Genomic DNA, 115,300 nt, shown 5'->3' with positions numbered 1-115,300 from the left:
CTATCAGCCATAATTCTGCATCCCTGTATGACATGTGGAATTGGCCTTGGATGACAGGAGGAAGAATGTCTGCTAAGATCATTCCAACATAAAGTTACAATCCCTGTCCAAGAGGATACCAAGCTAATGTTCATCCATTTTGTACTGTAAAAAAACAACCTCTGCAACAATTAAATTTTCACCCTCAGGTGTTGATAATCTTGCACAAGATAAATGTGAGTCACTATCTTACTGCATGAATAGAACTTCAATTGTTTTTGTGGCAGAGACAGTGAAAATGTGTCTTCTGGTTGTTGCTGACCAAATTTACATAGACCTTACATACATACACCCACACACATACATACATACATATATACATATATGTGTAAGGGGTTGGACTAGAAGACCTCCAAGGTCCCTTCCAATTCTGTTATTCTATTCTATTCTATATTCTGTCTTCCTGCTTATACACCACCCCCATTCACCCACATACAGAGAGAGAGAGAGAGAGGTTATTTGTATATAGTATATAGTATTTGTATTTAGTAGATATTTTTAGACAGCACTCTTCCAAACAAGGAACCAAGTCTCCTTAGAACTCAGAAAATGAGAAGTAATAAGCATATTAACTTTCAGAGAAAAAAATGCGGTGTTTTTTTTTTTTACATTTATATCCCGCCCTTCTCCGAAGACTCAGGGCGGCTTACACTATGTTAGCAATAGTCTTCATTCTATTTGTATATTTATATACAAAGTCAACTTATTGCCCCCAACAATCTGGATTCTCATTTTACCTACCTTATAAAGGATGGAAGGCTGAGTCAACCTTGGGCCTGGTGGGACTAGAACCTGCAGTAATTGCAGGCTGCTGCTGTTAATAACAGGCTGCATTAGCAGCCTGAGCCACAGAGGCCACTCAGAGGTTGCTCGGTGAAAACAAAGAGCTACAATATGTTGTAATGTAGACAAATCTCACCACAACTTTTTTTTAAAAAAAAATAATTTATAAGCATTATTCATGCTTACATGTTTTTGGAGCAAATTTACAAGATGGAGAGCTTAGCTAAATAAGATAAGTTACTCGTAGGTCAGTGACAAGTAGAAGCAAATAAATCCCAATAAGCATTAATTTGTTGTTGGCCCAGCTTGCATCTTACTTGGCACAAAAATCATTCTGAGAGGGAAAACTGAGATTCAACACTTTATTTCTAATAAAGGGAGGCATAATTAAAGGGAGGTATACTTGGGACCCAAGTTCAAATCAGGCAACCGTGATTTGGGCATTCAACAAGTTGTTTATATACCATAAAGGTCATATACACATCAGATGACATCAGTGCAGCTTAAGCTAACATCTCATAATAACCATGGAGGACGCACTTTTTAAGCTAAGCTCGCCACCTCTGTGTGTGGTTTTTTTAAAAATTTGATTAAATTTCATTATAAAAATAGTTAGAAAACTAAAAGAAAGAGAGAGAACTGCAAAGAGAGAAAATGTGGTGACTTCTGACTCTTCAGTGTGGTAAAAATATAAATATATATTTAAAAAACTCCAACCTCAGCTTTTTGCTTTACAATGCATGACATTTCAAGTCATTTTTATAATAACAAAATCATACTACTTTCAAAACCTAAGTATTTTTTAAAATTTCAAATTAAAAACTCCAGAAGTAGTTTCAAAGTAGAAATAATAATAGACAAATTCTTCTCTAACTAAGGCAGTCAGTTTTGCCATCTCCACTAACTCCATCACTTTTACCACCTACTTTTTCATTGTGGGAATTAGTGTGTCTTTCCATCATTGTGCATATTGGATTCTTATCACTGTCAAAATATTTCATAGTAAAGTCCCAAATTTTCTTTCAAGTTCTTAACCATAAAACCTAAAAGGAAAACTTCTGGTTTCAGTTTTATTTTAAGAATGTTCTGTATTAAAATAGAAATCTGATCCCAATATTTCTTTGCTTTATCACAGGGGTGTCAAACTCAATGACAAATCACAGCAGCCCGGTGGGCATGGGTGGGTGGGCGTGGCTGGTTCGACACCATTCCCTGGTGTGGCTGAATTGGGAGGCTGGGTCAGGACATAGGGACTCGATGTAGGGACAATTTGGTGCCCCACAAGCTCCTTGCCTCTCCAAACTGGTAACAGCCAAGTGCACATGCACGCACACACACACGCACAACACTCCAAATTTGGGGACTATTGTCTACAGAGGAAGGAGATGGCCTTCTCCCCAAGCCCAGGCATGATTGGCTTTGCAAGCTCAGTTATGGATAGTCTCCAAGCTTGGAATGATGTTTGTGTGTGTGCACAGCATGCCAAAGGAGACATTTTTTCCCAGATCAATCCCAGACATTGTTGGTGTTTCTCCCTCCCAGTGTTGTGACTCCGGCTCCCAAGCCTGTCCTCATGGAGGAAGATGACTCTGAAAGTGATGGGGAGGAGCTGACAAGGCGTCCCTCTCCAGGACCCTCCTTTCTGGCACCCACTAATAGGGAGTGATGAAAATCATTCTTGGATTGATCCCAGGCAGCGTCGGAGGGAGAGGACTCCCTCTCCAGGACCCTCCTTTCTGACAACGCCTCAGGTTCCAGCTGAAGGCCAGGAGGAAGGCATGTCAGAGCACCCACTAATAGGGAGTGATGAAAATCAATTTCAAATCATATCTTGTATACCCAAAATCATGACCTCATATTTAAGTTAATTTTTTCTTTTAGTTGTTAAATATTTAAACTAATGGCAAATACACCCAGCCAACTTTAATTCTTCTAATAATATTCATATTAGGTTCACCTTGAAAAAAAACATAATATCTTACCATAGGTCCACCAGATTGCATCATTGCTTTTCTAAAAAAAAGGTACTTGGGTTGATAACCTGAGAGACGTTTTAGGAAAAAGCTTTGCTTTATTTTTAATCCAAACTCTTTCAATGGCACGCTTAATAAAATTATTCTTAAAACCTGTGTTCAGTTAAGATACAAGTAGGCATGCCATTCAAATCTCAAATCATAATCTCTTATTTTTCAAAGTTATCCACTCCTTTATCCAAAAACAGTTTTAAAAACTGTTTTAGAAAACTAAAATGTAATTTCAAATCTGCTAGCCACAAACCTCCTCTTTCTTAAGTATCCTGCAACAATTTCTATCTAATTATCATTTTTCCTTTCCATATAAATTTAGAAATATCTTTTTGCTGTTGCTTAAATGGCGTGCCTGTCATCAACACTGGTTACATCTGAAACAAAAACAACACCTTAGGTAAAAGATTCATCTTGATTACAGAAATTCTTCCCAGCTTGTAATTTATCCCACCTCAATAAATTCTTTTTAATATTATTCCAGTCATATAGTTGTTCTGAAATGATTTAGAATTTGTATTAATCATAGCAACTCCAAGGTAATTAATCTTAATCATTATGTTTTGTGGGTTTTATAAAAACCAAAACAAAGTCATCAGCAAAAGCTCTCTACACATTTCTTTTTTAATCTTCAAGCCCAATGTTTTTCAACCTGTCATATGTCTCTAGTTCAGGGGTAGTCAACCTTTTTATACCACCGCCCACTTTTGTATCTCTGTTAGTAGTAAAATTTTCTAACTGCCCACCGGGTCCACAGTAATGGTGATTTATAAAGTGTATCGTTGTCTGCACATGCCTCTCGCACATCGTGGATTGGGTTTGTGGGGGGGCATCGACTACTAGCGCTGCTTGTCTGTTACAGTTGGGTGGTGTGGGGGGAGATGCGCGAGCTATTCTGGGACAAGGCTCTTTTGTTTGTGGTCACACTATAGCGCCATTTAGTTTCACTTACATAACATGAACTAAACTTATGCGCGGGCGATACAAATAGTATATTTGCAGAAATTTAAATTGTCACGGGGAATTTTATGAAAACCTAATGTAAATGTTTTTAAATAATGCTATGAAATTTTTTTTTAAAAGTCAATTGAATTAAAAAAAAGGAAAGTGCTTCAGTATCGGACAAAACCCCTACCACCCACCATGAAAGCTGGAATGCCCACTAGTGGGCGATAGGGACCAGGTTGACTATCACTGCTCTAGTTAAAACTTCCAAAACTAAAATAAAAAGAGATAAAGGAAATCCTTGTCTTGTATCTTTTAAAATCTAACACAGTTTCCGTGTGTGTTTGTTAATATGCTAGTGATGAACTTTTTACCTCTGGACTTTTGCATGGACATTTTTTATCACAACTTAAGCCAAATTCTATGTGCCCTTTCCTTGTTCTAGTAACGGGCTCCCTTGCAAAATTCAGCATAGTTACAAAGCCACAGTCGGCCAGCTAGAGTAACACTTCCTATAACAGAAGCATTTGTGGTCAGCCTCTTTAAGTTCTTATAGTAAATGTCAATGTAGGTTTTAACTAGCTACTTCTGCTATGCAAAAGTATAGACTAAGATGGACCAGCTCTGGTTGGAGCTAATTCATGGTTCCCTTACAAAAGCCTCTTAACAGTTTGCTAATAAATTAATTAGGCCAGGCCCTCATTACAATAATTTCAATACCAGATATAATGTTCCATAGAAGTAACCTAAACACATTAGAGTTCTTATAATACAGTATCATAGACAGGGATAGCTTAATGGGAATGCATGTTTCGCCTCTTGTTTTTGTAACAATTAGTAGATCTTAAGTCCAATCACCCCACCTTCTCTGAGATCAGGGGTGAAATCTAAAATTTTTCCCTACTGGTTCTGTGGGCGCGGCTTGGTGGGCATGGCAGGGGAAGGATACAGCAAAATCTCCATTCCCACCCCACTCTGGGGCCAGCCAGAGGTGGTATTTGCCGGTTCTTTGAACTACTCAAAATTTCTGCTAGCGGTTCTCCAGAACTTGTCAGAACCTGCTGGATTTCACCCCTGTCTGGGATCCTTGTTGCCAACAGATGAGACTTAATGAAGTACATGTGAATATTGAGGAATTTATGTGACATGATGGATTCGAAAGTAAAAATGGTACATTAATCTAAGTGCAAGGTTAGATATGAATGAGAATCTTCCCATTTCACAAACCGTTTCTATTAATTTATTCAGAATAGTGGCTCTTCATCACAGAATAAATTATTAGATATCCACTTAGTCTGAACTGCTGTACTTATCCATCATGCTAATTGCAGTTATGAATACTCTGCATATTTTTCCCCTAGGAAAACCGAACTGACCTCTCTTGGCTGTAATTTATTTTGTCTTCTCTGCAACAGGAACTATTTTCTTTATTGTATTTAGATGCGGTTTAAAAGCATTGGAAAAGAGATACCAAAAACGTTGGTTGCCATGGGAACCAATGCACTGTGGCAGCTGCATTGGATTCTGTACTACAAACCTTTGGAAGGTATTGCAGTCACATGTATTTTAACTTTGTTTTCCATCTTTTTCTATTTACCGAAAATTCAGTAAAGGTTTGCAGAACACTTCAAGCTTTACATGCTAGCGTAGCAAATTGAATACATTTTGAGTAAATATATGTTTAGGTATGCAAACATAACGATTTGATTCAGCTTAGTCCTTTTCCCCCCTTCCCAGTCTTTTTTGAACCTGCTAAATGGCAGGAAAATAGCCCAGTTAAACATTTAAACCTACTGAATAAACAAAGCCTGCTCAAGTCTTTCTTGCTATTTGTTCGCACATTTTTAAACAATGTTAATGCAGCACCGATAAAAATAAAAATTCAAATCTGAACTCATTTTAACTTTACAGTACGTTACAGCAACAGTCAGTCCTTCGTATTATCAGGATTACTGGACATAATCCATTCAATTATTTGCAATCAGCACCCTTAAACCCAATGGATGCAAGTGTATCGAGTTTTAATTCAAGAAGTTTGCATATTACGCTGCATTACGATTTCATCCCTTAAAACATACCCAGTAGCATAAACTGTACAGGAGCACGCGTCAAAGGAACATTTCGATTGTTTATAATTCATATATAAAAGAGAAGCTGCTGTTCAGCAGGCTAGCTAACAGAGGGCGCCACAGAACCACAAATAAAACTCCACCAAAGCAGCATCCTGGCCGTGCAGTCTCATGCTAAACACATGCAGCGACTCGCTCTTAAGATGACTGGCGGTCTCTGGTCTCTCTTCCGGAAGGAACCAGGCGGTTGTAGATAACGGAAGCCTTTCATTGGGTTGTGAAATAAGGTGAAAAAGAGCGCAGGAGAGGAGTTGTGCTCAGACAGGGCTCTTCCAAGTCCCGTGGAGTGCTGCTATCACGTCCGCGAGCCCCTACCACAGAAAGAGACTCCGCGCCCCGTTCGCTCGCCACCTTTTTTTCCTATTGTCTCTGCAAACCCCTTGATTTTTTTTTTTTTACGACGAAGCTCTCTGCTCGCCTTTCAACGCCTCAAAAGACGCTCCGAGACGGAGCACGCCTCCCGTAGCGATGAAACGTAAAAAGGCAAGAGAGGCCAGCCGGCTTGTGAACCGAGAGCCCGACCGTCCCTTTCCAGCGCGAAGATGTTGCCGTCGACCTTTTGGGGGAATCCGTCTTTATTTAACATATAGATAAATAAATAAGATCTGTGTCGCTCCTCCAGAGAAAGCAGACAAGACCGCGTGTTGCTCTGTTCCCTCACGCACGCGCTCGCTCTCTTTCACTCCCATTCCCGTCTCGAGGATGGTGCCGGCATTCGGGCGCGCGCACCATGAGGGAGGCTCTTAAAAAAAAAATACGGGGAAGGAAGGGAAGAAAAAATAAAATAAAAACACGAATTACCTCTGGAGAATGAAAAAAAAAAAAAAGATCTTGTGAGAGATAAGAGAAATCCGCCCGAAGAAATTCTGGATTCTATTTTATTCCTTCCCGCCCCACAACCGCCTTAAGAGCCCTTTTCGTAGGAAATCGGCAGCTCTGGCTCAAGCGACGTTTAGACACCTTTCCCAAACCACGTCTCCAACTTAATAAACTCCATACATATATACTAGGCTTCGCTTGTCTTAAGTGGAGACGTCGTTTAGAAGGTGTCCTAAACGTTAGCTTTGAACCCGAGCTGCCAATATTTAGATACATATATTGGCAGCTCGGGCTCGAAGCTACGTTTAAGAGACCTTCCAAACCACGTCTCCTCTTTTATATATAGATAAAAAACCTGGACTCAGGACGCCCCCTACAGGCGAGCCCGCCCGAGCTTCTCTTGAAGCGCAAGAGCTTGCATGGAGCGGGGGAGGGAGAATAATTTTTTAAAAAAAAAGAGGAAGGGGAGAAAAAACCCTCAGTAAACCGGGGGTGGGAGGGGGGGAAGTGAGAGAGAGTGCGAGAGTGGCGTGCGCGCGCGTGCATGTGTGGCTTTTGAACTGCCCACACAGACTGTCACAGAGAGAAGCGGGCGGGAGAGCGAAATGCAGAGGCAGTAGCGGCGGCGCCGGCGTTGCTCCAATCAGCCAGCTCCAGCCACTCCACTCCCAGCAACCGAGCGAGGGAGATCTCCGGCGTCTCAGTCAGTGGGCGCGGGGGCTTAGCCGGGCCTCTCTCTCTCTCTCTCTTTGTGAGCCCCCCACCCCACCCCCAATCCGCACAAAAGGGGACAGAGGAGCCGAGGATAAGAAGGTAAGGCTTGCCGCGCCTCTTCGTCGCCATCTGGGGAGCTTGATTTTTCCGCGCTGGCCAATTGATTTTAGATTCTTTCCTCCAGGCTGTCGGGTTTGCACGCTTCTCTCGAAACGATTTCGGGCAGGTATTACATGTATGAAGGGTGTGTATGTTCGCGTGTGTGCATGAGATTAAAGGATCTGCCTTTCTGGGTGGTGGTGGTGGGAAACCTACGGCATAGGGGAAGAAATGGATCCATTCTTGGAAGTCGCCTTATGGAGCGCACATGCCTGGACGGCGGCTTTTACTACTAGGAAAGAGAATGATCGCGGTGGTGGGTTTTTTGTTTTTTTTTTGGCGATAAGAGCAGGAAGATGGAGAGAACTGAAATCTCTGCTATGCACGAAACATCCGCGGGATGGTCGCCCCGATGGAGAACATGCGTGGGAAGATCGGGGCGGAGGGCTTTTTTAAAGGGAGCTTTTTTAGAAAGCCATTCAAGTCGCCTTGCAGGAGAAAGGCTCGATTCGAAGAACGCGCGCGGGAGGGGTGGGGTGACATTCATCCCTGCTAAGACCCTGCAGAAGATTGGGGTGGGGGGGATAGAAGTGGGGTGGGGTGGGGGGGAGGGAGGGAAGACAGGGAGCGTTTATAGAGAAAACGCTGCGAAGGAATCTCAGAGCTTGAGCTTCCGAAGAGGCTTTTCACAGTGTTACCTGTGGAACGCTTTGTAGAAAACTCCAAACATTTTGGGGAGTGCCCGGTGACCAAATGTGAAAAAGTAACCGTGCAGATTCTTTACCAAAGAACCGACGGGCGGCTTGGCGTAGCGGGGTGGGGAGAAGGGAGGTAATAATACTTCCTTTGTAAATGGACATCTGCCAATTTGAACCATTCGGGCATGTGTTGATTTGGTTTTCTTTTTTTTCTTTTCTTTGCTAAAGAAAAAGAGCTTATGGTTTTGTTAGTACTCACGGATGTGACTTGAAAAAAAAAAAGACGCTGCTACAGTTTTAATCCCCCACCCTGGTTAATACAAAAGCTGCAAGACAAGAGCTTTTAAAAATCGGCGATCCATCTTTATTAAGATCAGAATTACTGCACAGATGCTCCCCGCCCCATGAATATTCATAGGAAAGACCCTTTCTCCACCTTCCCCCCACCCCCCAGCAAATCTGTGTATCTTGCAAATCCTAAATCCTGGCGTTTTCCTTCCTTCTCCACCCTTGCGGACTGCCTTTTTAGGATGTGCATTTAAATTGTAACCCTGGAAATGTTAAACCCGGCCACCCCTGTTTAATTAAGGGATGCTTTTAAAGGAGCCGTCAGTGGTGTGCCTGCTTGCACAGAATTTTTCCCACATCATGTACATAGGTGAGAAAACCCTCCGGTTTGGCTTCTCTTTTGCAGTACTGCAGGGGAAATGAATGAAAGTCTTCTGTAATTACCTATTCCTTTGTCTTCGCGTGGCGCATGCGTAGGAGAGCAGGGTGTGGAAGAGAGATGAGACTAGTCCTTCCATCCTTAGACAGGCTCATATCAGAATTATTGGAACAAAGACTGGCATCTTGAGAGAGTAATCACTCAGGATCTGTAGGACAGCATTTTAGGAAATCCGTTCATCAACAGACCCTACTTAAATAATAATTGCATTGGAAAATAATTGTATTGGTTTTAAACCCAGTATTTAAAGTCTCAGCATGTGCAATCCCACATGGATGAAATTATGTCTATTATTAAAGAGGAAAATCCTTGTTCATGACAGAATGGGTAAGATTGTCATTAGTGTGATATTACAACTCAATAGTTTTACTTTTACGGCAGGAAAAAGATACCTTCCCTGCCATTTAAATTAATGAAAAATCAAGGTAAATAAATGAAAATGGTGGGTGTAGGCTGTGGTTTTTTTTCTCTCTCATTCGCATGCCTTGCAAAATGGCTCTCAAGCAACTGCTGAGAACTGGGGCAACCATTTCATTGCGTTTTTCTACTCCTCAACTAGTAACTGCTAAGCTGGCCATCTTGTCTGCAAACATTAGAAGGGTAGTTGAAATGCACTAATTAGGCTGATCCTTTGGAAGATGACAATTAGGGAACGTCAGTGTGTGTGTAATGCAATTAAATTCCACATTTCATGATACTTAGAAGAAGCTGTTGCCATAGCAGACACTCAAGCTGCCACCGGTATTCAGATTTTTCCACCTTTAGTGGGATGCTTTCTTTTCTGTAATGGTTTCCTGTGAGGATAGAAATGGATGAAGGTATTCAGACTCCCACCTTTTAGTCTGTCTCCTGAAACTCCACTTATTGCTTCTCTTGTTTTTGTCCGTCGTTTATTGAGAACATGATAACCATTTTCCCCACTCCTCTGTATTAACATATAGCAAAAGCTGGCTACTTGTTAGGAACATAACTGGTTTTATTTTAGTGAAGCTTAATGACTGCATCAACACACTTCAGTGAAAATGTTGCTATTACAGCAGATTCTGGAAGTGAACAAATTCTTTTTTTTCAATTGGTAAAGTCTAACCAGTAAGTGTGTGCAATTAACATTTGTTTAGATTCAACACTTTAAGAGAACTGAAAAATTCTACATTGTCAAGTAGAGCTTTAACATTGTAATGTTCCCTTATTTTTAATATGGACGTTATGTGGGTGGTTGATGCAAATGGTCAAACTCATCTCAGAAGATATTGGTTGCCTGCCATATTTATAATAGAGGAAATCGCTTAAATGGTCAAGCTTCTCTCAGACATCTACTGAGAGATTTGTCTTATCAAAAACTGCCACATTAAAAATGAATAACCAATGGTAGGCCCAAGTGTATGTATTGTCTGTATCTCTGACTAACTTATCTATCAATCTAGTGAAACAATAATAATTTAGCCAATTGAATACTATCTTCAATGCTGATTGGTTATCTTCCTTCCATCTACAGGCCTCAAAATAATTTATTGCTTTACCCACAGATTTTTCAAAATAGTAACATAATCTGTGTGAATACCACCCAGGTTTAGCCTGGGTGAGGAGGATATTTTACCAAAGATGGGCAAGTTTTTCAACAAATTTGAAAAGCCATAATTGGAAGTATTCAATTGCTAAGTAAAATAAGATATACTGTAAATTGGAAGTATTGGTTGTTAACATTGTAATAACTACAGCAATGGTCTCAATCTGTTGTTCGGCATTCAAATTACAAATTACAAAAAAGACACAAAGCAGACAGATTTTGCCAGAATAGAATAGAATAGAACAGAACAGAATAGAATAGAATAGAATAGAATAGAATAGAATAGAATTTTTTATTGGCCAAGTGGGATGCTCTCAGTGTACATAAAAGAAAAGATACCTTCACAATAAATTAAGACAAGAGTTGGACCAATGCACAGTCTTTCTGAGAAACAACCACAGTGGGTCTATTAAATGTAGCAGCTTTGGTTTAGTTATGAGAAGAGAACACAGAAACTAGAAATTTGGAAGGAGAATAAGGCTTTTTATTATATAAGGCTTTCTATTAAAGGATCTGTTTATTACTATTTCCAAATTATGGAATAAATACTCCCAATTGTCATTTGTATAGTTTTATTTTATGAGCTATATATCCCAGGGCTACTCTCTACCCTGAAATAATACTTATGGCAAAAAAACTCCAGTGACTTTTTTGTATCTCATTGTTGCCCTCTAATGGTCATCCAGATTTTTGCAGCCTACACTGACTCCTTTTCCCCTCCTTTGCTTTGCTGTCTGGTAAATTGTTAAACCATCTGATTGAGTAATTCAGGAAATTTGTTAGTAAAATAACTGTTGAGGAAATCTATCACATGCAGCATTGCTGCTCTGCAGCTGAGAAAAACTTCTAACTGAATATTCTTAAGATCTTGCTCAAGTGATCTAACATTGCTTAAGTTCTGTTTGAGATAATATTTATAGTCTCGTCTGCTCTCTTTATTCTTCAAACATATGTTATAAATAGATGGTAAGGAAAAAAATTAGTGTCAAGCTGTCCTAGAAAATTGCAAATAAAACATTTTCTAATGTGTCTTTTATTTTCCTGTCATTGTTGCTGACTAACTAAACATACTATGTAAGGGTAGTTATACTTAGAAAACCATCTTTCATAAGAAAAGCAGAAGTTGTTGAAGTCTTTGCTGAAATTTGCAACATAAAATGGAACTTCCTTCTAATACCCTAAGTTTTTTTTATCTTTTTTTTTGCAAGGTCCCTTTTGAGTAAATGATTAATATTTATATTTGTAATACAGCAACTAGAGGTACATTTGTTAGAGTTAGTAGGTGTTGCTTCCATGTGACATATTTATAACAAGATTAAATGATCTGATGAAGCTGCTTTGTCATTAATGATCAGCCAGTAACCTAAATTTTAAACATGTTTGTTTAGAAGTATCTTCTGATTTCATTGGAAGACAGTTCTTGGTAAGTATGATACAATGTGTTTTTACTTGGAAGAAAGTATTATTGCGTTTAAAGGAACAAATTCTCAATATAGCATGTTACTTGAGAGGACTATCTGGGCAGTAAGTCCCTTCTCAAAAAAAGAAAAAAAAAGGTACTTCATTTGAAATATGTTTGACTGGATTCATTGCTTGTCTGTTATGTAGTACAACTTTAATTTTGCCTATTATCACTTGCAAAATTTAATCTTTCATAGATGCTTTTGCTTTTTGTTTGAAAATGCCGGTTCACATGTTTTCAAGAAGATTTGTGCAAAGGATGTGCCTTGAAAGTGAGAAAATCAAAATCCCGTGAAATCACCACTATGATTATGGCCTAGTACTATCCTTGATTGCTAGTTAGGAAGTCTTGATTACCTGACATCTTTAAAGTATTATACAACTATTGTTTTGCTAGGTCTTGGCCTAATTAGTGAATTAAATGTCTGTAATGTATCTTAAAAGGAAACCATTTTCAAAATGATGTGCACTTCTTCCATCCCCAGTTAGCTTTTGTCTCATCTTTAGCAAAAACACACTTACAAACAAAAAAAAATTCTTAGGATGCAATGCATTACCTCCCTCAGATTGAGTAACTACTGAAAATGCAAATATTATGTTACTTAATTTACAAACAGACCTTCTTGATCAAACTCTGTAATCATGTATAATAGAAATACTCTGAATTCCATTCTGAAAATATGTCTTAAAATTAAGAAACTGGAACTTACCTATCCTACCTCAGTTTGCCATTATATACCATTTATGCCCATTTTTACATTTCCCTCTGCCATCACTGTTCTATCATACTATGTTGCAAATCTTTTAGTATATTTGTTGGACACATCTCCTCTTCAGAAAAAGCTATTTAATCTTTCCACACAGGTCATAGACTGAATTGGAGTTCCCCCCCTTTCCCCCCCTATTTTTTTTTCAGTTCCACTTTTCAACCAGATGAACACTTTAAACAGATTAAAAAGGTGCTAAATTGAATACTTTTTTTGTCTGATTGCTGGATACTATGGCCAGTCTTCATATATATGAAGTGATTGGCCCTTTTAACTTTTAAATCTGGTCATTAATAGGGTTGTGCAACACTCTGAATTTGGTTTAAGGAGCTGTAGACAGGTGCTATTTTGCACACCTATTATACTCTGAATTACCCTTTTGTTTCAAATTCAAATTTTGTTTCAAATTCAAAGGACTGTATAGGTATTGCTTCTTTGTTAAAAAAAGTACCTTACACCATAAATTCTACATTACATAATCTCTACCATGATCTTAAGTCAGTCTAAGGATTCCATATAATACAGCAACCACAGTTTGTAGAGGAAAACCTAATGTCAGGGCCAGGATACACTGGAGAAAATGTCCAAATCAACATTCTGCAATGTCTGGTCCTGTTCTGAAACATTTATAACTTATCTTATTGCATAGAGCAATGTGATCATGTATCCAGTCTTCACATTAAGAGCTGTAGCTGGCAGTATGATAACACTTTTCTATGCAGTAAACAAACACACACTGTAGCACAGGATTGGTGGATTTGTCTTCACAGATACAATATACAGCCTGGTCCTTAATTTGACTGGCAGATTTGGGGATCCCCCATCTTAACTTTAATGTGTTAAGATGTTGCCAGACTGGACCAGATATGGCTGAAAGCTATGTAATTTAGATAGCAAAATTGTATGATCAAAGTGAGTTGTTTTCCCCAGAAACAGTTCGGTCACCCACAGTATACTGCCAAATGAAAAGAATGGTCCTATATCTGATATGGATATGGGATGAAATATGTGCTTATAATGATAGTCAAATAAAAGTCTAGAGCAAAGACCTTAAAACAACCATTTCTGAACTACCAGGGCTCTGTAAGCAGCATCCAGATGCTTGATGAAAGGCTGTGGAAGAAAAGAATTTTTCCTCTTGTTTTTTTTTCTTTCTTTTTTTGTCCAGACAATGAAGTTTGAGGCTGTTTGACTAGATTAATAAACAGGCAAGTAAACCCAACTTTCTTTTCATCAGATCTCCCCAGATACGTAGGATTGCAAATGCCCTACTTACCTGGCTGTCTCAATCATATATAGGAGGAATATGAATGCTAAGGCTAAAGTTAAACATTTTGGAAATTATTATCCCTAATCTCACAAAGTGTTGATCACAGAAACATGCATACCATTACTTTGGAAAAGTAATATGGTTAGTAAACTATGACTTTTTTTTATTATGCAATATCTTTTCTACATGTGTTTTTGTGGTGTGTGTCAGAGGTGGGTTTCAGCATGTTCTGACCAGTTCTGGAGAACCGGTAATGTAAATTTTGAGTAGTTCGGAGAACCGGTAGTAAAAATGCTGACTGGCCCCGCCCCCATCTTTTCTGCCTCCCAAGTCCCAGCTGATCGGGAGGAAATGAGGATTTTGCAGTAACCTTCCCCTGGATTGGGGACGGAATGGAGATTTTACAGTAGTCTTTCCCTGCCACACCCACCAAGCAATGCCACGCCCACCAAGCCATGCTCACAGAACTGGTAGTAAAAAAATTTGAAACCCACCACTGATGTGTGTGTGAGAGAGTAAAACCTTCTGTGTATGTATGTATACACACACAAACACACACACACACACGATTAATAAATCAGCCACAGTTAGAGCCTACTGAAATTGCATTGGAAAAGGGGCTAACAGAAAAAGAGTAAAAGAATATCTCCATTAAGAAAAAAATACTGCTTGTCATCTGATAAAACTGAATACTTCAACAGATTATCTATGTCAGATAATTTTTTAAAAAAAACAATACTTCCCCCACACAAAGAAATACCTTAAGTATTCATATTTTTTCTACTTTGATCTCCATTTTATGGGAAAGTAAGTATGCAGAATAGGGCAAGCTTAAAGAAAATGTCTTCCTCCCAAACACCAACCCTTTTGTTGGGTTGAAGGATGAATGTTTTAGATTAAATAGCTGAGTTGATTCAGGAAATAACTTGTGGGGGAATAGGCTGAAGGGTGTGAACTGGTTGGCCTTTCACTTGTCAATCAATTCATATTGCAGCTAAACATCAGAAAATGAAGTCAAGGTACAAATTCCTAAAAGCATCAGAGACTTGAAAATAGAAACCATATGCTGTATAATAGACAGTCCATGCATTAAGCTGTGTACCAAAGAAAACACCTATGGAGAATAGAACATACTGTAAGAATATCCTTTCTGCAGTATCATATACTACTATTTTCTTTTTTCTAAATAGTTATGACATATAAATATACTGTTTCAAAATATTTGAAAATAATAACTTACTCTATATAGGCTTGCAGAATGAATGATGCAAAGAAAAAAAAAGGAAAACTATCCCAGCTCAAACAATGTTTCAGGTTGTAGTTTTGCCATTTTTTAAAAAATCTTCCTTTCAGGAAGGATGGAAGGCTGAGTCAACCTTGAGCCTGGTGAAATTCCAAATTTCAGGCAGCTGGCAGTCAGCAGAAGTAGCCTGCAGTACTGCATTCTAACCAGTGCGCCACCATGGCTCTTATTACAATCAATAATTCAATGCTATTTATTTGTTGTTATATTATTTATTAAAGGTTTTTGAGATTTGTTTAACTTCTAAGAAAATGTAACTGTTGGTGAGATGGGCAGCATATAAATTTAATAAATAATAAAAACAACCCTCTCTTCCTCCCTCCGATCATTTTCAGGTTTATTATTTTCCCTTTTCTGATTTTGTAAGGGTAAACAAGAAGAGAAATCAAAACTGGAAAAGGAAAAAGATGACATTTTAACAAAAGAAAGATGAAATAACGAACAGCATGATAGTGATAGAACAGTGGAGAAAATAATGCAAAAAAAAGATAAAGCGGCTTAGCGTATATGAGAGTTATAGCATATATGTGTTGCTTAATGACTGTTTTCCCCATTTTCATATAAAACATATGCTGATTTTTAGAGGTCTGTCACCTACTCATTGTTTCCCTTTTATGATAGCTAAACTCTGCTGTTTGAAAAAAACTGCCTTACATTGCCTGATGATTAAGCCCACTTTGCTATATTTGTGAAACCAAGTGGAAAATGAAAGATCGGTAGCATTTTTCAGGTCCCTAAGCAACAATTTAGGTGCAGAGGACTGAGGAAATGAGCACTTCCCCAGTTGGTGTCTGGACAGTTTGCACAGATACCTTTTATGATGGGAGAACATTTCACAAGGATTTGCTTCCTTCTGGTAAACATTATGCAGACTCGTATTCTCAAAGATTTTCTAATTTCTTTAGTGGAAACTTTATACAGCCATACAATTAAATGTCTCCACCCACTTAAGTATGTAACCCAAATGGGACCTAAGTTTTAGCTGTTCTTGCTAAATTATAAATGTAAAAATTCACTTGCTAGTCTCAGTTATTTTTCACCATCATAGCAAATGAAAGGAGTAGGAGGGTTGCTGAGAATCTCTGGACACATGGCTTATGCTCCTATATAATGGTGCAAATTCCCATAATCATTTAAAAAATGCACCCTAGAGAAAATAAAAAATTGGGAGGGGAGATATTGCTGAAGCAAGTTATAACATTTTTTTTAATATAAAGACTCATAACATTTCCTTAATTAGCATTCATTAGAAATATTGCAAAGATCCTTTTTCTTCTTTTTAATAAACATTTAAAGACTTTTCAGAATGTTTCTCTTGACCCTCCAGCAGAGCAAATGCTGTTTACTGTAATTCCCCATTTTTGCTGTCCCCACTATCCTTTGTTTCAAGCAAACTGTCAACTCCATGATTTTGATTTCTTCTTAAATTTTCTTGAGAGAGGTCTCTAATTAAGAGACATGGACCATAGATGGCCCTGAGATAAGATTTAACAGAGAGGAAAGGAGGGGAACTTGATGGACAGAGCCCCATTAAGTGACAAACATGCTATGCCATTTTAATCATTGATTTGATGACTAAGCCATAGCAGCCTCCTATGCTATACCAAGCCATCAAAGATAGTTTGAAGACTGTAGCATTTAATTTGACACAACATGACAAGTTGTGACTGTAAGAAATTGCTCCTTCAGTATTATCATTGGATTCCCCTACTAAAATACAAAAATAATATCTATTCACGTAAGAGTTATTAATTTCAGAGAATGTTAGTTTTAGCTGTTGCTAAATAGGGCCATCAGCTAACATTATTTCATTGTTCCAAGCTTGAAATGCTCTGAAGCAGTTTCAAGTAATCTGGATGGGCTTTGGGTTTGATGTAAGAGTATGATAAAATTGGAAATATATATAATCTTGGAAATCTAGCTATGTTTAATTTTTTTCCCATGAAAAATCCCAACTTGGCCATATTCCAATGGTTCAACTTTGAAACAAAGTAACAGGCTGTTTTTCTGAGTATTTTTTTCCCTGGGTTTTGTAGCCATACAAAACAATGAGATTAGCCTTTCTTCACCATAGGACCATAAAAATAGGTAATCATCCCTTTAGCCATTTTTCCCCCCAGCATGTTGAATGACAGAAAGCAGCCACTATGGGTTCCCACCCTGACTCATTTAGGAAACAAGTTCATGCAGCAGGATTTTAGAGTTTCGCTTTGTTTTTCTTTTGGGGTCAGTTTGCTCTCAGTAGAGGCCTAATAAAAAAAAACATCTGCTATGTTAATATGCACTGGACTTGTCTGCAGCCATTTACTTTTACACAAATAAACAGCATTACTATTCCTATTTTACACCAAGTAACAAACAAAACTAGCTCATATGCCCTGAAGACCAACATCAACAAGGCACATGCACGTAACATGGAATGCGAGCACATGCGTACAATTCAATAAATTGATCAAATCGACCCAGAAGCCTTTGCAATTTTAAATACATTTAAAACTTACAAAAAAGAACATACACAGAGTGTAAACACAAACCTACCAAAGCTTAGCAGGCTGACCCAAGACATTCAACCAGTGCTAGGTAATAATATTTATATTTACATCTTGCAATTTCAGCAGTCCTAACAACAGTTTTTGGTGAAGCAGAATATGTAACACACCTACCCACCCATCCGTAGCTATTTGTGTTTATTTGCATTTACCTGCTTTATTTAAGGTGTCTACAAGGCAGCAAAAGAAAGTGGCACATAAAGCCCACATGCAGCCCACTCATGAAGTCAACATTTCCCTCTAATAAAAAATGAAATACATTACTGATAACTTGCCTGCCAGGTAAGCTGTCTTTTCTAGTTTGTGCAAAGGGAGTAGCAAAATTGAGTCCACAACCTTTTCCGTCCTGACCTTACTAATTAACTCCTGCTGTGCTGCAGAATTCCACTCCATGTATCCAGTCTGAGCTGATAGCGATAGGATCATCATTTATCTCTGTGGCTGTGCTGGCTAAATTGGAAACAAAATTACCAGATTAACCCAATCATAAACTACAAAGGTCCAGTGTAGTGTGTGCACAGTATGTTCAATAGCCACTTTGGAATACGTTTCAGCTCAAAGCATTTTGTGCATCCATACTTAGATGTCCTGCTTAGAACCACCTATTGGTTTTGCACACCTCTTCTTTAACTCAGTACAGGCACTGAGCTAAGTGCTCTCCATTGAGCCTCATCTTACATAATGTATCTCCTCAGGCACAAATGATAAATCAATAAAAAAAATAACTGATAGCGGTGGTGGCAGAAACAGAAATGCTGCAAGAGTAACTGAACATAACAGTACAAATGTCATTCCCAGATACTCTGGAAGTGTTATATTTTACAGATGAACTTTTGACATTGGGCAGCAAGGGCAAGATACTCCTCACTCTCTGGAGAGGTTCAGTGAATCTTTAATAACTATGCTTGGATGCTAGGTATAGGCCACTAACATTTCTCCCTACACATCTTTTCTAAAAGTAATGCATTTTACTATTCCATATTCAATAATAGTAGAAGTGGGAAGAGAAACATTTGTAAAATTATTCTTTTAGTGTTGTAATGCTATTGTTTGCTTCTACCAAAGTGAGTGTCTACCACGTAAAAATATTATAGCATTATTTATGTAAATCAAAAATGACACCTGGTGACTTTACAATCACCAAATCCATATGATTTTCTTGGAAATAGTTTGCCACTGTCTTTCCAAAATGTAATTTCTACTACAACTCTAATATTCCCTGAGATCTCCCATCCAAGTACTAAGTTGGCCTAACCTTGCTTAGCTTCCAAGCCCAGACAAGTTGAACCAGCTGCTGTTCTTTGCTGAAATGCAGCCTTGTTTAATTTGTTTCTTTTAATTCTAAGGAAGATGTTTCTGCTGCTTTAGTACTTTAAGCTTATTTTTTTGCCTGATTAACTTATTGATTGTTATTTAGAGTCTGAGATGCATGCCAAGAGGTAGGAAATACAAGTAATCCTCAACTTAGCAACAGTTCATTTAGTAACCATTCAAAATTACAGCAGCACTGAAAGAAGTGGCTTATGATTGTTTTTTCACACTTTACAACCATTGCAGCATCCCCATGGTCACATGATCAAAATCCAGATGCTTGGCAACTGACTCATATTTGAGCTTCTGACAAGCAACGTCAATGGGGAAGCCAGATTCACTTCAGAACTCTGGCAAGAAAGGTTGCAAAACTCACTTAACAAATATCTTCACTTAACAACATAAATTTGGGGGTCAATTGCGGCAGTAAATCGAGGACTACCTGTACAGCTTGTGGGTAGAAGAAAAAGAGAAAAAAAAATAGCAATTAAGGCTGCATTATTCCCAGGGAAACCTAAATAGGTAAGAACCTTGGTGGTGGCCTTTACAGGCTGGCTGGGTGTGGGGGTGTTTAGATGTACATTATGTAACAAATACATCTAAACTTTTTATTAACAAAAGTTGTGTAGAAAAAAAGAATAAGCATGCAAATTAAGACAATTAGTGTATATCTAATACACTAATGCAGGATATTTTGACAGCATTGTGGTTGTCACAAATTGCTTTGGAAGGAAATCCCTAATATGGCGGAATGCAAAGAGAAAGCAGTAAAACAGAAAGAGAAGCAGCAATGGAAAAATCAATAGGTCCTTTTACATTCAATAGGATCCCTTCTGCAGTGGTTCTGTGTTGAAAATAAATATGATGAATTGTCAGGTGAATGCTTACACACAATTTTATGAACACCAGTACAACTATATCACTCTCTCACACACACACAATGTATGTTTTGACCTTGGATAATGCCATGCCATGCAACAATGTTCTGCCTGAAATATTTGGTGCCTATGGGACCATTTCCCTGTTTTTGTTTGTTTACCTGTTTCAAGAACCTAAAGATCTTTCTGGGGAAAGAATCATTCGGGGAAAATGATTTTTCTTCATTAGATGCCAGATTCCCCTGTTGCCCTCTTGGCTAAACTACATACAAATTCTCAGTATGTGTATGGTTTTCCCAGGCTTTCATGCAAAAAACATGGGTTATATAAATTCCCTGAAACCATAGGGCATTTTCATTCCATGCCACTTTCTCCAATTCTTAAGTCTCTCCTGATGTCTAAAAGCAAAATAGAGTTTGGTAATGAGCCAGGATTGGGGGGAAGGGGGGGAAGTGCTGACCAAATGTACAAGGCAATTTGATGGGTGTGGATTGTGGGTTTAAGCTAAGTGCTGTAAAGTGTCTTCAGATGAAGCCTATTTTTGAAGGGAACAACATGTGTTAACGTAATTGAAAGAAGGATGCTTCTTTCATGTCACAGTAGAACATTTGGTATCTCATCTGCCATGCTTCTTTGTTGAGTGCCAAATAAACAAAAGACGCGGAGCCTTGAAACCAAGGCTCAGAGAAATTAGCTTATCTGACTTTATCTAGTAAATCCATAGCCACCATGACATTTTAATTAGGAACTTCAGGCTTCATAACTCTTATTGTCTTGTTGCTAAACATGTTTTATTGCTTTAATATAACTACAAAATGAAAAAAAGTGAATCCAAATACAGTAGAACAAAACAAGATAGAACTACAAAACAAATTAACAAAAAGAAAAAAAGCTACAAAAATATAACAATTATGTTTACATAAGAATTGCTACAGCTCACTTTGTAAAAGCAAATTGAATCTTGACCACAGAGAAACGTAGTCTTCTGTCTTCTTTATACCAATAAAGTGCAATTCCAAATAGTGAGAGTTGTCATGTTTCATAAAAACCAAGTCTTGGTATCTGGTACAAAAGTGTCTTTCCAGGAACTGCTGATCTTTTGGGGAACAATCAAGTCCTTAATAAACAGATTATTCCAATATTTATGATGTAATTTAAGATTTTCAGATCTCAACTTTCTTCTAAGAACATCAATCAGTGTAGTAAATTTGGCTGATTTTAAATAAGGATTATTCAAAAGGGTCAGTTTCTCATTAGAACATTGATCAATTGTTAATTTCTAACCAATTATCATTTAAATCAGTATATTTCAGCTCTCAGTGCAGGAAATATAATAAATATAATAAATAAATAATAAATAAATAAATATAATAAAAATATAATAAAAATATAATAAATATAATAAGCTTAAATCTATTGTGTGCTCGTGTATTGTTGCAATTGAAGCTGAAGTAGTCTTCGACAGGAAGGACATTGCAATAGATGATTATATTTTTATTATATTATATCATCTATTACAATGTCCTTCCTGTTGAAGACTACTTCAGCTTCAATTGCAACAATACACGAGCACACAATAGATTTAAGCTTAATGTTAATATCTCCAAACTTGATTGCAGAAAATATGACTTCAGTAACAGAGTTGTTAATACCTGGAATACACTACCTGACTCTGTGGTCTCTTCCCAAAATCCCCAAAGCTTCAACCAAAAACTGTCTACTATTGACCTCACCCCATTCCTAAGAGATCTGTAAGTGGCGTGCATAAGAGCACAAGCATGCCCTACCGTTCCTGTCCTATTGTTTCCTTTTGTTATATCCAATTAATATAGTTATTACATACTCATGCTTATATATATGCTTATATATTGTTTAGTTATTTCATGCTTATGCTTATATATACTGTGTGACAAAATAAATAAAAAATAAATAAGAGTTTCTTCTATATTTAGGACCAAGCAATAAGATTGGTCTTGACATTTGAAAGATGTTTTTGAAAGTGTTTTCATCTTTAATATGTGTAGACTTCAGGTCCCAGAATTCTCTAGCAGTTGGACTCATGGTGATATATAATCAATGTCATTTTCATTACACTCTAATTCAATATAGATGTTAACAAAATATGCCCAAAATATTATTAAAAATCAGAAAACTAAGGCCATTGTCATGTTAAAATGTAACCCTGAAAGGGAAAATCTTGGAGCTTGACAATTATTGATGTTTAAAATATCTAATTAGAATTAACATGGACATTCTTCTTGGAATATATATCAGTTTTAATATTCATTTTCACAATATTCCCCTCATAAACCTATGGATATCTCCATTAGTCTGTGCTAAGTTATTTGAAATATTCATATTAACCAGATAGGATATTTTTTAGGTGCAAGTATGTTAATAGAATGTGAACAAAAGACAAAAGCCATTCTTGTATATTTCCATAGAAACCCGATTGCTTCTTGGCAAAATATTTGATCTATTTCAGTTTGTTTTATATCCAGAATATTATTTATATTGCCATAGATCTTTGACAGTTCTTAGACATGTGGTAGATACCATCCATATATAATAACAGCTCCTGCCATCTATATATGGTAATTTGAGTATTACAGAATTTTCTAATAAACCAAAGTAAATTAAATGTAAGAGGAGATATGGGATATCCTTGACAGGTACTACAATAATAGGAAGGGAAGTAATCTCATTTGTAATTACTCAAGTAGAACTGGAATAATAAATTTTAATCTAAGAAATAAAATTTGATGGAGATCCATTTTAATGACTTGTTCATGTTCCAGAGCTTAGCTTCTATATTACACTAAGAAGACCCTATCTAATAAGTCTTAAACTGCTTGACTTCTGTAATTAACTAAAGCCCTCTTAGCTTATTTTTGACATTATGTCTTCACATCATAATTATATTAAAGCCCTGTCCTTAACAGTTGTATTTATCCTGGCTCCATTGGCAGTCAAAATAATTCTGTCTAGGGTAAGTAATTTTCCAGTTCACTACGCCATTTTTTCCCTTTTCTCATAGGTTTTTTTTTTTTGAGGGGGGGATGCCTTGTTTCCCAAAGTGAGCCTGGTGATCAGGAACTATTTTACTTTAATTTAATCTTGTAGTCAATTTCCTCTTTTCTTCCTCTTTCTTCAAAACTTTCATGGTAGTTCCTCCCTTTCTACTCCAAGCACTTTGGCCCTTAACAAGTTTTGCTCTGCTGCTGCTGCTTCTGTTTCAACTTCTCAAAAAATCTTCCCTTTTGCTTTCTCTGGAGTTGCTAAATTTCTTGCTCAAGACTTGGTATCTTTTTTGTCGTTATTGTTGGGCCAATCTCTTCTTAGTTGATACTCCTCAATCTTTATGCAATCTATAATGCCTGGTCAAGTCTCCACACTACTACATTTGCTTCAAATCCTTTTTCTGACCAGCTTGTATTGCTTTAATGTTAATTTTTCAGTTCAGAGAATTCTGGAAATGAATATTTGGGGGTATCTTCTCAAAAGTTTTAATCTGTTTCACTTCAGATATCTTTTCCTCTTATTCTAAGGCAGGGGTATCAAACTGGCAACCAGGAGGCTGGATGTTTCATGCACAGGCCACGCCCACCCCAGCTCTGCAAAGGGGGAAAACGTTACAAAACGTCACGTGACAGCAATGTGACGCAGCGAGCTTGACACCCATGTTCTAAGGAGATCCTGTGCAAAGACCAGGATGGAATCAAGTGGTTGTTTTCCATTGTCGTTTCAAATGCATGTGGTCTTTAGTAACAACCACTCGTTTACTGACCATTTGAACTTGTAATGGCACTGAATGGAACTTAAAACTGGTCCTTGAAGTTCTGGCCATCACAGTCTCATGTCCTGATAAGTTCTTTGTTCACGACCTTCTTCCAAGACAGGAAGTCAATGAGGAAATTGCATATAGTGGTGAGGTGACATCCTTGCTTAAGTGTCATGAGATTCACTTAATAGTGCCAACCAGAATTGTTGGAATTGCCATCGCTAAGTGGCGTGACTACTGACATTGCATTTTATGACTACTTCATTTAGTGATAGTCGTCCACCATTAATTGATGACTACCTCTGTCGATCAGTAATTTAGATGTAATTAAGTTGACAACTGATTCTACAATAATGGAACAGGGCAGTTATCTACAAAAATGGGTCCCATCCAGTATAATGGAAAGCTGAAGGCCAAGTGGTGAGGAATTCTAGGGATTGACGTTCCATGAAATCATAAAGTTGGAAAGAGTCATTTTGGCATCAACCTCTTGCTGAGTGCAGGAATCCAAATTAAAGTATCTTAGGCACTGACTTTCTAGCTGCTGCTTCAACATCTGGAGGGTGCCAGATTGGTGAGGGCAGCTAAAAATCTTATAAAAGTGTCATAAATAATCATAGCAGAATTTCCTGATGAAGTATGGTATAATTTAGTATAATATATTACCTGAAGAACCATCTTTTTCCAAGAATTTTTACCTGTCTAATCTGATCCAACAGAGTGGGCATGCTGCAGATCCCATCAGTCAGAGAGTTGATTGGCAGGAACTAGAATATAGGCCTTTTCTGCTGTAGCACCTGCCTTATGAAATATTCTCCCCTCAGAAATTACAATGGCTTCAACCCTGTTGGCTTTTCACAAAGCTTTAAAAACTTGCTTATGTACCCAACTTGGGGCTCAGAATGTGTTAAAAGCCCTGTTACTTGGCTTACTTACTAAAAAGAAAACCCTTCCTTTTTACAACCCTATTGTCCCTATCTGGGGTGTACTTGGGGCAACTGGATGTAGCTGAGCATTTACTGGCTGGATGCCCTTCCTGGTGCCTACATGAAGTTAAGAACAGATTTTTTTTTTTTGCAACCCGTTGTGACATCAACTGCTACCTAAGATTGAACTCTCAATTTTCTGAGTGGGAGGCCACCACACTGCTCTTTGTTACTTTGCTATTAGTTGAGTAATCACTATGGCTGTTTTTTACACTTATTTATTTTGTGGGTTTTTAATTGTTTTATAATTTTAGAATTGTAAGCTCCCCAGGTGGCTGAGTTGGGTGGTTATAGAAATTGAATGAAGGAATGAGTAAATAAATATTATTTTAAATTTCCATCCCTTTGAGAAAGGCACAAAGCTTTGGATATTCTTTCCTTTCATTAGTGGAACAGAGTTCAGATTCATAAAACAAGAATCTTTGAAGTCTCATTGTGTAGAGTCTGAACATTCTCAGCTAAGAGATATACTGTGTGGAAGGATAAGGGAGGATTCCAGATGAAAATTTCAAAAGGTTAACTATCCCTTAAATAAATGGAGGGACCTCTTCATGTTAAACTCAGTAAATAAAGTATGAGAACAAAATAATGTACAAATCAGTTAAACAGAAGTTATACCTAGGGAGCTTGATGGATTGGCAAGAGCAAGTCTTATGAATGCCCTACAAGACTCAGTTCTGGAATGTAGTAAAAAGCTTAATACATGTCAAATCTAGGTGGACCAGAGGCCTGAATAATCCAGGGCCAGCAAACCAGCTTCCAGGAGCAATTCTAAGTCAAGTTACTGAGTCTTCTTTTCCCTTTCAGTCCAAGTCTTTTCTGCCCTGACACAAAAACTCTTGGTAAACTGATGATGCTCTCAAAGTTTATTATTTCATGTTAATACTGATTGGATAGAAATATTGAATTTTGGACACCAGTTTGGGTCTTTATTTGCTTTATACATACATAGTACAGAGTATCCCAAATTGTCCTATTGTGGTTGTTTAGTCAGTGTTGATAAAGGTTTTTTTTCCAAAGTTCTCCTAAGTAGTGACAAAATGTACTCATTATTTCTCTGAACTATCCTTCTCACCTTTTATATAGCATGTATAGGGAAAAAGAAAAAAGGACACATGGGCCAAATAATCAGTGAAACACGCCCCCTCCCCCAGAGAACACTACTTTATTTATTTATTTATTTATTTATTAAATTTCTAGACCGCCCTTCTCCCGAAGGACTCAGGGCGGTGTACAGCCTGATTAAAATACATAGATAGACAATAAATTTAAAATAATTTTAAAATGAAATATTTAACCGGCCAATTTAACTAAAAATAGCAAAACCAATTAAAATCAGTACAAAATTTAAAATTTAAAATTTAAAAAACTAAAAAATCTAATCCAGTCCTGCGCACCTGAATAGGTGTGTTTTAAGTTCACGACGGAAGGTTCTAAGGTCCGAGAGTTGGCGGACCTTAGAACCTTTCAAAACACCCCTATCAGATTAGTTTATATAATAGAAAAAATGGATTCCATAATCATACCACTGGCAACGACCAAGAAGGATCTCACATGGAGATTAGAGAGCAGGTACTCCCTAAATTAAGAAGGTTCTGAGAAAGATATTTGCTATCTTTCTGTTTTAAAGGAAAACAGTATAACTCTTGAACATTGATAAAGTGGTCTTAATGTAAGTGAACAAGAAAGGATTTCCTTTCAAATCACGCTGGTTCTTTCTTTTCTTCAAATGAAGTTGTCCTTTCCCCTATCTCTAAATGTTTAGTGAATTCATTAATATTTGGCTTGGTAGGTCAGAAATTGTATACATGAACTGTACTTTTTTTTTTAATGCTGCATTTCAGCATTTTTGTTTCTTAGCTTTCTTGATCACACTCCTATCCAGTTGCATGTTAAAGTTCATCACAATTCATCCAATGTATTCCATGCCAGAATGTTAATATCTGAGATACGTTTGTCAATCACAATCACTGTTTCCTTCTGTGATTAGATTATATATTCATGTTATATTGCAAAAGGAAAGCCAGCAATTGAAAACTATTCATAGCTCTCAGTTGAGCTGCTTAATGGCCCTTCAGATTGAAGTGAGGGATAAATCACATACATATATATGAATGAATGAGTAAATAAATAAACAGTGCAGTAACTATTGGGGAGGTCTGATGCTATTGTATTTTAAAGCATAATCTGACAATTTATTAAGCAACTGGGCATAATTTTCAAAACTTACTCCTTGTAGCAAACACACTGCATATCTATGATGTACAAGTGTGTTTGATATATATATTTACTATGGTCTGTGACCAATGCTATAAAATTTTGAAAAGTAAACATTTGCATGCAAATCTGCAGAGGACTCTGAAAATAGATTCCATTGACTATGCTACCACAGTGTTTTGAATAATTCCATAAATTATGGCAATAAAATGATTATATGACTTTCATAGTGATATTCTGCGACACTTTGCTTCTGAGACTGTTTTAGCATATACGTTGTCTGTTCATGAATATGCTCAGGTAAAATGAAGGAAACTTTGAACTACCATGCTGAACCTTCCAGAGAATCTGATTCTCCAAAAACTGGCCAGCAAGATTGGAGGAATATTTTCCAAAGCATTGATCTTAATAGTTTTTGAAACAAGCTATGTTCTGTTTTCATACAACAGGTCATCAAAAAAGTGCATTCTGGGGCTTAATATGCTTTCACTAGATGTGAGGGGCAAGGGAACATGTGGCATGCTGTGAAAACAGAATAGGCATTGCATTGGCCTGCGTGCCTTTTTATCTTTGAGCTGCGTGCCTGCGTGCCTTTTTATCTTTGAGCTGTATCAAAGATAAAATATCCCAAGTTATCAGAGGCTGCATTTATCCTACACAATTCATGATAGTCACATTATCTTTTCCTGAGGTTATGTCTTCTTGATGTATCTTCTGGACACCGCTGGAATATTAATGGTACATAATTTTCCCAAAACACTTATGTTAATTTTTCTTTTGGAAAAGTCCAGTCTGTGAATGCTTGGCTTCTGGGTCACTCTACATCATTGTTCTGGCATGGTAAAAGATTATTCTTTGTTCATTTTATCCATGGAATCTTGACAAGCTCTCCACTATTTAAATAACCCAAAAAAGAGAGTAACATTTCCACTATAATCCATTTTAGAGTACAACGCGACAGATTTTGTATTTCTAACCTAAATGTCGAAGAGGTAAAATTCTTAAAAATGCTGGTTAATATACCACAAATATAATATTAAACTCCTCTATAGGGATTTGATTCATTAAACTTTGAGCCAATGATTCTCATTATGCTGAGCAACTTTTCATAGGCAATATCAGATAAACTGATAGTTAAACACATGACAATATTCATAGCAATCGCAACCAAACAGCAGGGTTGCTTACAGCAATTTATAACTTGGCCCAATAACACCTCATACTGGATCTTTTAATGTGTACTGATCTCCCAGTGTTATCTTAAAGTTGGCATGTGGAAGATCATTCTTTGTGATAGGCAAGTATAGTCTTAAATAATTGAACTTGATTACATGGTATTACTATATTTTAGGGGTGGGTTTGTTTTTTTTTGAAGCATTGTTGCCTAGATATCATAACCAAGCAAAATAATCTAAACATATTTGTTCTTTTTGGTTGGCATTTTTTTTTTGATGCTTTGTATTCCTAATTGCATAGATTGTGTACAACACCACAAAAAAGACTGTTTTGGTTGAGAAGCAATGCCAACATACAGAATATATGCAGAAACTGAGATATTGATTTGTGGCTTATGATCATTTACAACTGAGGCGATTTCAATGCCCTCAGTTGTCTCAGGAATGTGCGAGACTGCAACTAATGTGATAGTCAAACTTTTTTAGATTCTATCTTGGTGATTTGATACTTCCTATGAACCTTTTACTACAGTATTAGACTTTAAAAAAAAAGTCAGCAGAAGCAGGTCAATTTTAATAGTTCTGAAATGCTTCAATCAGAGGAATAAAAAGGAACATTGCATCCACAATGAACTTCATATAAGCATGTCATGGTTTCTAGCCTCCAGTAATGGTTATAGTTGGGTTTTTGCTGTATTATTGTGAATATAAGTCTGCTCCTCTAAAAAAATGTATAAAAGTATTTGGTTTTAAGGGAAAAATCCATGCCTCTGAAACTAGTTACTTGTAACATTGATGTAATACACCAAATATGAAATCGAGTGATTGTATCTAAGTAGTTTTTCTTTTTAAAAAATCAATTTGGAAGAAGCAAAAGGAGAGGGAGGGAAGGAAGGAAGGAATATTAAACTTTTGTTTGGGAATTTGATCATTTCAGCTCACTATATACTGATTTAGGAGTCACAGTATCTGTGGTATTATTAACATCTACATATGCTTGTAATCACTGAAAATTTTCTTACAAGTGGAACACTAGGAAACTGAGGTGTGAGTAATCTGTCCAAGAACATGACTCAGAAGGAAGGAAGCCAATCTGCAGTCCCAAAACTGACCTGTTTGCAACTACTTGTTCTGAGTGAGAATATCAAATACAGAAGATTAGGTTCAGGAAGTTGCAAACTAGAATGGCAAAACAATCTGGCATTTCGAATGATAACATCTACCTTGCCTAATTTCCATCACAGAGGTAACAGAGCTGAAAAACAATACAATGGATTGCTTTAAATGTACAGTGGATTTATTCTTTGCAAAATAAACATTTTTGATTGTTTGGAAACAAGATCAGTGGAGAAAACATTATTAAAGGCAGCAGAATCATAAGTAGAATTGGTAGCAGCCACAGCAATGGAGACTATGCATTGAAAACTCTTGAAGCAACTTATTCCAGAGATACAGAAATCAGAATTCAAGCTCACTTATGTACAGTAAGTTGGAGGCCCAAGTAATCAACAGACTGAGAATATCTCTTAATCCTGTCAAACCGAGCTGACCAGACTACACCCTAAGGACAGAAGTGGCTTTATGGCATACTGATGTGGATCCAACTTCTGTTAGATCTCTTACACAGTTCAAATTGTACAGACTTAATCTTCCAGCACTGTAAAGTTATACTTTCATCTCTTAAATTTATTTAGCTGTCAGGAAAGCTTGAATAAAGAATAGGACTGGCCTTGAAGCAATCCATTCCGTGCAAAATTTGCATCTCAGTCATTCTTAGCATATGTAACTTTTAAAATTTAGCTTCAATGGTTTGCCGATATGAAAATCAATCCAGTCAGAATCACTTTTAATTTTCAGTCATTTCAGTTGTCCCTATTGTGCCATTATTTGTTCCATTCAAATTTTTTTGCACTTATGTACCCTGTTTATCTTATATAAAATAAAGGAATCATAGCCATGCATGTTTATAAAAATTATATTCCTATTAGACATGACCCACATTTAAATCTCCCTGAATTGAATTGGTGAGAGTCTATTTTTTAATTTTGAATATTACTTTTAGAGTCCTGGTCTCCCAGAGTTATTTACAAAAAGATTGGGGCAGGAAGTTGAGGGCTTCAAGTGGGTTAGGCCAAACCACATGTTGTCATGGCTAGCTTTGTGATAGGATACCCTACAGTTTCTACCTGAGATGTCAAGGAACTGTTGTCTGCTTTCAACAGTTATGATCACAGAAAGCTCTAAATGTTACAAGATGGGGAAAATTTTCCAAGTACAATATAAAAATAATAAAAGAATAGTAGAAATATAACTGGATTGGATTATTCCTATGAAACAAAATTTCCCCTTTTAAGACAATTGGTCTAAAGGGTAGGACAGCTTTTCTTGTCATGTAAACATGGATATGTTTTATTACATACCTATATGAGTTTTGTGGGGTGTTAAGTCATTTGGATAAAATTGGCAAATTAACTATGTTACAGTGGCTGTCAAAACAGTTCCCAAATGGCCTCTAGCTGAAACTAGAGCCCTCACATTTTTCCCCTTTTGCCAAGTAGAAAAGCTTTGCAAGACTGCACATCCATTCAAGTTTTTTGGAAGTTTACTGATTTGGCTCTTAATAGAACAAGTTCAGACAAAGCATGCTTATTTCAGGATTTCTTGGACTGCTTGATACATTTATTGTGCACAATCAGGATGTAGGCTCTGGACTCAGCTTTTTACAGTGAAGGTTTTCCTTTCAATTTCTGAAGAGTGAAAGAAGCAAACCAAAGGAGGAAAGGATAAAACCTGTCTCCAGGTAAGGTCATGCACATGATCACAATTTTTTTCTCCAGCTGGAACATCTCCTAGAAGCAGAACATGGGGTAGTCAAGTGGTAGGGAAGTCAGGAAATTCAGACCATTCAAATGAATATAAAGATTTATTGCAGGCTTAAGCTCTCTACAAGAATCTACTTGGTCAAAGCAAATTGGTGGTAGAATGAAAGGAATTCAAGGTGAACTGGACTTAGATCTCTTGTGGGCAAGAAGGGACTTATGACTGATGATGCCTTTGACACCCCCTCCCTGGGGCTCAGCCTGGTCATCTACATGCATAGTTTCAAAGTTAAATAAATACACAAATGAAGGCAAATATAAGTATTAAATAAATACTTACCTTGATTTTATGGTGATGGTTATGCTGGGGAATAAAATGTTAAGAAATGTAAATTCGACAGCTTTTTAAAGTAAAATTATGGTGCATGAGGCTCTTTCTTAAAACATTCGCTAATACGATGTTTGAACGCTTCCCCACATGGACACCATAGTCCTCTAGTGTAATTGAGAAGGCTAGGTCTTTGCATTGGGAGCTGCCCAGCGTTGGTTAGAAAATAGGCAGCTGTATAAATGTATTAAATAAATAAGTAAATAAATGCCAGAGTAAAGGAAGTGCTTTGTCTGCCAAATGCCCCCTTGGCCACCTATAACTCTCAAATTTCCAGATTTAATTCTGCAGTTTTTGATCAATGTTATCAAATTTCATGAATATATTGATCTCTCCTACCATCTTTATTTTTTCTTGCTAAAAGGATTTTTTCCCCCTTCAAATAACAGGGTTACTTGTGTGATGTCCCAAGAAACCCAAGGAAAATAGGAATTTTTAGTGAGTCTTATTCTAAATAGAAGGCTTTTTATTTACAGCTATTCTTTCCCATTTAATACATTCAGTCTTGCCCATTCTGGAGATATCACTTGGTCACAACCATGACATCTGATCCGGTAGCTTGTTTTATTTTATTGCTCAGGGGTAGTCAACCTTTTTATACCTACCGCCCACTTTTGTATTTCTGTTAGTAGTAAAATTTTCTAACCGCCCACCGGTTCCACAGTAATGCGCCCTATATTGTCGTCTGCGCATGCCTCTCGCACATCGTGGATTGGGTTTGGGGGGGGGGGCACCGGCTACCAGCTCTGCTTGTCTCTTACAGCTGGGTGGTGTGGGGGGAGATGCGCAAGCTATTCTGGGATGAGGCTTTTTTGTTTGCGGTCACACTATAGCGCCATTTAGTTTCACTGACATAACGTGAACTAAACTTATGTGCGGGCGATACAAATAGTATATTTTCATAAATTTAAATCATCACGGGGAATTTTATGAAAACCTAATGAAAATGTTTTTAAATAATGCTATGAAATTTTTTTAAAAAGTCAATTAAATGAAAAAAAAGGAAAGTGCTTCAGTACAGACAAAACCCCTACCGCCTACCATGAAAGCTGGAACGCCTACTAGTGGGCGGTAGGGACCAGGTTGACTACTGCTAGTTTAAATAAATTAGCAGGTACTAAAAATGGTTAGCTTCAATTATTTTAAAGGAATCGCCCTCTCGTTACTACTAGCACAACATTATTTTGTATAGCACCTGTTTCTAATTCACATGAGTTTCAGAGCTGAACTGTTTTTGATAGGCATAACCTACAGTATCAGTACTAAATGAATCTGAGTGTGTTCTTCGCTGAATTTACTTCAGAAAGAATTCTTCCTCTGACATTGTCATTCGCAGTGTTTTATAGAACATTACAGTAGATCCTCATTAGTGTGTTTAGATATATTTATTTATCCCAAGCCCAATTGCTTATTACCAGTCTCTGAAATACAATCAAAATACAATTGATGTATACTCAGAAGCTTTATTTGGTTTAGAATGTAGTGGAGATTCTAATGAGATTCTATTTCTGTAACTGTTAAGGTAAAAATAATTCTGACATATATGGCCGCAGTTTCTTTGTCTGTTCTACCTTGTTGACATGATATTATATAATCTTATATAATATCGCGCTCCATGGCTTAGGGCCAGGGTACTTACGGGACTGCCTGCTGTTACCGAATACCTCCCACCGAACTGTACGCTCGCACAGAGAGGGACTCCTTAGGGTGCCGTCTGCCAAGCAATGTCGGCTGGCAGCCCCCAGGGGGAGGGCCTTCTCTGTGGGGGCTCCCACCCTTTGGAACGAACTTCCCCCTGGTCTTCGACAATTGCCGGACCTTCGGACTTTCCGCCGAGAGTTGAAGACCTATTTGTTTGTTCGTGCAGGACTGGCATAGGATTTTAATAGGATTTTAATTAGTTTTAACGTTTTAATATTTTATAAATTGGGGTTTTATTTTTAGTTGTTTTAATTCGGCCATTTGTATAATAAGTTTTTTAATCATGTTTTTATGTGTATTTTGCTGTTGTTTTTATTATGGCTATAAAAGGCCCTGAGTCCTTCGGGAGAAGGGCGGTATAAAAATTTAATAAATAAATAAATAAATAAATAAATCTTGGTTACATATTTTCTTGGTAGTGGCCCCTGGATGTTGGAATTTGACTTGGGAAGACCACAGTTCTAAATCAGATGAGTGTTTTGTCTGGTTGCCATTTTATTATTTTAGTTCACTTTTAATGCTGTGTGTGTTTTTTGTTTTACATTCATTTTTGATCATCTTTGTATGCCATTCAGAAACACGTTGTTTGAACTGGGCATCCATGTAAATGGAATAACTAAATGTATCATTTGATCTCTTTTTAAAAACCTAATTGCTCATCCCAATGTCATTTCTTTTTCTTTCCTGCCTGTTTTATAATGATAACAATGGGACATAATTTTTTCTTGACTGAAAAATGTACCAAAGGAAGAAATCTGGGAAGTAGCAAGGTTACTACAGGTAGTCCTTGACTTATGACTATTCACTTAGTGACCATTCAAAGTTGTGATGTTGCTGAAAAGTGACTTATGAACACTCCTCACAATTCCGACTATCACAACATCCCTGTAATTTGTGTGCATGGCAACCAGCAGGTATTTATGAAGGTTGTAGTATCCAGGGGACATGTGATCACCATTTGAAGCCTGGTTCCACTAAACAAAGTCAATGGGGGAGACAGCAGGATGTCACAAATCACAGTCTCTTAGTGTCTCACTAAATGACTGTGGCAAAAAAGGTAGTAAAATTGGGTGTGGTCATGTGATGCCTCACTTAATGACCATACCACTTAATGACTTTTCCAGTCCCAATTGTGGCTGTAAATTAAGGACTACCTGTGAAAGCGCTGCAGTGTGTAAACAGAGGTGGTCAAACTGAAAGAGATTATAATTGCTGTGAAAGCTGAAGTTGATAGAAGCAATTGCTTCTCTGCATTCATAAGCAATTTGATAAGTCCTAACATCCGCATTACAAATTCTTTTGCCTGGCCTGTTGCTGTAAAAGTAGACAATTCCAGTTATCTTTCCTGAGAAAGAAACATTTCCAGAGAAATGTTTTGCAAGCCATGCATTATTAAACAGACAGTTTAACATGTACTCTTTGGCACTGAAGTAGACATGGCATTTACTAAAACTTTAATCCTGTCTCGGTTGCATGTTAGCAATGTGCTCTTTAGATACTGTATAAAACATGTTTTTATATGCTTGAAATTAATTATGCCTGCCCTGAATATTCCCCTGTACTGATTATCCACAACTCAACAACATTGAATATTTATTTTCCAATATTTAAACTCTGTGAGTGTGACCCTGCTTTTGAATGTTGCTTTCTGTTGCTTCTTAGAATAATCTCAGTGAAGATTATTCACTCGCACTGAAAGAGTTTATGTCAAAATATACCCAATCAATAATATTTGGCTATTTGACGTCATCATTGGAATCAAGACAGGACCATGAAAAAATATCACAAAATCATCTTAATGTCTTTATTGTGGGAATACAATATTTTCAGTATCTGTGTTGGATGAAACATGGGGAAGGTGTCGGACAAAGCAGCTACCAGCAACTGGTTGATGTTGAAACAAGGAATCAAATTAATCTTTCTTAAATAACTTAAAATGAATTGCAAGCTTGCTCACTTAATACTACAGTGTATCTATAATCTGTCAATCCTTGCCTCAGTATGCAATAATAAACCCATGGATGGAGGTTTTCCCAGGGCTTTGCTGGCTGAGGAATTCTGGGAGTTGAACTCCACAAGTCTTAAAGTTGCCAAGGTTGGAGACCCCTGCTTTGGGCACAACCTCCCTCTCATACCACTCAAATTCCTCCCTTGGTTTTCTGATTTCTCCAGAAAATAAACTGGGAGAGAGGTACCTTGTGCTACTATACTTTGATTGGTAGTTCTTATTCCTAATCAAGTAACCCATCTTTTCCTAAAATTGCCAATTTATTATGGTTGAATAGGTATTGGGTTTTATCCATTCCCAGTGCTTTTAAAAAAAAATTCAATCCATTGACCTCAATAGAGAATAAAATAAGTATGCCAGGTTTAGCTTGGCCTACTCAGGGTGCTGGTCCATGATCATTTGATAAATAAAGCAAATTAGGACTCCCTGGAGTCCTAATTTCAAGACACACAGCCAGTAGGAACACTGTGGGCTATATATTTCATGTTGTATGTTTCTGAGTCAAACTAGAGTACTGGGTAATCTCTGGAGTGGACTATTTTATGAATTGTACCCCCAACACTTCTGATATGATTTGAAGGGGTTTGGGTTGCTCTGTTGATGGCTCCCCCCCCCAAAAAAACGTTGAAAAGTAATTATAAATTTTGAATGCGCTGCTTTTCATACCATTGGGAGGCATTGATCTACAGTACATCTGCTTTAAAGATTGTAAAGATGTATTACTTTACATTATTATTTGATTTAAGGAAGCTTTAGATAATCCCAAAATGAAGATTTATGAATTCTGAAAACATGGAGGATAGGTTAGGAGTTTCTTCTTGATTCAAATGTTTGTGAATTTTTTAAAAAAATGGCTAAAAGGAATGACAAAAACATATTGTTGGTCATAGGCACTATGATATATGGCACCTAATAAACTTATCTGTCTAAATTCTGCGTTCTTCTATTTATATCAATCTAGATCTAGAAGGTGTCTCATTAAGGATAAATACCACTTCTGTAGTTCATTTTCATCTGCAAAATATTCTGTAAAGTTTGTAAACTGTGAGTTACTGGATATAATAACTTTACTATGTAGATCTAATCTTTCTTCATGGTAGCTCAAATTTCATCCTGCCCCTTTACTTGTCAAGTTTTCTAAATTAATTAGAGTAATTTCAATGAGCTATGACAACTAGCTGATATGCACCAAATCTTTCTTATAGAACTATTGATGTTTACTGTCAACTGCATATTGTTTCTGATTATTAGACTAAGTATATGCATTCATTCAGTGGTGAAATGTAAAATTTGTTGCTACTGGTTCTGTAGGCGTGGCTTGGTGAGCATGATGTGACTGGGTGGGCATGGCCAACTTTTAAAAAAACTTCTTAAAAGCATTTTTTATTACCTAATCGCCCGAACCAGAGCCAACTGGTAGCATTTCACCCCGCATTCATTGTTTCTATTGGATCTCTAGAAAGCTAGTTGTGGAATGACTCTGTCATCATGATCCCTTCCCTCATGAAAGGTAATTTCACAGTATTAAACTTCAACCAACCACATTCATAATTCTCTGTAAGCAACGAAACCCCATAGCTTGTATTCTTACCATTTTACATCATAATATTTTTTGGGGGTAATCCTGGCTTGAATGAAAAATATTTCATGTCCATGCAAATGTAATCAAATCCAATGATTGAGATGGAAGTCCACAAACATTCTTATTTTGTTCTCATAGTCCATTTGAAATAAGAGAACTACAAGCAATAAACTTGATTTTGTGGGGCAATAATTGTATTTGTATTAAATTTTGGAGCAGTTTCGGCTTTTGTATAAATTGAATGTGTGTATACAAGGGAATGAAACTGGCTATGATAGTTGGGTACAAGGAATCTATGTGATTTCAGAGAAGCAACTAGTAAAAGACAGAGTATTTTCATTGTTTGCTGACTTATTTGAAATGTTTAGCTTTGTCTTTGAGAAATGTATCATTTTTCCTTATATGGAAAAAATCCTACTGCAAAACTAATTTTGTACTCTTTGCGATCATGACTAAGTGGTCACTAGCAGGTTGAGCATTGCATCATGCAAATGATTGTTAGGATAACCAGTTCTTGATTTCACAAATTTTGGTATCCAGAAAAAATCCAGGAAATAAAATGCAGTATTGGTAAATTCTGGTGGGTCATGTTATTAAATAACTTAGAAAGCTTTTTCATGATGGATCAGATTCCATATATTCTATACCAAGATAAACAACTTGCAGAGGATGAAGTAGTGTTTGTGTGACTAGTGGATGGCTAGTACAGACATTCTTTTTCATTTTAATATTGCTGCCCCTGAGATGGGCTGAAAATATGTTAAATTGAAAACCACTGCTCTGGAGATGTTTGTTTTGTCACTTCCCAAAAATGAAGCCCTCTCTGTTTGTTTGTTTTTTGCTTAGGCAGTGTTTTTTGCTGAATGTTGCAGTTTCCTGAAGTATCCTGCACCTAGGGGGCATCCTGCCAAAAGGGATCTTGGCTTCCATGAGAGCATAAGAGCTGGCCCCTATGTCATGCAACACCTCTGGTTTGGGAGTTTCGTTGGTTGCCTGTTTGCTTCTTGATGTGATTTAAGATGCTGGTCATTTAAGATGCCTGGTTCTTTGAGAGACTGCCTGTCTTCCAAAGTATCTGCCCAGATGATCCAATCTAGCAGAGTTGGCATGCCAATAGAATATTTGAAGCTCATGGTTCAACTGTCTGGTCCCTGATGCTCTCTGAATTTAGTTGTTCTCTTGCAGATGTTTCGTTACCAAAGCAGGTAACATCATTAGTGAGGTACTGCAAGGGTCATGTGAAAAGCAGTTGTAAGTCACTTTCTTCAGTGCTTTTGTAACTTCGAATGGCCATTAAATGAACTGTTTTAAGTTGAGGACTAGCTGTATTCCCTCAGATAAACAAACAAAAATAGGTGCTGGATGAAGTAGCTATGGTGGAACAGAATCCCTTGGCCAGTTGGGAGGGATGGTCCTGCAGTGGTCTGACCAGAGCCTTTCTGGCTGCCAGTCTCCCGCATACTCTTTCTCCATGCAACAGAGACTATTTAAAGTAGGTGTTACTGCTTTTCCAATGGAAGACATCTCTTTTCTGCTAGTCCTAATCAAATGTCCTAAAAGTCTCAGGGATTTATATTTCTTCTCAAAATAACATTTGTAACCTGCAAATTAAACTGTAATGCAAAATAAATATATTTAAAAATAACATCACACTCGTGTTGGAAGCAGCGTGAGTGTGGGTTGAAAGGATTAGCTGGTGACATCACTGTTGCCCAGGTGATGGGCAACATCACCCATGTGATGGGGGCCCTTTAATGTTTCAGGCAGGAGCTGGAGAAGGACACAAGCTTATTTCGCCCCACAGCACTTGAGTCTCGAATGCGGACTTGTTGCTTGTTAACCCAGTTTCCTAATCACTCAAGCCACCTTTTTCCTATTGAAAAAGAATAAAACTGTTGACATCTTGCAAGATTGTCAGATTTTCTAAGACACTGGCAATTTCACCAGAGCCTTGGATGAGAATACTGTACAAAATCTCTTGTAATCTTTGAAGGAATGCAGAAATCTTAATGTAAAACCTTAGGAATTTTGGCATCATCATGAGAGATCTCAGCTAAACAACACAGAAATTTGCTGTCCATTTCAAGCTGTTCCTTGAAATGGACTTCACTTCCATTTTCATTTTTTCCTTTATTTTAAAAAATGGTAGCTATTCATTCATGCTAGTTCCGTAGAGTTTATGGAACAGAGGTACATCTGAATCATGCAGAGATACAGCAATATAGAGTCTGCTGTTTTTGAGCTTCTTAATGAGCATATGGACACGATAGTCAAGCATGTTCACTATGACCTTGTAAATATGTCTATTCAAAATGTTCTGGGGATTAATCCAAAATTTTAACCTTTATACATTACTAATCTGGCACGCTCAATACCTGGTCTTGTATCCCCCTTCCTTCACAATGATTGACAACTCTAATCACATACTTCTTCACAACCTGCTAGAAACTGATAACAATAGTCCAAAGAAGTATTTTCTCTGTTTGATTCAGGACCTGTAATAAGAATCACATTCTGGAAACTTTTGAAAAGACAGGATCATATGGGCAGAACTGCCTGCCAAAATCTGCAGTTCAGCTGCCATTAAAGACCCATTTAAAAGAAAAAGAAGCCTAAAATAAGCTGAATTGAAATTTATTTCTGAAGTAAATAAGAAATGGATAGATATTACTTTAATCTTGAATTTTCTAGAAGGAAAAACAAACTATCCTCAGTTAAACAGACATCTAAAATGGGTTTGTAATGTTCCTCAAAACCACCACCCCCCCAAATAAATTTACTAAAAGCAGCTTCATTCTTGATTTCAGTGGGAAAAGGGGTTTCAAAAACCATAGTGGTATAGAAAACACATATTTTTGTGTGCTGCTCAGTCGGCTATATAAATTAGATTAATAAATAAAACTAATGAAATCTTCCAATAAAAACAAAGGATTCAGTGAGGTGCTTTAATGCTGATGAATCTACCAGTTCCCTCCAGGAAATTTATTTCAATCATTGAGGTTGGCTGGCTGCTCCTTAAAAAAAGAAAAAGGAACAAAAACCTCTTGCAATATTAATAATCAACTCTCAAGAACAGGAGAAGAGATTATTCTTGTGGAAAAAAGTGTTGCAACATCACCTTGCCTGACCAGTTTTCAGCATTAGCAGTGATGTGTTTGGATAAAATATTACGGTGGAATCAAGCCAGATTCTGCCTTAACCAATGGATGAATGATGAAGCTACTTTTCTTAAATCTTGTATCACAAATGCAGCTGTGGAATCTCTTTTCTTATAATGAACAATTCTGAGGGCTAGTGGATTTACAATTAACAATCCTGATCTGGAATGTGCTACAAGTTCAAATATGTTTGTTTCCAGCCTCTGCCATCTCATTATTTTCATCAGCCTTAATTGTGGTTTTGTTGGCCCCTTGAACAACGGTGAATTTTTTTAAAACCAAAATCTGTGGGATTATTTTTAAGCTAAAAGTGCAAATAGGTACATGTCCAACCAGTTCAGGCATTTTTGAAGTGGATAGTTTAGCTAAAGCTATGTGACACTTCATATGGATCATTTAGTTCTAACAGTTGCAGGGCAATTACCCTGTTCTGCAAATGTAGAAATAAGCAACCCATATTTTTCAAACAGTAGAGATCTGTTTTTATGTTGCATACCGCCTTGTGCGTTTTTAAATGTATCAGCTGCTGTCTACCATTTTTATAGTGGCCAAGTATATCCACATGCCAGGATCTGAAACTGAGTATATTTATATCAAAAAGGTCAATGTGTTTTTTTAAAAAAATACTAACTTGCTTTCCAATGACCCTTTTCAAGAAGGAATTGAAGCTGTCATTCAACCTACAAAATAATATATTTGGTAATATAATACACATCAACATACATTAGTAAAAGGTAAATCTGTAGGCTCAGTTTTCAAATGCTCAAAATATGCTAGATAGCTTTTGGCTAACTATGTTGAACATAGTTCATCTTACCTAACAAATCATCTTGTATGCTGTAAACTGCCCAGAGCACAGGTGAAATTCAGCCGGTTCTCCCAAACTGTTAGTAAATTGCTTAATCAGTTCAGATAACCGGTTAAAAATAAAGTTCAAGAGAGGTGTTTGTTTTCTCTTTTTCCCGTCAGTTAATAGCTCCACTTAACAGTTGCAGCTGGAATGCAGCCGATACACACTGAACCAAGTCAATAAACCAGGGGTCTCCAACCTTGGTCCCTTTAAGACTTGTGGACTTCAACTCCCAGAGTTCCTCAGCCACTGGCTGAGGAACTCTGGGAGTTGAAGTCCACAAGTCTTAAAGGGACCAAGGTTGGAGACCCCTGCAATAAACCACAGAAACTGACAGAATTAGGGTAACCCATCAATCACCCATCTAGGGATGGGATTAACCTCTTCCCTTCAGGAAGGACAAGATTACAAACATTTTCATTATAAAGAGTATTAAGTAACACTTCTGTGATCAGCTGATACTCCCTGGAGTTTCCCAAGACCTTTTACAGCTGCTGCAGTGTTGGCTACTTCTTGTTTCTTCCTGGGGGAAAAGATACAGGAGGGAACAATGATGCAACTTGAACATACAGGCCATGAATTTAATGCATGTGTGGTCCAGCCAGCTGTATTGCTTCTGCTGTGAAGCACCCAATTTAGAACATAGAATAAGAGAGTTGGAAGGGTTAATGGCTTTTTGGCACCATGCCCAGGCTCTCAATTAGCCTGAGCAGCTGCTCTTAGTTTCCCTCTTAGCTGCTGCATTTGCTTTGGGGTTGACTTTTTTAAAAAGGGGGAAAGGCTGTTTTAAGTTTTCTGCATTGTTTTAGTGGTTTCTGGCACTGTCCTTTTGGGGTGTGCTTCCCTCACTCTTTTTAAAAGCCTCTAGTGATGGATTATCACAACTTTTGAAGGCAAGCTATTCCATTGGTTGATTGGTCTCACCCTTAAGAAATTTCTCCTTAGTTAGGTTGCTTCTCTCTTTGGTTAATTTTCATCCATTGTTTCTTGTTGTACCTTTTGGTGCTCTGGAAAATAGATTGACTCCCTCATTTTTGTAGGGGCCCCTCAAATTTCCTGACAGAACAATGAATCAGTGGAACAACTTGCCTCCAGAAGTTGTAAATGCTTCAACACTGGAAGTTTTTAAGAAGCGATTTGATTAAGTGATTAAGAAGCATTTGCCTGAAGTAATGTAGGGTTTCCTGCCTAAGCAGGGGGTTGGACTAGAAGTCCTCCAAGGTCCTTTCCAACTCTGTTACTCTATTGTATTCTAAATATTGGAACAATGCTATTTTATTGTGCTATTTTATTGTGAGTTGGACTAAGGAGAAATTTCCTAAGGGTGAGACTAATCATGTTGGCCACACCCACTCAGTCACATGACCCATTTCCCACAGAAACACAGGGAGCCACAAAACCTGGGCAGGTGTGGCTTGGGGAGGGTCATGTGACTGGTTGGGAGTGATGTTGATTTGGCCATGCCCACCCACCCAGTCACATGACCACCAAGCCACGCCCACCAAGCCACGCCCACAGAACCGGTAGAGGAAAAATTTGGATTTCACCCCGGCCCAGAGTCATTCTGAGAGTGAGGTGGGTGGTACCTTAATTTGGGGGTGGGGGAGAAACCCAATCCTCACTAGTATCTTCTTCGCATCCAAGGGTTCTGCCATAAAACTGTGTCTTATGAACAGTCCATATAGTTATTCAGAGAGCTCTCACATGCTATTTTCATAATTTTTTCTTCAGGAGCTATTATACCTCATATTGGTTACATAGTATTAGCTTTCGTCCCATTCATTGGCATTTCTGGGAGGGCCAAGCAAGGGTGACAGTGGGGGAAAGTGACATTGCAATGCATGAATCATTTATTACATAGACAATACAAATTATGTACTTAGGTTATTTTACATAGTGCAAGTAATAATTCAGGTTGCTGGCACTTTGAACTTATGACTGGCACATTTTAATGGCATGACTTGTACCACATGCCTATGATCCCATTCACTATTGTTTTGAGTATTTTAAGTTGGTTACCAAGTAGTGCATTACGGGAAAAATGTTTCAAAATGTTCCAGGAAAGGACAGGGCTGGCCCTCGGCAGAGTGTGCTGTCCTACAAGATTATTTATGACAATTCTATGTATGACAAGCTAACTATGTTTTAGATCAGTATCCATGCCGCAACATACTGTATTTGCCTTTGGAAGAGTTGGAATATCTTTTAAAGTTATTTCTGAAAAAATAGTTTCAGTTACCTACCTAGTAGTCTATAAGAAATATAGACTAGAAAAGAGATAGGCTTGCTTTGGTTACTCACTGTCTTGGCCTCAAAGTCTTTCAAGCAATTGTAGAAATCTGGACATGGGGGGAGGGAGGTATCTGAGAAAGAGAGGAGTGGGGAGGGGAGGAAAGGAAAGGAAAGGAAAGGAGGTTCTCAAGTATGCTGACATTTCTATTACTTTGTAAATGTTCAAGTTTGGGGGTGAGACAGTCTTGCCTCTGGTAAACATTTCCATTTATTCTTGATAGTCAAAATTGCAGCCAGGTTAAATTACGGTTTATGCCAAACAAAACTTTAATATGTAAAACAATACTTAGCTCATAATTGTATCAATAAATTACATTTGTGGAGAAGAGCAACCAAGATGATTGAAGGCTTGGAGATTAAAACATGAAGAATGATTGCAGGAACTGGGTATGGCTAGTCTAGAGAAAAGAGCTAGGGGGTGACATGATAGCAGCATTCCAGTATTTGAGGGGCTGCCACAAAGAAGAGGTCATCAACTTATTTTCCAAAGCATCAGAAGGCAAGGCAAGAAACAATGGATAGAAACTAATCAAGGAGAGAAGCAACCTGGAATTAAGAAGAAACTTCCCAACAGCGAGGACAATTAAGAGTGGAAGGGCTTTCCTTCAGAAGTTGTGAGTGCTTCATCACTGGAGATTTTTAAGAAAAGACTGGACAGCCACTTGCCTCAAATTGTATAGGGTTTCCTCTTTGAGGGGGTTGGAGTAGAAGACCTTGCAGCTCTCTTCTGGTTGACTGATACATAGGATTTGTGAAAATGGACTTGGTAGATACACACACACAGACACATACAGCTGCTTCTGTGGGCTTGAGAGAAACAGCAGCACCAAAAATATATATACATGCATAAAATCATATAATATAGTAAAGACAATTTTTGTATTATAAAAATAAGGTTTATTTAATCATTAAGTGGATGAAGATAGAGGATTCCTACACATTTTTTCAATGAAGTGCTTTATACAACCCTGAATATAAGACAAACCGTGGAGAATGGGGCTCCCCTTGAAGTGCACTCGGAGGCTTCAGTTAGTCCAGAATGCAGCTGCGCGGGTTATAGAGGGAGCTACACGTAGCTCCCATGTAACACCGCTCCTGCGCAGACTGCACTGGCTGCCTGTGGCCTTCCGGGTGCACTTTAAGGTGTTGGTTATGACCTTTAAATCGCTCCATGGCTTAGGACCTGGGTACTTACGGGACCGCCTGCTGTTACCACACGCCTCCCACCGACCCGTACGCTCCCATAGAGAGGGACTTCTTAGGGTGCCGTCCGCCAAACAATGTCGGCTGGCGGCCCCCAGGGGAAGGGCCTTCTCTGTGGGGGCTCCCACACTCTGGAACGAGCTTCCCCCGGGTTTACGCCAAATACCTGACCTTCGGACATTTCGTCGCGAACTCAAGACTCATCTTTTTATCCGCGCGGGGCTGGCTTAAATTGGGATTTTAATGTTGAATTTTATTAATTTTAAACGGGGTTTTTTAACGTGGTAAATTTTAATTACTGGGCTAATTTAAATAAGTTTTTTAAATCATATTTTAAATTTGTATATTCTATGTTCGGTTTTAATCATTAAGTGGATGAAGATAGAGGATTCCTACACATTTTTTCAATGAAGTGCTTTATACAACCCTGAATATAAGACAAACCGTGGAGAATGGGCTCAATTTCAGACACCCAGTCCGTTTTATAAAAAGAGACAACCCGGTCCCCCACCCGCCCATGCCTCCCAAACCCTAAATGTATACCATTGGGTCTCTTCTAATTACTGCCAGATGTTCTATTCCAAAATCTCTGACCATGTTCCTGCTGTTACCCCTAGACTAGGTTCCCATAATTCCCACAGTGCATTTGAAGTGCATTTTCTCTCAGACAGCTCAGAAAACCACCAGCAGCTGCAATGTGGTTTGTCATCTTTTGTTTTCAAATGTTTAAACATTTGAGTGGGACTGGGGCATGGAAGGTCAGGGGGCCAGATGGCTAATGCCGTCTGTTCTTGTGTAAGCAGGTACAGCGAATACTTGGACCAGACCTTTGTTCAGTAAAGGTCTGCCACATACACTGTGCAGTTACTTGTTGAAGCTATACAAATTAAAGAGCTAGGGTCAAATTTGTGCAGGCAGGCAAGTGGTGATCAAATTTCCTTTTATGGACACTTTCATTTTTTTTAGTTCCTCTTTTTCTGTCAAGTGTAAACTTCAGCTCCAGTTTTATTTGGTAGTTGCAGTTTCGTGATCTTAAATCAGCATAGCTGAAACTTTACATGCTTAATTTTAGTTCGCTGGCATCCAGTCTTGCTTAAACCAATTAACCAGTGCTAATATGCAGAACAATGGTCAGCGCTGAATTCTGAGAGATGGCAATACATACATAAATGTTTGTGGAGTGATGGATTAGGGGTTTAAATAATCTGCACCACAAGAATATGTGGAAGGAAAAAAAAAACACTAGTGGAGTTTTTTTGTATGAGTCTTGATTATTGGGACCTGACTTGGAACAAAGGTTTAACAGGCCCCTTTCCCTGTGATTTGAATGACATATTTTCTTCCCTCTATCCCTGAACAGTTATTTCTTTAACAATGTTTATTTAGCACCAAATGAAATGGCATGTACCACATCAGATTTGGAACAAAGATTCCAACAGTGATATGTGCTTCATATGGCTGTCATTTTAGTCATAGCTTTGGTGTGAGGTTCACTTTGCTATCTTGTTTCTCAAGCCAGATTCTTTTTCAAGAGAAATAAAAGACTTTCAAAGTGGTCAAATACAATTCGAAGAAGCTAGGAATGGGATCAGTTTGCTCTCCTCCCTACTTGATTCACTTTTTGATGAAAAACATAAATCTCATCCCTGCTTTATAAATTAATCAGGCAATCATTTTTAAGTGGGTTGTGCCTTTGCACCATTTAAACGTAAAATGGAAAACGAATATTGTTGTTCCAGAAGTCATTTTTGCTTAGACAAACCCACCCCACCCCCCAAAAAAAAGTAAAACCAAGAAGAGATTTGAGCAAATTATTTAGCTTGCATGCCAGGAAATGGCCTGAAAAAACTTTATGATGATCAAGCTGAAATAATTTAGTAATATTTCATTATGAAGATGTTTTGCTTTGATCTGTAGCATTGTATGCACGTAACACCCAATCAGTACAGATCAAAAGAAAATTGGTGCAAACTGGAATTTATTCACAAAGCAGGAACCCAACTCATTCAAAGCTCGGATAAGCTCTTTATGGAGGGATATTTAATTCAAAGAAGCTTATGCTCAAAAGCACAGCTCCTGTAGAAGATTTTCTGACTGAGCTTATTGTAGCTCAAAAGGTGTAGAGTTTTACTTTATTGTCAATAAATCCCATTTTGCACTTATCACTCTTTTTAAAATCTCTTTTCTCCCTCCTATTAAATTTTCCATTTAAAAGGCCTTTGGCCTTAGGCTGATCCTGTGTCAGCTAATGTGGCAATCAATTAATGTTCTGGCATCAGAATGCTTGGAATGTAGGTAATGTGACTCTCTGCTCCCAGCTATTCACTAGCAGTAATAGTTACATTTAGGATTTCTCCTTAGGGTGCTCTACTTTAGAATGCATTCCACACATTCCAGACCTCTGGCCATAATTTTATGACCAGAACAGGAAAACTGTGATTGCCCTCATGATATAATTTCCGAATTAAGGTGAAAGGTCAGCATTGGAGAAATGTTCCTTTTCTTCCAAAGCTATTCTCAGCAAACCATGCCATAAGGCAGGGATCTGCAGACTTGGCTCTTTTAAGACTTGTGGACTTCAACTCCCAGAGTTCCTCAGCCAGCAACTCCCAGCAACTCTGGGAGTTGAAGTCCACAAGTCTTAAAAGAGCCAAGTTTGCAGACCCCCTGCCATAAGGAAAGAGCCTATCAGATTGTGGCTTACCGGTCTTCCCCTGCCCTGTGGCAGCTCAGTACCTCAAATCTCTTGATTGCTGTGTTGCTGTTGTCGTTGTTGCAAAATATGCCTTTATCTTACAGCATCGATATACTGAAACTGTTGATGGTGGGGGCACAGAATACAGACAAGGAGATGGGATGGCAGTCCCCTTCAGCAAGGAAGCTGCCTGTGTTGATGATCATCAAGGAGCCATTCGTTTCCAAAGAGGAAAAATACAAGCTGTTTGTAGTTGGAACCGATGCTGCAAAACCTGACCTGGTTGCTGCTTAAGACCAGATACAAAATAGAACTACAGTAGCTCTTCATGTTAGCTGACTTTGTCAAGTCTGATGTTACATGTTCCTCTTTTTCCCTCCTGTTCAGGCTTATATTTGTATGATTTAATTTCTCCATCTGCTTGCAGTTTGGAAGGTGCTTAAATCTAATGAGCAAAACTTTTTACACACAATTGTACTCACAATTTTGCTATGAATTTTTACAGTAGTGATACGCTTTGGGCATATTTGCCCCGTATACACATTTTTGTTTCTTTTTTTAAATAGCGATCTGTATTGCAAAATAAATAAAAGCATAGACATCTGCATGCAGTTGCCTTCCAGTAGGCTTGTAAGGCAGGGATTAGCACAGTTCTTTTTTATTTTGACAATATAAAAAGGATGTCTCAGCAGGTATTGTTTGTCTTAGTTTTTTGCTAAAATGATCCTATTAATCTTTGGACAGCCCTATTAGTTCACCTTTGTTTCTGCTAAGACAAATTTTGAATTGATTCCATTTCATCGCAGTGACAACCAGAGAACAGGCCTGGACTTTTCAGATAGGAATTCAGAGTTCTTCTCCTTAAATGGACTACAGACTTAAGCTTCCTGCCTTTGTATCAGAGTACAAAAGCTTTATAAAAATTGGCCAATAAGCAGACATTTAACAATGAGATATTTCTTGGGTTACTATGCTATGAAGTTACTTTAACGGGGATAATGATAGGCAGCTAGGATTACTTTCTCTTGTAGCACCTGTGAAATTTTGTTTGTTTTGTGAGGATGATTCCATGAACATGCTTGGCACCTTGCTTGACAATTGAAGTTTCTCCAAGCAAGTCAGATAGGAGTGCTTCCTATTGTATTGGCCAACAGGTCCTATTCAGGAAGATATGGCAATGCTTGACCTGCAAGGAGGGGTTTTTCTCCATGCAGGACTAGGCAGAACGTGATAGCTTCTTATCTCGTCCATGGCATGGATGATTAACTTTTAACCTGGATTGGGTTTGAAGGCTGGGGAGAGCCTCTCCCAATGTCATGCCACTTATCCAAACAGATGTTAAACAGGACCATCCCATATGGCTTCCACGCTGCAGCAGTTCCAAAAGCCTTTAATTTTGCTGCCACAGCTGGGTTTAAAGAACCTTATCCAGCATCTGTTGCCTTTTTTTTTCTGTTGATGTGCTGGTTTTGCTTTTTACTAGATACACAATGTGCATTTTTTCTTCTTTTCACTTTATTATTCCAACTTTTAAAATGTAAGCCTCCCAGAGACATCTGGAAGTCCAGGTGGTGTGTGTGTGTGTAAGCATTTAATAATAAAAAAAGAAATATTGGAAAAGTTAGCACTTGCCAGATAATCAGTAAAAGAAAGTGGCAAGGCAGAAAACAAAGGCGTAAAATGGAAAGAGAGAAAAATACTGATTTAGACTAAACAGAATATAAAAGAACAGTGGTGGGATTCAGCCAGTTCGCACCACTTCAGGCGAACAGGTTGTTAACTTTCTGAGCAGTTTGACAAACTGGTTGTTGGAATAAATCATTAGGGCAGAGAACCGGTTGTTAAATTACTTGAATCCCACCATTGGAGCCTACCCTATAATTTCTCAATGTTTAGTCATGATTTTCAAAGAGTAGAAAAGAGGCCTCCAGACATTTAGATAACCTGGAGAATACTATTGTACAGAATCTTTGGATGAACATATCCATGTGCAGTACTGACACTAAAGGTATTTGCATAGAGTTGGAAGATTTGACTGAAGACTCATTGGGGTTTCCAATAGGTTGGTTTAAACAGACTTGGAGGTTGCTAAAGGGCTGTAGTTGCTGAAGAGTTCTTGATAGCACCTTTCTGAGGTGCTCTAAATATCCTGCATGATCTCTGCAATTTTTTGTTCAGGCTTAGATTTAAGTCCCTTCCAGAGCACTAGAATTAAAATCGGGCAACCTCCATCACATTATGCATGGAACTGGATTTTGTGCCAAAAGGCATACCTTTATGTTTGTGTATTAGTGGATCTCTATATGCAAACCATGCAAAAAAGTCAGGATAAAAGGTGGGCCATGGCACTGGAAATAATGAGAAAAGCACACAAGAGCTTTTATCTGTATAAAATAGGAGTCAACAGAATTATTTTGAAGACCAAGCAATATTGAAGCCGAATAAAATTCACAAACATGCTGGTGCCAAGCAGAAAAACAGAACAACTAGTACCTTGCCTCAAGGGTTGTTATAGGATTCAAAACAAAGAGTACAAAGGATAATGTAGCTTTGAAGCTGTGACCAGACAAAAGAAATTGCCATTTAATTTCAAGTTATGAAGAGAAACATCAAGGATGTTAACAGAGGTACCAAGATCTCTGTCCCGAGTAAAGATAAAATAGACAATCTTACAGATACTAGAGGTGCTCACATTTTTTGTGCTAGAAGAAGGTATTCTTTGGTGTATGCCAGGGATGTCAAACTCCCAGCCTCTGGATTGGGTGTGTCATGCATTGGCCACGTCCACATCAGTTTAGCGAAGGGGGAAAAAAGTCCCGATACGTCACATGATGCTGCCGTGACGACGTAAGTTTGACACCCCTGGTGTATGCTATAGTTCCAGCAATGCTTTAAATTAGTCAATGTTCAGGTAACCATGTAAGGCAGGTAATTATTTGAAAAAACTGCATAAGTCATACTCGTAGAACCATAGGGTTATAATTGACCTAAGAGGTTTTCAAGATTAAACCTCTTGCACATTGTAGGATTCATTGCGTCATCTCTGTTAGATGACTATCTTTGAAAGTCTCCAATGAAGGGGAAGAAGCCACTTCATATAATAGCCTATTTCACTGATTGACAGCTCTTAAGTCTTTCCTAATGTCTCATATGTATCTTCAGTCTTGGACTGTCATCTTCTGTATTCTGCTAGGCATTATAGTTGTTTTGACTTCTGGCTCGGCCACTTGTTGTGGAATATAATTGATTCTTGAACCAAAGTATCCATAGCCAATTAACACACCACATGAATAGAGAGCATATGCTGTTCAGCTAAGGTATAACTATCTTGTTTTGCCTAGCTCTTGGCACCTTTCCCTCCACATTAAAAACAGCTTACTGAAAGCACTTTCCTGTGGTAAATTAACCAGCAGAACCCATATCTCTACCTTTTCCTCTTGCATACTGAGTTGGAGGAGAAGATGGAGATAGGAAAGAAATGGACCAATCAAAATCTCATTCCATCCCAGCCTTTCTCCTCCTCTGAAGTAGGCCAGCACTACGCTCCAATCTATCATGTTCAGAAACCACAAGAATGTCATTCCATTTTTAGTGCTTCCCTTCTCACTTCCTTATCTGATCTTTGTGGGCTTACTTTAATGCAGTTTACTGCCATTTGTGAAAGGGAAATATAAATCTTGGATTGGTATTAGTACAGTTTTTTCTATAGACTTTGAAAAATGTAGTCCATGGTGCCTTTGCAAGATTAGAAGGTTCATGCAGTCCTACTTTTTTTCTTTTTCTTTTTTAAAAAAATACTTTGTTTGAAAGAGGATTAACTTTAAATTTAGAAACTCAGAACAGATTTGAGCATACAGAAGAAATTGTTAGAGGACTTACTTTTTGGCCTAATTCTGCTTTCATTTCATTCTCTCAGAGACTTCAACAAATTCATAGCTGGAGTTCATGAGATGCAGAGTTGTGCAGTATTTCAGACTATAAAGAAATTATGATGTATACTTCCTATGTCTTTTCAATTTATAATTCTTAATCTCGTTCATCTCAGCAGGACTATGAGGCAGGTCCATGTGTTTCTAGTTTTCAGATTCAGAATAGAATCAATAGTATTAATTAGCCAAGGCCATTCTATATATCTAGTAGAGTAAGGGATGTCTCCTTTTGTTTAGAGCTTCAGTATCCTTTTTTTTTTAATTGAAAAAGTTTTAAAAAAACAAAAACATTTTTCCCCCTTCCCCCCCCCTCCCAGAAAACCCTCTTCCCCCCTCCCTTCCCCCCCCCCCCAGCTTCCCGGGTCAATCACAAGGTATTGTTATACATAAACCAAACATAGAATAAAATTTTCCCTTCCAATCCAATTAACCTCATCCAAAGCTTTTCATCTCCCAACCCCCTCCCCATTACATAAAATAACTTCCTAATTATTCAAAGGCAATCTGATATTTCTTAATCTGATATCTGTTTTGTAGATAATCAATCCATTTTTTCCATTCAATTAAATATCTTTCCTGCGTATTGTCTTTTAAAAAAGCTGAGATTTTAGCCATCTCAGCCAAATTAATGACTTTCAGTATCCATTCTTCTATTGTAGGTACCTCTTCTTCTTCCAGTATTGTCCAATCAACAGTCTTGCTGCTGTTATTAAATTCAGAATCAATTTAGTCTCAATCCCTGTACAATCCGTTATAATTCCCAAAAGGAAAAATTGTGGCAGGAACTTTATCTTCTTCTTCAGTACATTTTGAATAATCCACCAAATTCTTATCCAAAAGGCCTTAATTTTCTTGCAAGTCCACCAAATATGAAAATATGTAGCATCATCACAATCACACCTCCAACATTTCGCTTGGATATTAGGATACATACATGATAATTTTTTGGGATCTAAGTGCCATCTATAAAACATCTTATAAAAATTTTCCTTAAATTCTGTGCTTGTGTAAACTTAACATTTCTAACCCAGATTTTCTCCCATGTTTCCAACATTATTGGTTCCTGAATATTCTGTGCCCATTTTATCATACAGTCCTTTACCAAATCCTTTTCCGAATCTATTTCAAGCAACACATTATACAATCTCTTTATATGCTCCTGGGTCTGATTTCTAATTTGCTTTATTAAATTTTCCTCCCTTTGCATTATACCAATTTTTTGATCTTCTTTCCATCTAGCACTTATTTGCCCATATTGAAACCAAGTATAATTCCTCCCTTCTTCATTTAATACCTGTAATGATTTTAATTGCAATCTACCTCCTTCAGCATACAAAAGTTCTTTATAAGTAATCATTTCCTGTTTCTGTTCTATATTTATATTCTCTATTGCATGTCTGGGGCTCGCCCATATAGGAATCTTGTAATCTAATTTATAAGAATATTTTTTCCAGACCCGCAAAAGAGCACTTCTCAACACATGATTCTTAAAAGCCCTATCCACTTTTTTTTCATAAAATAAATACGCATGCCATCCATATAACAAGTCATAACTATAACAAGTCATAACTGAGCTTCAGTATCCTTAATGGCATGCAAAGCATAAGGAAAGAAAGATTTCTGAGCCAGGTCAGATACTAGTGACGAGCTCTCTGCATATAGAAGGACCTAGAAGAGACAGTGCTTTTATTTAAATGCCAGTCAGGTAACAAGACTGGAAGAGGATTCTTTGCTCAAGATCTTCGGAAGCTGAAAAAGCATTAAAAGATGACCACATAAATTATGAAAAAGCAGACTCATCAACAGTCAATTACCAACAATGACTACTCACTGACAGTAGCTCATGGCATGCTCTAGTCATGAGCTGCTCACCTAATGTCTTACATGTAGCCTCTCCATGGTCCATCTTCCTACAATGTATCTTTAATATATGTTGCTAAAAGTTGCTGCAGTATACGTTGCTAAACATGCAGCTGCTGAAGGAATGTAACTAAAATGTACATCATCAGTGAGACGCAAAACTATATCTTGTGTTCTTTTACTCTTTTGTAAAAGTGTGGGAGAGGATCAGGTGAAGCTTTCTATAGAATGCAGGAAACTAAACCGAAGTATGTCAAAACTAAATTGAAGTATTATGTAGGAAAACTATTCTAGTCCACAGTTGGAGAATGCAGCGTTCAAAATCCTGTTCCACATGATACAGATTGAAGGGAATTTATTTATTTATTTATTGGCTGGTAAATGACTAAATCACAGGCTTGAAAGAATTCAGCCGAGCCATTTTTTAGGTTAAATTCCTAATATGAGTCAGTGTATGGTCATTTTAGGTGATCTATTTTCATATGGATCTCAGCTCAGAGGATGACTGAAAACTAGAAGAATCCATTGTATGCTTTGCTTTGTGGTTAAGTACGCATAATCATTTGTTTCTATTTCTGTATATTTGTAATTATTATCCAGATGCTTCATGGTATCCAAGCTCAGTGGAATTAGTTGTTCAAGCACATCAGACTTAAAGTGCCTTAAGGAAATTGGAACCCACTGAAAAATCAAGGAAACTGAACCACTGAAAACCTCACAATATCATATCCCCCCAGCTGGTATTCACATTTGATTTTTTTATGATTCATGACCTGCTGATAATGCCAATTGAAAACTAAGCAAAAATGAATCCATGAGGTTCAGGTGACCTGAAAACTGAAATATGAGCTGTGTCTAATAAGTTAACTTCAGTTTAAAAATCATACATTTAAAGTTCTATGTGAGTTTTTAGGAATTACTAGTAGGGGAGTTGTGTTTGCATCAGCAATAATCATACCATTCCATGCTCTGGAAGGATGTATCAATTACCCACACTCTGATACTTAACTTTATTCCATTAGATTTATTCACTAAGTGATTATTACATTTCATATCCTTTTTTTATTGTCAGCTCCATTAAAACAGATGCAGTCAGAATCATTTTATTTTTACAGTTCATATCATTGTTGGATTGTCCCAAAGCCCTCTTTTTCAAAAGGCAACTGGACTTTTTTTTCCTTCAGGAAGATTTAAGAATCTCTCTAGACATTGCTGGATTCCCTATGTGTCTTGGCTGAAATTTTATTATTCCATCTAATTATTTCCCACATAGAGAAGGTAACATTTGAAACACATGTTTTCAGGATACATGCCTCTGAGCATTTGGAGTTTCAGAAGAAAAAAAATGTAAATGCATACTCATATTTTTATACTGTTGTTTAATTCTGCTGGAACTCCTTCTCACTGACTGCTTGTCCTGTGCCAGATTTTGAGCTCAGATATGCCATTGTTTTAATTAGAGATACATACTACCCAGCTCTACCCCATGATGGTTTTATAACAACAAAATTAAGAATAGTGCACGAATGGTATTTTCACTTCCATCTCACAGAAGTGAAAGTTGGACTTTGAGGAAGCAAGATAAAATGAGTATTGACACTTTTGAAATTTGGTGTTGGAGAAAACACTTGAGAATAAAAGGACAGCCAAGGAAACAAACAATGGATCATCAAACAAATCAAACAAACGTTCTCACTTGACACAAAATGAAATTATCTTATTTGGTGCACATTATGAGAAGATCTGGCCGTTTAGAGAATGCCCTCATGATGGGAAAGATGGAAGAAAAGAGGAAAAGGAGATCAGAATCAGTTCCACTAATGATGGGTGCGCCAATGGAAGAAGGACTGAGTTAGGGATAGATGATCACGGGCAAAATCTCTTCGTGTGGTTGCTAAAAATTGATACTTACTGGCATATAATACTTGTCAGAATCTCCAGTTTGCCTGTTACAAGCTTCCCTGGGATCTCTATACTCATGAAAATATGCTTTCTATTGGTCTAGTTGGCTAGATCAGGCCAGATTCCTCTGTTTACTTCATCACTTACTTCATTACTTCATCACTTCATCCCTTGGCAACATTACAACCATAGACAAGCAATAATATATCATCTGTGTGTCACAAGTGGATATGTAGCAAACCATCTTCTGATTTAATCTGATCTATCTCCCTTTTCTTCCACTCTCATTCAGTCTGCCTTGTCAGGCTATTACTGCCCCAAATAAGTAGAGATGTGTCAAATATTAGTCTATATTTAGCTTGGTTAGAATACTATCTAGCTCTGTTACCTATTTTACTATTCCAGGCCTTCTCATTCCTGGCTAGTCCATGATTTATTATATACTGTAACCACAGGTATTAGTTAATTTGTAATAATATTTTTATTCTTCCAAGAGACTTATAAGCACAGAATTTTAGAAGAGCATTATAATAATAGGCTAGAATGAAACCAGTTAAAAATGTCTTTTTTTCAGCTTAGTTGACCGTAACACACATGCACACTACTTTCATAAATATGTATAAGTAGACTTTTTGCTGTGCAAGCATATTGGAAATAGAATGGAGAGCTACCCTTAGTAATATTTGAAATTCAGAAATGGGTTGAGAAATAAACTTCATTTGGATTGGAAGAGAAAGTTCTGCCTTGTTATACTGTGCTGCGAATGGCAAAGGGCAACCAAATGCCACGCAGAAGACCATGTTACTCCTGCTTTCCATAATCCTTCAATATGTTTTTATTTTTTAAAAAATATATGTTTTCCTAAGCATGTATCTTCTATGTCCCATGTGTGTTTGTCAATAAAGGTAAAGGTTCCCCTCGCACATATGTGCTAGTTGTTCCCAACTCTAGGGGGTGGGGCTCATCTCTGTTTCAAAGCTGAAGAGCCAGAGATGTCTTCTTCGTGGTCATGTCACCAGCATGACTGAACACCAAAGGCGCACAGAATGCTCTTAACTTCCCACCAAAGGTGGTCCCTATTTTTCTACTTGCATTTTTTACATGTTTTCAAACTGCTAGGTTGGCAGAAGCTGAAACAAGTAGCAGGAGCTCACCCTGTTACACGGCACTAGGGATTTGAACCACTGAACTGCCAACCTTTCGATCAACAAGCTCAGCCACTGAGCCACCACATCCCTTCGGCATTCAAAACCTAGTGCTTAAAATAACAAAGACTGAGCCAATATCTACTAGAATAGAATAGAATAGAATAGAATAGAATAGAATAGAATAGAATTGAATTTATATTCCATTTGTTGCAGTTGAATACCTTCAAAACAAGCAAGAAACTCTGGCTGGGTTTCTTAGCCTTAAGAGGAGTTTGTTTTTTTCTTCTGTTGATGTAAGCAAAATCCATGGTTTCAATCATAGCCTAGAAGAAAATCTGGCATTAAAAATTTAGCTATAATGGGATATCATGCATAAGTGAATCCTTGAATGCAAAAGAAAGCTGTGGATTATGTTGTTTTCCAGTATATACAAGAACTCAGCATGAATGGCAAACCTCCAGAAATAGACTTGTTACAGATTTGAAAACCCGAGTATTTTCCTCCATGACAGATCCCCTTCTTCCCAGAGTTCCTCTGAAATGAATTAGGAATGGCTGCTGTTAGTTATTGGCTTCCTGACAGACTCTAGCCTGCTTGCCTGCTAAGCTCTTCTATCAAGGAATTACTCTTCTTACTCATCTCTAAAAAAAATAAAAATAAAGAAGAGTATTTGGGATTCATTTATTCTAAATGCAAAGAGCAAGAATATAACAAAATATTGTGAAACTTCCCCACTGGAGTGTTGTAAGAAGAGCCTGGGCAACCATTTGTCTGAAATGGGATAGGGCTTCCTGCTTCAAGGTCCTTTCCAACCCTGTTATTTTTGTTACTCTTAAAGCAATGGGTTAACAATTTACACTGGTTTGTATGTAGGAAGATTATTTTAAAATGGGTTATTTTAATGAGGAGGAATGCAAAGCAAGCAAACTAAACTGATGGACCAGAACCATGAATAAAAATGTTGGCTGTGAATGATGGAAGCTCTAGTCCCAGTACATCTGGAAATGATTCCCCATTTGAGGAAAAGTGGCTTAAATGTGTAAATGATTCTTCTCACCAATTGTAAAAATGTTTGATTTTTGAGTATTAGTGATTTTAGTCTTTTTTTAAAAAAAATGTTTTCTGTAACAGAGGGGAAAAAACCCCCCACTTCTATTTGAAGTATATATACTAAGTGTATATATTCTTTTAATTGGTTTTCACTCTGAAAAAAGTAACATGTAAAGAAATGGTTAAGAGTGCTTTTGGCTGTCATGAGTTATGGATTTGGGTTGTCTGAGCTGTTGCCGTGCTGTATCCCAAGAGCTCTGTGGCATTAAATCAAACTCCAGTCTTCCCAGGTTTCTCTTTGTCTGGCTTGGCAACTAGTTGCAGGCTAGTGGCTAAATCTGAAAGTAACAAATACAGGTAATCTTCAACTTATGACCACAATTGAGCCCAAAATTTATGTTGCTAAGTGAGACATTTATTAAGCAAGCTTTGTCCCATTTTACAACCTTTCTTTCCACAGTTGTTAAGTGAATCATTGCAGTTGTTAAATTAATAGCACGGTTGTTAAGTGAATCCGGCTTCCCCATTGACTTTGCTTGTTGGAAGATTGCAAAAGCGGATCACATGATCCTGGGACGTTGCAGTCATCATAAATATGAACCAATTGTCAAGCATCTGAATTTTGATCACGTGGTCATGGGGATGGTGCAATGGTCGTAAGTGAGAAAAACAGTCGTAAGTCACAAGAGCTGTTGTAACTTTGAATGGTCGCTCAATGTTGAGGACGACCTGTAGTCATTACTACCCATATGCTTCATATTTTTTGGAACAAAAGGATCTTCAGGATCATCTTTTGTGATTAATTTCATCTATCCTTTGCGTGCATCCCAGGTAGAAATGTATGGGAGGTTCATGGAAGTAGGGGGTTCTGCCTAGAGTTATTTTGGCGATTGAGGTGGCATAAAGAAAGCTAGCTAGCATGACTGATTCAGAATACTGATGGTGTTCTGGGCAGCCTATATAGTTTGTTTGGATGTTAACTGGTTTTAGTAGACAGTGGATTTTATGGCTTGGGTTCGTGGGATGAATTTATGTTTTATCGAATTGAATTGCTGCAAACTGCTCAGTGCCCGATGGTATACCAATTTGGGTAAGGAATAAAGAAAACTGGCACAGCAAGCAAATCCAACTGTAGGTACACTTCCTTTGCATTTCAACCCCCCCCCCAACAACACACAAAGGAGACAGGTATCCACAGTTTTGCTGGTATGTTAGTTAATCTCTCAACTAGAAGTTAACATCAGGGTGGGAAATTGTGACAATGCTCAGCATCTTCACCAAATTGTAATTCTCAGGGATTTTGTAAGAGGGCACGAAGGTGCAAAAGTATCATAAGATAACCCTTAATGATGCTGTAAAAATTGTCCAGTAAGTAGCTTAATTTAATCATTAAAAAAACCTATTAGTAGATGGTGAGGTATAATAAGAGCAGGCATCCAAAGATTATCTCTAGGTGATCTTGGAGATGTAAATAAAACAAAATGAGACAACACTGGTAAAGTGTCAGCTTTATTGTTATGCCATTCATTTTGCTAAAGATTCTTTAGCTCTATGGCCTACTCTCCAGCGTGACTAAATTTTTTTACTTTCCTTCCATGGTGATTCATTGAGGGGTGGCCTGTTCCACACTGCTGACGCCTTGGGTGAAGGGAAGTATTGTAAGGAACTCATCCTTTCATCAAAATGATGTATCATTCCTGGAAAGTTAGTTGTGATGAATGTGATTACAGTGATTTCAAGAATGTAGAAACCTTATCAGTTCTGTTCTGGAAGGAGCTTTGATCTGTAAAGTATAGGGATCCTATCTCACACTATGCAAGCTATGAGATAAACATCAGTCAGAGACAGATGTTATGCCTTGTTTGACATAGGCAGACAGCCAGTGTACGTGATTCATTCTGAGTTTGAAATGTAAATTTTTCTTTTCTCTCCTCCTTAGTTCTTAGGAATCTATTACGCTCTTGCTTTATGGTTAATGAGAAGCTACGATAAGCAAATGTAAATACATTCTGCCAATCAGAACACATCTGGTCCTAGAATTTGTGAAGCTGCCACAGATCTATAATAAGCAATTCTCCCATAAAACATTTACAGTAATGGACATTTCTTCTTTGAGAAGAAATATCTGTCCTTAAGAATCTATTGTATATTGTGGAAGGATTATGTGAGATTGTACATTCTTAGTGAACTTATAAAATTTGTCCTGTTAGTAACATATGTTTTAGATAATACACTCCTACAGATATGAATTAAGTACTTTTTTACCCAGTGTTTGCTGCCATAGGGAAAAGAAGATGATTTCTCAGCTCATTCTAGGCTACAGCACAAAGGGTTTATGAAGTAATAAATCCATGCAATCATTCTGTTCCAATATTCCAGTTTGATAGAATCTTATATGAATTCCTGAGAATAAGAGGCTTCAGTCCTAGAAGATTTAATAACCTACCTTGTGTGCATCCAGGACTGTCTCTTGGAAAGCTGGTAATATCTCACGGTCTCAAGTCAGGGAAGGTAACATCTAATAAAAATAGATAAGGCTATGTTGCAGCTGGCAAAGTCGGATGAAGTAGGTCAAGTCTAGACAAGATAAACAAGATCTCATAAAAATTTCTGTTGCGCAGACAGCAGAATGAAACAGATCTAAATGCAGCTATAAGTTGTTGTTTCAGCAAAGACCAGGCTGGTCCTCCAGATATTGCTGCATTGTGTTGTTAATACACAACACACAGTTGGACTAAGCATATTCAATTAGAAAAAAAATACTTAACTTAAAAGAAGTTTGGAATACATTTGCTGGTACAAGTAATAAGCTTAATTTGTATTTTGATTGGAAAGGTTGATCATTAAATATTTTTTGTGATATTAGGCTAAACCCCATAGTCCAGTACAGGAGATGCCCTATAACAGGAGTGTCAAACTTGCAGCCCACAGGCCAGATGTGTCACATGCTGGCCACACCTACCCCCGGTTTAACGAAGGGGGAAAAAGTTGTGATTCATCATGGGATGACAACATGTTGTTGCAAATTTCTTTCTTTCTTTTCTTTTCTTTCTTTTACACCGAGAGCATATGCACCAAGACAAATTCCTTGTGTGTCCAATCACACTTGGCCAATAAAAAATTCTATTCTGTTCTGTTCTGTTCTATTCTATTCTATTCTATTCTATTCTATTCTATTCTATTCTATTCTATTCTATTATTTGAATTTATACCCCGCCCTTCTCCGAAGACTCAGGGTGGCTTACACTGTGTTAAGCAATAGTCTTCATCCATTTGTATATTATATACAAAGTCAACTTTTATTGCCCCCAACAATCTGGGTCCTCATTTTACCTACCTTATAAAGGATGGAAGGCTGAGTCAACCTTGGGCCTGGTGGGACTTGAACTTGCAGTAATTGCAAGCAGCTGTGTTAATAACAGACAGTCTTAGTCTGCTGAGCCACCAGAGCCCCCCAAATTTGATACTCCTGCCCTATAAGATTAATTCAGTATATTTCAAAAAGAATGCAAAAGCTTCACATTAGCAGAACACTAGGTTTGATTCCTGGCTTTAGTGTCCCAGGGAAAAATGGAGATTTGATGTCTGTGAAACAATGCTATAGCCCAACTGAATTGTCAAGAGCTTTCACCTGGGAAATAAATGCTAATTTTGCCCAATGCTTCATATTTTGGGAAGCCACTGCTTCCATGTTCTTTTTTTCTCAGAAGGTCTTCCATTGATCCCTGCATACCATTTGCATGACGTGAAATAAGGACAGCTTCCTCACCTCTGTATGTGAAAATCAGTATAGTGATTTAATTTAATTATAATTTAATTAGGTCACCTGGATTCTACATTTAATTCAGTCATGAAGCTCACTTGGTTACCTGTAAAATTGTTATGCAGATGAAATGGGGCACGGGAATTGTATACACTAGCCAAGAAGGCTGGAATACAATGTAGTAAATTGGTGAATATTTCTGTATGAAGCAGTGGCTGCTGACTAGGTAGCAAAAATACAAGAGTGGTTATTAATAATGGATAGCAAGAGCAAGAAATTATTTCAGCAGTGGTGGTACAGTTTAACTTTCTGGCAGATTAAACATGCACACTATAGAGAAGTGGGATCAGGCCTAGAAATATGAAATAATCTTTACCTCATTAAGGCATTGCAATATGTTTTTTAAAAAACCTTTTGCATTGATAGGAATCCAATATGCGGGGAACTGTTTTCTTCTAGTGCAGTTATTTTTCCTGCTGCCTGTTTTGCCTGTTGAATACAAGGGAATGTAAAAGCAATTCTTGTCTGTCCATGGATTTAATCAGAAGGCAGGATAAAGTTGATAGAGCCCATTTCTGTGTACTTATACATGCACATGAGCGTTTATCAACTTGATGATGAATAAATGTGTATAGGATACAATTGTACCAAACTTACACTTCTGGGCTTAGTCCTGAAAGTCATGTGTCCACAGCTTCACTAGGGAGTCATAAGCCATTTCAATTCATCAAAAAATAAATTGAAATAAATAAAAATATCAGTATGAATCACTCCAAATATCAGTGATCGATACATGAATTCTGGATAAGAATGGCAAAAAAATAAATAAATTCATATGATGGAAAGTGTGTGAAATTGTGCATGGGTGTTATCCAGTAATCCTTAAATCTACAGAGGAAAACTCTTGTTTTGAAACTGTGGTGGACTGGAACATTAAACAAAGCTAAATCCCTCATGGCATGTTTACAACAGCATTGTTTTGATGTATTGAGAATCCAGTAACTCAGACTGTGAAGTTGAAACTTTAACTCTCTATTGCTTTGGATAGCAAACACTTTAAAACAAGTATGCCATGTAGGGAAAGATGCGGTATTGCATATCCATGCAATCTATAAAACTTACCTATTTACTATGGAACTTGAGTTGTGAATTTACTAATTTCAGTTTTGCACTAACTCTGATTTTAACTTCTTTTTGTTCAACCCCTCCCATTCAAATTCTTAAGTAAATACTAGTCTTTTAGGTACAGTAGTTTTTAAACTGATCATAAGTGACCCAAAGGTGCCTTTTCAAGAGGCAACTGGACTTTCTGGTTTTTCTTTGAAGACATTTTGCTTCTCGTCCAGTCTACAACACAGTCCTTTCAATAGTTCCAAGAAGTCCCCACACCCATTTGCACTACTCAGGTGGCCCTGACGACACAGAGAAACCTCCAGCTGACCTCAAGGACTCTCTAAAAGAATACAAATGACCAGCTGTCTGCAAGGAGTATAAATCCTTCCATTCCCCACCATCCATCCAGAGCTGAAGAAGTTTCTTGGATGAGAAGAGAAATATCTTCAAAGAAAAACCAGAAAGTCCAGTTGCCCCTTGAAAAAGTACCTTGGGGACAACCATGACCTGAATGACTGAGAATCCTGAATCCTAAAAATCCATTAAGTTGATGAATTAATCTGGAAGTGAGATAGCAGTCCAACCTGTTTCTATATGTGGAGTGATGGTACCATATTATCCATCAGTTACCATAGAATAACCTTTGAACTAATAATGTTGAGGTAATAATATCCACTCTGCGAAGTGATCTCTACTCCTTAAATGTACAACTTCTACTACCTTGACGTCAAAATTGTACAACTTCCAACAGCTTGATGTCAAGACATCAAAATGTGTGCCTCGTGTCAAGGCCCCCAAAATAGACAAGACTCAAGCTATTTGGGGTACAGATTTTTCAGAAGTTTTAAGCCACAAGATTGGGTTTTTTTTTGGGAATGGGCAAATCTTAAACCATGCAGATGGTTAAAAAAAAAAAAAGCGAAGCAAAACTTCTCGAGGTCACAAAATGACTACTTGCAGGCTTCATGTAGCTTCTGAATGCCACCTGTCAAACTCTAGATGATTTAAGATGCACTGGAGGATGCATTTCATCTCTACCATTGAATCAGGTTTAGCTTTCCGTTCTATACATAGAAGAGTCTGTGGGTGGAATGTGTTCTGCCTCAACGTTGGAGCAAAGTGTGATGTGTTGGCATGCATGCAGTAGTAGCTTCACTCCAAACCATGTTTGTTACTTTTGCTAGGATTTCATTGTAGAGCTTTCTAGCCTCTTTTGAATATGGTAATGGAAAGATAAGGTATATAAATAATTTAAATAGGGGACCTTCAACGAAAGCGTTCAGTAATAAAGTGTATTTTTGTCTAGAAACATTTGCGGCATTGCTTAAAATCTGTCATTGTTAGCAATGATGAAATAATGGCATAGATCTGAAGAAAAGCCAGCCCCAGCTTACTTGAAAATTGTGTTATTGGAAATAATATTGATGTACTAAAACATCCTGAAAGTACTACATTTTATGCCCCTAATTCTGCACGGGCATCTTTCTTCTGGTATATGGTTATGAGACTAACACAAGTTGTACTCTAAAAAAGTAAATTGAATAAAAGTTTCTGTCTGCTTATTGCCCCTACAGTCCCCTTGCCTTTTTGAAAACTTTTTGAAAAGAGTATTAGAGAATCTCCTGAGCAATGTCTAATGGAATAGGTAGAGACTGGGACTGGAGGCTTCAGTCAAGCTCAGATTGACAATATAAGGAACATTCCCATCTTCTCTTCCTTTTTATAGCTTCCTACCTGGCACTTCACAATATTCAGGAAAAAACACAGAAACACATGCAAGCTTGGGTGGAGGGCACACATAGTAGAGGGATATATATGTGAGGAGAGGATGAGGGGCAATTTTTAAAAAATTACTTTCTTAAATAAAACTAATTTGTAATTTTCATTCATCTCTCAGTATGGATATTATTCCCAACTGTACATTCACATTTTTAAAGGTAAAGTAGTAAATTAGGCATGTATAATAGGAAATAATTATCACAGAGCAACAAAGAATTTTTAAACAAAAGTCTGCCCAAAAGTCGAGTTTTGAAGCCAATTAACATAATCGTAGATTGTGTAATTGTGTCTAATCGTGTTCATACTGTGTTACCGTGTCTCTCATCCTTTGCCTTCCCTCTTTAATCTCTCCTTCTTCCTCATTTAAATAGTGTTTGCAAATTTGTTGAGGAGAGATTGTCTATCTTATTCATCTCTGATACTCTGTAATACAGAGATTAATTGTGTTGTGCTTGATGTTCTTTACGAATCTGCAAGAGGATGACTTTGGCTAGACCATTTCTATTCTCACATTTTTAAATTCGCAAGGTTTTTAGATGGCAGTTTGCTAATATGCTTATTTTGTTTATATGCAAGGTTAACTGATAGGTATGCAGGATAATTCTTTGGATCTTCCTCTTTATCTCATTATTAATTCACTTAAAGTCATTGGTCACAGTTCTATTATCTTGCACTTCTCATTGAGTCATAATTTTGTCATTTAGTGTGAATATGGTGTGTGTGCGAAATTATATCACAAATTTTCTGGGCAAATGACATTAATGACATACTGAAAATCATTTTCATGATGTCATGAGAGCATGACACAAGTAATATAATTCCCATAATTCCCATAATAACAAAAGTTATTATGACTTCTACTGGATGGCAAGACATTAGAGATCCACCATTTTTAAAAATATCCCAATGATAATATTCTAAAATTATGTATAAGGACATTAATAGAAAGCATTGAACAGTGTCATTATAAGGCTGCATTAGATTGTGGTTAAAATCAATGATTTCCATTGCCTAATAGTAACACTATATCTGTAAGTATATTAGTAAGTTCCAAGGTGATCCGATTTCCACAGCGAGTAGTTTATCCTCACACATATATACTTGATTCCATGGGAAACTATAAGAGCCACAAATATATTGCACAATTGTTATCCTCTGGAAATCCTTCTCTTCCTTTTTTATTGTTCATTTAGCACATCTGAGACCGACATATGCAAAGTTAAGGGAAGAAGCCTTCCTTTACTTAAAAAAAAGAAAAGAAAGATATTGGAAGATAGGATTTAGCAGTAGACTTATATACCACTTCATAGTGCTTTACAGCCCTTTCTAAGTGATTTACAGAGTCATCATATTGCCCCCAACAATCTGAATCCTCATTTTACTCACCTTGAAAGTATGGGAAGCTGAGTCAACCTTGACCCTGTCAGAATCGAACTGCTGGCAGTTGGCAGAATTAGCCTGCAATACTGCATTCTAACCACTGTGCCACCAGGGCTTTAGGCCTTCAGGCAGGTGGTCCAATAGAATGTATAAAAAACTCCTATGCTTATCAGCTTTTTAAAGTTAGAAGTAGGTTTTTCTATTTATTAATTATGTTATGAGATTACATAAAAAAACGTGTTTATTCCATTTTGTCTTTTTGACCAGTTACATGTAATCATCTTGTTTTTAAATCTGCTGCAAATTAATTGACGTGAGGTTTTATAGTACCTAGCATCTGGAATATGAAATGTAACCTATGTTTTAATCAGTTAACAGAAAACAATCCCTTATCTTGTTAGGAAATCACTGGGGACATCCTGTCATTGTAAACTTCCTCTGTTAAAAGTCCAGACTCTTGGCATAATTTTCTGTAAAAGTTAAGCATTGTAATACAGTTTGAAGGATCCTTTATTTCAGATTCTTCCTGGATAACATTAGCACAAAGTCTTGATACCAGCATGATTATATTAAGAAAAGGCGATTAAAAGGTAAAATATCTTGATAATGACATTTGAATCAACCAATTTGTATCTTAGATAGGAGAAAATTACCCAAATAGATGGGTAAGCTTGATTTCACTCAACAAACTAGATTAAGATATGATTATTCTTAAAAGTATCTCTATATAACAACATTCTTATTTAAATTATCTTAACCTCTATTCAAAATTCTTCTTCTTCTTCTTCTCCTCCTCCTCCTCCTCCTCCTCCTCCTCCTCCTCCTCCTCCTCCTCCTCCTCCTCCTCCTCCTCCTCCTCCTCCTCCAAACTCTACAAGAGTACTTAGAAGGTAGTAGACTGCAGTATAGAAAATTACTAGAAGAATATCCTTCCAGCCATTTTCCATTCTATGGGTTAGTTTGAATGGAACAATTTATGGAGGAGGGTTGATTATAAGACCAGCCTCACATAGTGACCTCTCACTCTTTTATATGTTTGTTGTGATATTGCATGGATATACAAAAGGGTTGGAGTTTGCATTGCGACAGCACAAAAATACTTCCATCTTTTGCTCCTATGAATTCTGTTGTGACCCGGTCAACTTCTGATAAAAGCAGGAGGGACAGTGAACTGAGCAGAAGACAAATGTGGGTTCAAGGATGAGGGGAAATGGAATGCTTTGCCTATAAAGGCTCCACAACTAGATCTTTAAATCTGAAACTCAGATTTAATTATAGATAGTGGAACAAGTCCCTCTTTGTATCCAGAGGATATTGAACATTCCAATAAAGGATTCTGTTTCCAGGGGTTGTATTTATCTGTTGAACTCCATAGTTAACAAGTAATATTTGAAAGGATTGAAACTTTCCATGAGTAAAATTTGGAAAATTAATGGAATACACTGTAGTTTCCAAAGCAAGGTAAAATGTGGGCAGAAAATAATTCACCCAAGAAAGTAAGAGTTAAGGTTTTTGTAGGATCTATTGTCAACTTGGTTTTTGCAGTCACTTTCCATCTTGGGTGCAATTATTTAAGAACAAATAGACACTGCCAAAGTCTAAGTTGCAGAAAAGGTGTTTAAAGAACAATTTGCCTGCATCTTATCCTAGAGTAACATGGCTAAAAGCCATATGATTTTGAGATGATCAGCTGTCAGTCAGGAGAAAAAGATTTCCTAATAATGGAGTCCTATGGACTTAAAAATAATGTTATTTTCTTAGTGCTTTTCTCTAGTAAGCTAAGAATTGCAGATCACACAGGTTGGGCTACAAATGGTTTTCACAAAAGAAGATTGTGAATGCTTAAAGTGAAGATTTCCCGAGTCTTTACTTCAGTCATTGATATAGACCAGTGGTCACCAACCAGTGCTTTGTGGACCACTCGTGGTCCGTGAGAAAATTTTGGTGGTCCGCGGCGCACCCAGGTGTAGGAGCTGCTATGGGATGAGCAATGGCCAGTCCTGTGACTAGCACTCTGGAATATGGGACTGGCCAGGCAGCTCATGGTGGGGCTGTAAATCTCTGCCATAGAGGGAGGTTCATGCAACTTGCAACTTTGCAGCACAGCCGTCGCTGCCGGAATGAGATAATGGTGCAAGGGGGAGTGGCGGTGCAGGTGGGTCAAAGCAACGGGCGGTGGCAACCCGGGGTGTTTCTTCCCCCTGCTGTAGCTTCCTGTCAGCTAAACCCTCCAGTGGCTGTCTCTGTCCCTGCCCCTGCCTCTCACCCTTCCTTCCCAGTCACTCCTTGCCTGGCCTGAGAAGGGAAGGGCGGGGGATGGAGATTCGCTCCATATTCCAGAGCAGGAGCGAAGTCTTGCTGGATCTCCCAGGCATTTCTTCCGGCCCTTGTTGGTGCTCCGCACACCTTGGTCTCTTGGGGAGATGCTTGGCTGGCCCATGAGATGGCCCAGACACTGGCTGGCCCATGAGATGAGAGGGAGAAAGAGAATGAGAATGAGAGAGAGAGAGAGACAGAGAGAATGAGAGAGAGAGAGAATGAGAAAGCATGGGAGAGAGAGAGAAAGAAGGGGAGAGAGATGAGAGAGAGAAAGAGACAGAGAATGAAAGAGAGAGAATCAGAGAGAGGATCAGAATGAGAGATAGAGACAGTGGGGGAGAGAAAGAGAAAGAGGGGAGGAGTGAGAAAGAGATGTGTGTGTGGGAGAGAAAGAGAGAGTGGGAGAGAGAGAGAGAGAAAGAGAAAGAGAGAAGAGGGAGAGTGCCTGAAGGACCCCATCCCATCACTAGGAGTCCAGGTGCTTCAGTAAATGGCACACTGGATTCGTATTAGTGGTCTGTGGGATTTAAAATTATGAACTTGGTGGTCCCTGAGGCCAAAAGGTTGGGGACCCCTGATATAGACAAATAATATATTCACCTGTTGCAAAGGTATTTTTTTCAGGACAGTATAGTACATTGAATTATTAAAGTAATAATTACTTTGATCATTTATATTGAATTATTAAAGTAATCTTTTATTAAATAAACAGTGACATCAACGGACTTATAAAAAGTATATGAAGGCACTGGAGATGTGTACATTGTAGTAAGTGAGAAAAGCAAAAATCCGGGTTACACTCTGTGCACTAAGCTTATACTATGGTCTGCTTAGTACGATGTATGAATCCAAGCATTACTGATTAATTGAGATTTATGTGTAGGCAACGTTTTGCAGCTGGTTGCTTTCACTATTCTTTTTTTTTTTTCAATTGCTGAGAGCCAGAAACGATGTGATCACAATGATATGATGAAAACACCAAAAGGGGCAGAAACAGAGTTTCCTGACCTATCTTTTGATGTGTAAATATGCGTATATGTGCATATGCCCATATATAAAAGATCACAGGCATTTCCTTTACTGCATGAAAAAGTATCGCTATAATTTAGTATTTAGTAACGGGGATGGGTGGGTGTAGGATCACAAAATAGCCGTGGGTATTAATGCAGCTTTCATGCATGAATTGGACACCAGTTCAAGAAGTTGGTGTTGAAAAGAGTAATGGTGTAATAGTGAGTGCAAAGTAAGAAAGGTGATACTTTCAGTCGCATTGATTTTACAGTATCATTTGGCCTAATGCAACGTGGGCCCATATGCAGAACTTGGTCAAGTGGTGATCTTGATATTTGTTGCCCTGTTGCATTAGCTTTTTTCCACTGTGATAGCTGGTTAAACATCCATGTTTTCTGTGCAGGCAGTGATAACTGTATAAATCCACAACAAGCCTTCCATTAGACCTTATAGCTCTGGAAGCTAATGTAAGAACACAGCAGAGTGATCCTTTGCTCACTCTTCAGAGTGATCCTCTAACTCAGGGGTCTGCAAACTTGGCTCTTTTAAGACTTGTGGACTTCAACTCCCAGAGCTTTGCTGGCTGAGGAACTCTGGGAGTTGAAGTCCACAAGTCTTAAAAGAGCCAAGTTTGTAGATCCCCGCTCTAACTGAATAACTTGAATGTTGACCAGAGATTTGCAGTTAATAATTAAAAATATATTCTTTGGTAGGACATGCCTGCTTCTGCGCATGTAACAACACGCAGAGGATCTTCTGCTGGCTCGTGACAGATGTAGTAAACTCCCTTCCCTTTGTCAAAAGTTTTGCATCAGCAGTTGCTGAAATTAGACTTTTAACAAAAGTTGGAGCTGCAAGCTGATTTTGTTCTCTGAAGGACAGGAAGCCCAAGTGAAAAGACTGGAAAATAAGGAAGGCTTGGTGTGTGGAAAGGAGCCTCTGTGGCAAGTTAGGACATTAAATGTGGTCGTGGGGATCGGAATATGTGAAAAGAGTAGGTCTCGCAAGCCACAAGTGAGAGCAAACGAGAAGAAGAAACCAAAGTCAGGAAATGGCCACAGGAAGGGAACCGTTTCTTAACTTTCATGTTTCAGATAGGATTACTAGCTGGCCTGAAGCTTAGATGACTGCTCAGTTTTACTGGCAGGATCTATAATTTCCCCCAGTAGTCCTGTATTCTGTTCTTGCTTATCATAAGGGATTTGAAAAGGCAAAACAGCAAAAATGCAGAAAATAAATTTTCTTTTCCAGCAGTTTGGTCCAAAGTCCAGAAAAATGCAGTGCCAAGAGCCTCAGCAGTTCTTTCCTAGATAGGCATGCCTGTAATTTGAACGCCTTCCCTGCCTTTTTTGCTTGTCACTTTGGCTGTGGATTTTGATTCCAGCAACTTTTTGCAGTAAATTCTGACCCCATCACTGGTCTATAGTTGCTCTTCTGCCATTACTGAATCTGCTGAAGCTGGTCTAAAATCCTACAAAGATTTTTTTTTTGAAGCCTCACCTTCCATTAATTGGCTGATGTATTGAGTGTATGTGAGTGTCCCACCCTAAATCCTAAGCACAGAATTACTTTTAGGAGTGGGTTTACAAGAGCTACCTCTTGTTCTCTTAGTACAGCACTATGAGGGGAGAAGCTACCATGTGGACATTGTTGAAGCTCTTAGCAGGATTTGCAGGATAAGCTCCCTTTGTTTAAAAGGAATGTTTCAGCGATTTTTCTAGACCAGGGATGTCAAACTCAAGGCCCGCAAGACACATCCAGCCCACAGGGTGCTTAGATCTGGTCTACGGGGCTGTGCTGGAAATAACGAAGGACCGGCCCACAGTGCCTCTGCCAGCGAAAGTGAAGTTTGGGAAGGCTCCTCTTGAGCTCCATTTTCAGCTGTAACAGCCTCGGGCCACCACAAGCGCCCCCAACATGAGTAATGTCAAGCTGGCCATGCCCACCTGGCCCCCTCAGGTCAAACACAACCATGATGCAGCCCTCAATGAAATCAACTTTGACACCCCTGTTCTAAACATTTCCACCACAAAGATGATACAAGGCAAGGGGGGAGGAGTGACCATCCAATAAGCTTACCAAATTACTTTTATTTACCATATTTTTTGCTCCATAAGACGTACCTAGGTTTTGAGGAGGAAACAAAGAAAAAAAAAGTATGACTCTGGAGCGCTGTCTCACTGTGCATATGGTGCGCTGAATATGGAGCAGCAGTGTAGTGAGGGCAGGAGGTGGAGCCTGAGAAGACCATAAATAGATGTCCTCTCATGTGCCAGCTCTGCCTATTGATTCCTGCACTCTGGTGGGGTTCAGCACTGTAAAAGGACCCTGCCACTGTGGTCCGGCTGCTGTTTTGACCTAGGCTTCCTGAGAAAGCATAAATCGCAATCTGTCCCAAAAACCTCTTTTATTGAGACGGCTGTGAATGATGGTCATTCACAGCCCGTAATGATTCACAAACAGACTGTGAAGATTCTGACAGATGTTTGCTCGAGTTGACAGGGTCTTTCAGGGTAATATTGATAAGCACCCACCTTTATCTCCCTTGAAACACTGCCAGAGACTTAATTGTCAATTAGTTTTTACAAGGCCCAATGGAACACAGTGTCCAACGGACTTCTCAGTGCTTGAATTGACTATATGAACTAATTGCTTCCTGCAAAGGCTCATGTCCATTTGCTCCTCCTTGATGTCTTTTGGGAGGGGTCAATCATCTCCAAGCCTTACTCCCGAGTCGCCCTTTTCTCCCTTAATTGTTCTTGCCTTCTGGCAGCTCTGCGCATGCACACAGTGGGAACAGGCTCACACTGATCTTCTGCCTCGTTGATGTCAGATTCTGGAGGGTCCGGAGGCAGCACATAACTACCAGATGACCCTGGCCCCCTCTCTGCCTCCAATGCAAAGCCTTCTTCCGAGCCTTCCCCAGACTCCAGGACTCGCCCATGTTCCTCTCCAACCTCCTCACTGTTCGAATCTGCTGCCAGCTCCGCTGGCCCGGCAGCAGGCCACAACAGCTGCAGTATTCGCTCCATAAGACGCAAAGACATTTCCACCCGTTTGGGGGGGGTTGTGTTATGGAGCAAAAAATATGGTATATACTTAGGCAAGTTTATCTACTTTTATCAATCCCAATTCAGCCCACAATTTATTGAAAAGTGGTGGAGGGTTGGAGCTGTGAGTTTCTCAAAAGCTTAGTCAATAGTGTATGGATATAATCATGATTCACTTTTTAATAGCAGTGTTTTTCTTGCCTTTCAGTACCAAGAGATTAAGCAATAAAATGGGAGCTGGGAAAAGGGCTTTTTAGATCTGGTGTTTTTTAAGTAGTAGCCCCAGGATCTTAAATCAAGATTAGGATTGTGGTCTGGAAGGAGGCAGATTTAATTTTTTCTGTCTATATTGTGCTCTTGATTAAAGTAGTGACTTTGCCAAGATGTTGCCTTTACCAGTCTATTAGAAACAGAAAAGACTATTCTTTGTTTGTATCTATGCACTTACTATAGGTTGTCAAGTTTGCCTCAGTGAGTGTGAATTGGTGGTGGTAGTGAAGAGACGGTAGTATTGCAAAAAATTCGCTAGTTCATGTTCTTAAATGATTGAAGACAACTTTGAAAGTTTTACCTATGGGTTTTATTTTTTATAACACTTAATATAAAGAAGTGTTCGGCATAGCCATCTCTAACTTGTTGCCTTTTGAATGTCGTGAGACACTACAACTTTTCTGAGCTTTATCAGCATGAGCAAAAATACTGCTGACTAGGGATTATTGCAATTATTCTCCTCAGAAAGGAGACCATTCATTGAACATGTTAGACTAGTTTGTTATGTATCCATTCCTACAGGTGTTGAAAGTTAATATAGCTCATAAATGAATTAATACTACCCTGGTTGACTTCCTGTATTTAACGCACAAAACAGCAAGATTCATTTTTGCTTTACAATTTTTAATGGAAATTATGGGATGTATTTTTAAACAGTAAATTAAAAGGCACTTAAAAGATAATCTGTTCTGCATCCTTCATTGGATGCCTATGATTAGTGCTGTAGAGAAATTGGAGTTTATATGCGCTGGCATTCATATTTTTAAAAGATCTGCAGTTATTTTTTTTCCCTTAATAGTGTTTTTAAACACCTAGTACATATTGTAATGCAACATCTATTGAAAACCTCACTGCAATAATTCACAGATACAAAAATGCATTTTAAGGAATTAATACAACCATGGCACTCCTAATTCAGACTGGTACGATGGCCGGGTTGAAAGGATTTAACTCTTCCCTCATGCCATTTTGCCATGGAACAAAGACAGAATAACTGTCCTTATATTTTGTGGGAAATTTTTATGGAATATGATTATGGTGTAAGTCTTCATATCTTCCTTAAGTCCCAATAATTAACTGGGAAAACTAAAACTAAAAGGCTCAGTGAGATTGCCTCAATCCACAGAAAAACTGGCTGCAAACATTTAAGAGAGAAAGGGGGTCAATCAGGGGTGAAATGTAAAATTTGTTACTAAAATTTGATTCTGTGGGCCTGGCTTGGTGGGCGGGGGGGTAATGTGACTGGGTGGGGGTGGCCAACTTTTTTTTTTTTACTTTTAAAAGCATTTTTTCTACAACCTCTTCGGCTGAAGAGATTGTAAAAAATGCTTTTAAAAGCCTCTGATATCAGGCAACTCAGCTGGGATCACCAGAGAGCCTTTTAAAAGCATTTTTTCTACAACCTTTTTGGCCGAAGAGGTTATAGAAAAAATGCTTTTAAAGGGTTCTGATGATCCCAGCTGAGTTGCCTGATCGTCAGAACACTTTAAAAGCATTTTTTTACAACCTCTTCAGCAGAAGAAGTTGTAAAAAAAATGTTTTTAGAGGGTTCTGACAATCCTAGTTGAAGAATTCAGCTGAAGAAAAAATGCTTTTAAAAGTTAAAAAAAAACAACCTTTGATGATCGCGTGGGTCAGCTGGGCATTGCGGGGGACAGGGATTTTTGCTACTGGTTCTCCGAACCACCCACCGCCATTGCTACTGGATCAGGCAATCAGGTCTGAACCAGGAGCATTTCACCCCTGGGGTCAACCCCTCTTTTCAGTGATCACAGTGTTATAAAACCAGAACACTCCATCTTTCCCCAGAATACTCATCCTTTCCTGTAATGCTTACCCCCCACCTCATATCTTTATTTATTTATTTATTTATTTATTTATTTATTTATTTATTTATTTATTTATTTTATTTGTCATAACAATATATATATACAAGCGTTGCATAAAGGGTTATAAATATATGAACGTATATATGAGGAGAAATGAGGTACTAAAAACGTATATATACATAGGGAAAGAAACAGTAGGACAGGAACGGTAGGCACGTTTGTGCTCTTATGCACGCCCCTTTAGAGTCCTCTTAGGAAAGTGGTGAGGTCAACCGTGGACAGTTTTTGAGTGAAACCTTTGGGGTTATGAGAAGAAACCACAGAGTCAGGTAATGCATTCCAAGTATATACAATTCTGTTACAGAAATCGTGTTTTCTGCAATCTAAACTGGAACGGTTGACATTGAGTTTGAATCTGTTTGTAGCTCTTGTGATATTGTTATTGAAACTAAAAAAGTCATTGACAGGAAGGACATTACAACGGATGATTTTATATGCTAAACCCAGATCCAGTCGAAGGCGACGAAGTTCCAAGTTTTCTAGACCCAAGATATCAAGTCTGGTGGAATAAGGTATTTTATTAGTTTCAGAGGAATGGAGAATTCTTCTCGTAAAATACCTTTGGACACGCTCAACTGTGTTGATGTCAGATATATGGTAAGGGTTCCAGACAGGAGAGCAGTAATCAAGAATTGGCCTAACAAATGTTTTATATGCTCTGGTCAGTAGCGTGGTGTTTTTTGAAAAGAAGCTACGTAAAATTAAGTTGACAACTCTTAGAGCCTTCTTAGCTATGTAGTTGCAGTGGGCTTTGGAACTTAAATCGTTAGATGTAAAAACTCCAAGGTCTTTGACAGGGTGGGGGTCATCTGCGAGGCAATGTCCATCAAGCATGTACTTTGTGATTGGGTTCTTTCTTCCAATGTGCAAGACTGAGCATTTACTGGTTGAAATTTGTAGTTGCCAAATTTTAGACCAGGCAGATAGATGATCAAGGTCCTTTTGAATTGTGGATGCATTGTCAGTGGTGTTGAAAAGTTTGACATCATCAGCAAAGAGAACACAGTTACTTGAGATATCAATACAAAGATCATTTATGTATATTATAAAGAGAGTAGGTCCAAGAACGCTGCCTTGAGGAACACCACTCTTGACAGGAACAGGATTTGAAAGAGCATTACCAATTTTAACTATTTGTTGTCTGTTTGACAAAAAAGCAGATATCCAGTGGTGTAACAAAGGAACAAACAAAGGAATACCTGTAACAAAGGAATACTTCTGAACTGTGTTTGTTTGTTTGTTTGTTTGTTTTGGCTTGAATAGCTTAACACATGAGCTAATTAATTGCTGCATATGCATAAAAATAGGAATAAATAAATCAATCCTAGCATTAATTTTCATATATTAAACAAAAATGGGCATCATCCATGTTGCAGCCATTTGCCTCCCTGGGTAAATCAGCTGTGTGGGGGAAGGCGATATAAGTAAGGAATCCTTCCTAGATTTCAAACCCTTCCTTTGCTTTAGTCTCAATCAGTGACAGTCACTGGTTTCAACATGGCAAGTGTGACTAGTTTCAACATAGTGAGTGTGATTACTTTCAACATGGTGAGTGTGACTGCTTTTAACATGGTGAGTGAGACTAGAAGATCAAAGCCCCAACCCTGTTGAGTGTGCACTACCCATAAAGAGGAGACTTCAATGGCCATTTTGAAATCTGCATCCACTTCTGACTCAGTGAGAGGTTGGTGTTCTTGGTGTTTCTACAGCTTGATTAATGAATTGCCCTGTTCGCTTACTCTTCCTGGATCTATTTGTTTGTTTTAAAAGGTTGGGGGGGGGGGAAAGTACCACACTTCTACCATGCTTGCTTTCACTAGGGCTAGAAAGAAAACTTAACAACATTCCTGTTAATTCAGCTTGTTAAATAAAATTAAGTCAGGTCCATTGTTTCACTGTTTCCTCAAGGAACTCTCCCCCTCTTCCTCATCCCAAATGAAACAAAAAGGTTATTTTGTAAGAAAAAAGTCAGGGCAGCAATGAGGGGCTGGAAAGGGGAGAGTATTCATGCCATAGATGCAATAGCCGAATGGAGTGGAGTGGAATGAAATGGTTGGCTTATAAGGCATTAAAAGTGTGGCATGGAAACCAGAGTTCATAAACCAACATAAGATGAAATGATCTTTCATTTAAAAGAGCTAAAAAAATAGGAAGTTGGCTGGTTGGTGGTGAGTTGACAATAATCGATGACAAGACAAAAATTCAGTGATGACAATCCAGCACCCTCCCAATTGTTCATTTCTTGTGCTTGCATTGAGATACGCTGAAAGTGTGGCACCACCCTTAGTTTTGCATGTATGGTATACATGGGTATACATACATGCAAAATGTGGTTTTGCATGTATGTATATCCATACATGCATACATGCAATGTATGTATACATGCAATGTATTTATGTAAATACATACATGCAAGACGCGGTGGCTCAGTGGGTAAGAGACGCTGAGCTTGTCGATCGAAAGGACAGCAGTTCAGCGGTTCGAATCCCTAGTGCCACTTAATGGGGTGAGTTCCCGTTCCTTGTCCCAGCTTCTGCCAACCTAGCATTTTGAAAGCAGGTAAAAAATGCAAGTAGAAAAATAGGGACCACCTTTGGTGGGAAGGTAACAGTGTTCCGTGCGCCTTTGGCGTTGAGTCATGCTGGCCACATGACCACGGAGATGTCTTCGGGACAGTGCTGGCTCTTCGGCTTTGAAACAGAGATGAGCACTGCCCCCTAGAGTCAGGAATGATTAGCACGTATATGCTACTTTTACCTTTACCTTTATACTTGGGTATTGTCACTACCTTCTTCCAGATTTTCTTTATTTTCTCCATCTTCCTAATATTTCTCAGAGGAAGTTTGCAGTCCACATTTGGTGAAAATGCATTTGTTCAAGTACAGAAGGAAGTGAATTCTCTTCAGAGCATTGTAGAATTGTTAGAGAACTGGTGTTATACTGCCATGTTATTCCATTTTCTATTACTGACTCAATATCTCCCCCACCCCACCATTCGAATGCATCTTACATGCAGCCATTGGATTTTCTCAGCTAGAAACATTGAGTTCATTGTAGCTTGGCACAAGAAGGACATTTTGAGCTCATTGAACAGGACATAATTAGTAGAATCAATAGATGAAATCAGAATGTCAATGGACTAGAAATGAAATATATTTTGGATGAGGACAAAAATGACCCTGTCTAATCCAATGGTCATTCAAAAAACAATAAACAAAAAACCCCAAACAAGTTGATGTTTTGTGCCCCTCTCATCTGCACCCCTGCCCCTTGGCTGATTGCTTTTATCTCAGTTAATGTGTGATTGCCCTTCATTCTTGTGAAAAAATACTAACAAATACAATGGCATAACTTGTGGTCAGGTTGCACAGCATCTTCTGGCAGCTCGCACTCTACCTGCTTCTGTTGTCCATCCTGTTTTGGGGAGAGAAACTGTGGAGGGGAGGAAGAATTAACTGCACAAAAGCTGGTTTGTATTATCTAGCCATTACCAAGCAAACAAATAGAAGCTTAATTGGGGATTGACTATCTGGAAGCAAATATAACTCTTGCTTTTGTTTAATACATTGCTCTTGCTGATTTGCAAAAACTCCGGTGAAGTGAAATGTGACTAGATGGGCATGAACATGTTGTTTTCTTTATGCAATAAACCCACAGTGACCTACATGGATGAAATGGAGTGGCACTAATGTTGTTAGGTTTTAGCAACTGTTTTCCTGACCAAAGTGGGCTGGGTGTCTTTTTGGAAGGGTTGATGTGGGATCCATTTTAAATTCAGTGCATATTCAGTGTAGCTATATTATTGTCATGAATGCTTGTGAGTGTATCAGTGGCTACTGGTAGAAAACCTTTATTTCCTAAAACATGGGTAGACACGCAAGGGGAAACCACAAGCAAATCTTTCCTCTTCTAAATTACTGAAAAAATATAGGAAAGAATAAACACGCATGAACCAATGTGCCCAGAAGTTATGATCCGACAATCATCCAAAGCTTATAATTACAAAATGTTCCCTATTTCTCTCTGCTGGGCTCCAACTTATTTTCCTGGTTTATTAACTGAGATCATATCAGAATGGAGGTTAGATGGGAGGTTAGGATTGGCATCCTGGAGGAGCAAACCAAGGAGCTTGTTACCCATGACATGTGGCCGCAGCTTCATAAAATGTCGAGAAGTGCATGAAGCTTTGGGAAATTGTGCAATATTTTTCAGGTGAAAAAAAAAAGTCCATCTAAAACAAGAGCATGCAATTCATTTGCCTGGAATGCAGTTTGCAATGCATGGAAAGTTTCACTCTAGTAAACATCTGTAAGAAGGCCGAGGGAAAATTAAATGAAGATAAATTAAGCAGGCCTTTTTTTTCAGGATTTGGATAAGATTGCCCATTCCTATTTGGATGTCATTGTATATGTTTATACTTAGAAAATGTAAACAATTGCTCTTTTTTTATACAATGCAATGGAATTTTCCTTCATTATATTAAGATGAAATAGCGTGAATGGTATATGAAAGACGGTAACATAGGAAATGTGTATATCAGGGCATTTGAAGAGGGACAGGATCCCGAATTGGTGTTTATTTCTTCAGTAACTAGACCAGGTTTATTGTGGAGAGGAAGAGAGAGGTGTATTAGAGATAATCTTCTAACACCACTGCTATTTGGATTTAAGAGTTGAGGAAAGGGAAAAAAATTGAGGAAGACTAGTGTAGTTCTACTCCAAACGTTCTTAGAAATTGCCATTCTGCATTGGGCAGTAAATATTTAATGGAACTTAATATACCTTATTATGGCCAAAGCCATTTGTCATTAAAGACAAATCTTTAATGGAGACTTTTGTTAAACTAGAAACAATTTTAAAGAAAGCCATGACAGTGTAACTCTAGAGAATGGAGATTTACAATATTTTGGGCCCAGGGATCTGCATTTATTTACTCTATGAAATTATGGTTTTAATAATCATAAATAGATGTAATAATTTCCCCTTTCTGGCAAAATTAAATCCACTAGCAAGTCAAGTGGTACAGCATAAGATCATAGTGAGAATGTTACTTTAGTTTGCAGTTATAAAATGCCTGGATTGCATTCAAGTACAGGCTGAGTTTGCATATCCTACTGAGCATAATGTGCTTTGGATTCAGCTTTATGGGTGAACCCAGCCATAAAGGTTAGCAGGTTGCGTTAATAGGACAACATGACTGAAAAGGTCTTGTTTACTCCTGTTTTATGAAATGGGATTGAATTATTGACGACTAGTTCACGTCATTTATTTCAATGAGATCAACAACATGATTGAGAAATTTAGTCTGGATGTAGCTACTCTTCTTTATTTATTCTAGTATTATTGCTTGCATATTGTGAGAGAAGGACAAAGTAATTTAGTGTTCATTTTACTGGCAACCTTATTTGGAGGATGACGTTCTCCTTTTTCTCAATTTCCAGAGCTCCACCATGGGAGGTAAACTGAGCAAGAAGAAGAAGGGTTATAATGTGAATGATGAAAAGACCAAAGATAAAGACAAGAAGGCTGAGGGGACAACAGCTGAGGAAGGGGAGGCTCCGAAAGAGAATGAATCAAGCCAGCAGACCACCACGGAGACTGCAGAAGTGAAGGAGAATAACAAAGAGGAGATGGGAGACAAGGATGCCCAGGTAGCTGCCAACAAGACAGAAGAGAAGGAAGGGGAGAAAGGTGTAAGCCCAGAAGAACCGAAGAAGCCAGAACCAGAGAAGCCGGACACTCCGGGTGACACAAAAGCAGAGCCTCCGAAGAGCACTGAAACCTCTAAGGAGGAGCCGAGCTCAGATGCTCCTCCAGCTAGCAGTGACACCCCGAAATCCTCAGAGCCCAGTGGTGATGTAAAAGCTTCCCAGCCTTCAGAGGTCACAGCAACTAGTAAAGGAGATGACAAGGGCAAGGAGGAAGGGGAAGCCAAAAAGACTGAGGCTCCTGCAGTCCCAGAAACTAAAAGTGATGTGGCCCAAGCTTCAGACTCAAAATCCAGCAGCAGCAACGAGGCTGCGCCTTCTTCCAAGGAGACTCCAGCAACAACAGAAGCACCTAGTTCTACTCCTAAGGCCTCAGAGCCTGCAGCCCCACCAGAGGAAGCGAAACCATCTGAAGCTCCAGCAGCAAACTCGGATCAAACCATAGCAGTGAAGGATTAAATTGGACAGCCTATTGCGAAACAAAACAAAATTAACCACTTAAAACAACCTGTGTCTTTTTTTTTTAATTATCTTTTTTTCCCCAGCTCTACTAACTTGTTACCTAGCTGAACTGTATTGCCCAAGAAAACAAGCAAGCAAGCAAAGCAAAGCAAGCAAGCAAGCAAGAAGTGTCCCATTAAGTTAAGGGGGATGGGGGAATGGTCGACATGGGGTAATCTAAATAGTATTTTTGTGGGGGAAATATCTAATATAGTTTCTGCCAACTTTCCAAAAAAAGTCTCTGCATTTCATTAAGAAGACAACCCAGTTTGTCTGAAAGTGCAGTATGCCTCTTTCTCTTTCTCCTACTCCTTTTCTTCCTTTTCCTCCTGACCTACTCTACATGCACTCCACTTATCTTTTCCTTCCTTTTTCCTAGGAGGGATGGAGGAGCAATGATAGGATTAATTCTGCCTTCTGGGCCAGTGCCACACCAATCAAACCTTTATAAAAGCAGTATTTCTTGTGGGTTCTTTACAAATTTTATTTACAGGCTTTATCATTTTGTATTTTTTATGCAGTGGATGAATGGCAACTTTCAGACAAAACTCACATAGCTGTCAACATTTTTTCTCAATGCCAATCCTGCAATTCTTCTTCTTCTTCCCCAAATATTTTTGGGAGTTAAAAAAAAAAATAGTTAAAAGAAAGCATTCTCATCCTACTTAGCCTACCTAGATTTCTCATGACGAGTTTAATGCATGTCTGTGGTTGAGTGCACCTGTAGTTCTGTTTATTGGTCAGTGAAAATGAAAAAAAAAAAATCTGCGTTCATTGCAGTTCCAGTTTCTCTTCCATTCTGTGTCACAGACACCAAGTCACCTCTCATTGGAAATAAACAAAAGCAAAAGCAAAATGTACAATGGATGCATTGAAATTATATGTAATTGTATAAATGGTGCAACAGTAATAAAAGTTAAATAATTTAAAAAACATTTCAGGTGTTAAGCGGCTGCAATTTTATTTAGATTAATTTCTTTCGCTAATAGCGAGCCAGTGTGATATAGTGATTAAAGTGCTGGACTAAAAGCAGGGAGGCCCAGATTAGGAACAGAAACCAACTGGGGCTATTTGTCCAGTCATTTTTTTCTGTGCCCAAATCAATATTAGGTTCTGTCACAAGCCAGCAGAAAAAAAACAACCACCTCACTCCATAATACATTGATAACTTCACTAAGCTAAAGAGTACACAGTATAAAACTGTTAGTGGACACTAACAGAGGTATGGAGCCTTCCCTTTTTTCTGGTTATCAAATTCTGGAACCTTCCTCTAAAAGGAGACCTTGTGTCTCTTTTCCAAATCAGAATTTAGCAAAGTCAAAGATATTGAGAATGTTGACGAGATTGAGACAGATCCCCAAGAAAGAGAGAAGCTGAGATTAAGATGAAGCAAAGCAGGAGAGAAACGGATTGAAAATGGATTGGGGTAGCTGGGAATCAGAAAAGACATGTACAGTCAGAAATGAAAATTATAGGAAGAACTACTTTAGGCGTTGTTTATGATCCACTGCACAGGTAAAACTAAGAAGTAAAGAAGTTTCCTATAGAAGCAGGGATGTGCAGTAGCTAGTTTGCCCCAGTACTCTTGGACTCTTAAATATTTGATTTCTTTTGTGATACCAAGCAGTAGGACTATAAGACTGGTCACCAAAGGTACTGCATGGGCATTGTACGAGAGCAAATGTGGCCGTTATCATTAGTGTATATTCTGACTCAATAGCATCATTTGCTAGTCCATCTGTTCATCACATGGAAAACTATGTCTCAGTATATCTATATGTACCTATATCTGGAGATTGCTGTCTAAAGCTTTTCTAAAGTTGATGTTTTGAAGGCATAGTGGACCTATTTCTCTTGGTCTTGTTAGCTAAAGAATTAGGGAGTCAAAATCTAACACACCTGAAGGGCACCAAATTGAGAAAGGGCCACTAATTCTGAAGACATCGTGCACAACAAAGACAAAACTATTTAAGTATAACCTGCTTTGTACTCTGGGTAAATATTTTATGAACTAAAAGAAAAACCACATATTGTAATAAAATGTGGATGCCTTCAGAGGAGGACCACCAAGAAGGTAATGGGACTTAAACTCCTGTGAGGAATTATTAAAGCAGTGTTTTTCAACTTTGGCCACTTGAAGGTATATGGATGTAAAATCCATATATCTTCAAGTAGCCAGAGTTGGGACACTGGACAAAAGTGGGTTCGTTTAGTCTGTGGAAGACAAGTCTGAGAGAAACATGAAAGTAATCTTCAAATATATAAATGATTAGCATGTAGAAGACAGAAGGGATTTGGTTTCTGTTATAGACAGCAGGCCCAGACTAAAAGGACTGAAACTACAGAGAAGTAGATTCCAGTAGATACAGGAATTTCCTGATGGTAAACCTGTGAAACAGGCAGCCTCATGAAGTATGTTCCTTCTAAATGAAGGTATTTAAACAGAGACTAGATAAATTCTCCAAATTGTTTCAGGGGTTCAAACCCTGAGCAGGAGGTTGGACTAGGTTTCCCATTCCTCTGAGGTTTCCATTCTATGTTCTCATTCTATGTTCAGGAAGTATCTATAAATGTAGAGATCTGGGCTACAGAAGAAGGCCACTAGATGACAAAGAGATACAGACAGGTCTTTCTTCACTATCATCTACTGGTTGTCTAAAGTTATGTGGCCCAGATATGATAACTCTAATAAATAAGATAAAGGAGAATAGCATCTAAATGTCACGCTGCGAGTTTGACACCTGTGGTTTAAAGGCAAGAGTAGTAGAAGCACACTTCTATTTACATCCCATCTTTAGTAAAATGAGGATGTATTTGTCATCCAAATGAGACCAGTGAAGAGCAGACCTCTTGAAAGAATCCTATTTTACTTTTCAAAACCTACCCTTAGAAAAAGCTGAACCTGGTTTTCAGAAACCCAACAGTTATTACAGTGTTTGTCAACAAAACTGAAACTCCTGAAAACTATACAGGAGAGATAACATTCTAAGACAACATCCAAGCCATGTAGGCCTTTAACTATCACAACCAGCAAGTTCCACCAGCCTCTGAAACTGTAAACGTGTCAATATTTCAGAATGGATGGGAATATGCTTCTTACCTCGGTGGCATTCTATGCCTACTGAAGGTTATGGATTATTTTCAAATAAATTTCTATGAGCTTGCATTATGGTTGCTAGATGTTACATGGGTGTAACTGGTAGAAACCAGGTATCTGTTTTCATTGGCAGCAGGTGGCAAATCAGCTGAAACCAATACATCATTCTGCAATTGCCATTCAGGAGCTAAGAATTACAGTGAAATCCAAGACAAGCTTGTTTCATACGGCAAAATATTTCAATTCCAAATGGGTATCTGCCCAATTAATCAGTCCAGTGAGTACCCAGATATCATAATACAGGACACACTGGGTTCATATTCCCTGTCTTTTTATCCCCCAAGTGCATCTCCAATTCTATATGTTCTCCAGGAAACTGATAACAGGTAGTCCTTGATTTACAACAGCTTGTTTAGTGACCATTCAAAGTTACAATGGCACTGAGAAAAGAGACTTGTGTCTTTTTCACATGACCATTGCAACATCCCCATGGTCATGTGATCAAAATTCAAACGCTTGGCAACTGACTCAGTCATGACAGATGCAGTATTCCAGGGTCCCTTTTGCGGCCTTCTGACAAGCAAAGTCAATGGGGAAGCCAGGTTCACTTAACTGTGTCACTAACTTAACTGCAGCAAATCATTTAACAACTCTGGCAAGAAAGGTCGTAAAAAGGGACAAAACTCACTTAACCGTCTTACATGGGAACAGAAATTTTTGGCCTCAATTGTGATCATAAGTCGAGGACTACCTGTGCTAATTACCATATCAATGATATATAGTTTTATGCCACCAGATGACCTTGCCCAATAATTAAATGTAGATTTTAAAACATTAAAAAGAGAAAGCTGGATTTTGTAGCTCTCACGGTAATTATGGACAGCATAAAAAAAACCCACAAGAATTGTGGCTTGTCAACAATGACTAGGACCTAAACCGATGCATCAAGAAAGGACCTGGCATTGATCAGTGATGCCCATTCTTGATCTAGAACAGGGGTCTCCAACCTTGGCAACTTTAAGCCTGGCGGACTTCAACTCCCAGAATTTCCCCAGCCAGCTTTGCTTTGCTGGCTGGGGAATTCTGGGAGTTGAAGTTTGCCAGGCTTAAAGTTGCCAAGGTTGGAAACCCCTGATCTAGAATGAGGCCAAGAAAGAAATTATGTTAATGTTATTAAGACAGGTATAAAAATAAAGAGTGTCAGCCTTTCAATTTTTCCCAGGAAAATTAATCCCAATTAACCAGTGTTATGGAAAAACTCTCTATTCTTAAAGCAGACCTAAAACTAGCCTTAAATATATGCTATTAATATAATAACACATGGAATCATCGGGAGTCGCTTATAATTATTGAGATCAGTAGATGTGACGTGCATTGATTTTACTATTGGCCAACTAGGCTAACCTTGCCAGACCAGGAAAGCTGATAGTAAATGCCATAGTTCAAGTATCTCAAGATCCCTATTAGCTATTGTGTCCTTCACCTGAGATTAAATATATGAAGCCTGGACAAACAGAGAGTTCAAGACAGCAAGGACTAGGAGATAATTTGACATTCCAGGTTTTTAGCAGGAAGAATTACTCAAGGCATGAAATACACAAGTTATTCATATCAGGGCTCTACTTATCTGCTCTGTTTCAAAAGAGCATGAAGTGACTTTATGGCAAAGAGCAATGACCAGTTGCATGATCAGTGACTATGCAGCTCAAAACCTGCAAATATAGAAGAGATTTGGTCAAAATGGAAGAAGAGGTTACTTACCGCATGTTGAACTCTCTGTGTTGCCCACAGCTGGCACATGGCAGAAGACACTCAACAGTATTAACCACACCACAGTGTGGAAAACAGAATTCATACATCAAATATGCTCCAGCCCAAATAGAAAAGCCCTCCAGATCAGAAAACAATGAAAATATAGGCAAGAAAAGCTTGTGGTAATTTCATTCCAGACCAATCTGGATCTCTGGCAACCAGGTACTTTTTTCTGTTCACCGGTTCAATTTCTGCATAGACATTTCTTCTGCTTTTTGAAATCTTATTTCAAAATTAAAAAAAATAGGGAAGCCTCATTTTAACAGATTAATTGGGAGGAAGGGTGTCTCTTGTTTCCCAAATCCATTGAGTTGAAAACAATACCACCGTGCGGCACAAATCATACAAATTATGTCATTTGTGTTCTCTCTTATAAAGTGCATTCAGCTGAAGTCCATAAAAATCAAAGTTTTCACCATGTTTCAGGAAACAGAAACAGATAAAAATGAATCAAGCTAAAAATAGTTTCATAGAATAATTACGTTTTAGTTATTCACTTCATAATCCTGGAGATTCTCATTCAAAGTTAGAGATTGGATCTTGGAAAAGTTAACTTTGTCAAAATCTTACTGAAATTAATGAATTATTAGGCTATGAAATGATTGTACAACTTTGGTAAAGAAATGATTTGTATGTAGTGACCAGTGGTGGGTTTCTAATTTTTTTACTACCGGTTCTGTGGGTGTGGCTTGGTGAGTTTGGCATGGATTGGTGGGTGTGGCAGGGGTAGGATACTGTAAAATCTCCATTCCCACCCCACTCCAGGGGAAGGTTACTGCAAAAATCCCCATTTCCTCCCGATCAGCTGGGAATTGGGAGGCAGAAAATAGATGGGGGCGGGGCCAGTCAGAATATTTACTACCGGTTCTCCAAACTACTCAAAATTTCTGCTATTGGTTCTCCAGAACTGGTCAGAACCTGCTGAAACCCACCTCTGATAGTGACACTTTTTGATCTATCACCTCATACAAAATCTGAATTTCAAAACGATTCAAGTGCTAGTTACTGAGATCTATGCAACAATACAATCATCCTTTCTTATAAAACAACATGGGAGGCAGCTGATCGATCTTCATAATTTTGTACTGAAATTAAGATAAAATCCCCCTAGAATCGGGCAGAATTTTTCACTGAGGTGACTGTGAGCTAATTTCTAGCAGCGAAAGCTAATATAAGGCTCTGTGATTATTTAGAGGTAAGTTGTTCCTTAACTCTCAATATGTGCTTGCTGCTCTAACACAATTCTGTACTTCACTTTACTTGATAGGCCTTGCTTACTTGACATTTGTCCACCACTGATGTGGTGATGGAAAATTCACAAATATCTCAAAATATGATGTTATTCTTTTCACTCCACCTACCATCATAGTGGAAAAGTGCCTACTTGCAAAATTGATGATGTGCTGCTTCCACTGGTCTTGAATTTATAATTTATAATAACATTTAAGTATAACAACAGAGCAGACACCTTCAACAGGATTTTGGTTTAATTATATATAGAAAAAGAAAAAGGGGAAGTTCTGGTATCTCTTATTTATATATAAAGTAAGGTGTATTTGTGTGTGTATGCACCTTGTTATGAAGTAATTAACTTTTAAGTCATTTTATTTAAGAGCGCAAAACAAATCCAAATTTCTGAAGCAGTACTAGGTTTCACCAACCAACTGTACAACTGACAAAGAATGGGTATTTTTCCCAGTCTTGCAGCACTGAGCTTTTTACAATTGGTAAAGCTGAGCTCCTGTAATTTCTAAATTATTGGCATATAATTCAAATGAATGTGTGCATTTACAAAAGCTAATTGGTCTTCCTGAATATGCATGAAATAACTTTTGTCCAAAAACAAGCCACTATAAATAGAAACTAGGGATTTACAAAATTGACCAGTCCAGCAATGGAACATTCTGGAAAACTCTGGAAAAGTCTGTTCTCCTATCTGATAATGCTGGATTGTGGCATTCTAGTTTCCAGAAGTAAATCCTCTGAACTGGAAACATGAAATACTGAAACATCTTAACACTAAAATATTTTTCCCGGAACATCTTAACATTCCATCTTATGGAAATGCTGTTAGTTTCTCACTGATAGGTACTTCTATCTCAGTCCATCTTTCCCTTTGTGTTTTCCCACTACCTCCCACCCTTGACAGTCACATTGAGTAGGTTCACTACTGCTGCTGCCATAGTGGTTGGTTGCGGTTTTTACTTTTATTTTTCCTTGCTAGAAAAAGAAACCATAGGGTGGAAAAAGGAATGAAGGTAGAGAGACCTTGGCTTGCCAGTGTTGTTTAGCAACATGGGAAAATGGAATAAATGGAATTAATCTGGGAAGACCACCTCCATAAAATTGTATGAAAATGTATGGAAATGCTAAGTAGTGCCAGTATAATTTCTCATTGACATTCATGTATCTGTTAGCTCTCCTGGGTAAACTAGACAGGAGATATGACTAGATGAGCTAAATCTACTTTATTGTAAGGCTACATTAACAGAATTTTGCAACTCTGGAAGTACGAACTTCCCACTGCCATTTTTAACTGCTTGATCCATTCGGGTTGGTCCCTTCTAAGTCTCTTTCTCTAACTATTAACCCACCGGGGCCTCTTTTTTTTTTTTTTTTTTTAATTGAAAGAGTTTTAAAAAAACAAAAACATTTTTCCCCCTTTTTTCCCCTCCTCCCAAAAACAAAACAAAACAAAACACCCCCCTTCCTCCCCCACCCCCCGGCTTCCCGGGTCAATCACAAGGTAAAGTTATACATAAACCAAACATAGAATAAAATTTTCCCTTCCAATCCAAATAACCACATCCAAAGCTTTTCGTCTCCCAACCCCCTCCCCATTACATAAAATAACTTTCTAATTATTCAAAGGCAATCTGATATTTCTTAATCTGATATCTGTTTTGTAAATAATCAATCCATTTTTTCCATTCAATTAAATATCTTTCCTGCGTATTGTCTTTTAAAAACACTGAGATTTTAGCCATCTCAGCCAAATTAATAACTTTCAATATCCATTCTTCTATTGTAGGTATCTCTTCTTCTTCCAGTATTGTCCAATCAACAGTCTTGCTGCTGTTATTAAGTTCAAAATCAATTTAGTCTCAATCCCTGTACAATCCGTTATAATTCCCAAAAGGAAAAATTGTGGCAGGAACTTTATCTTCTTCTTCAGTACATTTTGAATAATCCACCAAATTCTTATCCAAAAGACCTTAATTTTCTTGCAAGTCCACCAAATATGAAAATATGTAGCATCATCACAATCACACCTCCAACATTTCGCTTGGATATTAGGATACATACATGATAATTTTTTGGGATCTAAATGCCATCTATAAAACATCTTATAAAAATTTTCCCTTAAATTCTGTGCTTGTGTAAACTTAACATTTCTAACCCAGATTTTCTCCCATGTTTCCAACATTATTGGTTCCTGAATATTCTGTGCCCATTTTATCATACAATCCTTTACCAAATCCTTTTCCGAATCTATTTCAAGCAACACATTATACAATCTCTTTATATGCTCCTGGGTCTGATTTCTAATTTGCTTTATTAAATTTTCCTCCCTTTGCATTATACCAATTTTTTGATCTTCTTTCCATCTAGCACTTATTTGCCCATATTGAAACCAAGTATAATTCCTCCCTTCTTCATTTAATACCTGTAATGATTTTAATTGCAATCTACCTCCTTCAGCATACAAAAGTTCTTTATATGTAATCATTTCCTGTTTCTGTTCTATATTTATATTCTCTATTGCATGTCTAGGGCTCGCCCATATAGGAATCTTGTAATCTAATTTATAGGAATATTTATTCCAGACCATAAAGAGCACTTCTCAACACATGATTCTTAAAAGCCCTATCCACTTTTTCCATAAAATAAGTACGCATGCCATCCATATAACAAGTCATAACCTTCTATATTCAAAATTCTTTCCTCTGTTAAGTTAAACCAGTCACTTATTACTGAAAGGGTTACTGCTTCATAATATAGTTTAAAGTTAGGCATTCTTAAACCACCTCTTTCCCGTGAATCCTGTATTATTTTCATTTTAACCCTCGCCTTTTTACCCTGCCATATAAATTTATTAATCCCACTCTGCCAATCTTCCAAATTTTTATCCTTTTTAATTATAGGTATCATCTGGAACAGAAACAAAAATCTAGGTAACACATTCATTTTAATAGCCGCAATCCTTCCCAATAGGGATAACTGCAATTTCTTCCAGCCACTCATATCATTCTGAACTTTTTGCCATAGCAAGTCATAATTATTCTTATAAAGTTTCTTGTTCGAACCCACCGGGGCCTCTTTTGTCTGATTGTTTCCTAGGCAGCATCTTTTCCGTCCTTTCCCTCCTCATTTCCACATTCCATTAGAGTATCAGACCCAGCAATTTTACATTCCGTGCTTCTCTAGAAATCTGAACATCTCATTTAGTGTTTGTCTTACAAACAACTATAAATTGGTATAATAGGTTTATTATTTAACATGCGAACCCTTCTACTTTTACAGGAAGTTTTGAAGATGTTAAAAAGTTTGAGCACAGGTAGTCTTTGCTTAATAACATTAATTGGAGCAGAAACTTCTGTTGCTGTGAGATATGGTTGTGAAATGCATCACATGGCCACACCACCTAGCAAAAGTCTCCAGTAACCATTGCTACTAGTCTCCAGTAACCATTGTTAAGTGAATCATGGTGGCAGGGGTGGGTTCTACTCACCTTTACTACCGGTTCTCAACGGGGCCGAGCGTGTGCGTGCTTCTGATGAAGCTTCCTGATGATGTCCGAGTCAGTGGGCGGAGCCTCCCGCCAGTTTTACTTGTGAAGCAGTTTGAACCGGGGGCAACCCACCACTGCACGGTGGGTCATTAAGTGAGGATGCTATGTATTCGTCATTTGCATCCTCTCCTGCTTTCCCCCTGAATTTTGCTTCTATGAAGCTGATAGGAAAGATTGAAAACAGGATCATGTGACTATGCGACACTGCAATATTTTAGAGCTTCAAGGATCGATCATAAGTATTACTTGTTCTTCACCATTGTAACAGTTGCTGAATGACTGGTCATTAACTGAGCACTATCTGGTAATTGCTATTCTGAACATTTTGGCAAATGGCATCAGTGCTGTAGCTCTACAAGTTAACAGTTATTATTAAATTCAATTAGTTAAGCTATGATGTACAGTCTTCACTCTTACTAGATAAAAAGATTACTTTGGCATTGTCAAGTTTGCACTTCCCCACAATATCAATTTAGCACGACCACAAAGATTAAACCATAATGTAATGACTACTGCATGTGATGCTCTCCCAGGGAGCCAATAGAAAAGGATAGAAAATTCCATAGTTTTAAGGTATTTAGATTAGAGCAGTAGGTGGATTTTTTTTGGCAGACTTCTATTTGTCGCCTAAGACAGAATAGTGATGAGTACCTGAGCTTCCATAACAAGCCAACATTTTGCCAAAATGACAAAACATGTATCATGATATTTACAATGTGAGCTCCACTCCTTACCTACTCATCTGCACTGATGCATTACAAATATAAATGGGATGGAATTTGTCTTGCAATGTCATGATGCAGTTTTCATTGTTTGCCCCTCCCTCCATGGATGGCCAAGATCAATATTCTCAATAAATTCTTTGGATCCAGGTTATTAAACATCTTTATACGTAGGCAACCAAACCCCTCAATTCTAAATGCTGGGGATAAGTCCCAGGAGAAACTCATGATATTTTTATTCTATTACAGCACAGGTTTTATCGCAATGTTATTTAAATTTAGCACTTATCTATGGTAAATTATTCTGAGCTTCTGAAAAGATGGAAGCTTCTCTTTTATTGCTATGATTTCTAAAATTAGATTAAAGAGGGAAGAACCCAAAACACTTGCAAGAGAATAAAAATATCCATTTCCCTCCTCCCCCCAAATTTAAATAGACTAATATGTATAGAAAATAGAACCATCTTTTAATGGTTAGTGGTTAAACTGTAGTAAGAATTTGAACCAAGCAGATGATTTTCAAGTGTATTTTCAGAAAACTATCTTGCTAAGACTCTAATCAGATCTTTCTCAATAATAATAATAATCGTCATGATTAACAAACTTCTCTGAAAGTTTGCTCAACATTAGTTTTTCTTAAAATGGTCTGTGGATGGACACTTTTAGCTTCTGAACTCACATGTGTATAAACCAAGGGTTCTTTAACTATGGTTTGAGCAAATCACATTAAGCCACATTAAATCTTAGCAATGTAAATTCAACGAAAGTCCAATAATCTTTCCAGTACTGAACAGGACATTCCAGGTAGAAAAACTATTCCTACACCTATGCTTTCTAAAGATTGTGTTGGGAGAAATCTCAGAATTCCTAGGAAGCCTATCTATTGGTTATGCTATGTGAAATTTTGGAGCTGAATCCCAAAATATCTGAAAGACTACACAGTTATATAAGCTTTCTCTAGCTACTAATTGTGAAAATATATTTTCTATTACTTTCATTTTACTTTCTACCTTTAAAAGGTCTAAACTTCCAAGTTGTTAGGGAGAGGACCCAGAGCGAATGAATTTCCCTACTATTAACTTACAGGGATTGCACAGCGTTCCCAAAACTCCACTGGGAGATCTAAAACCTGTCCCCACTTTGCAGTTATTTTGGCACAATGATGGCCGTATGATACAAGTTGCACCCAGGCTACTCAAATGTTGCTAAGATACATGTAAGCAGAAGTCAAAGACCCAGATACTAACAAGGAGCAGTAAAAGCTTCAGATAATTATGAGGTGTTTTTTTTTTTAATTCTCATAACCTTGGGTTCTGAAGCAACATATAACAACTGACAAATCCCTAAAGAGATTTCAAAATGTATCACATGCCTATGAGTTAAACACATTGTTGTTTCAAGCCGTATTGCAATATCTGATTTATTATCCAAACTTTGTCAGCTGCACCACTTCTTTCTTTCTGAAATAAAAGCTCATATCTCCGAGTCAGCATTTTCCAGGTTGAAAAAGAAACAAACCAATGCAGCTGCCAATCATATTGGTAAAAAGTGGGAAATGTAAGCATATATTAAACCCAACCTTCCCTGGACTCTCTCTTCCAAAGTTAGTATTTCAGGGTTTTGATGGAAATTATATACATACAATATACATGGGGAAAGACACATTTTATAAACATAGATAAGACACATTTTAAAGATTTACATTTCTCTGTGTTCGAATAACATTTTGAACAGATGTTAAATAACCAGAATCCCTTGATACTCTGCTTTCTGAAACTTCGGGCCATTTTCCACTTGAAGAAACAACAGAAGAAATTATTGTTCCTGTCCTAACTAGACAATAAATCAGTTGAACACACTAAGAGTTCCTTCTGACTAAACATGGAAAGATTGCTTTACTGAAAAATGACAGTAACATCTTCATTGCCAACAGGCAAGCTCTCAGATAGTGCCAATTCATTCTTCTCAAGCCCAGTGAACTCCAGACATGCTGACATGCTGGCTGGGAATTGTGGAAGCTGTAGTCCAACACACTTGAAAGGTAAGGCAAAACCTGCTTGTTTATAAAAAGTACTGGTGTTTTCAATATGCATTTAGCATGCCTACTCACTTACAATCATCCTTTCCCATTAAATAAAACATTCAGATTATAGTTTGATAGAGACTGACTGGGAGTAAGTCCCATTGAACTCATGGGCCTTACAATATTTAGCTGTGTTGACAGATGTCAGTTTCCTTTAAGGCTATATTTAACCTGCCAACTCCAAACCCAGTCCAATTAAATGTGGTTTGGTAGCTATTATGTGGTTTTGTATCTATGATGACCTAAAGTTATAGCTGGTAGTTATAGTTACAGCTGCAATGCCATGTGATAGCTAGAAAAGGGCTTAGAAAAGTCAATGGATTAAGCAAAATGTTTGCTTTTATTGAACTGTTTACTCTCAAGTTACTACTATTCAGAATCTAGTCTTCTAATCTTATATAGTTGCCTTCTATAATAGTCAAATCCCATGGGAAAAATTGTAAGAGTATCTTGATTTCCAATTACAATTTTATTTATCAGATGATTATTCTTCTTCCTTAAATTTCCCTATCACGTATTTTTCACACATGACTTAAAATACCAAGTCATGAAAATACCCTGACAACTTTCACTCAAATTAATTTATGGATTTCACTTAGAGGAGAATCTGATTTAACAAAAGGGACTTGCCAACCAAGCAGCTTTGGGTTGAGTCTGAGCTTATTTTTTCCTGGCACCCTACAGATGTCAAATCATGGCTTCTACCACATCTCACAATAGGGGTTGTTGTTGTTAGTTGCGAAGTCGTGTCCAACCCATCGTGACCCCATGGACAACGTTCCTCCGGGCCTTCCTATCCCTTTTTGTATTGTCTATGGGGTTTTCATGGCAAAGATACTGGAGTGGATTGCCATTTCCTTCTCTAGTGGATTATGTTTTGTCAGAACTCTCTGCTATGACCTGTCCATCTTGGGTGTCCCTGCATGGCATAGCTCATAGCTTCATTGAGCTACACAAGCCCCTTTGCCACGATAAGGCAGTAATCCATGAAGGGGACAATAGAGGTGATGTATGGCTATACCACTGGAAATTATTTTTATATTGATTTTTTGATGTCGATAGATCAATCTTTGGTGCAGGAAAGCTACATGAGACACTTCATCCCTTTCTTACTAATGAAGTCTTTCCTAAAATCTTTTTTTTCCCAATTACGGTATGACTAGGGTTGTTGTTTTTTCCCATTTTCATTTTATTAAACCAAAAACTCTGGGTGTTTTTGTTTTGCTTGGCATGATCTATTGATCATGCCCTAAAAGAAACCTGTGCTGTTGGAGTTAACTTTCAAGTCTTTCTAAAATAATTACTGTTTCAAATTAGTTTAGAATTTTTAACTCAGTCATTACAAGTTGCTAGGGAAAAAGCAACTGTTAGGATAATGCATACTGGCAGGGAGCTGTGATCATCACAAAGCAAGTCTGTGCAATAATGGCTAAAACTCTTTTTAAAGAAGTAGCTATGCTGATTAGGCAGATCTAGTGCAGACACTTGGCAACGTGCTATGATGAACAGTGCAAAAATGCCATGGAAAATCCCTTCTTTCTGGACACCACTGACTGCTGAGCAATCTATGCTACGTGTGCTTTTTGTTTCATGCATTTCTGGGCAAAGCAGTTGGTCTACAAAAAAAAAAAAAAATACTCTGCACAATTTAAATTTCAATGTTTAAAGAAATCGTGCCTCTAATGATTTTTCAAAACCAAGCAACCACTTCTTTCTGTATAGCAAAAGGACATTATGTACAGAAGCATTTAACTCATTTATGTTCTAAACATCTGAATAAACTTCTTCTAAGAAGCCTGTAATGGGTTGGTTAGTAAATTCAAATCAATGATGTATGTTGTTTTTTTTTTAGATTGTATTTTGAAGATTTCCCCTGGCATTTAAGACTGGGGAGTTGATTTGTGATCACAAATTCCTGTAGTCCCTGGAAATTGTGCCACTAATTTCAAAGTACCACAATTTCTCATTACTTTCTGCAGAAATATTCAGATTAGGTTTGATTTAATGCTCAACACAACAGGTTACTTCAATCATCCACTGAACAATTTTAGTAAAAATGCAGGACTCATTCACCTATGTATCTGTTCATTGTATTATTTCCATCCCATTATTAAAAGGAAGTGTAGGCTCCCTTATTTAAATTCATTCCAAGCTTGCAAATTCCTTTGATTTATCATTTTTTCCTCAATAATTCCTCTGATCTTCAGTCCTGAGTTTTCCTGCTCAGTGTTTCCTCTCAAACTTGTTCTGTTCCTATATGACAATTTAATCCCAGACTGATAGGTTTTCTTTCTTTCACAAAAAGTTGGCAACTGTAAATAAAGATTCTATACCAAGACACCAGCTGTTTCACCATGCTACCACAATATGATATAAGCTTAACAATCTACAGCACTGTATATCAGACAAAACTAGTGACACAGCCTCTAAGCCTTATAATATTAATAGCATAACAGAAATGTTATTTTGCATGAAAAGTTTGCAGAAGGAGAAGCAAAAGACTACTTCAGCTTCAATCGCAATAATATAAGAGCAAACAATAGATTCAAACTTAATGTTAACCGCTTCAATCTTGATTGCAGAAAATATGACTTTTGTAACAGAGTTGTTAATGCTTGGAATACACTACCTGACTCTGTGGTCTCTTCTCCAACTCCCAAAAGCTTTAACCAAAAACTGTCTACCATTGACCTCACCCCATTCATAAGAGGACTATAAGGGGCGTGCATAAGAGCACAAAAGTGCCTACCATTCCTGTCCTATTGTTTCCTTTCAATATATGTTCCTGTATATAATGTTGTGACAAAATAAAAAAAAAATCCATCTAAAGCCCATCAACCTTATTAAACTGTTGATGCCCATGTTTTATGTGTATCAATTGTTTAACTGAGAACAGCAGGTCCCAATGCATTTTAAGATGCACATAAATGAAGATGGGCTATTTGTGCATGTTTTAATGAATACATCAGTCCAGATTTATGCAGAACAAATCACCCATTGCAAGTGCTTAGATGTCAGCTGGAGCCAATTTACAGAATATGATATCACAAGCTGGTTATAAAAGGTCGGAATAAAGTTCATTTGGACAATGTTCATAATTCCAAATTTTGGTCAGCAAGTGGGAAGTCAGATGCAGAGCAAGAAAGCAGACATATTTTGCCAATAAATATCCCTAGTTCAATTCTTTGCATCTCCTAATAGAGTTCAGAAAAACCTGTTTCTGAACCCCAGGAAATAACTACCATTTGGTAAGGTTGCAGCTCAACCTGATGCCTTCAAACCCATAATCCCAAATAGGCCTGCTAGAACAAGGTAGTTTTAATGTCTTTGAATAGATTGGGTGGATATTAATGAAATTTTGGGGGATATGTGAATCCATAATATGGGGACTAACACCAAGAAATCTACCTTTGGGACCCCTCCATTTAACCTCATGTAAGAAGGGGACCTTCAGCATTGACTCCCAGGATAAATGCATAGAATGGTTGGTTCAGCTCAGAGATTCACAGCAGAAATGGGATTCAAATCCCAGCGCTATTTGTTTGCTATTGGTAGCATGCGGGCGTGCGGTGCTTCTGCGCATGCATAGAGTGTTTTTGATGACATCTGGGCAGGTGGGCAGAGCCTCCCACCACCTCTACCGGTTTGCATGAACCGGGGCGAACTATAGAAACCCACCTCTGATTCACAGATACCAAACCACTCACTGCTTTATTAAAGACAGTCCTTTAATCAATGCTAGAAACCTACTGGTAACAAATGCTGCAAATGAGCAGGTAGGTATTATGCTGCTGAAGCAGTTCACCTCTCCACTAATGAGGCATTGACCATCTCCCAAATCCAGTTGTGCCTCTCTTTCCTTGAAGCTCAAAGAAGCCAGACAGGGGATAGATCAGCCTACATACAGCTGACCCCATATTGCAGAAAAACTAAAGCCACTTCCTCAACCTCTGCAAGCTGAAAAAAGACTCAGACAGTTTTGCAAGATATTACCCAGACAATTTACTAGATTTTGTCAGAGTGGTATCTAACTTGGAGTGGATGTGCATGACTATATCAGCAAACAATCTCACCATCTTGTCAGAGCAACTTCCAGGGGAATTTTTTTCTCCGTCATAACAATGAAACAAAAGACAAGAAACTGCTTGGTGAAAAAAATGAGTGTTGGCAATGAGTTGTCATGGCTACACTGCCTGGTAGTTGCAAGCGTTGTTAGTAATGTCAGCAGACAGATTAGGGAATATGATACATACTGTATGTTGAAATCAAGGGCCTCTGTTGTAAATATCCGCCACTTCAGAAAGAGAGACATAGTTATTTCAATACAACAGACATAGCTATTTCAATACAACTTGTATCAAGTAGCCATCTCTTTCTTTCCCCTTCTGTTCTTAGGCACACATTCTGCCTCTCAAATTTTAAATGTATTTGTACAGGTCCAACCAAACAAGACAGCTACATAATCATTTCTTTATGCCAGCAGTGTTTCTAGTCCAGTTCTGTGAAAGATGTCAAGGATCATCTTCTATTTGATGGGGCCATAATTAAAATAGACAGCATCTCTGCAAATTCCTTTTCAAATAAGCATGCATTGCAAACCTCATCCATGCTCATTCAGAAGCAAGCAGGACATGTATTTAAAATCTCCTGCTTGGAAGGAGTATGCTTTTTCAGAAGTTTCCCTAAATTCAATGCTGGTTATTCCCAGTTAAGTGCTCAGAAAGAAAATCAGCTATCAACAGGCACATAGAGATAAACAACATCTACATAGCATTCAAAAGAGATGATCAAAAAGCCAAAAAGGAAATAAAAAAGACCAAAAAACCCTCCTCACCAGCAATCAACACCCAGATGAGCAAAGATCAACACCAAGATTAACATTAGACCAATAATCAAGAAATACAATACCCCAATCTGGGAACTATCAACTTAGACAAACAAGCTAACAACAGTGCAGTCAAGGAACTACCAAGACCACTCCCACCAACACTGCCAGGGCAAGCCACTATTAAAATGAGAGCAAACTCCTCTCCCTACTAGCATGATGATAATATATAGTTTGGTAATGAAATGTTGGCGAGAAAACTATCATGCTCTGAGAGAACCAAGGACCCTGCAGTTGAACCCTGAGCTACAAATATTCTCTTCTATTTTTCCGGCAATAGAAACCCATCTAGAGAAGCATCTTTTTCTTTACACAATATTCAGATTGAAATCTGTTTTTATTGTGTAGTATTATATATGCCTATGCACAAACCAATCCATTTCAGGAATTTTTGAAAAACAGGGGAATAGGATTGCAACCTTCTCAAGTAACATTGAGCAAAATTGGCAGGATCAGCAGCCCTGATACTTTGCAATTTTGAAACTGATTCTGAAGAAAAAAAGAATTCCTTCACCTTTGCATTGTCTGACTATCTGCTTATGGTATATAAGCAATATTTTAAAAAAGAAAACTGCATTTGTATTGTCTGGCTCCTGTTGCATGTTGCAGAATCTTCTCAGGTATCATTTGTCTCACTCCTCTGCTCCCAGCTGATATTCAGGTAAAGAAGAAGCTCTTAAAGTTCCAGATACAAAGATGATAGGTCTCCTTAAACAGCTGTTTGGAAGCAGTTGGCTCAGGATTACCACTTTTAACTTTACAAAGTTGCCTTTGGCAAATAATAATAAAGACATAATAAGAATAATGGACAGTTTGGACCAAAACTAAACTGGGCAATTTGGACCAAAAAGCAATAAAATTAATGAATATTCACTATGCATTACCTCTCCATTGTGATGTTGATAGATATGCAGGTAGTCCTTGACCTACAATTGTTAACTGAGCCCGGTATTATCGTAAATCATGCGGGTCATTAAGTGAGTCATCAATTTTATATTTTTGCAGCAATCTATAATCAAATCACCATGGTTGTTAAACAATTCCATTGTCCACAATGGGCTGTTCTTGCCAGAAACCAGAAATTTTTGCTGGTTTCTGGCAAAACTGTCATAAATCACAGTTATACAACTGTGTGATGCTGCCAATGACTATACATGAGGGTTGCTTGCTTAGTGCAGAGGTGGTGGGTGGGTGGGTGGGGTCTTAAGTACCTTTGGCATCTTTCATAACTTTGAATGGCTGCTAAGCAATCAGTTGTAAATTGAGGACTATCTGTACTTGCCCCACAGACATGGAAGCAAAACTTCCACAGCATGGATATATGAAAGACAGCCAAGAACAAGCATTGGTGCAAATTAAAACTTGGAATTTAATGAATGTATAGGAAATAAAATATGAATATTGAAATAATACTGTATAATAAAAACACAAAGCGAAAGCTGGCAAGGAATAGCATTACATGGTCAATTTCTACAAAAGATTGAGGGGAAAGTGAATAAAGAACAAACCTGGCAATGGTTTACAATTGGAACATTATAAAAGAAAACTGCATTTGTATTGTCTGGCTCCTGTTGCATGTTGCAGAATCTTCTCAGGTATCATTTGTCTCACTCCTCTGCTCCCAGCTGATATTCAGGTAAAGAAGAAGCTCTTAAAGTTCCAGATACAAAGATGATAGGTCTCCTTAAACAGCTGTTTGGAAGCAGTTGGCTCAGGATTACCACTTTTAACTTTACAAAGTTGCCTTTGGCAAATAATAATAAAGACATAATAAGAATAATGGACAGTTTGGACCAAAACTAAACTGGGCAATTTGGACCAAAAAGCAATAAAATTAATGAATATTCACTATGCATTACCTCTCCATTGTGATGTTGATAGATATGCAGGTAGTCCTTGACCTACAATTGTTAACTGAGCCCGGTATTATCGTAAATCATGCGGGTCATTAAGTGAGTCATCAATTTTATATTTTTGCAGCAATCTATAATCAAATCACCATGGTTGTTAAACAATTCCATTGTCCACAATGGGCTGTTCTTGCCAGAAACCAGAAATTTTTGCTGGTTTCTGGCAAAACTGTCATAAATCACAGTTATACAACTGTGTGATGCTGCCAATGACTATACATGAGGGTTGCTTGCTTAGTGCAGAGGTGGTGGGTGGGTGGGTGGGGTCTTAAGTACCTTTGGCATCTTTCATAACTTTGAATGGCTGCTAAGCAATCAGTTGTAAATTGAGGACTATCTGTACTTGCCCCACAGACATGGAAGCAAAACTTCCACAGCATGGATATATGAAAGACAGCCAAGAACAAGCATTGGTGCAAATTAAAACTTGGAATTTAATGAATGTATAGGAAATAAAATATGAATATTGAAATAATACTGTATAATAAAAACACAAAGCGAAAGCTGGCAAGGAATAGCATTACATGGTCAATTTCTACAAAAGATTGAGGGGAAAGTGAATAAAGAACAAACCTGGCAATGGTTTACAATTGGAACATTATAAAAGAAAACTGCATTTGTATTGTCTGGCTCCTGTTGCATGTTGCAGAATCTTCTCAGGTATCATTTGTCTCACTCCTCTGCTCCCAGCTGATATTCAGGTAAAGAAGAAGCTCTTAAAGTTCCAGATACAAAGATGATAGGTCTCCTTAAACAGCTGTTTGGAAGCAGTTGGCTCAGGATTACCACTTTTAACTTTACAAAGTTGCCTTTGGCAAATAATAATAAAGACATAATAAGAATAATGGACAGTTTGGACCAAAACTAAACTGGGCAATTTGGACCAAAAAGCAATAAAATTAATGAATATTCACTATGCATTACCTCTCCATTGTGATGTTGATAGATATGCAGGTAGTCCTTGACCTACAATTGTTAACTGAGCCCGGTATTATCGTAAATCATGCGGGTCATTAAGTGAGTCATCAATTTTATATTTTTGCAGCAATCTATAATCAAATCACCATGGTTGTTAAACAATTCCATTGTCCACAATGGGCTGTTCTTGCCAGAAACCAGAAATTTTGCTGGTTTCTGGCAAAACTATCATAAATCACAGTTATACAACTGTGTGATGCTGCCAATGACTATACATGAGGGTTGCTTGCTTAGTGCAGAGGTGGTGGGTGGGTGGGTGGGGTCTTAAGTACCTTTGGCATCTTTCATAACTTTGAATGGCTGCTAAGCAATCAGTTGTAAATTGAGGACTATCTGTACTTGCCCCACAGACATGGAAGCAAAACTTCCACAGCATGGATATATGAAAGACAGCCAAGAACAAGCATTGGTGCAAATTAAAACTTGGAATTTAATGAATGTATAGGAAATAAAATATGAATATTGAAATAATACTGTATAATAAAAACACAAAGCGAAAGCTGGCAAGGAATAGCATTACATGGTCAATTTCTACAAAAGATGGAGGGGCAAAGTAAATAAAGATAAAACCTGGCAATGTCTTACAACTGGAACATTATAAAAAGAAACTGAAGACTTGATTTTGGCTGCTCATGAGCAAGCTCTTTGAACTAATGAAATCAAGACCAGAATTATCAAATGGTTCAAAGTGCAGATTTTTGCAAAGAAGTAGAAGGAATAGTAGCTCATATACTCATGTAAGAAGATTGCACAAATTGATTATAACGAACAACATAATATACCGGTAGTCACCAAAGTGATTCACTGGAACATCTGCAAAAATTATCACCGATAATGAAAAATTGGTGAAAACATGCAGTTGAAAAAGTAGTAAAAAAAATTAGCAGGTTAAAATATTATGGGATTTCTGAACACAAAATCTTGGAACAAAACACACCAGCTTTAACACTGATTGAAAAGAAGAAAATATAGATAATTGATGGGGCAATATCAGGGATTGTAGAATAGGAAACAAAGAATTGGAGTAGATGACAATATGTCAAGATCTGAAAATCAGCACTAAATGATGATGGCATAAACTGGCTGTGGTGATATCAGTGGTTATCACCATGCCAAAAATCTTGGATGGCACTTTGAAAATCTGCACATTGACAAAATGTCCATCTGTTATTTTACAAAAGCCACATTGCTTTGTCTGCATATCCACATATGTACAATGCCAATACACTGCAGCATCCTAGGTTCCTGGGAAGGATTTGATGCACATGAAAGCCAACACCGGCTAAAGAACTGGCAGCTGTGATTTCACAGTATTATGTACCAGTAATAATAATGCTTCTTCCAGAAATCAGAGGAAAATCAGTCTATTATTGAAAAAAACATAGACAAAACCGAACCAAAGGGCCTCTGGTGGCTCAGACTGCTAAGACAGTCTGTTATTAACACAGCTGCTTGCAATTACTGCAAGTTCAAGTCCCACCAGGCCCAAGGTTGACTCATCCTTCCATCCTTTATAAGGTAGGAAAATGAGGACTCAGATTGTTGGGGGCAATAAGTTGACTTTGTATATAATATACAAATGGATGAAGACTATTGCTTAACATAGTGTAAGCTGCCCTGAGTCTTCGGAGAAGGGCGGGATATAAATGCAAATTTTAAAAAACAACAACTGCTTAGAGATATTTTTTTTAAAACGAAGTCTGGGTATTTTCATACAATGGTCCAGTTGAGATAACGTTTGGATTTTTACGCTTCTACAGCATCAGCACAGTGGGAGAACTGTGCTTGTTTATTTCTGGCTCAGCTGCAGACACTCAAAATTGCTGTCGATAGGGTTCCTCCCTCCCCCTTAGAGGGAAGGGGAAAAGATGCCATGGTTTTGCTTCCTCATTAAAGAGAACCGAGATTTCCTCCTCCATTATTAAACTGCATGTCCCAGAAGGCAAATATTCTCTTGAGGGCTTTGCAATACCACTTCAGTAAGTCAGACAGAAGATTCAGGGCTGAACATTTGGAGACAAAAGAGTCTGGTCACTGTCACTTTCTCTGAGGAAAGATCAGCCTGTGAGAAGTGAGATGCTGCTGGCTGTTTGCCTTGCCTTGCCTTCCTTCCCTCGTGTGGAGCCAAGATGAGGGGATTTTTTTTATTGCTGCAGAATTTGCCGCAGCTCAGGGTGGAGCAGGGAGTTTTGCTCCTTGTTCTCAGCATTTTGCGTTAGTAGAATAGAGATAATTACAGCTTGGCTTTTAAACTGCTTCTCGAGAATAGCGATGGGATGGAACAAAATGAAGCTGTTCACAGTGCCTGTTTTTAAGAGAAGCTTTTCATACAAGTTGATTGATGTTAGCTCTTTGGGAGCTGATATCTTACCAGAGCAAGAATTTGTTATATTGCACTTTGAAAAATACGTGGTCCCAAGTGCTTGGTGGCAATATTAATGGCTTAGTGAAAGTCTAGGTTTTTTTTTTTAATGCTTTGCTCCTGATTCTTTTTTAACCAGTTAGAGGTGGTTTACTGTAAAAGTAGGACAAACTCTTTTGCTGGTAAGAACATCAGCACTTAAAACTGTGAATCTTGTTCTGTGTTGATTTGAAGTAGGTTCTAAGGAGAGCCACTGGGAATGGAAAGTGGACTTGTAGTGCCTTAAGGCTATTGTAATCAAAGCTGATGGGAGCAGAGAGAGGAGAAAAGTTCCACCCTGGAGTGAGAATTAAAAAAAACAAGGGGATGGCCCACATGTTGTTCTTGGCTGAGGTGAAGTATCACACATTATTCCGAAGGAAAGAGGAAGTGTATAGCATGAAACTAGGTTCAGAGTTTCTATAGAAACCCAGGAATGCCACAAGTAAAACCCAAATTTGATAATCTAACAACAGAAAAGGTAGAATGTCTTCGCCTGACAATTCAACTGCCTTCACTAGAAACCATCTTATTCTCAAAATATCAGGCTGAAAAAGTTTCCTCACTAGAAAAAGGTGGGGTTTTTTTTTGGAAACTTCTTCCATGGAACCTTAGGGTTTTATGAGATCTTGATGTGGATCTGTGAGAGACTAAGGCCAAAACAAAACAACAAAAATGGAACTCAAATGCAGACAATTTTCTGTTACTAGAGTTCTGTGTCTTGATCAGTTTTTTTTTAAAGCAACAGTTTGGATGGCCTGAAAAAGTTTGAAAACCCCTATCCTAAGGTATATTTTGTGTTCCTTAGCTGTTATTGGCATATATTATATTTCTTAGCCAACTGGCTTTACTGCACACTAAAACATATGAAATGAATAGGTCTCTGGATATGAAGTTAATACTATGTAGGATGGGTATAAAAGAAAGAAAAAAGAAAGCACAAGAAGCAGAAGCCTTTAAGAAGATGATACAAATCTCTGGAATTGCTTTCGGATTAGGAAGGGACAGTAACCGCTAGAAGCTACGTTTAGTTATAAATCAGATTTAATATTCTACTTGATTTGCTGAAACTTGAAAGATAAGGGAGAACCTTTGGCAAGAGTTAGATTGAATGAGTATTGAATCCTCATTCTTCCCAAGAAACTAGGGTACTTTGCATTCTAAAATAGGGGTGGATACTGACCAGATTTTAGGCCTGTAGAACTATTTTATATTTTGCTAGCTGGAGGCCAGAAAATTTCTTCAAAGTATTAAACCAGAGCTCCCAGTTATTTCTACATAAATTCAGTCCTGTTTACCTCAAGTTTTTTTAAAATTTAATTTAGGGCAGATGGAGAAGCCAAGTTATTTTATTGCTGTTGTTGTAGATTTAATATTGCTTCCAGAACTTCCTTCTGCCTGTCCTTCCTCAGCTTCGTTTTTTTTACAGAGTTAGAATTTAGATTTTTGTCATAGTGATAGAGTCTCTTTCTAAAGTTTTTCCTGCCACACTCAAAAATCTCATTTTTTAGGAGAGGCATTTGATACAAAAATAAACTAAAATAAATCTAGAACCCTATAGCTTGCTTATATGTTAACTATATGTTATAACATGTATGTTAACTACAGAGAGCTTCTTATTCATACCTTCTTGGTAGATGGTTTTTCTGGTCAGGCAGTGTTTTGTAAGCCTTTATTTTGCTCTTGCTGGTGGCATAGTGGACCGCAGTATTGTGGACTGCAGTATTGCAGGCTAATTGCACAAAAACAAGCAAGCACAGAGAGCATCAAGGACCCCTAATATAGCATAACCTGAATTTAATCTGAAGTACCATAGTGGACTGCAGTATAGCAGGCTAATTCTACCCGCAGCCAGGAATTTGATCCTGATCAGCTCAAGGTTGACTCAGCCTTCCAGCCTTCTAAGGTTAGTAAACTGAGGACCCAGATTGTTGGGGGAAATAAACTGACATTGTAAACCCTTCAGAGAGTACTGTAAAACACTATGGAGCACTATATAAGACTAAGTGCTATTGCTTTGTGTCCGAATGGAATATAGTAGAATGGGGTGATGATTGCCCTTTACAAAATGTAGATGCTCCAATCAGGATTCTCCTGACCTATTTGGCTTTCTAAAAAATGCAAGGAAAAGGAAAAATGTATCTCATCTTGAAGGAAGAATTTCAGTCATATCATAAAGTCACCATACCACACTTTTCCAAACTGTTTAAAGAAGCTACAAAATAAAAATAAAACAAAAAAACACAGATGCTGGTGATGATGAGAAGGATGAAAGGATTGTATTTTTCAGAAAAAGGTGTCTTGTCTTACTTTGACAGCTGATCTACATATCTGAATATTGTCTATTGGGAAGTTGGTGTTTGAAATCATAGGTGACCATCCATCTCAACCATGCTGGATGATCCCCCCGCCCCCACCGGTTGCAATATAAACAAGGGCTTGGTCCATTGAAGACTACTTTGCAGTTACAGTTTTTGGCCAAAAATCAGATTTCTTCATTCTTTAAAGATTGTAACTTTGGTCAACATACAGTATATATGGTCAAACTGTAGCTGAAACCCTCCACCTTGAAACAAACAATCTACTCTCTAATAAACAATTTGGTTTCAGAAAAAAAACTGTCATGTAACTTACAACTTCTTCACTGCAAAAACATATGGACTACAAATCTTGATCAAGGCAAAACAATAGATGCAATTTACATAGACTTCTGTAAAGCTTTTGACTCAGTGGTACATGACAAACTTCTCCTAAAACTAAAATCCTATGGCATCTCCGGACCCCTCCACAATTGGATAACAACGTTCCTGTCAAACAGACAACAAGTAGTCAAAATAGGCAGTGCCCTATCAAATCCTGTTCCTGTCAATGGCGTTCCCCAAGGCAGTGTTCTTGGACCAACACTCTTTATATTATACATTAATGATCTCTGTAACCATATTAAAAGTAATTGTGTTCTCTTCACTGACGATGTCAAAATATTTAACACTACCAACAATACAGCTACCCTTCAAAAAGACCTTGACTTTGTGTCAGAATGGTCAAAAACTTGGCAACTCCAAATCTCAACCAGCAAATGCTCTGTCTTACACATTGGAAAAAAGAATCTAAACAATCTAAACACTAAATACAAACTCAATGGACATTACCTTACAGATGACCCCCACCCCGTTAAAGACTTTGGAGTTTTCATATCCAATGATCTAAGTGCCAAAGCCCACTGCAACTACATTGCAAAAAAGGCTTTAAGAGTTGTAAACCTAATCTTACATAACTTCTTCTCCAGAAACACTACACTGCTAACCAGAGCTTATAAAACATTTGCTAGACCAATTCTTGAATACAGCTTGCCTGTTTGGAACCCTCACCACATTTCAGACATCAATACAATTGAACATGTCCAGAAATATTTTACAAGAAGAGTTCTCCACTTCTCTGAATACAACAAAACACCTTATGCCACCAGACTTGAAATCTTGAATTTAGAAAACTTAGAACTCCGCCGCCTTTGACAAGACCTGTGTTTAACTCATAGAATCATCTATTGCAATGTCCTTCCTGTTGAAGACTTCAATCATAACAATACAAGAGCAAACAATAGATTTAAACTCAATGTTAACCGTTTCAATCTTGATTGCAGAAAATATGACTTCTGTAACAGAGTTATTAGTGCTTGGAACACACTACCTGACTCTGTGGTCTCTTCTCAAAATCCCCAAAGCTTTAACCAAAAACTCTCTACTATTGACCTCACCCCATTCCTAAGAGGTCTATAAGGGGCGTGCATAAGAGTACAAACGTGCCTACAGTTCCTGTCCTATTGTTTCCTTTCATTATATCCAATTAATATAGTTATTACACACTTATGCTCATATATATGCTTATATATTATATAGTTATTTTCATGCTTATGCTTATATATACTGTTGTGACAAATAAAAATAAATAAATAAATAAAAATAAAACAAGGATTTTCCAACTCAAAAAAACAACACTTTAAAGACCCTGCAAGAATTGCTTAATGAAGATGGGAATTTACCCTGCTTAATGTATTGACAAAGAGCTGAAGAATTAAAAGAAGACCTTAAGAAAGAAGGAGGGATCTTGAAAAAGATGACAAATAGTTTTATTTGGAATAATTTGAGGAAGCATAAATGAAAAGTATCACAACATATTAAGATACATGCTGAGAATGATAAGAATGAATGTGATACAACATTTAAAAAGCGAAACGTTGCCAATGATACAAAATGTTTTTTTTCTTCCTTTCAATTATGTCTGATTCTTAGAGTCTCTGGACAAGCCCCTGCAGTTTTTCAGAAGTGAGTTGCCATTACCTGCTTCTGAGGGCTGAGAGAGAGTGACTGGCCCAAGGTCACCCAGCTGTTCTTCTTCATCCCCAGGTGGGACTAGATTTCATGATGTCCTTATATCGAGCCTGATGCTTAATCACTACACCAAACTAGCTATTGATAAAAGATTGGGGGAGACCCAATTTGGAGAATATACAATAATCGCCAAAGTAACTGTATATATTCATAATAGAAATGTAACCAAATTTAAGCAGGAATGCTCTTTTATATACAAGCTATCATATGGCAAGGCAATTTATATATTTGTAATACAGTTTCCAGGAAAAGTTTACAGATGAATTAAAAACAATAGATGAAATGAGTCAGATAGATATATAATAAACAGAAATCTCTTTTTAAAAATGAATGTTTAATGTTCAAAGCATAGCACAAATATGTAAGTAGTGGTTAGTGGCTGGAAAAAAAGGAGGGAAGAATTTGCTACCAAGAATTCCTCTTCATAATGTTTTTACATATGTTTTGTTTTTTCACTCTACTTTTATTTTTTTTTCTTATTATTGTTTAAGTTTATGCAATTTAAAAAATAGAGTTGCAAGGGTTATCTAGATTCTGTTTGCTATTTTATTAAGCTGCCATTATAACCCAAATATTACTACTCTGGCTTTTTATTTCACTATGTGGTACCATATGAATAAGCCAAAACTCTGGGTATGAGGCATTAAGTAATGTGAAGCACAACGTGTTTAACTCTGCTCCAATACATAATTGCAAGGGATACCTTATCTTGTAAATAGCAGAAGTCTTCCCTGAAAAAAACAAGAGACCTTTGTTTAACTAGGGCAAGTCTTCGGGCTACATCTGCTGCTACTGGCAATGCACTGTAGAATGCCAGCTTCAGAATGTTTTCATACGGTAGGTAATTATGATGGATGCTTTTGAACAGATTCTGTTTCTGTAAAATTCCTTCCATGCTTATTGATCACAGCTACAATCTGGTGCAGAGAAAGCACAAGGTTATTTAAGGGAATCTCCTGTGGCTATTATCTGTACAGTATTACCTAGCTCAATTTTTATTTGAATGCATACCTTTAGAGGTCCCTACTGTATTGTTACTTAACCTGTTATGTAGAAAGGAATTTCTATACGTGTTATAATAAGACAAAAAGGAAATTGCAATGATGTCTTAGACTTGTTAAATAAGCTAGTGGCACCAATAATTAGGTATTGTTTACAATGTTTTGCCTATTGTCCTTCACCTTGCATTATTTATACATAATACATAAGATAGCCTTTTGAAATGTCAGCTCATGTTGTATCTAGGTAGCAGCCAGGTGATTGATATAATACCAGAGATATTGGCTGTCAATCCCACTCCCGCCTATCCTTCCCAGTAGCGTTCAAGTTTAGCTAACACTCTAGTACTGGGGTGTCAAACTCACATCATCATGGTGGCATCACGTGATGTATTGGGGATTTTACCGCCTTCACTAAAATGGGTATGGGCATGGTCAGCACGTGACGCATCCGGCCCACAGGCCCGGAGTTGACAGCCCTGCTGTGGTGACACAGAACTTTTTCAACAGCAGCCTTATATATTTTTGAGCCCTTCCCTCTGTGAACTTTGAGAAGAACTTCTTTATTTAATTACATTTATTTACTTTTCCAAGCCAGCTGGATTAGAAGCTGATTTAAAATGCTTTCCCCCCCCCCAAACTGTTTATGACTGGCAATGACAAGGTGAGGTCTGGAAGAGTTATTGGGTTGGTCTATGGAATGCTGATCTGATCACAAATAGACTGAGAAGAAATTTCCTCAGTTTCCAGAATTCCTGAAATCACTGTTCATGACCAAGTGATTAGATGTTTGCTTTGTCACATGGCTCACGCTCCCTTCTTTGTGTGCTGAGGGTGGGTTTTTATACCCGCTGGGCCTCATTCATAAATCGATTTTGCAATGGTTGAACAAGATAGTTCTCCTGGTATCAGCAAACGTAGTATCAGCAATGTTAGATATTTGGTTAGGTTTGTGGCAGGGACGTAAGAAAGGACTCATTTCAGCTGTGCCCCACTGTAGAGCACACAAACGTTATCTTTTTCAAACAAGGAGCATGAGTTGCTTGCACAATTTGGACACTGTTGAGTAATACCTGTGGTTGTGCCATTTGAAAACTTACTTCCAGAGGCATGTCAAACTCTTCTTGAACTAACTTTCTTTCTTTCTTTCTTTCTTTCTTTCTTTCTTTCTTTCTTTCTTTCTTTCTTTCTTTCTTTCTTTCTTTCTTATCTTCCACAAGTTTATTTCATAAAAATTTGAAGGCCAAGCCTGTTTATTTATTTATTTATTTATTTATTTATTTATTTATTTATTTATTTTGTCACAACAGTATATATAAGCATAAGCATGAAATAACTATACAATATATAAGCATATATATAAGCATAAGTATGTAATAACTATATTAATTGGATATAATGAAAGGAAACAATAGGACAGGAACGGAAAGCACGCTTGTGCTCTTATGCACACCCCTTACTAATTCTAATACAGAGAATGAGTGTCCTTCAGGATATTTTGGATTGGAGAAAACATTGTCATACTGCTCAGCATTAAAATACAGCATTTTATTTTTGGTCGACAGAAGAAGCTCAGCTTGGCATTTGAATTGCTTAGACATCTTACATGTATGAAATTTGTAGATAGTTTATGTTGCTGAATAAATTATACAACCACTTGCTATTGCAAAGTTTATAAATGATACGGACAAAAGTTTAGAATATTTAAGGAAGGGTTTTGCTTCTGTACTGTATCTGATGGAAATAGCTGTAGTTCATAAAGATAGGTAAATATGCAAACGATGTTGTTTATATTATTATATAGTAATAAATTTATATATTATATTTTTGGAATTTTTAGAACTCTCTTTCTAGGGACAAAAATAATAACTGATTTTGGACAAATCCTGATGTTAAGCATATTTTGAATAGATTTGAGTGTGTGTTTTCTTCCTAAAAATATATATATAGCACCAAAGAATAGGTTATTCATTTATTCTGGTACTTTGTGATGATATTTTAAAATAATTCAGTCATTTGAAAATGGTCATCTCCCACCCCTTATCATTATTTGAACTAATAGACTCCATTGTGCTCTAAATGAAGATTAAAGGAGGGGGGCACTTAGCAGAGCATCATGAAAAAAGTAGAATGTATTAAATCAGCGGTCACCAACTGGTGGTCCATGGACACTGGTGGCCCGTGAGAAAATTTTGGTGGTCCGCAGAAAAATTATTTGCATTTTTTATATTGCACTAAATCAGGGGTCCTCATACTACCGCCTCTGGGCTGGGTATGTGCAATGAATGTTTATGTTGCTGCTCCCTCTTTGGGGTCTTTTTGTGTGGGTTGGAAGGGGGAAGAAATTCTGACTTGGGGTCTGCTTCAGTCTCCTGGTGTGGGGCTTTGGGCGAAGGCTGGGGGGAAGTGCCGCTGGTGGCGAAGAGCCAGAGGGCCTTGTTCCAGTGGGACTGCATCGTGGCCTGAAACTGACTGACCATCTCAGCCCACTGAGCCTCCAGGGGCCGGTACCTGGCCTTGCCCTCCTGCAAGTCTTCCCTCTGCTTGGAAAGCCTATGCTTGTAGTCCTCAGTGTGGTGCTTCTGCTGAGCCTCCTTCTCGGCCAGATCCAATTTCAACTGAACCAGCTGTTTAGCCACTTCAAGGCACCCCTCGAAGTGAGTGACATTGAGTTGGCCACGCCCACCCAGTCACATGACCACCTAGCCACACCCACCCTGCTGGTCATTAGGCAGATCATATTAGTGGTCCATGGGATTTAAAATTATGAATTTAGTGGTCCCCGAGGTCCGAAAGGTTGGGGACCCCTGTATTAAATAATGCTGTTCGTTCGTTCATTCATTCATTCATTCATTCATTCATTCATTCATTCATTCATTCATTCATTCAATTAATAAAAGCATAATACAGTCATAAAAAGACACACAGTTGAAAAAGCAAAATTTTTAATCTATCTATATATATATATATAAAAGCAAAAACCATGCATTAATCACAAAATTCACAGAACTGTAAAATCTACATACTTGAAATTTGCCACATATGTTCCTCTTGGCTTCTAAGTGCTCACTAAGAAAGGATTTTTGGAATGACCATCAAAGCATTAGTATTTCCTATATTTTTATAACATGCTCTGATGCTAATTAGTTCTACTCCCCCTCCCAACTTGAAAATAACTCTGGAGAAAATAGGATAGCATAGGACAGGCTTCTGTGGGGCAAGCCTCATGGAGAGAAGGGGCTAGAAAGCCTGAGGGAGAGAAGGGGATAGGATAGGAGACATTTCTGTGGGGCCATTTCTGAGGGAGAGAAGGGGAGAGGCTTCTATGGGGCAAGCCTGAGGGAGAGAAGGCAATAGAGAGGAGAGACTTCTGTGGGGCAAGCCTGAGGGAGAGAAAGGGAGAGGAGAGGCCGATCATAACTACTCATTAATTTTCAAACTCTAAGTGTTGATTTAGCAAGCCCAATCACATAGTTTCGTAGCGGAGCACGGATATTCAGTTAGTAGTTTTAATATTGATGGCTAGTCATTCATTGGGGACAGTTTGGTTTGCAGGACATCACTGAGGTTGCAGCAAAATTATTAAATTGCTTCCCTCCAGATTTTTATCTAACACAAATTCCAAAATCAGCTGCATTCAGAGGTAGCCTGGTGTTGTATTAACCCAGCATTGCAGTTTTAAGTGGCTTAAATACGGTACACTTTTTTCACCTATGAAGACAAAGAGAGAGAGAGAGAGGAAAAAATGAATTAGAGTACTCTTTGTTGCAGTCTTTTGTGTATGTGTAAATAGGGCTAGGTCACATTAAAATCATAGAGTTCAATATTTATTTATTTTTGCAGGCCTGAGAGAGGGTGTTTAAAAATGGTGTAGGAAGAAATTTAGCAAGGTGTGAAGGAAATTTAGCAATTTGTATGACCTCTACATATTCCTTGATTGATGTTCTCAAGAACTCCTTTTATAAATAATAAAAAAGTAGCTTAAGTTTGTTTATGTAAGCTAAAACATTTCATGCTTTCTACATGATGCTTGTATTCTTTCATTGACTTGAATAAGCCAATTATATAATCCTTGAATAATGTGGAGCAAGCATGCTCTGTGAATAAAAAGAGATCCCCTCCATGCAGCACATGACATTAGCAAAATTAGCTATTGTCATCGCTTTCATATTTGTATTGTTCTGTATTTCATTTGTGCACAGACTCCATAGATAAGTTGCAATTGCTTTTGCTCCTGAAGAAACTCACTTTGGTTTTTAACAAGTTTTATCCATCCATGATTGTCTATCAGAAAGATGCTCCAGAAGGTGATTGTTGTACAGGCTACCTGCTCCAATTCCACTTCCAATTCCAATTCCACATTATAGGTCTGAAACCTATTCATATCTGGATGATTTTTATAGTCGAAGAAAGGCAGAGGTGGGCTTCAAAAAATTTAGCAAATGGTTCTCTGCTTGGTTGCTGAGTGGGCGTGGCCATAGTGGGTGTGGCCTAGTCGGCCTCCTGCACCACAACATGTGTGTGTGTGTTTGCCCTCCCTGGGCTCTGGAGGCTTTTCTTGAGCCTCTGGGAGGGCAAAAATGGCCTCCCTAGGCTCTGGAGGCCAGAAATGGGCCTGTTTTTGGCCTTTCCAAACTTCCATAAAGCCCATTTTTTGTCCTCCCCAAGCCTCTGCACACACCCTGCACTTACCTGCATCCAAAATGGGTCACGTGGGGACTCCTGGGAGGGGTAGGGTGGGGTGGGCAGCGCCAGCCAGGAGTGGGATTTGGGGGTTCTCCGAACTGCACAGAATATTAGCTAGAGGTTCTCCTGAACTCCTGTGAATCCCCAGCAGCCGACCCCTGAAGAAAGGTAAATAAGATCTAATACAGAGAACTCAAATCTATTTCTTCAACTCATGAGAAGCTCCAGGGATTAGCTCTTACTCAAATTAGTCTGGAAGAAGGCTTATAGTAGCAAGTAGATGCACCTAACTGCTCCTGACCATAAAAAATATGAACGTGGTGAGTACTCAGAGACTTTTAAATGCCATGTGTAGCAGCAATAAAACTGTTCATGATCATGGATTAGAAGGCAGAGCTGAATTGCATTACCAAAAACTTGGTGATTAGGGAGAGAAACATGCCCAAGTGGGTTTCAGGTATGGAACCACTTACGGTCCTGGGGTAGTGGATATGGTAGTTTTTGACTCAGTTAATATCAACAGATACTACTTCACAGATCATCAGATATGAGGCCTTGCTTGGGTACCTGGATCCAAAAGCCAGTTGAGTTTCCTACTTGCATACTGATCCCATGATATGGGAAAAACTGCTACACTGGATATGTAAATGGAACCAGTGGATGTCTTAATAATTAAAAAGGTTAACAAATAACAAACCAAAAGGATGATTTGAATAACTTTCCTTTTATTTTATTGAATAAATCTAATAAAATCTTATATTGGATTTACAAAAGATATGTCATGGTTCCAAGTAATGAACCCAATCGAATCAGGACTCAGTCAGGCTCAAAAGATCTTTTATTGAGTATATCATATTGGTACACAGAAAAATGAAGCTAGCTCTAAGTAATTCCTGTACTTTAGGGTAGTCTGTTTGCAACCTGCATAACCGCTGAAGACCACTATAGAGTCTTCCTACTTGAAATCAATAGAGTCATTAAACTATATGTACCACAAATGACTACCATGACCAAGAAAAACAAATTACCCATATCAATAAAAAAGCTTCAATCAAAAAAAAAAAATCCCTCTGGAAAAGAAACAAAAAAGGCTATGTTACAAACTTCAAAAACCGCTACAGAAACATATGCAACCAAATAAAAACTGAATGCACAAATTACCACACCAAGCAAGAAGAGAACCTTCTGTGCACAAATTCCAATCGTGCCTTTTATAATTTTGTCAACAATAAACTTAAAGACTCAAGATCCATCCCACCACTAAAAGATTCTAACAACAAAGAATGCAATGACGAAACAGTCAAAGCAAACCTCTTCAACATTTTCTTTGGCTCAGTTTTTGTTAACTCCAATAACACATATCTGACATTCCACAAACGAACCAGCAATGACTATGATGATTTAACTCATATAGACTTCACAGAAGACAATGTTGGAAAAGCTATTCACAACTTAAAACCATCGCTTTCTATCGGACCCGATGGACTATGTGCATACTTCTTAAAAAAACTTTCCATTAATATAGCAGAACCCCTAAGTATTATCTTTGATAAAGCTTTCACTACCAGTTCTCTTCCCAAACTTTGGTCTCTAGCCACAGTCATCCCTATCTTCAAAAAAGGAGACCCCAGCTCAGTCGAAAACTACAGACCGATCTCCCTTTGCTGCGTCACCTGCAAAGTCATGGAATCAATCACCAACCAATCCATTACCTCACACTTAGAAACTAACAACCTACACTCCAACAAACAATTTGGTTTCAGGAAAAAATTATCATGTAACTTACAACTTCTCCACTGCAAAAACATATGGACTTCAAATCTCGATCAAGGCAAATCAATAGATGCAATCTACATAGACTTCTGCAAAGCTTTTGACTCAGTAGTACACGATAAACTTCTCCTAAAACTAACATCCTATGGCATCTCAGGACCCCTCCACAAATGGATATCTGCTTTTCTGTCTAACAGACAAGTGGTCAAAATTGGCAATGCTCTATCAAATCCTGTTCCTGTCAAGAGTGGCGTTCCTTAAGGCAGCGCCCTTGGACCAACACTCTTTATTCTATACATTAATGATCTCTGTGACCACATCTCAAGTAATTGTGTTCTCTTTGCTGATGATGTCAAACTATTTAACACCACAGACAATACTTCTATCATTCAAAATGACCTCTTTTTTTTTATATAAATAATTTTTATTTCCATTTTCCAACATCATATTTATGTGCAAACTATTATCCATCATTAATCATTAATTTTCATTTATTACTGATTCAGGCCTGCCCGATTGCCACTTCCTTTCTTCACAACCTCCCTCTCTACCCTCTACTACTTTCACATCCTTCATCTCCTTCGCTTTACTACTTCCTCTCCTCCTTCTCCACTCCTCCCTTCTTACCCTATCTAACCTTATTCCCCTCCTCCTTCTCTACTCTTTCCTACCTACTTTCTTCCCTCCTTCTACTTCTCTCTCCTTTTCTTTCTGAAATGGCAGTCGAGCATCCCCAATATCATTTTAAATTTTATTTTCATATCTTCAAAAATTACTGTACATTAATAATCAATCCATGTATCATTTCCCCCCCCCCTTTCTCCCCCTCCCCCTCCCCCCACAGACTTCCCAGAGCAAATACCGGGTATTATGATCAACAATCACAAGCTAAAGTATACAAAATATACATAACCTCCCACCTTTAAAAATTTAAAACTTTAGATCCCCTCACAATAAAAATAAAGAGATAGGAAAGAATAATAAAAAGAAAAGAAGAAAAGAAGCAATATCAACTTCACATATTACTTCTTCTTACAGTCCATTTTTAAAATTAATCCATCTTCTCAAATTCAATTTTTTCCCCACTTGTATATTCCTTCAAATTTCATAAGTCCATTTCTCAAATTACAGTCCATCTTCTCGAACTCAAATTTTCATCACTTATA

At 37.9% G+C, this 115,300-nt stretch overlaps 1 protein-coding gene across 1 annotated transcript; it reads left to right on the top strand.

Moving 5' to 3' along the window:
* Positions 1-7,304: 7,304 nt before the first annotated feature.
* On the top strand, positions 7,305-80,544 carry BASP1 (brain abundant membrane attached signal protein 1). The gene is made up of 2 exons (XM_058174768.1): positions 7,305-7,552; positions 78,842-80,544. Exon 2 carries the CDS (start codon positions 78,851-78,853, stop codon positions 79,565-79,567), a length of 717 nt encoding a protein of 238 aa, XP_058030751.1. The 5' UTR covers positions 7,305-7,552; positions 78,842-78,850; the 3' UTR covers positions 79,568-80,544.
* Positions 80,545-115,300: the final 34,756 nt, after the last annotated feature.

Source organism: Ahaetulla prasina, chromosome 3 (genome assembly GCF_028640845.1).
Source record: "Ahaetulla prasina isolate Xishuangbanna chromosome 3, ASM2864084v1, whole genome shotgun sequence".
Lineage (NCBI taxonomy): Eukaryota > Metazoa > Chordata > Lepidosauria > Squamata > Colubridae > Ahaetulla > Ahaetulla prasina.
The sequence above is the reverse complement of the archived record's forward strand: the minus strand, read 5'-3'. Positions and strand labels throughout refer to the sequence as shown.

Excerpts from the sequence above, each read along its gene's own strand:
- BASP1 (XM_058174768.1), top strand. The coding sequence starts at position 78,851 with ATGGGAGGTAAACTGAGCAAGAAGAAGAAGGGTTATAATGTGAATGAT.